Source organism: Lynx rufus, unplaced genomic scaffold (genome assembly GCF_022079265.1).
Source record: "Lynx rufus isolate CCGP_SWC_20201006 ecotype Redwood Valley unplaced genomic scaffold, mLynRuf1.p SCAF_2, whole genome shotgun sequence".
Classification (NCBI taxonomy): Eukaryota; Metazoa; Chordata; class Mammalia; order Carnivora; family Felidae; genus Lynx; species Lynx rufus.
This window is the reverse complement of record NW_025814834.1, coordinates 127,284,291-127,425,819: the sequence shown is the minus strand read 5'-3', so window position 1 is coordinate 127,425,819 and position 141,529 is coordinate 127,284,291. Positions and strand designations below refer to the sequence as shown.

At 45.2% G+C, this 141,529-nt stretch overlaps 7 protein-coding genes across 9 annotated transcripts; 3 read left to right on the top strand and 4 right to left on the bottom strand.

The window, feature by feature from the left end:
- Positions 1-4,358: 4,358 nt before the first annotated feature.
- On the top strand, positions 4,359-9,753 carry PIFO (primary cilia formation). The gene is made up of 6 exons (XM_047085175.1): positions 4,359-4,428; positions 4,658-4,800; positions 5,404-5,502; positions 6,262-6,392; positions 7,828-7,945; positions 9,522-9,753. Exons 1-6 carry the CDS (start codon positions 4,410-4,412, stop codon positions 9,588-9,590), a joined length of 579 nt encoding a protein of 192 aa, XP_046941131.1. The 5' UTR covers positions 4,359-4,409; the 3' UTR covers positions 9,591-9,753.
- A 4,330-nt stretch (positions 9,754-14,083) lies between these two features.
- On the bottom strand, positions 14,084-23,031 carry LOC124514459 (pepsin B). Its single transcript, XM_047082460.1, has 9 exons — positions 22,976-23,031; positions 22,249-22,405; positions 20,571-20,688; positions 19,920-20,038; positions 19,045-19,244; positions 17,351-17,473; positions 15,437-15,584; positions 14,444-14,542; positions 14,084-14,236 (listed from the first exon to the last, which is right to left on the bottom strand). Exons 1-9 carry the CDS (start codon positions 23,029-23,031, stop codon positions 14,084-14,086), a joined length of 1,173 nt encoding a protein of 390 aa, XP_046938416.1.
- A 30,799-nt stretch (positions 23,032-53,830) lies between these two features.
- Positions 53,831-61,874, bottom strand: LOC124516552 (pepsin B-like). The gene is made up of 9 exons (XM_047085926.1): positions 61,819-61,874; positions 61,134-61,290; positions 59,846-59,963; positions 59,222-59,340; positions 58,348-58,547; positions 57,013-57,135; positions 55,339-55,486; positions 54,368-54,466; positions 53,831-54,138 (listed from the first exon to the last, which is right to left on the bottom strand). The coding sequence occupies exons 1-9, from the start codon at positions 61,872-61,874 to the stop codon at positions 53,986-53,988; spliced, it is 1,173 nt and encodes a 390-aa protein (XP_046941882.1). The 3' UTR covers positions 53,831-53,985.
- Positions 61,875-66,842: 4,968 nt separating this feature from the next.
- On the bottom strand, positions 66,843-80,189 carry OVGP1 (oviductal glycoprotein 1). Its single transcript, XM_047085804.1, is given in 13 exon segments — positions 66,843-66,978; positions 66,981-67,075; positions 67,078-67,602; positions 68,562-68,697; positions 73,069-73,185; positions 74,981-75,166; positions 75,263-75,371; positions 76,644-76,768; positions 77,250-77,415; positions 77,640-77,696; positions 78,923-79,127; positions 79,536-79,565; positions 80,165-80,189. Coding segments are annotated over 13 exon segments (1,839 nt in total). The 3' UTR covers positions 66,843-66,915.
- Positions 80,190-85,021: 4,832 nt separating this feature from the next.
- Positions 85,022-94,527, bottom strand: WDR77 (WD repeat domain 77). The gene is made up of 10 exons (XM_047083555.1): positions 94,179-94,527; positions 93,740-93,925; positions 92,597-92,738; positions 92,265-92,314; positions 89,391-89,461; positions 89,202-89,256; positions 88,657-88,728; positions 87,982-88,090; positions 87,368-87,436; positions 85,022-86,776 (listed from the first exon to the last, which is right to left on the bottom strand). Exons 1-10 carry the CDS (start codon positions 94,291-94,293, stop codon positions 86,617-86,619), a joined length of 1,029 nt encoding a protein of 342 aa, XP_046939511.1. The 5' UTR covers positions 94,294-94,527; the 3' UTR covers positions 85,022-86,616.
- Positions 94,528-94,582: 55 nt separating this feature from the next.
- Positions 94,583-109,722, top strand: ATP5PB (ATP synthase peripheral stalk-membrane subunit b). The gene is made up of 7 exons (XM_047083556.1): positions 94,583-94,689; positions 94,969-95,005; positions 99,166-99,311; positions 101,462-101,625; positions 102,175-102,300; positions 107,556-107,735; positions 109,027-109,722. Exons 1-7 carry the CDS (start codon positions 94,650-94,652, stop codon positions 109,102-109,104), a joined length of 771 nt encoding a protein of 256 aa, XP_046939512.1. The 5' UTR covers positions 94,583-94,649; the 3' UTR covers positions 109,105-109,722.
- Positions 109,723-123,526: 13,804 nt separating this feature from the next.
- CUNH1orf162 (chromosome unknown C1orf162 homolog) lies at positions 123,527-128,751 on the top strand. 3 transcript variants are annotated; one of them, XM_047084724.1, is made up of 8 exons: positions 123,527-123,596; positions 123,968-124,108; positions 125,570-125,689; positions 125,863-125,910; positions 127,082-127,142; positions 127,629-127,723; positions 127,988-128,055; positions 128,222-128,751. In XM_047084724.1, the coding sequence occupies exons 4-8, from the start codon at positions 125,874-125,876 to the stop codon at positions 128,378-128,380; spliced, it is 420 nt and encodes a 139-aa protein (XP_046940680.1). In that variant the 5' UTR covers positions 123,527-123,596; positions 123,968-124,108; positions 125,570-125,689; positions 125,863-125,873; the 3' UTR covers positions 128,381-128,751. The 3 variants fall into 3 exon arrangements, with proteins under 3 accessions (XP_046940680.1, XP_046940682.1, XP_046940681.1); XM_047084726.1 differs by having other exon boundaries at positions 125,832-125,910; XM_047084725.1 differs by lacking the exon at positions 123,527-123,596 and having other exon boundaries at positions 123,935-124,108.
- The last annotated feature ends 12,778 nt before the right edge of the window (positions 128,752-141,529 follow it).

Below are 141,529 nucleotides of genomic sequence, written 5' to 3'. Positions count from 1 at the left end.
AACGGGGGAGGGGCAGAGAGAGAGGGAGACACAGAATCGGAAACAGGCTCCAGGCTCTGAGCCATCAGCCCAGAGCCTGACGCGGAGCTCGAACTCCCGGACCGCGAGATCGTGACCTGGCTGAAGTCGGACGCTTAACGGACTGCGCCACCCAGGCGCCCCTTATACAATGTATTCTTACAATAAAGTAAGCTAGAGAATATACAACATTATTAAGAAAATCATAAGGAAGAAAAAATACATTTACAGTACTATACTGTAAAAAATCTGCATGGAAGTGAAACTTTACATTGTTTCTCATCTTTAATACTTTTTTTCCCTGTATTTTCTGTCCTTTTGCATCACCAAGCTTCCAGTCTGAATATGTTCTTCTGATTCATTTTCCTATTTCTTTCGTTCTTTCAGCTTTTATAATCTGCTTTTAAACTCATGCATTGAATTCTTGCTTTCAGAGATGGCACTTGTTACTTCTACAATTTTTATCTGATTCCTTTTTATTGCTTCTAAAATTCTCTGGGGCGCCTGGGTGGTTTAGTCGGTTAAGAGTCCAACTCTTGATATCGGCTCAGGTCATGATCTCGCGATTCGTGAGATCGAGCCCTGCAGCCAGCTCTGCCTGCTCAGGATTCTCTCTCCCCCTCTCTCTTCCCTTCCCCCACTTGCTCTCTCTTCTGTCTCAAAATAAAGAAATAAACATTAAAAAAATAAAATTCTCCAATTTATCATTTAATTTTCTTGAATATAATTATCAGCTTCAGCCCCTTTGCTGAACTGATTTATTACTTAATGCAATATATTTTTAAATGAAACAAAAATCTACTTAAAACATTATACCAAAAATCAAATGTATTTATCCCATTCAATTAGACCACTGCAGCAGAGCGGGTGGTTTCCCAGAATAATAATTCTTATAATGGCCTCATACATAGCCAAATGAGGAAAGTAGATAAACTGTCTCATAAAACTAGAACAATCTGCATAAATATTAGCCATCCTCTTGATGTTATAACTATGGTTAGACATGTATATGATGGGAACTGGTGAATTCTTAAAAGTCTTCATCAAAAGTGGCCACAATATGGGGCGCCTGGGTGGCTCAGTCGGTTAAGCAGCCGACTTCAGCTCAGGTCATGATCTCGCGGTCCATGAGTTCAAGTCCCGCGTCAGGCTCTGTGCTGACAGATCAGAGCCTGGAGCCTGTTTCAGATTCTGTGTCTCCCTCTCTCTGACACTCCCCCATTCATGCTCTGTCTCTCTCTGTCTCAAAAATAAATAAACGTTAAAAAAAAATTTCTAAAAGTGGCCACAATATAAAACTTTGCCTAAATATTCTTCAGTACTAAATAATCACCTGCATAGGTTCCTTTGCACTTCATCATCATTCAAACATCAAATCCTTGATAATCCTCAGAACTACCTGAAGTTCTACCTTCACTTCTCAATTTTACCATCACATCGTTGCTTATGCAGGAGATATATGTAGCACATCGACAGTAATATTTATTTATTTATTTATTTATTTATTTATTTATTTATAGAGAGAGAGAGAGAGAGAGAGAGAGAGAGTGAGCAGGGGAGAGGGGAGAGTGAGGGAGCTAGAGAGAGAGAGGGGGAAGAAGAATCTCAAGCAGGTTCCATGCTCAGCGTGGAGACCAATGTGGGGCTTGATCCCATGTCCTGGGATCATGACCTGAACTAAAATCAATAACCGAACGCTGAACCAACTAAGCCACCCAGGTGACCTTAGACGGTCATCTTTGATTGTACTGTGTTTGGATTGGCAATAATGAAAAGTTGATAAATTTGCATCAATCAGGATGCAAACTGGTGGACCCAGTTGTGTGTTATATTAGTAACATACACAGGAAGACTGATGGGGAAAATTTCTCTTTCTTGAGAAAGAGATCTTTATTGACTTTGTTTTTAGTGTCTGATCAACTTTTTATTTTAGCCTCTTACCTTGCTTTCTCTTTCTTCCTATGTGTACCCTGCAGTCTGGAGGCTTACTCTAAAATCTCAGTCAAGTACGGTTACTTTAAAGTCCATGTTTGAGAACTCCAATCTCTGGATTTCCTTTGGGTTTATTTCTACTCTTTTTTTTTTTTTTGTATGAGTGGCTGTTTTATGTTGAATGCCAAACATTTTGCATGAAAAAAATCATAAGAAATTAGTTGAAGATTTGGATGATTTCTATTCAGAGATTATTTACTTATTTATTTATTTATTTTCTGGTATGCAGTAAGGGTACAAGCAGATCACCTTAAAGCAGTATGGAGACTATATAGATATGAAGCTGGATTTCAGGGTTTTTTGAGAGCTGGTCTATTTCTTATTTACCCTTATTCCCGTAGTTTATCTGTATAGGGTCCCAACTAAAAGCCCAGGGTGTTTTCCAGTCTCCCATCCTCCACGGCCAACCTAATTTTTGGTCCCCAGCTTTCAGAGACACACATGTCCAAATTTCCGCTCAAACCCTGTGCTTCTCAGCCACTCTTTGATTAGCCCATGTTGAAAGGGAACATCAGTACTAACTGTGGCTCACCACTTTGGACGTCCCCCTCTCTTTGCAGTCTTGGCCCTTTATATTCTTCCTTCCTTGGTGTATCTTGGATGTCTCCAAATGTATCTTTTTTATTTAGTCCAGCTTTTCTACCTGTTCTTAGCTGGAGTATTAGTCTGAAGCAAACTAGTCCACCAATGAGAAAACTAGGTGCCAAAATATCCAAGTACTTTGCAAGACATGTTTCATATCACTAATAATGTAAACACTAATTTCAAAAATACTGTGAGTACCTAAAAATATTAATATTACCTGATCGGGTGCCTGGGTGGCTCAGTCGGTTGAGTGTCCAGCTTTGGCTCAGGTCATGATCTCACAGTCCGTGAGTTCCAGCCCCATGTTGAGATCTATGCTGAGAGCTCAGAGCCTGGAGCCTGCTTTGGATTCTGTGTCTCCCTCTCTCTCTGCTCCTCCCACTCACACTCTGTCTCTATCTCAAAAATAAATAAACATAAGAAAAAATTTAAAAAAATATTAAGATTACTTGAAATATTAATGAAAGTGAAAATGATCAAATCAATACCAATATTTTTACATTTTATTTATCATCAGTGTTACTGCAATTATATTTCGAGTAGACAGAACGCTTAGAGTAAATTATACAATAATTTTGAGACCATATCTTTGTTCCATTTATAAGCTTTGTTTCTCACACAACCTTCTTCTCTATTATTGGGCTTTCTGCACTATTACTTGTAAAAAATTTTCTTAGTGCTGTTATATATAAGTCAGGCACAACCAATTATTTCTGTAAAGTCCGGCAAGATATCTGAATATTAAGTAGGACATGTGACAATTCACTTTGTGACTGGGCAATGCACTGCAGAGGTGGCCAGCCTCCCTGGCCCAGTGACCAGGAGCATCCCCACAGTAGTTTTTAACAAGCAAAATGCTTCCGCAAGTTTCCAAAAAAAACCCCTGCATTAGATGTATAAAATCATCCCTGCAGACAATTCTAGCCTGGGATACGTGTGGCTTACAGGGTCATCTTTAGAGGCCAAAGGGTAGCACGAACCAACCACATGTGATAACTCCTAAAGCTATCCAAAACTCAAAACAGGTTAGTGTAAATATTCAGGACAAAGGTAAAGGCAACAAGCACTCTGACGTTTCTTCTTGGGTTAGGATGGGAGCGCTCATGAGGGGGCTGGAAACTATCTTCATAACCTCTTGCAATTGTCACCTACCAAGTACCAGGACCTGACTGCTTTCATCCTGTTTTCCCAATCCTGCCAACAACCCTGTAAGGAAGAGTTTTTATTCCCAATTTGGACATGAGGAACCGGGTACTTAAAACACTGAAGTGACTGCTCAAGATTTTAAAACCATCAGACACTTCTGTGATTCCTCTGCAGTCCCACTGCTCCACACAAGGCTGCCAACCGTGTTAAAGCCTCGTGCGTGCCCCACTTAGAGGTAGAAGGGGGCAACCTGCGGGGAAAACTGGGTCTAAAAGGGGCCTAATAGGGAACTGTCTAGGCTACACTCCATTTAGTCCTCCATTCCCCTGCCGTAGGCATGGCCCTGGGAGCCCTCTTCAGCAGCACATCCCCGCCGGGTGGCCCAACTTCCAAAGCCCTTCCGCTCAATCCCACACCTGCACAGCCCCTGCAGCCGCGAGTCCTACAACCCTTCCCTGCACCTGCGCCCAACGCACAGTTCACACTGCTCTGGGACCCAGGGGTGCGCGGGAAGGCGGGGCAGGGGGAGGGTCCCGCGCAGCTGCGCAGGCGCACGCGGCTCCCGCCCAGCAGCGCAGGCGCGCGCAGAGCCGCTCCCCTTGCATTCGCGGCGCCCCTGCGTTCTCTTAGCAACGCTGTACATAAGTGCCAACCTGGCTGCGCACGCGATGTGCTTCAGCAAAGCGGGTGCGCGGGGCTGATAAGGGAGTCAAGGATAGAGGGCAGGAGGGAAGAGTGGGGAGGCTGGCGGGCGAGAGGATGCAGTTCTTCCCCTCCACGGGGTTCGGTCTGATTTTTGTTCTCTATCCGGCCCAGTCCTGGTCTTGGCCTCCACACACCCCACGCGCTCCCTAAGCGCTCACTTAGACCCAGGGGCCTTCCTCATGTGGAGTTTCTCCTCTTCCTTGATCTTCAGATTCGCCGGATAACTACTCCTTTGGAACATGTCAACAGAGGAAGCTCTTTCCTCAATACTACCCCCCAAACTTGTTGGGGAACAAGTTTATCCCTCTTCGAGGAGAGCCCCACAGAGGGCCTGGATGTTACATAGCAGAAGATGTGAGTATTCACCTTCCCTTGCGTGGGTCTCAGCTCCCTATTCGAGGACACCCAGCTTGCATGGAAGAAAAACACGTGATCTTTGAGGTGGCCGCATAGGAAGGTGCCCTCGCCCTCTAAGGCCAGCTGTCAGATCCAGTGTCGCAATTAAAGGACTCTTGTCTCCACTATCAACACCCACCAACCACAAGCCTCTTATATAGTCTTTTATGTAGTACTCACTCCATTTCCACCCCCAAACGCCTCTGAACCAATGCTTCCCATTAGTCCAACCTTGGTACCTTGCTGTGCTGCTAGGTCATGAAATAATGTAATCTGACCAAGGGTGGGATTAGGGCAAATTCAGCTCTGTGGGGCCCACAGGACTGGATTCACTGGAATGCACAAGTCATTTACTCTACGTAGCCAGCCACGTTTCCTTGCAGATGTATCTGCCTTACTTTATATAATTGTTTCTATAGTCCTCACTCACAGGAGTAAAAAAGAAAGAGCAACTTTTGCAGAGAAGATTCAGATAAGAACATTTTGAGTTCACTCTGTTTTGATGACTATAATATTCATTATGTGTTTTCTTTCTTTCCTTTTTTAATACACTACCTGAAGATGTATGGATTGGCATACAACCTCTCTAGGATCCCAACCAGTAGAAAAGGATATACTTTTGGCGCCAGGACAGCTGTGAGGTTTAAGTCAATCAACAAGGTTAGAAATGGCTGAATGTGCTTTGATTTTAGTGTGACCCATGTTGCTGTATGTATTTGCTGCGTGTATTTGCATCCCAGAGAGAACAGGGTGTTACCCCAAAAATATCCCCTGCAATTCAAGAAAAATATTTAGACCAAGGCTGTTAAGAAATATATCTGAAAAACTCGGATGTTAGTATCTCAAATGTGTGTCAGAGCCCTGGGAGAGTGGAAAATGATTCTAGAAAGAACTAGTACCAAGGGCTTCAGGGCTGACACAGATGATGTTACAGAAGCTTTGTTTATATGCATCCTATCATCTTGTAAGAAAAAAAAACAAATTCCTACCTTTTAACCCTTTTGTGTGATTGGATTTCAAGTCTAAATGTCTTCAGTATAGGATCCTAATCTGTTGTTGAACATTTTTCTGACACTTGAGCTCAAGGAGAGGGATACTGGATCTAAGAAATCTCTGGGTGGGATGACAGACACAGCAGGTGCAAGAAGTCACCTTGGTCCTTTTCCGCCTATAGGTGTCTTTCTACAGCCTAAGCATGTGTGTCTTTAGGTAGCTGAACCCCACCCTCATCTTGGGTTTCTCCCTACTGTAGGTTTAAATCTGTAGCTGCAGTAGTGAAAACGTAGTGATACATGAACAGAAAGAGGATCTGTCTGTTTTCTTTAATTAGAGGCTTTGTGTGTGTGTGTATATATATATATATATATATATATATATATATATCACCCTATAACATGTTTATCTTTCTCTGAAAAACAGGACACGATGCTTTACCCTGGCATGTACCAGACTACACATCCTCGGGAGCAAAAACACAAACAAAATTTTGCTCCATTTAATACCTTCTTGCCTCGATTTAGGACAGACTCAAAGGACACTTATTATCCTGGGTATGTCTCCTCTTTTCTGGAGTGCTTCAACAAACGGCAATAGGAAAGGACGTACAACGGAAAGGCTCCATCCAAACCACGCCAGCTCAATGAGAAACCACCCGTCCATCTTTAAAGAGCCAACCCCTTACCTTCCAGATCTCTGGCATTGTAGAATTCGAATTCACAGTGGTTCATTCAGTCAATGTTTATAAACGTGCCAGGCACTTTTAAGGGTTCCCGAGGTTTTGCTTAGTTAAACCCATCACGCAAGGCTCCTCATTCCTCGGACCCTACACTCTAGAGTCCAGACAGATGAGAAGTAAATAAACGTGAAAAAAATCAATGGTAATTAGGACAGTTACCATACAATTGAGTAGTCAGACAGTGACACTTCTGAGAGTGAACTTATTAATTACACCAAAACAGTAGCCACAAGCTAGGACTGTCACGGGCACACCAGGCAGTGTGGTGAGCTGGCGATGTGCTATGAAGACAGTAACCGGGTGATTGGATGGATGGCGCTGCTTTGGCAAGGATGTCCAGAAAGGTCTTTAGGGGAACAGACACGTGATCTGAAGTCCGAGTGACAAGATGGTGCCAGGCCTGTGAAGATCTGGGCCCAGGGCCCAGGGCTTCCCAGGCAGCAGGAACAGCAAATGGGAAGGCTGTACGCTGGGGAGGAACCCGTGGGTGGAATGAAGACAGAGGCTGGTGTGGCAAGGGTGTGCTAAGCAAGGAGGAACTGAATGCAGGAGGAAGGCCAGGGCTGAGCACGTGGCCCTTATAGACCAAGTGCTTCAGGAAGCCATTCAGCATGTGTGCAACTGTGGGGCAGAGGGTCAAGGTCTTTGCCTGTCTCATGAGAAATACAAGGATCAGAGAGTGGGTGTAACTTTCTCAAGGTTGCATGAAGGAAGTGAAAATGTTGACTCTTGGCCCCCATGTCCATCCCAAGTGCTGTTTCCAACACAGTGAAGAGTCTACACCAAAAACAAAGCGTTATGAACAAAAGCAATTATAAAATAATGCCATGTCTATCAAAATTTAACAGCCTTCTCATCCTGAGATTGCTGATTGGATTATCATTACACTTTTACCACCAGTTTCAAATCATGAGCAGTACTTATTCATGACTGTGGTAGATCTCTTTTTCTCACCCACCGCTCCTGGGATCTTTTGGTCTCTCCACCAAGGATACTGAGTTGCAGAAATATTTTTTAAACTAGAGTCAATGTTAATCCCAACTGGATGGCAAGACTAGATATCATAACATTCACCAGAAATACATTAATAGGCAAGCAAACCCCACACTTGCCCCACATTAAAAAAAGCTAATTGGGCTATTTCCTTTTCTCAAGGAGTTAGGCCACGTTCAGGGATGGCTGTGGTACTGATGGAGTTTGTATACAGTCACTAAGTCATCACATGTGATGCTTTGTATTTTTATTTCTAGCCCTGGCACATACAACCCAGAGATGAAGCCCCCCAAAAAAATCACTTGGCCAATGAAATTTGGATCTCCAGACTGGGCTCAGGTTCCATGCCTACAGAAAAGAACCCTAAGAACTGAGGTAATCGGACTGGACTTTTGTGGAACCCTCTTCCTTATGTATCAGGGGTTCTTATCCAGAAGTGTTTGAATGAGCTACAGGAAGTCCTTACTCCTGGGACAGTAGATGCACATATTATATTATATTTTTGAGAGTTACACAGTTTCATTAGATTTTTAAAGGTGTGTATGACCGAACAAAAGGCACATTTTCTTCCTTAATCCTCAAGTGCTCTTCTGGTGTAGGAACAGAACGATCCCTAGATGATAGAGGAGGAAAAACAGGTTCTGATGGATTAAGTGATGTGTCCAGATTGACATTTTTTTTTTAAATATGAAATTTATTGTCAAACTGATTTCCATACAACACCCAGTGCTCATCCCAACAGGTGCCCTCGTTAATGCCCATCACCCACTTTCCCCTCCCTCCCACCCCCCCATCAACCCTCAGTTTATTCTCAGTTTTTAAGAGTCTCTTATGGTTTGGCTCCCTCCCTCTGTAACTGTTTTTTTTTTCTTCCCCTCCCCCATGGTCTTCTGTTAAGTTTCTCAGGATCCACATAAGAGTGAAAACATATGGTATCTGTCTTTCTCTGTGAGACTTATTCCACTTAGCATAACACTCTCCAGTTCCATCCATGTTGCTACAAAAGGCCATGTTTCATTCTTTCTCATTGCCAAGTAGTATTCCGTCGTGTATATAAACCACAATTTCTTTATCCATTCATCAGTTAATGGGCATTTAGGCTCTTTCCATAATTTGGCTATTGTTGGAAGTGCTGCTATAAACATTGGGGTACAAGTGTCCCTGTGCATCAGCACTCCTGTATCCCTTGGGTAAATTCCTAGCCCAGATTGACATCTTGAATCTAGATCTCGTAACTACTAAGCCAGTGCTCTTTTCATCACACCATTTGAGTATTAGATCATCCAGGGACTGTAGACCGTTCTGGTAAGAACATGAATTTAGGGGACAGACTGCTTAGGTTCAAGTACTAGCTCCCATATTTACTGACTGTGTCATCTCAGGCAATTTTTCTAAGCCTCCATTTTCCTTTCTTTACAATGGGTATAAAGCAACTAAAAAATAAAAAATAAATAAAATGGATATAACAATAGAATCCATCTGATAAGGTTGTAAAGATAGAGATAAGGTAGAGAAGCATCTAACACAGTACCTATAACATAATAATAATAAACTTTCAATCCATGTGAGTTATCATAATTCTGGGGGTGCCAGGTTTTTTAAAGAGGAACCTTGGATTAATTCTACAACTACGTATTAAATGCCTAATGCATCCACATCATGGCAGCTAGACCTATGAGTAACATGGAGGAATCAAACACATAATCTTTGTGTTTGAGAAGTTTACCAGCTCTTCTCAGAGATTTGTCAAGTAGAAAAAAATTCCTAGCATGACAGCAGCAGAGGAAGGTGACAGAGAGTAGCTGTGCATGCAAACATTGACAGAATCCCTGAGACGAGGCTCCTCTGGGGTGGGCTTCAGCCGGGCCACACCAGCAGCGACGAGCCAGGAAGACCAGAGGTGGAGGGCTCTCATTAGAATATTGACCCAGACAATACTCCTTCCTTGCAGCTGTCCACTGACAAGGACTTCAGAAAGCACCGGAACCGCGTGGCCTACCTAAGCCTATTTTACAACTGAGGAGCTGTGACTGCGTTCATGTGGTCCTCCTGACCACAGATCCAGGACTGAGGACAGAGTCGCTCTTCCCCCTGCACTGCTGTGCTCTCTCCTCTGCCAGCATGGGGCCCGGGGAGGGAGAGGGCTCATAACTACTGTGTGAGAGGAAAAAGACCGCTGCAGAGCTCTGACTCCATGTGCTGGTTTGTCGTGTGCGTACGTACGTAGACGGGCCTGGGGGTTCCTGCCAAGTGTTCAGTGGGGTGGCTCCACTTTACCGACCTACTCGTGGGTCCCTGTCCTCACGCTCTCGTTCCCAGGTTCCAGTCTTATGTATCCCACTAGCATTGGGAAGAAGGGCTGTTGGCCTCTACACATCAAGGATTGGATGGCTTCCTTGGGTTTGTACTTGGCCATGCTACATACAGAGGAAACATACAGGCAGAGTAAAACATTTCTATTTTACAATCTGTCCCAAATTTCTGAGTTCCTGGCATGGATTAGACAGGTCCGGATTTGTTGCTTTCCCAGACTGACATTAAACTCACTGAATCAAAAATTTGCCACTTCCCCTTACATCATCTATTTCATTTGTCAATCATCATATAAATTGAGTTCTTACCATGTATCCGAAAGAGTGGCAAGGACTGGGGACATAGCAGGAGTCAAAATAACCTCCTCTACTGGTCTGGAAGCTACAGAAGCAGTGCCCTGGCGTAGATGCATTCAGGGAATGCTTGATCTGCTGGAACACCCCCTCTAGGCCTCTGGAATGCTCTTTCTTTCAACCCACAGAGGACCTCAATCTTTACATTCTGGGATTAGAGCATGTATAAGAGAGAGAGAAAACAACAACCTGAAAAGTCAGGCCAAGGGAGAACTGGCATGGTAATATCCAAACCGAACCTTGGCGTGTCGAAGCTGGGGGCTGGATCTCTGCTCCCTGATCTTTGCTGGAGAGGACCCCCGGGTACAAAGAAGAAGGGAAAGGGCTAGGGTCTTTGTGACTTAACAGCTCAAAGCAGCGCTGCCCCATCTCTGCTGCAGTCCAGCACAAAGGCCTCGGGACCCCCACTGTCTACATAAGGTCTGAGCCTGCAGGGGCCTCCTTATCTATGTGAAACTGGAGTAGCTGTACAGGCAGAGTACCAGAAATCCAACCTAAAGCCTGCTTCCGGGTCTACATTTGTCCATCCCCAAGGGCCCCACGCAGCCTATTTTGTTGCCAGAGCCTCCACCTGCTGTGGCCAAGTTCAGTGAAATCATTACTCATGAAATCTTCTCAAAAAGATAATATTCTTCCAAACATGGCTTTGATGTGCTGGCACACAGAAGGAGGCCTCGATCAAAACCTCCCGTTAGGATGGCGTGGAGAGCAGTTCTGGCATTTCTGGTGACATTTTCATAGTAAGAGCAGAGTCAGAGTGGAGCTAAGAAGGGGGGAAGCCAAGAGCTCACTACTGTAGGTTGGCTCTAATTCTGGTTTGGTGAGTCAGATAGAAAGAGGTCTTTCATATCTGTTTAGATGTTTCAGCCGTGATTATGAGCCTAGGAAAATGGCCAGAGTTCTAGAGCAGAAGCTCTCCCAGGAACGAAGATGATGCATCTAGGGTTGAGTCTGTACAGATGCTGGCACCTGGGGAGCCCCAGCTGCGGGCTGCGGAGCAGCAGAGGACCCCTGCCAGCAGAGCCCTGTTCCTCAAATATTGGATCCTAGGTGTCTTCCACCAAAGCCCAGTATGGGTCCCCTTGACTAGAGAATCAGGTCCAGACTTTTAGCAAGGCCCTGCCCATCTGATCACAGCCCGCCTCAGCAACCTCACTTCCTGCTATCCTCTCTGGGTACCTGTGTCCAGCCAGTTCACATTTCCTGCTGCTCTACGACTCCTCAAACTGTCTCCAGCCTCCGTGCTGCCCTATGCCAGTCTCTGCATGAGATGCCTTTCCTCACACTCTCTACCCAGTCAGTTCCTACTCATACCTCAAGGAGAAATCTAACACGGTTTCCTTTGTGATCCCTTTCTTTTCCTGCCACTCTCAGGCACCATTCACCGTAACAGCCTTGATCTCACTTGTATTGTCATGAATCTGGTTGCATAGCAGGCATTTGCAACACATGTCAGATCTGGGGATTTAAAGAAAAAAATAATCATTCTGTTTCCTCCAGATCATAATTGAGTTGGGGAGGCAGATGTGCAATGGATAAAATACAGTGCACTCAATGGTGCACTGTCAGCAGGACAAAGTGCTGTGGGAGGAAGGAAGGGGGAGTAATTACCTCCATGTGGAGTGGGGGCTGGTAGGCAGGGGACAAGCAGAAAGATGTCTGGGATCAGGAAGATTTTGCTTACACAAATTGAGATTTTGATTAATTATTATGAATAAATTAATGATACTTCACCAGTGATGATGCCATGAGAAACAGTCAAATGGAAGGAAAACTCTAGAGCCTGTTTTACAATTATAACCCAAATATAGGCTGGGGTCCCATGTGGCCACTTTCTGCATGAATTCACATTTAAAAAAGCACATTATAACTGCCAAAAACAATTACAGGGGAATTCCAATCTTTCTACTCTTGAAGAACATTAAAAAGCCTCTAATTTGTAAGCACAGGCAACATTTCTCAAAATCTTTATCCTACATTCCCCTCCACAGATGTTGTTGTGAAACATTGCCACCAAGAAATTCCAAATTCCAAGTCTCTATTGTCACCTCCCCATCCATAGTGTCTATCCCTTCTCTCTTCCCCCTTACCTCCCCCCCCTTTCTTAAAATGTCCATTACACCTCATTTCTTTTGCCTTTTTTGACCCACTGGGCGCGCGCTCTCTCTCTTTCTCTCTCTCTCTCTGTCTCTCCTGCACTCTCTTTCTTTTTTTCTCTCCCCAGTCCCCCAGTCTCTATCACATAAGATACAAGAATCAGACAGGCAAGATTTTTATTAGTGTGATGGGGACAGCATGATATATTGGCAGGTGGGAAACACACATATTAATCTTGTCCCCATCCTACAATGATAGACAATGTGGAATAGACCTCAAGCTGCGAGAAGCTTCTGTGAATTGCCAAAAAAGTCTGTATCTCCCATAAGAGAAACACAAGAAAGAAAAAGGAATGTCCAAAGTGCAGACATTAGTCTCCATAAGATAACATCGTATGTTGGTAGAGGGGAATGATGCGATGCTGTGGAGAAAGGCACACCTCCATCCACCACCACCACCCATGCACATCTGGACTGAGAATTCTTTGCATCTTTCTTCCCAGATACATCTTTCTAATTACATTTCTGGAAACAATTTTGAGTCCCAGAGCCACACCAGTTCTTAGCTCCCCAAAGGCAGCATTACCACGGTCGAAGAACCCACTGCAGATGATTGCTCATAACCTACCGTGGAGGGCAAGTTCAGCTACTGGTCTTACTGCCATCAGAAAACCGCTCTGGAGCCAGAGGCTCTACTTGATAGAAAATCCCTAGGGAGGGGCGCCTGGGTGGCTCAGTCGGTTGAGCGTCCGACTTCAGCTCAGGTCACGATCTCGCGGTTCGTGAGTTCGAGCCCCACGTCAGGCTCTGGGCTGATGGCTCAGAGCCTGGAGCCTGCTTCCGATTCTGTGTCTCCCTCTCTTTCTGCCCCTGCCCCACTCATGCTCTGTCTCTGTCCCAAAAATAAATAAACGTTAAAAAAAAAATTTAAAAAAAAATCCCTAGGGAGACAACGCCACGCCTCCTTTATAATTGCATGCGTCCATGGCTTGCACATAGCAGATTTCATCACGTGGCAGCACAATAAAAGTATTTAATACCTTGAATCTGGATCTGATTTTAACACTAACTGTATGACTACCTGTCCACACCTCACTTTCTTCCACTGTAAAATGAGATGGGGTTTCTAAACTCAAAAGCAGTCAGGCCCAGGCAGGTAAAGTGCGTATGTGAGCAGCCTGAGAGCACCAGTAGTGATAGGGGGTCTGTGAAAAAATCAGATAATGTCAACATACATTAAAGCTGTGTTGCTAACCTACAAACAAAAACAACAACAACAAAACCTGTGTTGTCTGATCAGATTTGATTCAGCATTAGTTTGAAATGCTCACTAAGGTTTCTTTTTCTTCTCTAACATTCAAGAATGGAGAGGAGAATGTGTTGGAAGGGAGAGTGCTGGGAGTGCAGTTCGCCTCCGCCACAGTTCCTCATGTAGGTTCTACTGTGCCCTTAACGTCTGTGCTGTGGATCCTCACTCTGAGATCTCTGCTCCCCTGTTCTTGCCCATTAGTCAATTCACTGATTTCCCAAGGAGCTGGTGCTAACTTTCAATTTAGAATAAACTAAGCAGAACACAAGACATTTGGAAGGAACAGCAAAGACATTTGGAGATTATTAATTTATTATTTGCTGCAAGTAAGACTCTATTGCACAAAACGGTCAGACTAGCCTAAAATGCTGCTGTCGGCTGAGACAGAAGGGCAATCCCCAGAGTCCTGCAGGGAGGGTGGAGACAGCTTCCTCTTACTAGTCTAGGCAGAGAGGGCAAAGCCCACCCTGTTGACGGCCATGTCGTAGACAGTGTAATATTCCCTGAGGAAGACATCTCCCAGAATCCACAGGGGCTGCCCATTGGGGGAGGGCAGGTAAGTGACTTCAATGCCGAGTGTGCAGTAGCCATTGTTCTGAAGAGACAAAGGACATGACAATATAACTAGTTGCATATAAAGGCTTTTCCCCACTGGAAGTTCCCATCCTATATTCCATGACACCTGCGGGGTCTCTGGCTTCTTGTTCACCCTCAGTCCTGCCGCTGGTGACTCCCCAGAATACCAGACACCTGTTTGGACCCATCCAATCCCATGTCCGTGGAGCCCAGAGTGCATACGTACGTTGAGGACATAGGCAGAGGGAGGCAGAGGTAAAGGAGACCCGCTGATGACGAAGGTGATGGTGGGCATGCTCTGTATGGAGTTGCAGTTGACCACAAACTGAGGGAGAGGAGAGGCAGAGCTGTAGCGTGCCAGGAGACGGGGGGCCCAGACAAAGGGCCCTAGTCCCCCTTTCCCTGTGAGACTTCCTTCCTGACCTTCCAGCAGAGGCTGTTTGAGAGCATGGAAAGCAAGGCCCGATTCCCAGGCACAACACTGACCAGGTGCTCTGCTTTCCTGGGTCTCCCTGAACACATCTCAGGTTTGGGATGTGTTGGTATGGCCGTAAGGAGTTAGACTCATTCCAGAACAGATTTCTACCTTCAGAAAGTGCAACTTACAGAGAAGAAACACAGGTCCAGCCTGTAAAAGCACACTCTCGCACAATTCATATCCCTGCTTGTGTGCACCTGTCCACGTACTCATCACACACACACACACACACACACACACACACACCCTGAGGAGCCAAGATTTGGTCTGACTAAACAAGACTCTTGCATGCTGGAGGAGCAAACTGCAGAAGTGTGTACAAGGGGAGCAAGGGTGGGGACAGGAGGCTGCTCAGATAAAAGCCAAAGGAGTATTTCTAGGTAAAAAGAAATCTCTGTGGAATGGGGAAATGTGATATGCCTGCCTCTATTGGCACACGTCAAATGACACTGGCCACACCAAGGTGAAATGTGCTCCTAGGGTTGCAATGGAACAGCCGTCCCTCCTGACAACCATTCAGCCCATACTCACAGTCTGGTTGGTGTTACTCCCTCCCCTCACCCCTCCTTGCTTTGAGGGTTCATGCCTGAAAGGCCATGCTGTGTCCCCACCTGTTCTGTCCTGCCAGGGGCTCAGCTCCCCACAAATCCCTCCTCCTATCTCTCATGAACTCATTGCACTTAGGCTCCTGTGCTGAGGCTGTGTAGATGTGCAGAGGAATCTTGGCTTCTGGTTACTCACATCGCCGTTCTGATCTTGCTGGGCTCCTGTTGCCTTCACAAAGGAGTCCAAGTACTGCTGGGGAACAGTCAGTGGGAAGGTCCCCGTATCCACAATGCCCTGGCATCCCTGGGAGCAGAAGCCGGTGGCCTGGTTACCGATGAGAAACCTGAGGGGAACACCAGTACAAAGAGAGTCGAGCATTTCTGACACAAAGAAGTGCCTTTTTACCCTAACCTGCCAACCCTGCTCCTCTGAAGATATGCCTCTCCCCAAAACTCAGGACATACCTCGGAACTGCAATCCACGTAATGTGATTTTTGTGTCTTTGTGATTATCAGAGTAACATCCTCAGTCTTGCTCTGGTAACTACTCCAGCTCTGACTGAAAGCTCTGGGGAGGCAGGGAGCGTGTCTTGTCTTCTTTAATCTACCTATATGCGGCCCGGCACATAGTGCCAAAGAGCTAGAGCTGGGAATCACTTCAAAAATACACATTGGGCACCTACTATATACAAAGCATTCGTATAAGAATTATGGTGATATAAAGGTGAGTCAATTATATTCGATGTTTTTAAAGAACACGTTCTAATGGACATGTGACAACACCATACATTAAGCCACAGCTAACACCATAAGGCAGTAGCTGGTAATCTCCATAACGTGGTTCTATGTGATTCGGTCCCTGTTTCCTCATCCAGCTTTTTCTGCTACTCTACGCTTCCTCTTCAGTCCACGTATATTTTGGGTGTTTTTGGTGAACTAAGGCACTTGGACATAATGGTGAACAGGACAGACACAACAGAATTAACACAAACACACAGATGGAGTTTGATTGCAGCCCTGGTGAGTGCTTGATCTAGTCTGGGTGTGGGAGGCATTTAGTCAGATGAGGATTTTTCTGAGAAGAAATACTTAAAGTGTGAGTGAAATTGGTCCAAGTGAAAAGATCCCTTTATTCCAGGCACATGAAACTAGTTGTCAGACATCCAACTGCTCATCTGTCTCTCTACCCTTGCACTGGCCGGTTGCACTGTGACTTACCCAGAGATGAGGAGATACATATTAGGACGAAAGCTGGTAAGACTATGGGACTGAAAGAGAGACTGGGACCCTGAGAGGCCTTTTCAAGGGAGGTAATAATTCATCTGGGCTCAGAAGGATGTGCAAGGACATGAGGACCACTTCAGGTGTTATAGTCAAAAGAGAAGAAGCAAGAAAATCATGGCGAGGTGCAAGGACATGGTCAGGTCCGTGCTGCACATCCGGAAGTGGTGGGAAGGCTGTTCTGATAGGTAGGGATCAGCTGTTGGATGGTCTCAACTACTGGCCAAAGACATGTATCTTTATCTGGCAGTGATGGACATTTCCTGAAGGCTTGGGGTGTAGAAGTAAGTGATTCATGATCGTGGGTTAGGGGATCAAATATGCTTGGGCTCAAATTTTGAAATGTGTGAAATGTGTGACTTTGGATAAGTCACTTAACCTCTGAGCCTTGATTTCTTTATCTATATAAAGAAATATACTGCTGACCACCTTATAGTGTTGTAGTGGAGATTACATGCAATAATATATTAAATAAATATTTAGCACATTGGGCACATAGAAAACACCCATGATAGCTATTACATTTCCTGATGAAGGAAGTGGTAAAGACTACGCTAATTGGGATAAGGAAGCTTCCAGGAACAAAGATGTAGATTCACAGAGACCTAGGAATGACCAACCTGCTGACATGACAAGGCTCAGTGACCAAGTCAAAAAGTTCAGTCGAGAGCTAGATGCCAAAGTCTACTGAGCTCCTGGAATAATCAGCCTGAGGGTTTGCTGATTCTCTTTAAGAGGTTTATGCCATGACAAGAACAGGAAATAGAGTCACACTGGAGGGACACTCCAGGGGTGCCCATAATCCATAGGAACTTTCCTCTGTACTTACTCATCGATGGCAATCTGCCAGTACAGTTCCCGGGTGACAGGAGTCCAGACGATCTCACCAGAATAAAATTGGGTGTCCACACCTCCCAGGATGAGTTCTCCACCATACTCATAGGTTGGTTGGCTAGGGAGAAAAGGAGAAGAGCGTGAGTTCCCACAACACACATGGCCAGGCAGCCCCTCCCTCCCCTCTCACTGTCCCTCTCTCCTTCAGACACAGTGGAACCAGAGGAAGAGGGGTACCATCCTCTGACCTGCTCTTCAGGCTCCGCCAGGCTTAAGGCATAAGGGAGAGGAGCCTCCTCGGAGGAACACCCAGAGTATCAGAGAACTGGAAGCACAGACTATGCCCATAAAAGAGGCGATGGGATTGGAAACCAGGCCTGTGAAAACAAACTCTAAAAGCCTCCCAGGGACACCCTCCTGAGGACAAAGTGAGAACAAGAAGAAACCCCTCAGAGAGTACCTGGAGGGGCCTGACAGACAGAGATCTCAAGTGGGCAGTGATGGGGATGCTCCTGTCGTGCTCAGGTTGGTAACTAGACGGTGTTAAGAGGATTCAGGCCTCTTCTGTTCCCTAACCCAGGCCTGCCAGTCATTGAACATTTGGACTCAGGTGCCCTGAGGATCATTGTTTGGGGAAAAAATTAGTAAATAAAGTTCACCATGAAAGCTCAAGACCAGTAGAGTAGGATAGGTCTTGGATTTGTGACCAACATATTTGCATTTGAATCATGGCCTCACACCTACCAGTGAGTCAGTGAGTGACCTTGCTCAATAGTGACTACCTTTGAGCCTGCATTTCCTTCTGGCAAAAAGAAGTCAATAGAATTTTTGAAATAAGAATTGCCATGAGAACACTTTGGAAAGTCAGATGTGTATTGTAATTATCATTTCATTGTTGTTCTCTCTATTACCAAATGATCATCAGGCTAGTTCTATGGCTCTACTGTTGTTACAAATCTAATACAACAACTTCAAATTTTTTAATCAAAAGGTGAGGGACTACAGTTCATTTTTTTTTTAATTTTTTTAATGTTTTTATTTATTTTTGAGACAGAGAGAGACAGAGCATGAGCAGGGGAGGGGCAGAGAGGGAGACACAGAATCCGAAGCAGGCTCCAGGCTCTGAGCTGTCAGCACAGAGCCCAACGTGGGGCTCGAACTCACGGAGTGTGAGATCATGACCTGAAGTCAGACGCTTAACCGACTGAGCCACCCAGGCTCCCCCAGTTGATTTTTTAAAAAAGAGTCATCTTATGACTTATGGCCTGAATTAAAAATTCTTCTAGTGCATTTAGGGGCACCTGAGTGGCTCAGTCAGTGAAGCATCCAACTCTTGGTTTCAGCTCAAGTCATGATCTCAAGTTCACAAGTTTGAGCCTTGCATCGGGCTCTGTGCTGACAGTGTGGAGTCTGCTTGGGATTCTCTCCCTCTCTCTCTGTCCCTCCCTTTCTCATCTCTCTTTCTCTCTCTCTCAAATTAATAAATAACCTTTAAAAAATATTCTTCTAGTGTATTTAAATAAAATCCCCTGCAAAATGAAATAATAAATGTTCAGAAATGCATTGATTGCATATAGCAAGTTATACTTGTCAGGAAACTTTAAAACCTGGGCTCTGTGTGATGTTGACTTGTTGAAAGCCCCTACAGCAATTCATTTGCACCTACCCACCCAGGGCAAGGGTGCTCACCGAGAGAAGTAGAAGCTGAAGATGGGTCTGGTGAGCTGGCCCTGCTGCATCATGCTCTGAAGGACGGTTGGGCCATTCTGCACCGCCAGGTTGGGGTAGGCCATTCCCAGGATACCATCAAAGTATGAATAGTAGAAGGGGTAGTTGGGCTCATTCTCACTCATGCCAAACACCTGGTTGTGGATGACGATGTTCTGGACCTGGGACAAGCAGAAAGAAAAGATTCACAATTCAGGTGGACAAATCCTACATAGACTTAGGTGTCCAGGGAATGGAACCTAGACCCTTTTTTAGGGAGAAGAAGTTGGCTTCTTTCACGCTTAGCTCAATCCTAGGGTGGGGCACGGAAAATGAAGGGATGACAACATGACCCAACCATGTGTGTCTTGGAAAGAATGTGGGTGTTGGGGAAGTAGAGGCCATTGTTTTCTGGGGTGGCAGTTTTCATTTCCAAGGACAGTGTAAGGACAGTGGCTGGTTTTATATTGAACCGTCCACGTGCAAGAATGACATAGGACCCATGGGTGCTTGATGTAAAGAAAAGAAAACAGTGAAAGGAAGGTCTTCAAATATCCAGAGTGAAGTCATGTGGAGGAGGAAGCAGATGTGCTCCAGGTGGTTGAAGAGGACAGTTAAGACCAGGGAGCAAAGTCATGGGGAGGCACAATGTAAAGAGCCTGCAGCAGTCAGGACTGCTGTAGGGCTATCCCGGTCTTGGGAGAGAGGTTTAATTATATGGCCAGTGGTGTTCTTTCCAAGAATCAGCTTCTGGGAATTTGTACCTAATTAGTAATCATGGATATCACTGACAGCTTAAGGCTCTAGAATAGGGGAGCCAAATGACAGACCCACAGGAGGATAAGAACAGCACTTACAGTCACAGTGTCATATCCCAGGAGCACAGTCAGGCTTCCAAAACCATAGGCCAGTGTATAGGTTTGCTCACTATTTCTGAAGGTGGAAGACGTTCTGGGGTTGAACTTGTTGTGATTGGCTGTGGAAAAACAGAATTAAATATTAGCAGCATTCGTGGCTCTCCAAAATACATATACAGCATTCGTGGCTCTCCAAAATACACAGCCTGGGACCATCAGACCAAGCCTGGGATTGGGCTTCAGCCTCAGACTCTGGGCTGAAGGCAATCAATAGCCCCAGAAAAGTCTGTCCCCTTGGGAAACAGATGTTGCCCCAATTCCTTCCAACCTACCATTTCCTGAAGCATGGGTCAACTCAAAAGTGCCAGGAATTGGGGCCCACAGGAGAGAGCTGAGGAAAGGGATCAATAGAGAAAGGAATGGAAGCCCTGGTCTACTTCTTTCGCTTTCTAGAGATGCAGCACTTGTGAAATACAGACCAAGAGCAAGATTTCCAGATGTTCTGAATTTAAGGAGGCTGAGATCATGGATATGCACCAAGACTAGACTTGGTGCACCATCTAGACTTGGATGGTGGGCTTGTGCTTAATCCTGACTCTGCATCGCCCTCTGCTCCTATCCGTGGGTGGGTGGTGATGGTGGTATACTCACAACAGGCCTGGCTCTGGCAGTAGATGGAGGGCACCCACAGGTTGGATGAACCCGTGTCAAAAAGGATCAGGAAATTTTGTGGTGGTGTCCCAATGCTGATCTCTCCAAAGTAGTAATTCTGCAAAGAACAGTTTATCACCCATATTAAGCAGTCAAATCTTGTCCTAAGAATAGGGAAGAAGTTGACTCACTAGAAGCCACATTTTTCCCAAATAATTTCCTTGGGGGAGTAAGTAGCTTCTCCTCCAACAGGTTCTTCTTTCCATCTGGAGTCAGATTCTCTCAATATTCCCCACTTTTGTCCCTAATTGCAAACCTTTGACTAGCTGAGTCTGGCAAGACAATTTCTTCTTCCAAACTGTTTTCTACTTTGTATCAGGTGATACGTCCATGGATTTACCATTTTATGCCCGAACATGCAAAGCTGGAGAAGCAATCACTTTCTCCTTTCCCAGTGTTCATCCACTGTTGCAGAGAGTATGGCCGGAGTTGCAAAAGATGAGTCCGTAAACAAAGCGCAGTTAAGTGAAGGTCCTCATACTCGAGTCGGAATGAGGCCCCGACTCCAGAATGAAGTTTCTTTTTATTAAGATAATTGCTAAAGGCTACGTGCATAAAGTCAGCTAAGCAAGTGTGTTAATGAATCTAATGGTTTCGCTTTTCAAGGTTGAATTTCGAGTTAATTGGTTTCTATAACACTAGGAAGGGTCAGGTGTGAAGGAGGATCTGGCTCTGGACAATGTTAATGTCTCTAGTCGTTCCTTAGGGGCTGCAGCCACATTCAGCTGTGTAAACATGTCCTAAGACCTTGCACCTTCTCTAGCCATTCCCTTTTGAAGTCTTTTCCTTTGATGCTGTCTCCTACGTCTTCCACAACCCATCTTCCCCACATCTCTCTCCCTCTCTCTCTCTCTCTCTCTCACACACACCGATGTCCCTTTTTCTCTTCCAGTGTCAAGTATTTCCTCACCATTCTTCTCCCTCTGGTCACATAGTAGCCAAGGTGCCAGGAAATCAAAAATGAGGGTAGCATGGAAATCAAGAGAACTTCACTGAGACACAATTTGAGTTCTCAGTGAATTTTGGCCAGTCATGTCACTGACCTACCTCTTTATCCACCATCTATAGAAAGTGGAATTTGAAATAGGAGATTCCTAGATCTGACACTCATGTAACATCTCACTAAAAACAGTCCATGGGACACCAGTGTGTTGAGATGCCGTGAGCAGACACTGCAGTCTCAAGAACATGCAAATACTTGCTCTGAGCACCAGTGTATGTTCCCAAATGGGGAGCTACATAGCATCTGGAGCTACTGGAGATTTTGCCTGGCCGCTTTGCCTGTGCTTTCCCTCTTTCCCCTACAGCTCATCACTAGGACTTCCTTTCGATTGCTCAATTGACTGGAACATGGTCATTCGGAATCTCCTAACCATGTAAATGGAGCTTTGGAGAGTGAGCCAGTAATGACAGGAAAGAAGGAAGGAGAGGGAATATGATAGTGTTCATACCAACTATGTATGAGTACCAACTCATAACTTCTCCGGATACTTTCCTGAGGAAGGAGAGACTTGGGTTTAGTAAAAAGTCCAAAATCAGAGCTAATGAGAGGTCTAAATGAGTATCTGAGAATAGTTATCAGCCAAGAGTTATGGACACCACCTCGACCCTCACTTACATCCAGGTAGTTGGTGAAGGGCTCATAAGCAACAGCATCATTATTGAAAAGATACTTGGCACCTGGATCAACCTTTGGGTGGTTCTTCAGGAAAGTCTGTAGTACACCCCGCTCTTCCATCACCTGGCGGATGGACTTGCCTTTCTTCAGAATGATTCTGTAGAGAATAGGGCAAACAAAAGGAGTGACCTTCACCTTCCCCATGAAAGCAATGCCTCCATTGATCTGATGTGGGTTTTCAAACCTTCTTATACTCTACCCAAGAAGAGCCTCTTATAAGAAATCCTCCTGGATTTTAGTGAGTTCTGACCACTGCAGTCACTCCAGCATTTCCAGCATGAAAATGCACTGCAATATGTATTTGGGGTTTTCTGCTTACATATGGCTTACACAGAATAAATTTCCATTTATCCAAAGTCCCTCCTGTAAACTAGGGACATATATCCTGCATCCCTTTTTCTTAGCCAACAAAACACCAACCCACCTTTAATCTCACAACACACACACACACACACACACACGCACACGCACACACCATCCGTCCACCCATCCATCCACCCATCCATCCATTGTAAGTCTTCACTCCCTGTAGTTTTTGGGTACATGTATCATGACACAATCTGACTGCCTTTCCATGAGATCTATAGGGGAAGGCCTTTGCTCTACCCTAGCTTGTGCTTCTCCCTCAGGGCTGGAATTTACGATGAAGCTGAATCCCCATACACACCTTTCCACACCCTCCGAGAGGTGTAGACAAACCAACACCAAGACCAGGATCTTCATTGTGCTGATCTCAATGGCCCAGAGACACGTAGAACACAGTGACAGACCCAAGGGTTGGGACACACAGAGAGAGATTGGATCTCTCTTTTATACCTCCATCTCCCTGCACTTTTCACCTCTAGGCACGTAGGCTTCTTAACCTTTACACCAGCTTGTGGCCCTACACGTTCATTGATTCTGTTTGTTTTTCCCTCTGGAAATATCATGGCCTTTAATATTCTCTCTGTTGGCAATTTAAAAAGCGATTAGTGGCTTTGTTGATGGAATTCACAGATTAGGATGTGATAGCAAATGGGAAATACACTGGGGACAAGGGATCCTGGTGCCCACATCTACTGGGAAATGGGTGCTGGCAACTTCTGCCAAAACAATGGAACAATTTGTGCTTTGACTCCAAAGTCCATGTGCTTTTGGGAGATTTACAATAGACTCTCCACTTCTTCCCCTTTTCCTTCTTGTTCCTCTCATCAGACTCATCTATAGTCTCCTGAATGCGATTCTCACAGTCCATGACACTGATCTTTATTTTCTATTTCTTAGTTCACAATTAGCCAACACTTATGGAATATCTACTCTGTGCTCACCTCTGTGCTAAGCTCTGGGAGCACAAAATAAAATCAGAAATGGTCCTTGTATGCAAAGTCGGCATCCTGTCAAATGACTGACACCCTAGCATTCACATATGTGTTGAGTGAACAAGAGGGAGAAGAACAGTATGATAAAGCAAGCAGAGACAAGGAGTGATAGCTTCTGGAAGGATGGAAAAGCCTTCAGAGAAGAGGTAACATTTGAGGAAGGATCTTGCCAGATGGTAGTTGAGAAAGCAAGGAAAGTGGAAAATCCACTGGAGGCAGAAGCAAAGCCTGGACAACGGCACCCAGGAGTGAAGTGATGTGATGAAATCAGAGAACATCGTGACCAGCGTGGCCAGAAGAGCAATTTTCAACGTGGCTCCTCGGAAGCCAGGACCCAGCCCAAGAACCTGCACTGGGGCTGAGCGGTCCTCATCATGCTAACTGTCGCTCTGGAAATTATTTTCTACTCAGGACCCATCGCAATGGAAAGGCCTGTAATGCTAAAATCGGAATACTCTTGATTCTGCAAAACTGTATTAAAGCAACGTATGTTCAGTATCCACCGTATTTTAACTTCTAGTCCATTGAACTATTTGTTATCATGCTCCATACTGATGGAGCACACCTTGGAGCACCCGGATCAAACTCCTGGAGCACAGCACTAGGTGTCTACACAGACGTGACCAGATGGTGAGGCAGACCCGGTATGCCATGCTAAGCAACATGGACTGTATTCCATAAAGAGTTAAGGAACCATTAATTTTTTTAATCCTGGAAATGACACATTTAATACCTTCTATACACACTTTACTAGCTTCTAGATTGTAGTGTTTTAGAAGCATGTGGTAAAAGTAGCCAGTTTATAAAATGATTCCCTACATAAAGTTGTAGAGGCAGGAACTTTGTCATGAAGCTACTCCTGAAGCCTCTGGGCTATGCACAAATCCAAAGAGTCTCCAGTTTCATATCTATGATTTAATGTTTCCTTATAGAAAGAAATTCTTAAACAGAAACTTGAAGTTCTACAGAAGGTATGCTTCTAACAATAACTCTCACTTATTGGCTTGCACTGGACACAAATTTAACTTAACCATTGTAACACCCTTAGAGGCTGATTCAACTACCCCCATGATCACATAGTTAATAAAAAAACAGGGCTGGGATTTCAAGTCTGGTTTGTCTGAACTCAACCTGTATCTCAGCACAGACCCTCCTCCAAGCCCAGGGCGCTTATGCTCTCTCTGCTTCAATGTGCATGAAACTGTCGACTTTAACAATAATAATAGAGATTTATATTTGATTGAATTTTCTGTACAAAAATATTCTAATTGCTTTTCTTCCATTCTCCTAGTTTTTCTTCCCACCTGCAGAGAAAATGTAACCCTGTATGCTGCTGCCCCCTGGTGGCAATATTCCTAACTCAACAAAAACAGGGTTTGGGAACCTTTTATGTAACTCTTCAAAGTCAAATGAGAAAGTGACAACATCTCCTAACATGGTGTCCACAGATCACCTTCCTGTGCGGAGACAACCGGTGCCCGCTCATTAGTCATGCCCGTGGAGCTCGCGTCCTGCCCCCTTGCCCATCCGCGTCAAACCTTGCCAGGCGTTCCTGGGACTTGATCGTACATCTGTGCCTCTGGCCACCTGCCATTCCTTACTCCAGGCTCCCTTACAGCACTTACCAAGGCTTCTTTGCAGCGAGATATTAGTACATGAGCTCTCAGAGTCTGTTTCCTCAGCATGAGATGAAATGTCGGTGAAGCACAGACCAGCCACTGGCTGCTTCCAGAGGTACATCACTAAATGTACTAAGTGTCATCACTAAAATGTCACTAAAATAGACATTTAGACCAAAGCTTCTGAGAATCCAATATGAAAACCTTGGGTGTTAGCATCTCAAATGTGTGTAAGTGTCCCGGGAAAGTGGGAAATAATTCTCAAAAGAAATGGCTCCAAGACAGGATTTCAGGGCTGACACACATGGTGTTACAGAAGCTTTGTTTATATGCACCCTATTTTCTTGTAAGTTAAAAAACAAATTCTTACTTTTTAGCCCTTTTGTGTGATTGGATTTCAAATCTAAATGTCTTCAGTATAGGATCCTAATCTGTTGGTCAACATTTTTCTGACACTTGAGCTCAAGGAGAGGGATACTGGATCTAAGAAATCTCTGGGTGGGATGACAGACACAGCAGGTGCAAGGAGTCACCTTGGTCCTTTTCCGCCTATAGGTGTCTTTCTACAGCCTCATCATATGTGTCTTTAGGTAGCTGAACCCCACCCTCATCTTGGGTTTCTCCCTACTGTAGACTTAAATCTATAGCTGCAGTAGTGAAACCATGGTGATACATGAACAGTGTGGACGCCAAGGGCAAGTTGCCCCCAAATATGCCATTTTGACATATTGATTATTTTAAATAAAAGTTACTTAAGCAACAGCTGGTAGAAGGAAATTCAGATCCCCCTCTGTCCCCCCTGAGAGCAGGAAACCGATCTCCTGTATTAAAAGTACCCTCCCTACGGGCACCTGAGTGGCTCAGTCCACTGGACGTCTGACTTCGGCTCGGGTCATGATCTCGCGGTCCATGAGTTTGGCCGCACGTTGGGCTCTGTGATGACAGCTCAGAGCCTGGAGCCTGTTTCAGATTCTGTGTCTCCCTCTCTCTCTGTCCCTCCCCCGCTAATGCTCTGTCCTTCTCTGTCTCTGAAAAATGAGCAAACCTTAAAAAAAAATTTTTTTAAGTACCCTCCCTGTACTAAGAAGTATAAGGAAATCCTTATCACCAGAGATAGGGACTTTAAAGGTGAGAAAGCTGTAAAAACAAACTTTGTTATTTTTTCCAATCTATTACCTCAGCCTGAATTCTGCTTACAAGTCTCTAAGGCTTCTGAACACCTGCTTTCTTTATCCTATCAGTCCCTCACAACCTTATTTTCTCACTCTAAAATGGACAGACACTGCCTGCCTTGATCATTTCTTTAGGTTTCAATCTTATTATTAGGCCCCCAAGTGACTTAATGAAACTTTGAGTTTTTTACTTCTGTAAATCTGTTTTATGTAAATTTGATTCTCAGTCCAATGGAAGACTTGGAATGGTAGAGAAAGAATTGTCCCTTCCCAAAAGCAGAAAGAAGATAATTCTGTCTTATCTACTTTGTGGCTGTATATGTATATATATGTATCACCCTCTAACATGTTTATTTTTTCTGAAAAACAGCACATGATGCTTTACCCTGGCATGTACCAGACTGCACATCCTCGGGAGCAAAAACACAAACAAAATTTTGCTCCATTTAATACCTTCTTGCCTCGATTTAGGACAGACTCAAAGGACACTTATTATCCTGGGTATGTCTCCTCTTTTCTGGAGTGCTTCAACAAACGGCAATAGGAAAGGACGTACAACGGAGAGGCTCCATCCAAACCACGCCAGCTCAATGAGAAACCACCCGTCCATCTTTAAAGAGCCAACCCCTTACCTTCCGGATCTCTGGCATTATAGAATTCGAATTCACAGTGGTTCATTCAGTCAATGTTTATAAACGTGCCAGGCACTTTTAAGGGTTCCCGAGGTTTTGCTTAGTTAAACCCATCACGCAAGGCTCCTCATTCCTTGGACCCTACACTCTAGAGTCCAGACAGATGAGAAGTAAATAAACATGAAAACATCAATGGTAATTAGGACGGTTACTACAATTAAGTAGTCGGACAGTGGCACTTCTGAGAGTGAACTTATTAATTACATCAAAACAGTAGCCACAAGCTAGGACTGTCACGGGCACACCAGGCAGTGTGGTGAGCTGGCAATGTGCTATGAAGACAGTAACCGGGTGATTGGATGGATGGCACTGTTTTGGCAAGGATGTCCAGAAAGGTCTTTAGGGGAACAGACACGTGATCTGAAGTCTGAGTGACAAGATGGTGCCAGGCCTGTGAAGATCTGGGCCCTGGGAAGCCCAGGGCTTCCCAGGCAGCAGGAACAGCAAATGGGAAGGCTGTACGCTGGGGAGGAACTGGCGGGCGGAATGAAGAGAGAGGCTGGTGTGGCGAGGGTGTGCTCAGCAAGGAGGAACTGAACACAGGAGGAAGACCAGGGCTGAGCACGTGGCCCTTGTAGACCAAGTGCTTCAGGAAGTCATTCAGCATGTGTGCAACTGTGGGGCAGAGGGTCAAGGTCTTTGCCTGTCTCATGAGAAATACAAGGATCAGAGAGTGGGTGTAACTTTCTCAAGGTTGCATGAAGGAAGTGAAAATGTTGACTCTTGGCCCCCATGTCCGTCCTAAGTGCTGTTTCCAACACAACAAAGAGTGTTGGGCAATTTTCTTGGAAAATGTTTCTAAGTCTCCGTGTTCCTTTCTTTAAAATGTGTATAATAATAGAATCCATCTGATAAGGTTGTAAAGATAGAGATAAGGTAGAGAAGCATCTAACACAGTACCTATAACATAATAATAATAAACTTTCAATCCATGTGAGCTATCATAATTCTGGGGGTGCTGGGTTTTTTTTTTTAAGAGGAACCTTGGATTAATTCTACAACTACATATTAAATGCCTAATGCATCCACATCACGGCAGCTAGACCTATGAGTAACATGGAGGAATCAAACACATAATCTTTGTGTTTGAGAAGTTCACCAGCTCTTCTCAGAGATTTGTCAAGTAGAAAACAATTCCTAGCATGACAGCAGCAGAGGAAGGTGACAGAGAGTAGCTGTACATGCAAACATTGACAGCATCCCCGAGACGAGGCTCCTCTGGGGTGGGCTTCAGCCGGGCCACACCAGCAGCGACGAGCCAGGAAGACCAGAGGTGGAGGGCTCTCATTAGAATATTGACCCAGACAATACTCCTTCCTTGCAGCTGTCCACTGACAAGGACTTCAGAAAGCACCGGAACCGCGTGGCCTACCTAAGCCTGTTTTACAACTGAGGAGCTGTGACTGCCTTCACGCAGTCGTCCTGACCACAGATCCAGGACTGAGGACAGAGTCGCTCTTCCCCCTGCACTGCTGTGCTCTCTCCTCTGCCAGCATGGGGCCCGGGGAGGGAGAGGGCTCATAACTACCGTGTGAGAGGAGAAAGACTGCTGCAGAGCTCTGACTCCATGTGCTGGTTTGTCCTGGGCATACGTACGTAGACGGGCCTGGAGGTTCCTGCCGAGTGTTCAGTGGGGTGGCTCCATTTTACCGACCTACTCGTGGGTCCCTGTCCTCACGCTCTCGTTCCCAGGTTCCAGTCTTATGTATTCTACCACTAGCATTGGGAAGAAGGGCTGTTGGCCTCTACACATCAAGGACTAGAATGGGTTTTGGGTTTGCTTGGGCTTCTACTTGAACTTGCTGCATACAGAGGGATATTTAAAGGCAGGGTAAAACATGTTTTAAGAGTGCATCTAAGTTTCTGAGTTCCTGGCATGGACTGGCCAAGTCTGGATTTCTTTGCCTTTCCCAATTGATGCATATTTCACAGAACCAAAAATTCCCCACTTCCCATTACATCATCTGTTTCATCAGTCAGTCCTTGTATAAGTTGAGTCTGAGTGGCAAGGACTGGGGACACAACAGGAATCAAACTAAGCTCCTTTACTGGCTCCTTAGACAGGCCTGAAGTATGCAGAGGCCTCCCCATGAGGCTAGTGGATTGAGTCTACTCTCTCATCTGAGTGATTCCCTGAAGCCTTCCAAATTAGTCTCGGGATATAAAGGTCAGAACTCACAGCAGCCACATTCAAAGTACTTATCTAGACATTCTGTTCTGAGAAGCCCTTTCCTTCCAATACTGACTGAAATAACTCCTTCAGGATCGGCACTAAGTGTGGTCCACTTTGTCTTTTAATTGAAAGGTCATTAGTGCCCACTTAGTAATTAGCAGAAAGGTGACAAGTCTGCATGTGTCTGAATACCAAAGACCCGAGAAGGTGCCAATGACTACAGAAAATCTTTAGTACTAGTATGACAATGGTCTCTGAATTTTCAGCCCAGGATTTGAGTGTGAATGCAATCAATTCAAGTTGGAAGGGAGATCCAATTATTTGCCATCCTTGGGCTAGACTATTGGAATCCTTCTCCAGCGATTTCCACGGATGGAATAGAATTGAGTATTTGCTTTGGGGCTGTGGGAAAGATGATAGCACACATTTCAGAACCCAAAAAGGAAATTCAGATCGATTTTTTTTTAATGAAAAGTGTTCCACAGCCATTTTCCCCAGGCTGCTTGTGCTCAGAGCTGTGAGGGACCAGGATATTGGATCTCAAGAGTAGAAGGATAGCAAGAGGAGAGAGATTAGAGAATGACAGAGTTTTCCTCAGGGTATTGTAATTCCTGAATTAGTCGTGTCAGTTATGTCATAGTACGTCCAGAAGCCAGCCTCACACACGTAAGGACCGGAGACTGGGACAGAGACTGAGGATCAGAAGTGCTGAGCCAGAAAGTCCTCCCATAGGGAACCCTAAGATGAGCTTCTGTGCAGAGAAACCATTGTTTCTCCAGTACTTTTTGACATATTCCTGAAGAAGGTTTTACAGGCATTATTGCCTTGCCAATCGTTGTCTCATTGGATTAACAAAATCCCCCAAGAGAAAGCCGCTTTCCCAAAAAACAAACTCTCCCCAATCCCCTCCCTCTATCCCCTCTGCCTATGATTTGAGGCTTTTCTTGGTTACAGAGTTGAAATGATGCGTGCCACTTTGATCCTTGGATTCCACATGCAGGGGACTGTTGTATCCTGAACATCTGTCCTGTTACCGTGGAAGTCATAGGTCATCACACTGATGAAATCAAGGATCCTTTTTAAAAATTTTAATGTTTACTTATTTTTGAGAGAGAGAGAGAGAGACAGAGCATGAGCAGGGGAGGGGCAGAGAGAGAGGGAGACACTGAATCCAAAGCAGGCTCCAGGCTCTGAACTATCAGCACAGAGCTTGACATGGGGCTTGACCTCACAAACTGTGAGATCATGAGTCAGAGCCAGAGTCCAACACTCAACCAACTGAACCACCTAGGATCCTGGAACAAGACATTTGGAGCCATCAGGATCTTGGGGGCATTTTCTTATAGACAATTTAGGAGCAAGAAATGGTAGCAGTGGGGAAATTCATGATGTCAAGCAGATATCCATATGGATACTTACTGCTTTGTCGATAACAGTTTTCTTCATTTTACAGCCTCTTTCAAAAGAAATTGCTAATGAGGATTGCTATTATAAGTATTTGCCATGTCTTGAACCTTGTTCCTCTCCTCCCCAAAGTCCAGCATGTTGACAAGTTAAAGGGGCCACCGCCGTATTTCAGAGTCACTAACCTCTTTGGCAACTGAAGGTACCAACTCTCTCAACATTACGTTGTTGACCTAGAAAGAATTCACTGACAATTTACGCAAACAGGCATTTATTTGGGTAATTAGAATTGTAATTTGGGAGACACAGATTCAGGTAGAAACCCGACTCGTGCTCTGAGGAAGACAAAGGACAGGCAGAATTATGAAGGCAAAAGGCCCTGAGAGCAGTTGTCATTTAGGTCCTTCATGCAAAACAGGAATTGAAACTCGGTTAACTGGGATTGGTTGGGCTAGTGTGCAAATGAGGGATTGAAACTTGTTACGCTGCATTGGCTCCTGTCCAAGTCAAGAATGGGACCAATTCAGTTGTCATGGTCAGGAGGCAGGTTAAGCCCAAACTCCTGAGGGCTTGTAGCTGGCAAGAAGTTCATGGTTCCTCCGGTGAGGATTTGCATAAATTCCTCCTCCCTTATAGCCTCCCGACCCTATTTTCCAAAGAGACTCTATTAGCTAAGCTTGCTTGTTTCATTTCGAAATCTCCTTTTACAACGTTCACAGGACGACTTGGTGGGATGTTCTCCACCTAAAAGCTTAGGAATCTCTGCTCCAGGATTTGGGGGCCACGAGAGACCCAGTGCACTCACTTCCTAATCTCTTCAATTTCATTTCCTGCATCAATGCTTCCCTTGTCAGCAGATACAGCTGCTGTGCTAAGCAGTCTGGGATATCCTGTTTCTTTAGCCTCTTCTTCGAAAGCCTCTAGCATTTCCTGGAAAGAGAAGAGAAAGGGATTTTGGTGGCTATCTTCATCGTGTATTTTCTAAAGTAAGTGCCTCTTGGGCTACTTTCTAGTTCATAGCAATTCCCAATTTCCAGAAATGGTCCCTAAAACATGAGGATAGGTTCTGGTGAAGTATACCTTGAATGAAAGAGATACAGACTCTAAGATCCTAGAATCTGAGTTATGTCTAATGATAATCCTGGAGACAAAGCCCAGGAACTCCTGGCAGAGAGTCTAGAAACGACCCTGCCTGCTATGAATTCACCCTCCCTTTTACAGTTCTCTCCTCCCAGTTTTGCATGGTGGGCTAAGCCCTTTCCTGCCTCGAGGCCCTTGTGGATGCTGTTACCAAGTTGCCATTTCCTACAAACATTCTTCTTCCTATCCTTTGTATGCTTGATTCCATTTAATTCTTCATATCACAGCTCAAAGGTAATGCCATTGCCTCTGAGAAGACTCCCCTGACCATCCCATCTATTTCTTCTTTTTCTTATTCTTTTCTTTTTTTTCCCCTCTGGGTTCTCCACTATAAGCCCCACAAAAGCAGGCGTCATGTTTGTCTTGTTCGCTGCTCTATCTCCAAAGTGATGCATACTGCATGGATTATAGAAGGTGCTCGATAAATGTTTCCTGAGGAAAGATATAATAAATTGTTCCCCTCTCTCAATTTAATGATTCCTTCTTCAGGTTCCTACAGATACTTGTATCCTTCTAATAAATTCTGTTTTGGCTTAAGCTAGCCAGAAAGTGTTTCTGTTGCTTGCAACCCCAAATGCCTTACCCAGTGTCCTGAGGGCAGCACCCTTTGCTTTCCCCAGGAAATGAAACTTTTATAGAAAATCCACAAGGGCACTAGCTTCTCTATAAGAAGATACAGAAAGAGTGCTCCATTCTGACCTTAATCAAGATGGTAAATCGCATTGAATATTCAATGTCATCAAATGCAGGGTGACAAAGGAAGTCAGTGACAGAACAGATGAGCATTTTGTGATTGACAGGCCTGGAAACCACGGTGGTGAATCTAGGCAGAGAGTTGGTCTGTATTAACATGAGCACCCCTTGGGGATCCTCCCACGCCATGTCTGATATCAGTTTTTATTACGCTCTTCATAATAACCCCTGTTGGAATTTTACACTTAAGATGAACAAGAAAAGCATTAATTTAATCAAAGGATAAGTGTTTTTAACTTAAACGTGTTTTCTTCAGTATACCACTGAATAGTATTTCTCTATTTGTAAGAACAAAGGTGCATGTGCATTTTTTTTTTATTAGGGCCAGTGGTTCAGATACTCTTTGATTCTAAGATGTTCATTTTTTAATATTTGCTGTTTCCAAAATTAAGGTGTAATTTACAGTCTGTGAATACATTTAATGAGCCCTTCTGACCCTCAGAGAATGTACTATTAAATATATTCTGAGTCCTATACTTGAAGGTGCTGTAATATCTAAGATATTCAGTTCCCCTGCCATAGTCAGTATCTTTATAGCCTCAAATACATATTTTTAAAAATTTTTTAATGTTTATTATTTTTGAGAAAGAGAGAGGGACATAGAGCAAGCAGGGAAAGGGGAGAGAGAGAAGGAGACACAGAATCGGAAGCAGGCTGCAGGCTCCGAGCTGCCAGCACAGAGCCGGACGCAGGGCTCGAACTCACAAACCGCGAGATCATGACCTGAGCCGAAGTCAGTCGTTTAACCGACTGAGCCACTCAGGCGCCCCTAACCTCTCAAGATTTTTTATTTAAGTGATATGTGGGCAAGATAAGGAAAAGCTATGTTGGTGGAATGGATACTTCAGGCAGAAGACATATGGGTCAAATACCATAGGTGGGAATTAGCCAGCTCGCTGATAGGCAACTGCCAGCACGTTTACTTAGCCATTAGAACAGTCACTGCAACTCGTTCTAACGCTGCACTTCCAAGACGGCTATTTCTGGAGAACCTGGGAAGGGAAGAAGAGACAGGGGCAAGTTTCTTTCTGTGTCAAATAATTTTGCACTATCCAATTAAAAAAATAATCATGGAAATGCAACATTTTCATAATTAGCGACTTACCACTGACTTGGGCAACTCTGTCCATGCAAGTCAGGTCTCATCTTACAATCTCCTTTGTCCTACATGCCTATGAGGCTCCCGATCCTTTCCGGTTGCTTCCCAGAAGACAAGCCTATGACCCAGGCCAGGGCTCTGCATTCTCCTTGGCCAGGGCGCTTCTCCCTCCCCAAGACCCTTCTCTTCTATTTGTCGTTTTCTACAATCCTTTGAGTGTCTGACTGCCCAGTCTCCATTTACCGTTGCTTATCTCTCCACGTCTGCTGCTGCCGACCATTACCACCAGAAGACCTCGGTTCCTTCCAGGCACCAGCCTCTTTTCCCCCTGCAATATCTATTTCCAGCTGTCCTGTGGCACCACTGTTTCCCACCCCAGGCTCAAGCACTCTTTCTCTTGCTTTTCACCCTCATCCCCCGGCCATGGAAATACTCTTACTTTCAAGCGCCAAAGTTCCCGCTGCCAATGGCCAGCCAGTTGACCAGATCTCTGTCACTGCAGAAACAAAGAGGCACATTTAAGTGAGATCTCTGTGAGCCTGTAGGATGCAGACACTGTGGAAAGTGACTCTTGCCCCTTCATTCTCAACTGTGGGAAATGGGCAGCTGCCAAGTATGACCTCTAAAGTCCCCAAGGCAAGGGCTCCTCCCCACCTGCCCGTGTTAGTGTTTACACCATCGTGTGTATCAAACATCTATGTCTTCTTTTTCAGGAAGAAACTACCTGCAAAGGACTTTGCCTGCCAGAATCTTATGATATTTGAGAATGAATCAGGGACTGACTTTGGGCTCGGCATTATCCCTCCCTGTCTCCCATTCACTGTGGGTTCAATTCCCCTGACCATTCTTTCAGGGCTCAGTACTGAGGATACAGGACATCAACATCATTCCATTCGCAGGGGGCGATCTTGTCATTCGCGGTGGTGAGGGCATATGTCAGGTGTATGCATAGATGTGAGTCGGCATCTGCTGGGGAGAACTTGTCTGGTTCTGGTCAATACTGGGGCCAGTCAGTAAAGTAGCACATTGGCTTCTAGGCTGGGTCCGCAAGGAGAAAGCAGTTGTCACTGTAGTGTAAGGTTCCACTGTCGGTCTCACTTGATGATGATCTCTTCAAGGGAAAGGGTTACCTCAGAGTTAGCTTGGCATGTCCCCAGTAGATGCTGCTGCACTCTTTTCCTGTGCCTATGGGAGAATTTGCTTAACAGTCGTGACACTTTTTTCAACAGAATCTGAGCAAGCCCTAAGCACCTTTTGTGACTCAGCTTAAAAATCAATCAGACCAACACATAAAATAAAATCAATTTGCCATTACAGAAGCAAGTAGCCAGGATAATTATGCTCCTTGTGTATTACGAATAACTTCACAGACCGTTCAAGTTCATTATCAATAAAACACCTACCTTTTGTAGATGGCATATGATGGGATTCGTGCTTTGTTTAGAGGGTTTACATACATTGTTTTGCTTAAATTTTAATTCCTGCAGTCGTCCTATGAGGGAAATATTATCTTCATTTTTAGCTAAGGCTCAGGAAAAAACTTCTCAAGACTGAAAGATTAATATCAACTCACTCGCCCATTTATTCCCCACATTTGTACTGTGCATGCACTGTTTCCAGGCAGTCTTACTCCAAAGCTCATGCTACCCTCACTCTTCTTTCCTGAGTCCCCCCGCCTCTGGGCCTTACTCATGTCTCACACCCATAGCTCAACACCTAGGTGTCAGGAAGAAGGTGATGTTTGAGAGGAGAAAAGACACCACAAAGACAAGTATAGACTGCTAGTAACAGAGATTGCATCAGCGTTGTTGGCATTAGAACATACAGATAAGTCCTGATGCTGAGTATGAAGGGCAAGTCACCTCCTCTCTCTGTGCCTTAGTTTTCTCATCTATCAAGTCAGGCATTTTGAAATCGATGAGCTCTACATTCCCTCCCAGCTCTGATATTCTGGAATCCAGTAAAATGGCTTGTGGTTCCAGTCCTGACTTCCTCATGGAAGGAGAAGGGAATGCAGAGTTGGAAGAAAGGAGAGGAAGTGGAGCGACTTTCAGAAACATTGGACTGGGGAGAGGAGGTGGTGTTATTCCTCACCCAGGTGCACCTGAAGCAGAACAGCCATGCCTGAAAAAAACAAACAAAAACAAAAACAAAAACAGGAAGTCATCAGACAGGCTTCCCAGTTGGGACCTGCTGCTACCCAAGAGACTTCCAGGGTGTTAAGGGCCCAAGGGTGTTTGGATTTATCAGTGGCCTTTCTCAGGGCTCCATTTCATCATTTCCAAGTCGAGACTTAAAGTTCCTCTGCTCAGAGCCCAGGGCATGGGGTAGGGGACCCCATGTAGCAGCCTCATGGAAACAGATGCCTGCCCTTCACCCCATTTCCAGTGAACCCCCCCCACCTGAGGTAAGGAAGAAGGGCAAAAAGAGTGGGAGACTCAGAGCCTCAGAGCAGAATCCTCCCCACGATGCCTCCACATCAGCCCCCTTGGCCCTGATCAGCCTCCTGGCTCAGCCCTATATAAGAAGACCTGTTTATCATGTGGGAGTCACATAGCTGCCACATCATGACCACAGGTCCCCAAGGCCTTCGTGTTCATATCGCCACCCATTCCAGATTCATAAGAACAGGCACTGACCCCCAGTGGGGAAAGAAATCCAGAAGAACCTCCTCAGCAACCCAGGCCTGGCTACTCTGATACAACTGCTTACAAGTGGAGGCATTAACTCAGCACTGAGGCCAAGTCCCCTTAGGGATATGGAAGCCCAGGGAGAGAAGGAAGGGCACTATGCTGGAAATCAGGGTCCCTAGCCCAGGCCCAGGGCCAGGAAAGCATGTAAAGGGCTGAGTCAAGACACTGAAACATTTAATTGAGGCACGTCATTTTCCTTCTGCAGGACTAGGCCCTACGCTCAAGGCCAGCAGCAAAGGTCCTGGAGGGTATTCAGTTCAGGGAAAGGGCACGATTAGCCCTGCTCATCTTTCCCCCCTGTCTCCTTGTGCTTTTATCACCACAGCTCGGGAGGAGGACAGCCAAGCCTCTTCTCTTATTCCAGCCCAGGTTGGGGGTAAGGAGAGGGCACTTGCCACCAGAGAAACGTGGACCTTGTACCTATGCCCCCTTCTCCTCATTCTGGGATGGGTATAAGGAGCATTGTGACCTCCTTTGGGTAGAGCCCGACTCCCTAGGAAAAACAGATCGGGGGAGGGCAAAACGGACTGGTGGGGAGGGGGGATCAGTGCTCACAGGCGCCGGGGCTTGTTTTTTCTCACCTTGATGCCCCCGAGGGCATTGATTTATCACTGCCAGCAGCTGTGCTTCCTTGGAACTGGGATTAAGCCAGGCAGGCAGATAAGAGTGGGCACAGGTGCCGGGCAGCTGCCAGCTTGGCCTGAAAGCAGATCCTCAGGCTGAGCCAAGAATTTGGTCGGTGCATTTCAGCTTTCTCTGGAAGGGGCTGATTCATATGCCCAGAGCCAAGTTCATCTTTGGATCCCTAGAACTCGACACAGACTAGGCATTTGACAAAAGTGGGTTGGATGAATGACTATTTCACCTTCAACGGTCCTGGTGTTGGGCCATCAACCACCAAGATATTCCTGACTGTATTCATTATCTATTGCCGTATAACAAATTATCCTAAAACATAGCTATTAAAACCATAAGAAATATTTATTACTTCATATGGTTTCTGTAATGAAGGAGCAGCTCGGCTGAGTGGTTCTGTATTGGATTCTGTCATAAGAACTGTAGGTTGCAGACAAGATATCGGCTGGAACAGTCACTGAAGGCTTGACTGAGTCCAAAGGATCTATTTTGAAGTTGACTCACTCACATGACTGGCGTGCTGGTGCTGGCTGTTGACAGGAGGTCTCAGTATCTCTCTGTGGACCTTTCTTTAGGGATCCTAGGGCAGCTGTTTCTCTCAGAGTAAGTGATCCAAGAAAGAACGCGATGGAAGTCCCACTCCAACATAGCTACAGCTTTCTAGTAGTTACACCAGCCGGTCTTACTCAGAGTGGGGAGGAACTACACAGGGGCACGAATACCCCTGAAGCACTGAAGGCCATTTGGAACACGTAGTTTTTGAACACCCACTGTATGAAGGTTTTGTGCTAAATACTGGTGATTCAAAAATTGAGGCACCATCCCTGTCCTCCAGGAATTCAAAGACTAGTGAGGGAGATCGTGATATTGCAGGGTGCCATGGGAACACTCGGCAAGGGCACCAGCTTGACCTGGGCTCCTTGCCAACAGCCTCCCAAGTGTCTGACCCACCCAACTAGACTTTCTTAGTAGGGTTTTTATATTTTATCGACTTAGCCAGTGCTTTCCAGGCACATGTGCCTGGCACATGGAAAGTGCTCGATAAATCCTGAGTTGTATCATTCTTTCTTTGGACCTGATTCCTGCCTCAGACCCACCTTGTTGGCAGAGGCCCCGATTGGTCTCACTTCCTCAGTTTGCTGACTTGGCTCCATCCAGATGCTTTACTGTCCACTGTGCACATACTTACAACTCAGGACAGGACTCGCCTGCCTGCAGCCTATATCTGTAGAACCTCCATCAACTGAATTAATCCCTAAGCAATGGGCAAATCTGCATCTTTTACATTTAATGGTGTTTAACACCTCATTCATTCTTCTTTGATAGGTTAAGAGAGACATTGGTATACAGAGGACAGATAACTCAGCCCGAGATCTTTTTGGAAAATTAGCAGAGGCTTACATATTATATATTATCTTATACCTTATATATTATAAGATATTATATTTATACAAAAATTAATCCTCAAGATCCCCCAAATTCTCATACCTTACAACTTATCTAACATCTAAGATACATTTAATTCCCTTGAGAGAAAAATTTTATTTTTTCCATTTTAGACTACCCTGAAAATTGGCCTGGAAATCTTTCTGATCCCTTGGAGGAGAAACACTCAACTTAAAGTCCACCTCATACTTCCGTCACTGCCTGAAGGCCCCAAAAGTCTGACCTGTAGAGCACTGAGTCAGGCATACCCATTGACAGATGGGAAAAGGACAATGCACATCATTTAAGGGAACCCAGTAGCCTGAAGGAAAGAACCAAATAGATTTCAATAAATTCGAAAGTATTTCTGAACTTTCTATAATTTCCCACAAATGCAAAAACCCTTAATATAACATTTGTGATCTCATGGACACGTCTTTACTACTTTTACTTTTTAAGAATATTTGCTTGATCATTTTCACTAATGCTTTTTCTTGATGAAACTTATCATCAATTTATCAAATAAACACACACACATCCTTTGGGATTTTAAATAAAGACAGAGATTAATATGTGAAAACTGATATTATAATATTGAGTTTTCCCATCTAGGGACATGATTTATTTCTAAGAAATTGCAAGAGCCACAGAGAAGGAATTTATATTTTATTTGCCTCTGATCCCTACAGCCCAGCGAATTGCCCGGAAAATGATAGATACTCATTAAATATTTGCTGATTCTTTATCTTCCTCAGGTTTAAATGAAAGGTAAATGAATTGGGAAGCTTTTCTTATGCTCTGGGGTTGCTTAATTGTTTTGTAAATTCTGATAAGTCTGTCTGGCTCTGGTGGCTTTTGGTGAAACTTTTAATGTCACTTTCAGTGTCTCCAAAGGTTATTGGTCTATTTAGGTTTTCTACTTCTTATGTCAATCTCATTAGTTCCTATTTTCCTAAAACTCACCTAACGCTCACCTAAATCTTTTTGTGTATTTGCATAAAAGTATGGTAGTGTCTGTTTATGATTTGAATTAATTTTGTATCCGTGGTAACCTGCGGAAAGAAAACAACACCCCAATTCCACATTTAGGTAAGGCTGGAGTGAGTTCTTCACTAGAATAGTAGAAGAGTAGGGGTGCCTGGGTGGCTCAGTTGGTTGAGCATCTGACTCTTGATTTGGGTTCAGGTCATGATCCTAGAGTCGTGAGATCGAGCCCCGCGTTGGGATCTGCACTGAGCATGGACCCTCCTTAAGATTCTCTCTCTACCCCTCTCCCCTGCTCCTCTCTCCTGCCCCCCTACCCCTTTCCCCTGCTCACTCATGCTCTCTCTCTCTCTAAAATAAAAAAAAGAAATTTTAAGACTAGTATAGGAATTGGGGCGCCTGGGTGGCGCAGTCGGTTAAGCGTCCGACTTCAGCCAGGTCACGATCTCGCGGTCCCTGAGTTCGAGCCCCGCGTCAGGCTCTGGACTGATGGCTCAGAGCCTGGAGCCTGTTTCCGATTCTGTGTCTCCCTCTCTCTCTGCCCCTCCCCCGTTCATGCTCTGTCTCTCTCTGTCCCAAAAATAAATAAACGTTGAAAAAAAAATTTTTTTAAAAAAAAGACTAGTATAGGAACAATACCCTGGAAATCAGGCACATCAGAAAGTATGGGTGCCACTCAGCCCCAATACTGAATCTGAGTCCTTGTGACAGAGATTCTGGGCTTCAAATCAGAAAGCTGTTTGCACACCTGCTCTGTCATGTGCTAGAGATGTGATCTTGGCCAAATTACTTAATCTCTCCAACATTCGGTTTCATTTATAAAATGCAAACAATAATATCTTTTCTACAAGGTTGTTGTGGAAATTCAACTGTGTTAACATATGTAAAATCATGTGTAGTTATTTACACAGAGAAACAAAGAATGCCCGGTAGCTGGTACAATTATTAAGATGCATGGTTAGAGGATCTCTGGATTTAGTGATATAATTGGAAGAGTTAATTTTTTAAATTGCTCTTGAAGACTCAGAATGAAGATCTTTCTTCATGCAAAGCCTCTGGAAACTAATTTTCCAAGGTGAGCAAATTAATGTGAACCCGTAGTATAGCAGGAGAAATGGGTTTCCAACAATCCTGGAGAGGAAGACAGTGAAGCTCACTGTTCTGGCCCCTTATATGGGGATAAAGTAACAGAGAATTTCACTGCTGTCACCCTACATGTAAACATTTTTCTATTGTTCACTGGTTCTCTGGTGAAAGGTTGGAGAGTGTGCAAGAGCCATAGGAAAGCATTTATAAAACAATATTGAGGGGCCCCTGGGTGGCTCAGTCGGTTAAGCACAGTTCGTGTTTCTCTCTCCCCCCACCCCCGCCCCTCCCACATCTCTCTAAATAAATAAATACATAAATAAATAAATAAATAAATAAATAAATATTGAGGAAATTTTTAGTGACCAGAACCAATGTTAATATCGTTGAGAATAGGTCAGTTACCTAATCTCTGCAAATGGACAAGATGTGTTCTAGGAAGACCTCTAGCTGAGTTGGAGAATATGATCAACGAGTTTGCAGCCATGAGTGACTGGGAGAAGAGTTTTGAGAAGTTTTGTGGAAGAGCTGATTCCGCAGGAAATGAAATGAGCTCAGTTTGAGAAATAATGACTAAGATAAAAATAAAGGTAGTTTTTTGCCTCAAGTTTTTTGCTTGAGTTCACTCTAAGTGGGCTGACAATTTACTTCTTTAAAATGTATTTCCTATTTGTGAGTACGTTCTCTTTCAAGGTGCAAGTCTATAAACAAAAGAGATCATGTCTGCTTAATTCTCTCCACGGGGAGTCCAACATGAAAATGACTTTCTAAACAGTAATGTTAAAGGAAAGAGAATGATAAGAATGATTAGCAAAGTAACATCACATTTCATATATTTATTCAGTTGAAACAAAATACAGGAAGTCTTCATCCCCTCAGAGCTTCATTCTTTTTTTTGTTAAGTTTTTATTAATTTAAAAAATCTCTAGCCAACATGGGGTTTGAACTCATGACCCCAAGATCAGTAATTGCAGGTTCTTCTGACTGAGTCAGCCAGGCACCCCTCAACCCTATTCTTTCTGTTCAAGGCCAGTTACAGTGTGAGCAGCTTTGGTCAAATACGAGGCCCTCCAAACCTCTTCTGGACACAGTGTTAGCATTAGCACACTCAGGAAACCTGGGTGGATCCCTTGGGTCCCCATTAATCCCATCAGCTTTGCCTTCAGAGGATGTGCTGGGAGGTGTGGGCTTGGGAGCTCTGGAGCATGAAACAATGGAAACACCACTAGTGGCAGCTTATGAAAATTTGGAGGACACATCTACACATGGGAAACTAGAAAAGTCTTCTCTTAAACTTAACAGAAGACCATGGGAGGAGGGAAGGGGAAAAAAACAGAGAGGGAGGCAAACCCATAAGAGAATCTTAAATACAGAGAACAAACTGAGGGTTGAAGGGGGCGGGGGGGCAGGAGAGAGGGGAAAATGGGTGATGGGCATTGAGGAGGGCGCTTGTTGGGATGAGCACTGGGTGTTGAATGTAAGTGATGAATCATGGGAATCTATCCCTGAAACCAAGAGCACACTGTATACGATGTACATTAGTTAACTTGACAATAAATCGTATTTTTAAAAAGTTAAAAATTTAAAAAATTAAATAAAAAATTTACAAAAAGAAAGGTCTTCTCTTCTTCATCAGTTCAAACCCACCCATATTAGAGGGAGGGGAACCATATTCACTAAGATTAGAGGAGAGTTGCAGATTACCATGGGACCCTTTGTTTAAAGTAAAGAGAATGCTAGTTTAACATATGGAGGGAGAGAGAGAGAGAGAGAAAGTGCACATGCAAACAGAAGGGCAGAGAGAGAGGGAGAGAAAGAATCCCAAGCAGGCTCCATGCTGTCAGTGCAGAGCCTGATGTGGGGCCCGATCCCACAAACCGCGAGACCATGACCTGAGCCAAAAGCAAGAGTCAGATTAGCTACTGACGAAGGCACTTAGGCACCCCTAAACTCTTATTCTTAGAAGTTTACTTCTCAATTCAAGAGGAGGGACCAAGATGGCAGAGCAGCATGGAAGTTCTCGCCTTCTCTCATCCCTGAAATGCAGCTAGATCAGCACCAAGCCATTTGCACACCTAGAAAATTGATCTGAGGATTTACACAACAATCTGCATCACTTGAGCCACAGAACTCAGCAGGTACGTGGTGCAGAGAGGTGAACTGGGGGAGAGAGAAGCCGTGGAGGGTAGGGAGCTGTTTTTGTGGAGAGAGAAAAGAGAAAGGGGGGAGAGTGCAGGAAAAGCACTCCCCCCACAGAATAGCACTCCCCCCACAGAGAAAGAGAGAGAGTGGAAACGCCCACAAGCGACTGAACAAGAAAGGGAGAAAGGAGGAGAGGGTTTCAATACCATTAGGACTCTATAAACAGGGGAGCACAGAGTCTGAAACTCCACAGCTCGATACCTGGCGGAGCTCTGGTGGGAAGGGCGAATCCCCAGGAGCAGGCAACCAGGTCTGAGGCATCCAAGGGCCACACGGGAGAAGCGGTTCCCCCGCTAGGAAGGCATCCGGTAGAGGCCGTAAGGCCTCCCACAGGCAAAGGTCCCAGCAGACCCCAGAGAACAGCCACGTTTGCTGGTATTGGAACAAAGATGCGGTGAAACCGCCCCGGCTGCGTGTTGTGTTTTGCCGTAAGCTCTGAACTTGTGCTGCCTCATGATCCCATGAACTTGCCCTGGGGCAGGCAGGCACCCGGCCACAGTCGCTGAGGAGGCTCTGCAACAGCACAACTGCACAAACGTTCCCAGGCGGCAAGCCGGCACCTGGCCATTGCTTGGCAACATCGTCCCCCAGAGGGTCAGAGTGGGCCCGAGCCACAAGGCTCTCAGAGGTGAGGGGTTTGGAAACACAGCCCCAAATGAGATAGAATTCAAGAGGGAGGTGCTGCCTGGCAGGCTGACAGCTTGCACCTGGACAGTGTAGAAGCGGTGAGTGGACAGAAGCTGGAGTCAAAGGAGGAGTGCTTGATTGCTGGTCTGTGAGAGCACAGAATTCTGATACCAGAGACTGGGAAGCTGGGTGAAGCCACTTTCACCTCTCCCGCACGTGCACATACATGGGCATGCGTACCACACTGATCCACCCCAATAAGCTAAGTAGTGACACCTAGTGGAGAACAAAGCCATTACACCAAGCCCAGTCCAACTGAGTCAACCAAGTTCAGGGCTTAGGGGACCACCACAAGTCTCCCCTCCTGCCTCGTGTACAGACTATAAAGGGCTTCATAGTTAGACTTCTAGGGGAAATTTGATGTTATTTCATTCGGATTTCATTCTGCTCACTGGTTCATCTGTTCCTTTTGGTTTTGTTTTGTTTTCTCTTTTCCCTCTCTTATTCTTGGATATGAAAAAAGAAAAAAAATTTTTTTACATTCCTTTTTTAATCTTTTCATTAATTTTTTACTATATTTTTATTTTTTGTAAACTTTTTAATTCTATTTTACTTTCTTCATTTCATTTTATTCTATGTTATTGTATGCATCTTTTTAAATTTTTAAACATTTTCTTACTTTTTTCTTTTCCTTTCATTATTTTTTCTCTCTCTTCTATCAAGCTTCTTCCAACAACCAGACCAAAACACACCTAGGATCTAGCTTTCTTTATTTGATTTCTTCATGTTGCTTTTAATTTTTTAATTTTTATTTCCTATTTTATTAATTCTTTTTATTCCTCCAAAATGACAAAAACAAAGGAATTCACCCCAGAAGAAAGAATAGGAAGAAATGACAGCCAGGGACTTACTCAACACAGATATAAACAAGATGCCTGAACTAGAATTTAGAATCATGATAATAAGGATACTGGCTGGGGTTAAAAAAAAGCATAGGATCCCTTTCTGCAGAGATAAAATAAGTAAAATCTAGTCAGGATGAAATTAAAAATGCCGTAACTAAGATGCAATCTCAAATAGATGCCACAGCAGCAAGGATGGATGAACACAGAGCAGTGAATCAGCAATATAGAAGACAAACATAAGGAAAATAATGAAGCAGAAAAAAAGAGGGAAACTAAGACAAAAGAGCACAATATAAGAATTATAGAACTCAGTGACTCATTAAAAAGGAATAACATCTGAATCGTAGCAGTCCCAGAAGATAAAGAAGGAGCAAATCATAGCAGAAAACTTTCCTAACTTGGGGAAAGACACAGACATCAAAATCCAAGAAGCGCAGAGAACTCCCATTAGATTTAACAAAAACCAACCATCAACAAGGCATATCATAGTCAAATTCACAAAATACACAGGCAAGGAAAGAATTATGAAAGTAGAAGGGGAAGAAAGTCATTAACCTGTAAGGGAAGACATATCAGGTTCACAGCAGACCTATCCACAGAAACATGGCAGGCCAGAAAAGAGTGGTAGGATGTATTCAACATGCTGAATCAGAAAATTATGCAGCCAAGGACTCTTTATTCAGCAAGTCTGTCATTTAAGATACAAGGAGAGATAAAGAGTTTCGCAGACAAACAAAAACTAAAGGAGTTTGTGACCACTAAACCAGCCCTGCAAGAAATTTTAAGGGGGGACTCTCTGAGGGGAGAAAAGATGAAACAAAAAAACCCTAAAAGTAACAAAGACTAGAAAGGGCCAGAGAACACCACCAGAAACTCCAAATCTATAGGCAACACAATGGCAATATATTCATATCTTTCAGTACTCAATATAAATGTAAATGAACTAAATGCTCCAATCAAAAGACATAGGGTGACAGAATGGATAAGAAAACAAGACCCATCTATATGCTGTTTGCAAGAGACCCACTTTAGACCTAAAGACACCTTCAGATTGAAAGCAAGGGGATGGAGAACCATCTATCATGCTAATGGTCAACAAAAGAAAGCTGGAGTAGCTTATAGAAAGTTTATGAAAGAAACTGAAGAAGACACAAAAAAAATGGAAAAATATTCCATGTTCATGGATTGGAAGAACAAATATTGTTAAAATGTTGATACTACCCAAAGTAATATACATATTCAATGCAATCCCTACCAAAATAACACCAGCATTCTTCACAGAGCTACAAAAAACAATCCTAAAATTTATATGGAAGCAGAAAAGACCCCAAATAGCCAAAGCAATCCTGAAAAAGAAAACCAAAGCTGGAGGCATCACATTTCCGGACTTCATGCTGTATTACAAAGCTGGAATCATGAAGACAGTATGGTACTGGCACAAAAACAGACACACAGATCAATGGAACAGAATAGAGAACCCACAAATAGGCCCACAAACATATGGCCAACTAATCTTTGACAGAGCAGGAAAGAATATACAATGGAATAAAGACAGTGTCTTCAGCAAATGGTGTTGGGAAAAATTGGACAGCGACATGGAGAAGAATGAAGCTGTATCGCTTTCTTACACCATACACAAAAGTAAACTCAAAATGGATGAAAGACCTAAATGTAAGACAGGAAGCTATCAAAATCCTCAAGGAGAAAGCAGGCAAAAACCTCTTTGACCTTGGCCGCAGCAACTTCTTACTCAACATGTCTCTGGAGGCAAAGGAAACAAAAACAAAAATGAACTATTGGGACCTCATCAAGATAAAAAGCTTCTGCACAGTGAAGGAAACAATCAGCAAAACTAAAAGGTAACTGATGGAATGGGAGAAGATATTTGTAAATGACATATCAGATAAAGGGTTAGTATCCAAAATCTATAAAGAACTTATCAAACTCAATACGGAAAAAACAAATAATCCAATGAAGAAATGGGCAACAGACATGAACAGACAATTTTCCAAAAAAGACATCCATATGGCTAACAGACACATGAAAAAATGCTCAACATCACACATCATCAGGGAAATACAAATCAAAACCACAATGAGATATCACCTTACACCTGTCAAATGACTAAAATTAACAGGTTAGACAATGACAGATGTTGGTGAGGATGCAGAGAAAGAGGAACCCTTTTGCACTGCTGGTGGGAATGCCAACTGGTGCAGTCACTCTGGAAAACAGGATGGAGGTTCCTCAAAAAATTAAAAATAAAACTATCCTACGACCCAGCAATTGAACTACTAGGTATTTATCCAAAGGACACAGGTGTGCTGTTTCAAAGAGGCACATGCACCCCAATGTTTATAGCAGCACTATAGACAATAGCCAAAGTAAGGAAAGAGCTCAAATGTCCATCGATGTATGAATGGATAAAGAAGATGTGGTATATATGTACAATGGAGTATTACTCAGCAATCAAAAAGAATGAAATCTTGCCATTTGCAACAACATGGATGGAACTAGAGTGTATTATGCTAAGTGAAATTAGTCAGAGAAAGACAAATATCATATGACTTCACTCATGTGAGGACTTTAAGATACAAAACAGATGAACATAAGGGAAGGGAAGCAAAAACAATATAAAAACAGGGAGGGGGATAAAACACAGGAAACTCTTTTTTTTTTTAATTTTTTTTTTCAACGTTTATTTATTTTTGGGACAGAGAGAGACAGAGCATGAACGGGTGAGGGGCAGAGAGAGAGGGAGACACAGAATCGGAAACAGGCTCCAGGCTCTGAGCCATCAGCCCAGAGCCCGACGCGGGGCTCGAACTCACAGACCGCGAGATCGTGACCTGGCTGAAGTTGGACGCTTAACCGACTGCGCCACCCAGGCGCCCCAGGAAACTCTTAAATATAGAAAACAAAGTGAGGGTTGCTGGAAGGGTCATGGGTGAAAGGATGGGCTAAATGGTCAAGGCACATTATGGAGGACACTCGTTGGGATGAGTACTGGGTGTTATATGTAGAGGATGAATCACTGGATTCTACCCTGAAATCATTATTGCACTATATGCTAACTAACTTGGTGGTAAATTAAAAAGTAAATTTTTTTAAAAAGGAAGTTTACTTCTCATATAAGTCAAACTGAAGTTGGGTCACACATAGCAAGACCTTGTCATTTGCCAAGATGTTTTATCTCTCCCTGGGGAATGCTTTTCATCTCCATTTGGGGTATACAGAAGACATGGGCAATCAATGTAGCAAGAGTTCTTTTACAACTGGAAGAAACTTAGAAGTTGTCTAATGCCACTCACCAACTGGCCAGAGTCTCCCCTAAGCCTCTTCTGGGGACGGTGGTGGTGGTGGTGGGGGGGTTACCTCATAGCTGGCCCATTAGCCAGTCCCCCTGGGTGTAGGGTCTGATAGACCCAGATTCTGAGGAGGGTCCTCCCACAGACACATCCAAAGAACTGGGCACAATTTCCATCCATATGTGGGGACCCCCATGATGAGCTTCTTAGCAGGAACTCCACTGTATCACCAATATTTCATGGCCAGTTACTGGGGGGACATTTAGCTTAAGGCTTCAAGCCCATTCCCTTCCACCTTCCTCCCATGTCTGCTTCCCAGTCCTAACCCAAGATTCCTGCTTTACAGTGTTGACATAGATAACCTCTCCATGGTCAGCGGAACCCTGGTGCTGAGGACTGTTGCCTCCTGTGATAGTGTACCAACCTCCACAAAAGTCTATGCTATCAGAAGTATTTATACATGATTCCCTGACCACATTTTTTTTAAACCAAGCATTTTGATTACCTGTTAACTCAGTTCTCACAGACAATGAATTGAACTTCTTCCAGGAATGAAATAAGACTTCACTATTCCCAGAAATCTCCAAAGAACACAGTGTCCATCCAACAAGCTCTCGCGCTCTGGGTAACGATGCTGTGGGTCCTCAGAGGCCTCTCTGGTTCCTCATGCAGTGGATAGCTTGGCAGGCTGATGTACTAGCTATTGTTGGAGCCTGGAGGAGAATACCCTGGAGCCAGATTCTCTTCACTCCTCCATGCCCTAGTGTGAGTAGATAGGCAAAAAAATTGGGGGCAGGAATTGACAACAGGCTTGGTTGCACACCGAGTAAAAACTTTCCCTACCTCTCCTCCTCTGCTGTCACTAGTGGCACGCCTTCTTCTCCCTAGTGGATCGACACAGTAGCTAAGCCCACGTGCATTTATGCAGCCCACTGGGGAGCCTCAAGCAGCATAGAACATATAGAACACCTTCTAGGTCCTAAGCCAGAGACCAGAGTGGTTAGAAAACAGCAGCTGCCAGTCAAGAATGCTGAGGAGAAAAACGGGGAGTGGCATCCCACAAACACCAAGCAAAGATGTACACACTACATTAACTTTAGTCTGAATGTAGCTCCAAAGGTCCGTAGGTTTAACTCCAGCCTTGGAATAAGACGTGCCCTTCAGGCCTTGGGGTATTGCTCCCATGCCTGACTCATGCTCTGATATTGGCAATTCTGAAACCCACATCCGTGGTTCCTTTGCCTGCAGGTATGGCTACCAAGATCAGCAGAGGGGGGTGGCCTGTGGCTTGGGCCTTAGCTTCAAAAGCCGCTGTATTTCCTGTTGCAAGCTAGGACAGTATTGATGATTACAGGTAGCAATAATTATAGGAAAAAGACAGTGTTAATAAATGGCCAAATTTTAATTTAAAAATATATCAATATTTGATGGAAGAAAAAAATCTTGCATTTACTAGAATGTATGTGTTCACCATGTATATGTGTGTATAAGTGAGTGAGCTAAGGCTTGAAACTTAAATTGTCTGTAATATTTTCCCCTGCTTCCTCACTGAAGCGGTGTCTTGTAGGGAAAGAAGTTTCAGAGATCTCCACTACTTTCTAATTATGATTACTTCTCCTCTCTGGTTTGATATAAAGTACATACTTCCATTTAATGTTATGAATATCAAATAAAGTCCCATATACACAGTGCATGCCACAGTGTCTGGCACATTGTAGATTTTCAACAATTATTGATTCCTGTATCTTCTTTTTCCCTTTTGTTTAAACATGGAAATCTGTCAAGGGTGGGAAACCCCCATAGGTCCTGGGCTATATGAATGCACCTGCAGGTCTCTACCTTGATGAGGATGGTAAAGAATTGGTAGTCCTCAGATGGGCTGCCCAGGACTGTGGGTACCCAAAGTCAATGTCAATGCCATTGAACTCATATAGCTGGAGATGCTGGATCACTGAGTCAATGAGAATCATATGGTTGCCTGTTGTGGCCACCTTGGTGGTGACCCTGGAGAAGGCATGATCCTTGCTGGCATTCAGATGCCATCACCTTTCCCCTTCCTTCTTTCTCTGAGCTCCAAGAAATACTAGAGGAACCATCAGCAGCATATGAATCTCTGTCTTTAAATCCACCTCATCTCCAGCCTTTACTCCACATGATCTGATATCATAAAAATCCTCCTGTAGAGCCCAGAGAGCAACAAAACTCAACTGGTGTTTAGGGCTTGCTGATAAACCATCCCTTGCAAGTCTTGCAACCACTCACCAGTCACATTTCATGTTCTCTCTTCAACTCCCAAATCCCTTTAGGAAGGGCATTATAATTCATCAACAAAGAAAGAAAAATGGCATCTTGTCCATTCACAGCATGTTCATTAATTCTTCCCTCCTCTTTCTCTTTTCCTACTTTTAAGATCTGGTTTTCCTGCTACTTGATTGCTCAGAGTTCCACCAACACTCTATACTCTCAAACTTCTATGCCTTCGCTCACACAGGTGCCTTCTCTTGCAATGTCCTTCCAGAAAGGCAGAATTTGCCATTACTTTCTCACCATTTCTTATCACATCACGCATGCTCCATCATGGCATTTGCCCACTGCACTATTCAGTTGGGTGTGTATATGTTTGTCTCTCCGCTAGATAGGAAGCTTCCTGGGACTCTTATTCATCCATTTTTTTACAGTGTCTTAAAAGGTGTCTTATGCTACTCAATAAATATTTAATATCCTTGAGATATCTCGATGATATCTAATATCCTTCATTAATTCCCCAGGCTGGCAATATCCCTCTATCCATCTTCTTTATTTTGTTGAAATAGGAGGATACATCATATTCTCAAGAGTTCCTCTTTTATAGCCCCTTCATCCTTGTGTATCCCAGATCTGGATCCTCAGTGCCTGCCATAGTCCTCAGCACACAATATATGTTCAGTAAACACTCACTGAAATAAATTGGAGCATTGTAGATAAACATTAAGCGTGTGCTATGTGTAGGTCTTGTGTAGGTTACAGACTCTTTCCATAGAGCAGCCCTTCCTATTGGTTCTCTACCTCTAGTTCTCTGCCTTCCCTCATCCTGTGATCCTAGGAATAAAAACTATGGACTCCATTCAGCTCTTTTTTGAAGATAAATAAATTTCTCATTTCCCAATTCTAGCCTTTTCCCTATTCTGGAAAATCTCCTGCTGATACACTTCTGGGATCTTTTATGCCACCTTCAACCACAATTTTCTTCACCTTCAAAGTGCTTCAGCCTCATATTCCTGAGATCAGTCCCTAGGCCAACTCCCCATAGAAAGAAGAGGTTCTTATTTCTGGGTGTCGAAGTCCCACAAGCTAACCATCAAAAGCATAACCAGGTTTTCATTCCTAATGAGGAAGGACAGAGAAATGACAGAGTGAAGTCCATTTTAGCCAGGCATGAGGAAACTGCCACCAGAGTCAAAATGGTCTTCTCTCAGACTCATGGTTCTGGCACCAAAAGGACAGAATCATGTCCCCAGGAAATCTTCTCTTGAGATCCTCTTCCTGCTTCTCCAAGGATCAACTTTATGCCAGCCATTCAGATTGGAACACCCACTCATCCTTTCTGGAGCAGAGGGAAAGAGGCCAGACTGAGTGGAAGAGAGCCTTCCACTTAATACAACATGTGTATGGGATCTTGTAGAGAACTTTGCTTTCTACCTGAAGACAGCCTCATGGAGGGAATGGTGGACATTTATCCAAAGACATCCATGAGACTCTGGAGGTTACTGTTTCTCCCCCTTCCCACAAGCCCCCAAAATTGTCAAATGCATCACCTATTAGAAAACAGAAAATGGTATCTTCCAAATGGGGTTGACTTGTCCCATTCTGATCTCAGGAGGAAGGCAATTCTTCTAGAAAGTTCCTTAAGTGAGGTGAATTTCAGTCAGTCTTTGAAGTTACTTTCCTTTTGAGCCCCTCTGGCAATTCTGGACTTTCTTTTGCTCACTGCCCTTGGCTAAGGAGCTTCAGAGGGACACAGACCAGAGCACAACAGGGGCTTCCAGTTTAGAAGAGTAGGGAATGAGAAATAGAGGATTAGAGCAAAGAAGCCAATTTTTCTAGAAGATAAAATTACTGCCAAGGAAAAGGATGTCATTTTTATTTTTGTCAAGGTAGCTTGACATTTTCTTTCCTCTCCTCCAGAGCCACCCTTTCTATACTGTGTACTTTAGTCCTGAGTGGGGAGGTGGTCCCCAATACTACCTTTGGATTTCAAGTCCACCCAGGGTGTCTGTCCTGTGACTCTCCCAGGTATTTCAGAACAAAGTACTGCTGCTCGGGGGCCTGGAACTGGGAAATAGGACGTCATCATTCCACTCGCAGGGCATGATCTTGTGATTGATCAAGCAGTGAAGGCATAGGTGAGGTCTACACACAGGCACAGTTCCACGTTCTCTGGCATGTATTTGGCAGGATCTGGGTACTGGGACCCGTTGGTAAAGTAACACACAAGTTTCATAGCTACACCCGGACGGGAAGACCAGAAGGTAGGAGTTGGAAGTCTTGAAACGTGCCATCTCTGTGCCCTGGGACTTTTCCGTGGGCTACCAGGAAAGGAGCAAGAGAAACACTCTGGGGATGCCAGTTCTCCCTCTGGTTTTGGGGCTGGGGATGTGAGGAAGGCAGATAATGGGCCAATTTGGTGAGGTAAGACCATAAGGCAAACCCCCTTCTCAAAGACCTAGGAATGGAGTGAGAGCAAACAAATAGACGATAAAAATGGCAACTGTTTTCCACGAAGATTTCTAATTTCTGGAAAGTTAGTGATGGATCCGTTCTAAACTAGCACATTCTACCGCTACCTTAATTCCACACCCTAACAGGAATCGTCCAGATCCTCAGCAGCCCTCATTACCAATGCCATATGTTCCCAGTGGCTACGGATGGCCCCCTGCTGATGAATTTCAGGTTACTCATGATAACTTGGATTTTCTGTATCTCAGGATTGAGAACGTTCCAGAAATTTTACCACTAATGAAAGATCATGGCTTTATATCATTGAGGCTAACCACTAGAGAATGAATAGAGGTGATACTGAGGCAGGAACAGTAGCTGACAGGGCAGATGGTAAGGATGTAGGTGAATTGCAGCTGAACTGAGATCCGTCCCTTTGGCAAAAAAATTGAAAAAGAAAAGTCTGTATCTCTTATAAGAGAAACACAACAAAAAGGAAAAGGAATGGCCAAAGTGCTTACATTAGTCAGTTCCATTAGATCAACAACATCATACGTCAGTAGAGGGGAACGATGCGATGCTGTGGAGAAAGGCACACCTCCGTCCACCACCACCACCCATGCACATCTGGACTGAGAATTCTTTGCATCTTTCTTCCCAGATACATCTTTCTAATTACATTTCTGGAAACAATTTTGAGTCCCAGAGCCACACCAGTTCTTAGCTCCCCAAAGGCAGCATTACTGCGGTCGAAGAACCCACTGCAGATGATTGCTCATAACCTACCGTGGAGGGCAAGTTCAGCTACTGGTCTTACTGCCATCAGAAAACCGCTCTGGAGCCAGAGGCTCTACTTGATAGAAAATCCCTAGGGAGCCAACGCCACGCCTCATTTATAATTGCATGCGCCCATGGCTTGTACATAGCAAACTTCATCACGTGGCAGCACAATAAAAGTATTTAATACCTTGAATCTGGATCTGATTTTAACACTAACTGTATGACTACCTGTCCACACCTCACTTTCTTCCACTATAAAATGAGATGGGGTTTCTAAACTCAAAAGCAGTCAGGCCCAGGCAGGTAAAGTGCGTATGTGAGCAGCCTGAAAGCACCATAGGGAGGATAATGTCTATGAAAATATCAGAAAATATTCATTAAAACTGTGCTGCTCCCTTCAAAAAGAACCACATTTTCTGATCAGATTTGTTCTCAGAGCACCAGTTGGAAATGTTCTCTAAAGTTTCTTTTTCTTCTCTAAAATTCTTGAGTCAGAAACTACTCCGGCTCACGTTCTTGTCTAAGAATGCAAAGAAGAATGTGTTGGAAGGGAGAGTGCTGGGAGAGCTGGTCACCTCCAGCCAGCGTTCGTCATGAAGGGACTGTTGCGTCCTTAAGGTCTGTGCAGTGGGTCCTCACTCACAGATCTCTGCTCCATGTTCTCTCCCATTGGTCAATTCACAGATTTCCCAACGAGCGGGCGCTAATTTTCAATTTAGAATAAACTACTACAAATATAAGGCAAAGAAGACATTTGGAAGGAGCAACAAAGACATTTGGAGATTCTTGATTTATTAGTTTCAGGAAGTAAGACTCTAGTGCACAGAAGGGTCAGATTAGTCTAAAATGCTGCGGTCAGCCCAGAGAAACTGTAGGGTAATCCCAGAGTCCTGCAGTGAGGGTGGAGACAGCTGCCTCTCACCTGTCTAGACAGAGAGGGCAAAGCCCATTCTATTGTTGCCCATGTCATAGATAGTGTAATATTCCTTGAGGAAGACATCTCCCAGAGTCCACAGGGGCTGCCCACTGGGGGAGGGCAGGTAGGTGGCCTCAATCCCAAGGGTGCAGTAGCCATTGTTCTAAAGAGACAAAAGACATACGGATATAACATTTTTGCATATAAAAGCCTTTCCCCACAGGAAGTTCCCACCCTGTATTCCATGACACCTGCGGGGTCTCTGGCTTCTTGTTCACCCTCAGCCCTGCTACTGGTGACTCCCCATAGGTGTCCAGACGTGAGCTGGGACACGGAAGAGCTGTTTGGGCCCATCCAATCCCATGTCCGTGGAGCCCAGAGTGCATACGTACGTTGAGGACATAGGCAGAGGGAGGCAGAGGTAAAGGAGACCCGCTGATGACGAAGGTGATGGTGGGCATGCTCTGTATGGAGTTGCAGTTGACCACAAACTGAGAGAGAGGAGAGGCAGAGCTGTAGCGTGCCAGGAGACGGGGGGCCCAGACAAAGGGCCCTAGTCCCCCTTCCCCTGTGAGACTTCCTTCCTGACCTTCCAGCAGAGGCTGTTTGAGAGCATGGAAGGCAAAACCCAATTCCCAGGCACAACACTGACCAGGTGCTCTGCTTTCCTGGGTCTCCCTGAGCACATCTCAGGTTTGGGATGTGTTGGTATGGCCGTAAGGAGTTAGACTCATTCCAGAACAGATTTCTACCTTCAGAAAGTGCAACTTACAGAGAAGAAACACAGGCCCAGTCTGTAAAAGCATGCTCTCACACAATTCATATCCCTGCTTGTGTGCACCTGTCCACGTACTCATCTCACACACACACACACACACACACACACATACACACACCCTGAGGAGCCAAGATTTGGTCTGACTAAACAAGACTCTTGCATGCTGGAGGAGCAAACTGCAGAAGTGTATACAAGGGCAGCAGGGGTGGGGACGGGAGGCTGCTCAGATAAAAGCCAAAGGAGTATTTCTAGGTAAAAAGAAATCCCGGTGGAATGGGGAAATGTGACATGCCTGCCTCTATTGGCACACGTCAAATGACACTGGCCACACCAAGGTGAAATGTGCTCCTAGGGCCTGCAATGGAACAGCCGTCCCTCCTGACAACCATTCAGCCCATACTCACAGTCTGGTTGGTGTTACTCCCTCCCCTCACTCCTCCTTGCTTTGAGGGTTCATGCCTGAAAGGCCATGCTGTGTCCCCACTTAATCTGTCCTGCCAGGGGTTTAGCCCCCCACCCAAACACCTCTTCCTGTGCTGAGGCTGCATCAGTATGCAGAGAAATCCTTGGCTTCTGGTTACTCACATCACCATACTGAGACACCTCGGCTCCTGTTGCCTGCAGGAAGGAGTTCATGTACTGCTGGGGCACAGCCAGCACGTAGGTCCCTGTGTCCACAATGGCCTGGCAGCCCTGGGAGCACAAGCCGGTGGGCTGATTCCCAACGAGAAACCTGAGAGGGACACCAGTACAAGAGAAATCAGTGGCCTACTGCCACATGCCTGTGCCATGTTCACCCTAATCTCCCCAACCTCGGAGCTCCGACATTCTGCCTCTTCTAGGAAGCCTGGCCACCCCACGACACAGCTGCCCTTATAATGTTGCTGTGCCTTCTTGGTCTGGTAACCCGTCCAGCTCTGACTGAGAGGCCTGGGGAGGCAGGGCTTCTCTTCCTTTATCTTATCTTCCTTTTTCTGTGTCTTACCTTTCTATATCTACCTATGTGAGGTCCACACAGTGCCAAAGCTGGGAATCACTTCATAAATCACTTGGGCATCTAATATGTGCAAGACATTCTTGCAAGAATTATCGTGATACAAACAGGAGCAGATTGTATTCATTGTTTTGAAAGAGTACCTTCTGAGAGACATGAGACAACACCATACATTAAGCTACCACTTAATGCAGTAGCTGGTAATCTCCGTAATGTGGTCCTATGTGATTCAGTCGCCGGCTCCTTCTCTACCCTTCCTCTTCAGTCCATGTATCTTTTGGGTACTGTTGGTGAACCAAGGTACTTGGATGTAATGGTGAATAAGACACCCAACCAATTACCTCTCTCTCTACTCTTCAAATTGGGCTGGTTGCACTGTGACATACCCAAAGATGAGGAGATGCAAGCTGGTAAGACTATGGGATTGAAAGAGAGACTGGGCCCCTGAGAGGCCTTTTCAAGGGAGGTAATAATTCATCTGGGCTCAGAAGGATGTGCAAGGACACGAGGACCACTTCAGGTGTTATAGTCAAAAAAGAAGAAGCAAGAAAGTCATGGCGAGGTGCAAGAACATGGTCAGGTCCGTGCTGCACATCCGGAAGTGGTGGGAAGGCTGTTCTGATAGGTAGGGCTCAGCTGTTGGATGGTCTCGACTACTGGCCAAAGACATGTATCTTTATCTGGCAGTGATGGACATTTCCTGAAGGCTTGGGGTGTAGAAGAAATTGATTCATGATCGTGGGTTAGGGGATCAAATATGCTTGGGCTCAAATTTTGAAATGTGTGAAATGTGTGACTTTGGATAAGTCACTTAACCTCTGAGCCTTGATTTCTTTATCTATGCAAAGAAATATACTGCTGACCACCTTATAGTGTTGTAGTGGAGATTACATGCAATAATATATTAAATAAATATTAGCACATTGGGCACATAGAAAACACCCATGACAGCTATTACATTTCCTGATGAAGGAAGTGGTAAAGACTATGCTAATTGGGATAAGGAAGCTTCCAGGAACAAAGATGTAGATTCACAGAGACCTAGGAATGACCAACCTGCTGACATGACAAGGCTCAGTGACCAAGTCAAAAAGTTCAGTCGAGAGCTAGATGCCAAAGTCTACTGAGCTCCTGGAATAATCAGCCTGAGGGTTTGCTGATTCTCTTTAAGAGGTTTATGCCATGACAAGAACAGGAAATAGAGTCACACTGGAGGGACACTCTAGGGGTGCCCATAATCCATAGGAACTTTCCTCTGTACTTACTCATCGATGGCAACCTGCCAGTACAGTTCCCGGGTGACAGGAGTCCAGACGATCTCACCAGAATAAAATTGGCTGTTCATTCCTCCCAGGATGAGCTCTCCACCATACTCATAGGTTGGTTGGCTAGGGAGAAAAGGAGAAGAGCGTGAGTTCCCACAACACACATGGCCAGGCAGCCCCTCCCTCCCCTCTCACTGTCCCTCTCTCCTTCAGACACAGTGGAACCAGAGGAAGAGGGGTACCATCCTCTGACCTGCTCTTCAGGCTCCGCCAGGCTTAAGGCATAAGGGAGAGGAGCCTCCTCGGAGGAACACCCAGAGTATCAGAGAACTGGAAACACAGACTATGCCCATAAAAGAGGCGATGGGATTGGAAACCAGGCCTGTGAAAACAAACTCTAAAAGCCTCCCAGGGACACCCTCCTGAGGACAAAGTGAGAACAAGAAGAAACCCCTCAGAGAGTACCTGGAGGGGCCTGACAGACAGAGATCTCAAGTGGGCAGTGATGGGGATGCTCCTGTCGTGCTCAGGTTGGTAACTAGACGGTGTTAAGAGGATTCAGGCCTCTTCTGTTCCCTAACCCGGGCCTGCCAGTCATTGAACATTTGGACTCAGGTCCCCTGGGGATCATGTGGTTAGGAAGATGAAGCAGTAAGTAAAGTTTGCCACAAGAGTTCAAGGCCAGCAGAGTAAGAAAAGTACTGGATTTGTGACCAAGGTATTTGCATTTGAGTCATGGCTTCACCCCTGTCAGTGTCAGTCATGCTCAACAGTGACCACCTGTCTGAGCCTGCATTGCCTTTCTGGAAAAATGGAGCTAAAAACAAGATTTTTGAGATGTCCTGTGAAGTGATGACTACAAGAACTCTTTTTGGAGCCAGATATGTTCTTATAAATATCATTTCGTTATAGTTCTCTTTATTCTATATTTATACTTATTGTATTAAGAAATGATCATGTGGCTGGTCCTATAAGCTCTGAATTTTGTGAATCTAATACAACAATCTCGACATTTACTAATTAAATGTTGAGGGATTATAGTCCATTTTTAAGAAAAGAGTCATCTTGTGGTGCCTGGTGGCTCAGTCGGTTGGGCATCCAACTTCAGCTCAGGTCATGATCTCATGTTCACGAGTTTGAGTCCCACGTTAGGCTCTATGCTAACAGCTCAGAGCCCGGAGCCTGCTTTGGGTTCTGTGTCTCCCTCTCTCTCTGCCTCTCCCCTGCTTGCACTCTGTCTCTCAACAATAAATAAATGTTTAAAAAATTAATAAAGTAAAATAAAACCCCCCACAGTGCCTCATTTGCTGAGCCCTACAGGGCAAAGATGCTCACCGAGAGAAGTAGAAGCTGAAGATGGGGCTGGTGAGCTGGCCCTGCTGCATCATGCTCTCCATGACTGTTGGGCTATTCCCCACCGCCAGGTTGGGGTAGGCCATTCCCAGGATACCATCAAAGTTTGCATAGTAGAAGGGGTTGCTAGGTTCAATCTCACTCAGACCAAACTCCTGGTTATGGATGACGATGTTCTGAACCTGAGACAAGTGAAAAGAAAAGATTAACAATTCAGGGTAGACAAATCCTTCCCAGACTTAGGTGTCCGGGGAATGGAACCTAGACCCTTTTTTAGGGAGAAGAAATTGGCTTCTTTCATTGAGTTGGCTCAGTCCTAGCATGGAAAAGAAGGGACAACAGCATCAGCCAAACATGCATGTCTTGGAAAGAAGAGTGTGGGTGTTGGAGAAGTAGAGGGCATTGTTTTTTGGAGTTAGAGTTTCCACTTCCATGGACAGCGAAAGGACAGTGGCTGGTTTTATATCGAACAATCCGTGTGCACAAATGACATAGGAAATGCGTGTGCTTGATGTAAAGAAAAGAAAATAGTGAAAGGAAGGTCTTCAAATACCCAGAGTGAAGTCCTGTGGAGGAGGAAGCAGATGTGCTCCAGGTGGTTGAGGAGGGCAGATAAGACCAAGGAGCAAAGTCACGGGGGAGGCACAACGTAAAGAGCCTGCAGAGGTCAGGACTGCTGTGGGGCAATTCCTGTCTTGGGACAAAGGTTTAATTAGATGGCCTGTGGCACTCTTTCCAAGAGTCAGCTTTTAGAAATTTGTACCTAATTAACAACCTTTGATATCTCTGGCAGCTTAAGAGTCTAGAAAAGGGGAGCCAAATGGCAGACCCACAGAAAGATGAGAACAGCACTTACAGTCACGGTGTCATATCCCAGGAGCACAGTCAGGCTGCCACTTCCATAGTATAGTGTATAGGTTTGCCCATTGTTTTGGTAGGTGGAAGACATGCTGGGGTTGAACGTGTTGTGATTGGCTGTGCGAAGAGACAATGCAATGTTAGTGTCAACACATTTTCCAAAATACACGGAGGACACTTATCCTTGATGGCCTGGGACCATCAGACCAAGCCTGGGATTGGGCTTCAGCCTCAGACTCTGGGCTGAAAGCAATCAATAGCCCCAGAAAAGTATGTCCCCTTGGGAAACAGATGTTGCCCCAATTCCTTCCAACCTACCATTTCCTGAAGCATGGGTCAACTCAAAAGTGCCAGGAATTGGGGCCCACAGGAGAGAGCTGAGGAAAGGGATCAATAGAGAAAGGAATGGAAGCCCTGGTCTACTTCTTTCGCTTTCTAGAGATGCAGCACTTGTGAAATACAGACCAAGAGCAAGATTTCCAGATGTTCTGAATTTAAGGAGGCTGAGATCATGGATATGCACCAAGAACTCTAGACTTGGATGATGGGCTTGTGCTTAATCCTGACTCTGCGTCGCCCTCTGCTCCTATCCGTAGGTGGGTGGTGATGGTGGTATACTCACAACAGGCCTGGCTCTTGCAGTAGGTGGAGGGCACCCACAGGTTGGATGAACCTGTGTCAAAGAGGACCAGGAAATTTTGTGGTGGTGTCCCAATGCTGATCTCTCCAAAGTAGTAGGACTGCAAAGAAAAGTTTGTTACCCCAGTGTATTAAGCAGCCAAGCCATGTCCTAAAGATTGAGATGAAGTTGACTCACTAGAAGCCACATTGTGGCCAAATTATATTCTTCTCTTTCCAGAAATTCTCTGTCACTTCTGGAGCCAGAGCCCCTTGATATTCTCCATTTTTGTCTTTATATGCAAGACTTTGACCAGGTGAGAATTAGTCTGGCAAGACAATCTCTCCTTCCAAATGTGTTTTCTCCTTTGCAATAAGGTGATACCTCCATGGATTTGCCATTCTATGCCAGAACATGCAAAGCTGGAGAAGCAATCACTTTTTTCTTCATTCCCAGTGCCCATCACCTTCCCCATCTCTCTCTCTCTCTGTCTCTCTCTGTCTGTCTCTCTCTCTCTCTCTCTCTCTCACACACACACACACACACACACACACCGATTTCCCTTTTTCTCTTCCAGTGTTAAGTATTTCTCCACCATTCTTCTCCCTCTGGTCACATAGTAGCCAAGGTGCCAGGAAATCATAAATGAGGGTAGCATGGAAATCAAGAGAACTTCACTGAGACACAATTTGAGTTCTCAGTGAATTTTGGCCAGTCATGTCACTGACCTACCTCTTTATCTACTATCTATAGAAAGTGGAATTCGAAATAGGAGATTCCCTAGATCTGACACTCATGTAACATCTCACTAAAGACAGTCCATAGGACACCAGTGTGTTGGGATGCCCTGAGCAGACACTGCAGTCTCAAGAACATGCAAATACTTGCTCTGAGCACCAGTGTGTGTTCCCAAATGGGGAGCTACATAACATCTGGAGCTACTGGAGATTTTGCCTGGCCGCTTTGCCTGTGCTTTCCCTCTTTCCCCTATAGCTCATCACTAGGACTTCCTTTCGATTGCTCAATTGACTGGAACATGGTCATTCGGAATCTCCTAACCATGTAAATGGAGCTTTAGAGAGTGAGCCAGTAATGACAGGAAAGAAGGAAGGAGAGGGAATATGATAATGTTAAATGGTACCAACTCATAACTTCTCCGGATACTTTCCTGAGGAAGGAGAGACTTGGGTTTAGTAAAAAGTCCAAAATCAGAGCTAATGAGAGGTCTAAATGAGTATCTGAGAATGGTTTTCAGCCAAGGTTTATAGACACCACCTTGACCCTCACTTACATTCAGGTAGTTGGTGAAGGGCTCATAAGCAACAGCATCATTATTGAAAAGATACTTGGCACCTGGATCAACCTTTGGGTGGTTCTTCAGGAAAGTCTGTAGTACACCCCGCTCTTCCATCACCTGGCGGATGGACTTGCCTTTCTTCAGAATGATTCTGTAGAGAATAGGGCAAACAAAAGGAGTGACCTTCACCTTCCCCATGAAAGCAATGCCTTCATTGATCTGATGTGGGTTTTCAAACCTTCTTATACTATACCCAAGAAGAGCCTCTTATAAGAAATCCTCCTGGATTTTAGTGAGTTCTGACCACTGCAGTCACTCCAGCATTTCCAGCACGAAAATGCACTGTAATGTGTATTTGGGGTTTTCTGCTTACATATTGCTTACACAGAATAAATATCTGTTCCTTCCCAGTCCTTCCTCTAAGCTTTATAGATATTGTACATCCTTCCTTCTTATCCCACAAAACACCAACGCACCTTTAATCACACACACACACACACACACACACACACACACACACACACCATCCATCCATTGTAAGTCTTGGCTCCCTGGGTTTTTCAGTTCATGGTACCAAACTGTGATCTGACTGCCTCTCCATAAGATCTGTATGGGAGGCCTTTGCTCTACCATAGCTTCTGATACTCCCTCAGGGCTGAAGCTGAATCCCCATACAAACCTTTCCACACCCTGTGAGAGGTGTAGACAAACCAACAACAAGACCAGGATCTTCATGGCGTTGATTTCAATGGCCCAGAGACACGTAGGACACAGTGGCAGACCCAAGGGTTGGGACACACAGAGGGAGGTTGGATCTCTCTTTTATACCCTGATCTCCCTGCTCTTTTCATCTGAAAGCACGTGAGTTTCTTAACCTTTGTACCAGCTTGTGCCCCTACAAGTCCATGGATTCTGTTTGTTTTTCCCTCTGGTAAGTATCATGGCCTTTTTTATCCACTCTGTAGTCAACTTAAAAAGCAATTAGTGGATATGCTGATCGAATCCACAGATTAGGATGTGATAACAAATATGAAATGCACTGGGAACAAAGGATCCTGGTGCCCACATCTACTGGGAAATGGGTGCTGGCAACTTCTGCCAAAACAATGGAACAATTTGTGCTTTGACTCCAAAGTCCATGTGCTTTTGGGAGATTTACAATAGACTCTCCACTTCTTCCCCTTTTCCTTCTTGTTCCTCTCATCAGACTCATCTATAGTCTCCTGAATGCGATTCTCACAGTCCATGACACTGATCTTTATTTTCTATTTCTTAGTTCACAATCAGCCAACACTTATGGAATATCTACTCTGTGCTCACCTCTGTGCTAAGCTCTGGGAGCACAAAATAAAATCAGAAATGGTCCTTGTATGCAAAGTCGGCATCCTGTCAAATGACTGACACCCTAGCATTCACATATGTGTTGAGTGAACAAGAGGGAGAAGAACAGTATGATAAAGCAAGCAGAGACAAGGAGTGATAGCTTCTGGAAGGATGGAAAAGCCTTCAGAGAAGAGGTAACATTTGAGGAAGGATCTTGCCAGATGGTAGTTGAGAAAGCAAGGAAAGTGGAGAATCCACTGGAGGCAGAAGCAAAGCCTGGACAACGGCACCCAGGAGTGAAGTGATGTGATGAAATCAGAGAACATCGTGACCAGCGTGGCCAGAAGAGCAATTTTCAACGTGGCTCCTCGGAAGCCAGGACCCAGCCCAAGAACCTGCACTGGGGCTGAGCGGTCCTCATCATGCTAACTGTCGCTCTGGAAATTATTTTCTACTCAGGACCCATCGCAATGGAAAGGCCTGTAATGCTAAAATCGGAATACTCTTGATTCTGCAAAACTGTATTAAAGCAGTGTATGTTCAGTATCCACCGTATTTTAACTTCTAGTCCATTGAACTATTTGTTATCATGCTCCATACTGATGGAGCACACCTTGGAGCACCCGGATCAAACTCCTGGAGCACAGCACTAGGTGTCTACACAGACGTGACCAGATGGTGAGGCAGACCCGGTATGCCATGCTAAGCAATATGGGCTATATTCCATAAAGAGTTAAGGAACCATTATTTTTTTTTAATCCTGGAAATGACACACTTAATACCTTCTATACACACTTTACCTATTTGTAGGTATTTGTACCTATTTGTTTTCCTATTTGTAACACTTTACTAGCTTCTAGATTGTAGTGTTTTAGAAGCATGTGGTAAGAGTAGCCAGTTTATAAAATGATTCCCTACATAAAGTTGTAGCAGCATGAGAGATTATTGGAACTTTGTCATGAATCTACTCCTGAACACTTTGAGCTATGCACAAAACCTAAAGAGTTTCTAATTTCATATTTCTCTCTTTATACAAAGAAATTCTTTAAAAAATTTTTAATGTTTATTTATTTTTGAGAGAGAGAGGTACAGGGTGTGAGTGGGTGAGGGGCAGAAAGAAGGAGACACAGACTCTGAAACAGGCTCCAGGCTCTGAGCTGTCAGCACAGAGCTTGGCGTGGGGCTTGAACTCATCAACCACGAGATCATGATCTGGGCCAAAGTTGGACACTTAACTGACTGAGCCACCCAGGCGCTCCAAGAAATACTTAAATGGAAACTTGAAGCTCTACAGAAGATATGCTTATATCAATAACTCCCACTTATTGGCTTTGTATCGGATACATGTTTCATTTAACCATTGTAACAACCTTAGAAGCTGATTTAACTACCCCATGATCACATAGTTAATCCGAGCTGGGATTTCAAGTCTGGTTTGTCTGGACTCAACCTGTGTCTCAGAACTCAACCTGTATCTCAGCACAGCCCCTCCTCCAAGCTCAGGGCACTCATGCTCTCTCTGCTTCAATGTGCACAAAAGCATCGACTGTATTTTGTTGTTGTTTGTTTATTTATTTATGTATTTATGTATTTATTTTTGAGAGAGAGAGAGAGTAGAGCACGAGTGAGGGAGAGGCAGAGAGAGAGAGGAAGGGAAAGAGAATCTCAAGCAGGTCCTGTGCTGACAGCACAGAGCCAGACATGGGTCTCAACCTCACGAACCATGAGATCATGACCTGAACCAAAATCCAGAGTCCAACGCTTAACCGACTAAGCCACCCAGGTGCCCCAAATGTATCGACTTTAACGACAATGACAGATTTATATTTGATTTCATTTTCTGTACAGAGGTATTCTAATTGCTTTTTTTCTACTCTCCTAGTTTTTCTTCCCACCTGCAGAGAAAATGTAACCCTGTATGCTGCTGCCCCCTGGTGGCAATATTCCTAACTCAACAAAAACAGGGTTTGGGAACCTTTCATGTAACTCTTCAAAGTCAAATGAGAAAGTGACAACAGCTCCTAACATGGTGTCCACAGATCACCTTCCTGTGCGGAGACAACCGGTGCCCGCTCATTAGTCATGCCCGTGGAGCTCGCATCCCGCCCCCTTGCCCATCCGCGTCAAACCTTGCCAGGCGTTCCTGGGACTTGATCGTACATCTGTGCCTCTGGCCACCTGCCATTCCTTACTCCAGGCTCCCTTACAGCACTTACCAAGGCTTCTTTGCAGCGAGATATTAGTACATGAGCTCTCAGAGTCTGTTTCCTCAGCATGAGATGAAATGTCGGTGAAGCACAGACCAGCCACTGGCTGCTCCCAGAGGTACATCACTTGAGTACTTTTCTCTCTCCCACCTGCGAGTCAAGGCTTGTAGAAGCCCGGTCTTGAAACCTCACCCACTGTCCTCAGCCCAGCGGCCTCTACTCGGAATCACCACTCAGAATCATCCACCAGGAGGGGGGAGACGGGAGCAGTATACACAGGCCTCCTTCCCCAGTTAGTCCAGGGGTGTTTGGGCACCTTCTCCTCAAGGTATGGGGCCTATTCGGATGTCACTGCTGTAGCCCGTTCTAGTGGTCCAAGCAGGAAATATATGTATGGATACACATATTTCTATATCAACCAATCCATATATAGTTTTAAATCATGATTTCATACTGATACTTCTGAGCCTAACGCCACAGGGTTCTTTCTAGCCTTTTCTGTTTTCCTATTTGTAACTACTTTCTCCGGCAGTGAGAAACATGGCCCTTCTTACCCACAGTGGATTTCCTTCTGTGTTTAATTCTGGAATGCATAGAAAGCAGTTTCAGAATTGCTACCTTATATACGTGTCAAAAGCAAATTTGCTGGAGGCCAGTATTTGTCCATGGTTCCTCTTTAGCTTTTCAATAAGGAGGCAAAATGCCGTTTTCCAAAGTGACTAAGGCTAGCTCTTTTCTTCCCTAATTCCTTCAATGGGATTACGCTGTTGGTGCATTTTTAATACGGCTAAATACATTTGTTGCTGTTTGTGCTTTAATTTTGAGTCGCTCTAGCTCCACCACGACCACCATCCTTGATTTTATTTAATTGTGGGATGTGAAACACTCTCATGGTTCGAAAAGTCAGAATGACACAAACACGTGTACTCAGGTAAGTGGCAACCCGCCCCCCCCAACCCTTTGTACCCCGTTCCTGATCTCCCATTCTCTCCACACCACCCTCACTCCACTCCTGCCAGTCCTGATTTCATTATTTCCGTGTTTATCCTTTCTGTTACTATTCTGTTTCTTTCCTTCCGTAATCTTTCTGTTACTTTCTATTACTCTGTGCACAAACGAGCAGACGTGTGTTTTCTTATGTCCCCTTTTTCCTTACGTGGAAGATAGTGTACTGCAGACATTTCTCTGCACTTTTGTTCTCTTGACAATAATACAGATGCTGTTTAAATGATGTGCTTAGAGGACAACACCAAGAGGGTGTGAATGTAAATACCGAAGAAAAGGGACCCAGGGAAGAGACTTGGAGCTCCCCAACATTAAGAGATCAGGGATAAGAGGAGAAATCAGCACAGAACGCTGTGAAGGGATGACCAGTCAGGTAAAATCAAAACCCGGAAGCATAGTTAAGGAAGTGTGTCACTGGGGCCAAGGTGGCTCAGTCTGTTAAGGGTCCAACTTCAGTGCAGGTCATGATATCACAGTTGGTGAGTTTGAGCCCCACTTCAGGCTCTCTGCTCTCAGTGCAGAACCCACTTCAGATCCTCTGTCTCCCTCTCTCTCTGCCCCTCCCCCACTCGCTTGCACACTCACTCTCCCAAACATAAATAAACATTAAAAAAAGAAAGAAAGAAAGAAGAAAGAAAGAAAGAAAGAAAGAAAGAAAGAAAGAAAGAAAGGATCAGGGAAGACAAAGTGACCAAGTGTGCCAGTGCTGCTGCTGCATCAAGGAGAATCAGAAGTGAGACTTGAACTCTGTATTTAACAACGTGGGCATCACCAGTGACCTTGGCAAAGAGTAGTTAAGATGTATTAATGGGAGGAGATGTTACACAGGTGTGACATAAGAGGATTGTGGGAAACCACCCTGGAAGAGATTCTGGCTCTGACCACCGGCAAAGTGAGTGTTGTTCAAGGCAGAGAGGGAAGCAACATAATCCACACTGGAAAACATCAGCATGGGCTAGACCCAAACTCCCTCCTTCCAAAAACAGCAGTAGGGGAACGTGAACTTGAAAGGCAGAGCTGACAATTGCATTGCTCAGGTCATTTCAAGAAAAGAACTCCAGGGAACTCAGATGGATTCTTGTGTTTCCAGTTTATTCAACAGAAAAGAGACGAACTCCCTGTGGCTTTGGGGCCTGCTCATAACCATGAATGGTTTATGAATGTCTGGGTAAGAGCAGCTCCTGTCAGGGGATCTACAAGAAAAGATAAGGGCTTTCCCCAGCTTCTGCCTTCAACAGAGCTTAGGCTCCTTGACACACAGCAGAGTTTTCTGGGTTTTCTTTCTTTAGAGAGAGAGAGAGAGAGCACTTGTTGGAAGGGTCATCGAACTGACAGAGGACTCGTTCCCATTAATGGGAACACAGGGGTTGTCCAAAGCAAGAGGAATGTGTCCTGGGGCTAGATGACAGGGCCAGAGGATGGCCTCCTGCTTTGGGCTTCTGTCTGAAGACCAATGTGACCAACCGGGTGGTCTGTGTCCACCTCAGAAGTGGTAGGCTCTCTTCTAAGAGTCTTGGTCTGCCTGTCAGGAGTGACTGTAATATTTCTGGAGGGGGTAGTCATCATTCCAGGGGCTACAGCTCTCTTTCCAAGGGGCACGATCTTCTCTCCAGGGGACTTAGTCTGACCATGCATAGAAACCATACTCATCTCTCCGTGAGTCATAGCGTCTCCAAGGGTCTCAGTCTTCATTTCCACAGCCACAGTGTGCTTTCCAAAGGACGTAGTTTCACTCGTAGGGGTCACAATCCCACTCTGGTGGCCTCTAGTCATATCTGCAGACTTCCTATGGGTGTTAGAAGCCATAGACTTTCCTTCTGAGGACAAAAGCCCCATATCATTGGTTCCAGTCGGACTTTCGGGGTCAGTTCTTAAAGAATTCATAGCAGTTAAGAGCCAAAATGATGGTGAAGGAGTTGAGCTGAACTCTAGAGGAAATCATCAGAACAGGATGAGAGTCCTACGGCTTCCTCCCCATCCTGTTAATTGCTGGCAGGACTACGACCACTCCAGGGCTGAAGGGCTTGCTCCCAAAATCCAGAAGTGAAGGATTTCATAATGCACTGACTTGAGGGCATAGATAAAATCCCACCACATTGAAGCCCTGCTTCCTCACCTCATCATGTTGATATGATCCCAGGCACCTATGGGCATTTACATTTACATTTCTGGGGAACGACCCCAAGAAGCCTGCCCGTTTTCTGTGCTTAAGGCCTCACTTTGACCTTACTGATGGCACCTTCGGCAAGACCTTGCTGTCCCCCAAGGCCTAATAACAGAAACCTCCTGTGTCCCCCATGGTAGAAGGCACCAGGAACAACATGGAGGGCAAGGAGGCCACTCCTGACAGCATTTTGTAAAGAATTGGGTTGGAGTCCCATCTCTGCCCTTGACTAGCAGTATTACCTTTCTGAGCCCCAATGTCCTTGTCCCTAAAATGATACTTATGAATCATCTCAAAGGATGCTGTAGCTGTAGCATGCCAGATTCCATCTCCTAACTACCAGGGCAGTCTCTACTATCAAAGAGGTTATCAAAAGAAATCTGACTTCCTCTTCTGGCCCTTGTCCCACGAAAGCAGGAGGACGCCACAGAGAAATAAACTGACATATATTGAGCGCTAACATTGAGCCAGCAGTTTTCATTTCTTATCTCATATAGTTCTTATAATAATGTCATGAGTATAAGGATCATTCCCGTTTTGCAGATAGGGAAAACAAAGCTCAGAGGGTCAAATGGAGCCTGCCTCTAAGCCAAGGAAATGGACCGGCCTAACATCAAAGTTTGTTCTCTTCCTTCGGCGCCATGCTGTCTCACCGAAGCCTGCAGATCTAAAAGAGCCTCGTTATACAGCTCCCAACCCCACTTCCAAGCCATAGGTACTTACCAGCTTGTGCCAGGAAACTACGCAACTTGGAGACAAGGGGGAAAGGGCCAGTGCCACAGAAAGTGCCCTTAACGTCATCCAGATCCAACGTCCACACCATGGCTCCCCCAAAATTCTCTCCTTTTATGAACCTTGCCTGAAAAAGGAGTAGTCAGTCAACCTGCTGTGCTGGCCATCCCCCAGACTGGGTACAATGGCAAAACACTGAAGACAGACCCTCAGGAAACACTACAGTAGCATGGTTGGTAGTTACAGCCTGTATTTGAATCTCGCCTTTACCACTTATTAGCTAAGGGATCTTGAAAAGGTCACACAAACCTTTGCCTCATTTGTAAAAAAGGGATAACATTTCCGATATTTTTTAGGAACCAAAGAATGCCTTCATGCAAATGCTACAGCATGGATGGAGCTTGGAGACATTACGCTGAGTGAAATAAGCCCAGCACAACAGGACAAATATTGTACGATTCCACTCGTAGGAGGTAGAGGAGTCACATTCCCATAAATGGAAAGCATAGTGGTGGTCACTATCGGGGGTGAGGGAGAAGCGAATGGGGTTTCAGTTTGGAAAGATGAAACAGTTCTGGAGATAGGGGCGCCGGGGTGGCTCAGTTGGTTCAGTGTCTGACTCATGATTTCGGGGCAGGTCATGATCCCAGGGCCATGGGATCAAGCCCCACATTGGGCTCTGTACTGACCATGAAGCCTGCTTAAGATTCTCTCTCTCTCTCTCTCTCTCTCTCTCTCTCTCTCTCTCTCTCCCCCCTCAGTCCCTTTCCCCTGCTTTCTCTCTCTCTCTCTCTCTCTAAAAGAAAAGTTCTGGAGATAGATAGAAGGTGGAGATAGTTACAAAACAATGTGACTGCACTTAATGCTGCTGAACTGGACACTTAAAAATGGGCCAAATGGCAAATTTTATGTTTATGTATATTTCACCACAATTTTAAAGATGATTTTTTATATGAAATTTATTGTCAAATTGGTTTCCATACAACACCCAGTGCTCATCCCAACAGGTGCCCTCCTCAATGCTCATCACCCACCCTCTCCTCCCTCCCACCCCCCATCAACTCTCAGTTTATTCTCAGTTTTTAAAAGTCTCTTATGGTTTGCCTCCCTCCCTCTAACTTTTTTTTTCCTTCCCCTCCCCCATGGTCTTCTGTTAAGTTTCTCAGGATCCACCTAAGAGTGAAAACATATGGTATCTGTCTTTCTCTATATGACTTACTTCACTTAGCGTAACACTCTCCAGTTCCATCCACGTTGCTACAAAGGGCCATATTTCATTCTTTCTCATTGCCGAGTAGTATTGCATTGTGTATATAAACCACAATGGAAGACGATTTTTTAAAAAAGAATTCCTACATGTAAAATATTTGGATCAAAACCTTGCACATAATGAAAACTGTCTCACCAGGGTCCCAGTGCCAATCATTATTGTCATTATGCTGAAACACAGATGTTGCTATATTATTTTAAAACCACTTCCTCACACCGTATATCACAGTCACACTATAAAGAAGAGACAAAGCAGGTAATACTGTCACCTTTCCACAGATAAGAAAAGAGAGGCTTTTGTCCATGATTTTTAAAACTTCAGATATAGGGGTGCCTGGGTGGTCCAGTTAGTTGAGTGTCTGACTCTTGATTTTAGCTCAGGTCATGAACCCAGGGTGATGGGATTGAGCCCCAAGTCAGGCTCTATGCCCAGCGTGGATTGGGATTCTCTCTCTCTCTCTCTCTCTCTCTCCTCCCCCCCCACCCCACCTCTGCATCTCTCTCTCTTTATAAAATAATAAAATAAAATAAAATAATATTTTTTACAAATCATTAAAAAAAAACCCTCACCTATAACTAAATGGCAGGGTTTAGACCCAAATCCGAGTCCTATTATTACTTTGCTAGTATTCTCTGTCATGGCTGATGGGAAAGACAGACTCCATCACATCCAAATAACTACATGACTTGGCCAAATCAATGGGCTCCTTTCTGAGATTTACTTTCCCCAAATGTAAAATAAGAAGAAGGAGGAACCCAATTATAGATAAGCTGAAATTGTCAAGATTCTGAGATTTTACACTGCTTACAAACCAAGTCAGCCTGCCAGTTTACGTGTGCGCACACATGATCTCTGGATCAGAGGACAGACCTTTATTACTCATGGCAAAAGACCAATCACAACAGCACTTTGACTTTGCTCCCCATGGCCTAGCTGCCCAAAGAATGACATGGCGAAGGCCAGATAGACACCTGTACGTGCAGTGAGGTCTGCGGCACAGGAGAGGGATCCTGAAACTATGAGCCTTGAGCTTATGTGAGACAGCTGGCAAATCGGACCCTTCTCCCCTCTGGACGGTTTGAGAGCTTCACTGGGATGTAGACAAGTCCCCTCTGGGGAGGGGACTTCTACAATCTCTGAAAGTCAGCAAAGGCTCTGGGGGAAGAGGGGAAGGCAGCTTTCTACTTTTATTATAGCTGCTCTGTTTCTTTTGCTCAGAATGCCCAGACAGCGCAGAAACGCTGAGAAATCCAGGGATAATTATCTCCCGATGATGACCTCTGAGGTTTCTTCCAGCTCTGGGATTCTGTGATGAAATCCCTTAATCACCCTCACACGGGACTCTGTTCCCCTCTAGTTCTGCAAGGCACAGTAACTGCCACTCAACGCGAGAACACCATCCCTGCTGGTCTCAGGCTTCCCCAGACACACAGGTCAATACCCTCCCCCATGTCCTGTGGATCATATATTGAATTCCATCCAACTGGGTAATTCCACTGAGTCACTGGATTTTTCTGTGTGTGTCCTCTGTTCCCAAACTGGAGTAAGATCCTGGAGGCTGAAAGCCATACTCTGCACAGCGGGCCTCCCCCAGTGCTGTGCACAGAGGAGGTACATGGTGGGTCTTCACGAATGCTGCCCTATCACCTTGTGCTTTCTACCCCAAACTTCCCCCAAAGAACAGCCAACACCTGTCGCTTCTGCATCACCTATATAGTAGAGGAGACTGTGACGTCTCTCTAATGAGACCCGATATCCAGGCAGTTGCTGAGTGCTGACAATTTCTCATTCAGACCTCCATTTCCAACCGCCTGGTCCAACCCTCAGTATGTCACCGGCACACTTCCGAGTCTCTCTCAGAGCTTCCAAAATGCCAAACCCGTTACAGCAGGATCACATGGAAACATAGTAAAACAGTTCCCAGATTCTTTCTAAGACCTGCTGAATATTCAGGGGTGAAGCCACATCTTTCTACATTTATCAAGTCTCAGGTGATTCCAAAGCAGAGGCAGGTTCAGAAATCACCAAAGCATGTCATTTCTGTTTTAATTCACTATAAAAAAGACCTGCCAGGCTCGACTTCATTTAACATTGCTTGTGTGGGGAGAGGAGGTGCTCACCATTAGGCTCTAAAGGTTTCAAACTTGCAGGTCATGTACCTGCACGGAAACCTGATTTTGCCTTAAAATGCCTGCAAGAAGAGGTCCAAACGTCTTTGCCAGCGTTCAAGTCCCTCTATAAACTGACCTGCACTTTACTGCCTTCTCTTACGCTTTACAGAACTTCTCTGCCCCACCCAAATTTTTCTTTGAACCTACTTTGAATGAGCTTTCAGCACCCTCTGACCCCATGTCATTATCTCCTGCCGCTCACCTCCCTGAGGAAGCCCTCCTAGACTTCCCTACTCCTGACACACATCTCAGTGATATTCACGGGGCACTTAGCAAGTTTTACCTCATATTGGTATTTAGCTGTTGTGAACTTATCTGGCCCAAGCAGAAAAGAAGAAACTGTTGCCAAAAATCTGCATAAACTGAGAGAAGTCATTTCTCCCCTCAAAACCGCGACTCCTTTTCTTCCAAAGAAGAGGGTTGGGGCAGGGGGCGCCTGGGTGGCTCAGTCAGTTAAGCATCTGACTCTTGATTTCGGCTCAGGTCATGATCTCTCGGTTTATGAGTTTGAGCCCCACATGGGGCTCTGTGCTGACAATGCAGAGCCTGCTTGGGATTCTGTCTCCCTCTCTTTCTGTTGTGCCCCCACTTGCTCTCTCTCTCTTAAAAATAAAAATTTAAGGGGTGCCTGGGTGGCTCAGTTGGTTAAGTGTCCAACTTTGGCTCAGGTCATGATCTCACCGTTGGTGAGTTCATGCCCCACATAGGGCTCTGTGCTCACAACTCGGAGCCTGGAGCCTGCTTTAGATTTTGTGTCTCCCTTTCTCTCTGTCCCTCCCCTGTTCACGCTCTGTCTCTCTCTGTCTCTCAAAACTGAATAAAAGTTAAAAAAAAAAAAAGGAAGAAGAAGAGAATTGGATACACGGATTTAGGAAACCCCAGTTAGGTCAGGTATGCCTGAAACTCACCTGATCTAGTAAATCTCACCTTTTCACCTCCACCCAGTAAACACACACACACACACACACACACACACACACACACACCGTACAGATAAGAGCTTCATGGAAGCCAGAGGGAAACTATATGCTGGAGCAAGAAAGGACCAATGTCTTACCTTGTGACTGAAGCTGAGGACATCATCATAGCCAACCCACACATTCCCCTTGTAGGCGTATGGGACATGCTGATAGTCAATCCAGCGCTTCGTTGCTTTCTGGACGAAGGAGCAAATCTGCCAGGAGGATCACCAGGTTAGTGCCGGGAAGTCCATGGAGAGAAGCACCAGCAGGCAAACTGCTCTTTTCCCAGTGACAAAGCATCCAAGAATCCCTTGCCAGGGAATGAGAAGAGGCAAACCAAAGAGGGAGGGGAAAGCCACTCACAAAGGACCTCCTCTCTTTTCTGAGCAAATTCGTATTAAAATATGTTCCTTTCTCTAATGTCCGTGATGGAAAGAAAGAGAGAAACAAGGAGTGGCTGACATCCTTAAAAATCAAATCAGGGTTTGCTAAATAATGCCAATATCAAACTACGAATGGTAACCTATCTGACCCTTGACCAAACCTGTATCTTTTTCAGAGAGTTCCCATAAACAAACCTCTCCTGTCTTCTTTAGAAATCAGCATAAAGGGGCCCCCGTCTTGGAGGCCATCAAACTAGCTTGTGAATCTCTAATAAATTTCAGGTTTCTCACAAGTAAGGAGAACTGGGTTGTTACAATCAGTCAGGCATGTGAGTTTGGCTAGGTGCCCGGCATTGTGCTAGAAACCATACGCCACGAAGAAGCAGAAGTATTCAAGCTGGTTGCAGAAGCTAACGTTTGAGGCTTTTCTTTCTTTTTCTTTCTTTCTTTCTTTCTTTCTTTCTTTCTTTCTTTCTTCCTTCCTTCCTTCCTTTCTGTTCTTTAAAGGTTCTGTCTATCTGGGGCGCCTGGGTGGCGCAGTCGGTTAAGCGTCCGACTTCAGCCAGGTCACGATCTCGCGGTCCGTGAGTTCGAGCCCCGTGTCAGGCTCTGGGCTGATGGCTCGGAGCCTGGAGCCTGTTTCCGATTCTGTGTCTCCCTCTCTCTCTGCCCCTCCCCCGTTCATGCTCTGTCTCTCTCTGTCCCAAAAATAAATAAACATTGAAAAAAAAAAAAAAATTAAAAAAAAAAATAAAGGTTCTGTCTATCAAACATGTCTTTGGTCTATAATGTCTTTCAAGACCATTTCAACTATGCCATCACTCAAAACCACGCTTCGCTGGATTAGCAGGAAAACATTTCTACCCAGTCAGCACAGAGCCCTGTGCCTCCACTCCTACCTAAGGCACCCATGCACACCATGTGCCTCCGTACCCGCCATCCTTGGCCTGCGGGGCCCTTCCCTCCTGTCATTCCTGCCCATCAGGATCATTCCTGTGCTCCAAAGCCCTGATCTAAAGCTACCTGCTCCTATCTGGAAAGGTCCTAAAGCTATCTGGAAAGGTCTCAGATCCCTAAGCCACACACCCTGTGCCTCTTATTGTCCTCTCTTATGTTTTATATTCCCTTGGGTCCAAGTCTCTTTCCTCCACTCAGTAGCAAGCTTTGTTGAGATGGGGATTCAGGGAGTGGAATCGGGGTAAGAGGAAAGAATCTGTAGTAGAGGAGGTCTTGGAACTGCTTCAACATAATCTCGTAGCGGGAGGGAGGGAGTCAGGGAGCGGACATGAAACAAGATGGGCCAAGAGCGGTTAGAGATTGAAGCTGGTGAGGGGTAGGTGGTAGTGGCAGAGGAGGGGAGGAGGTGATACTATTCTTTTACTTTTGCAAATGTTTGAAATTATATATATTTCAGGTACTAATAGTTTTTATTTAGGCCAGATAGTAAGTCAGGATTGACTTGTATAACAGTTAAGATTCTCTTTATATAGTGGATTTCTCTTGCACTAGTAAACTACCTCTTTGTCCTCCCGCCATCACCCTTGCCTTTGCCCTGTTGTCTTTGCTCTTGCCCCAACAGAGGATGGAGACCTGACTAATAGACAGAGGTCTCTATTCCTGTCACCTCATAATAAGCCAAGAAGCCATCTTGCTTGGTGTACTTTCCTGAAAGCGCAACACCCTTAGCTTCAGCCTGTAGCCCATTATTAGAGGCCTTGAGGAGGTTAAAGGTCCGTCCATAGGTGGGGAGCCCCATGAGGAGCTTCTCTGGGGGTGCCCCCAGATTCCGCCAGTATTTCATGGCATGTGCCTGCAGGTGGGAAGAACACAAACCCCTCCTTGTTACTGACGGCCAATGGCCTGGGCTCAGGGGCAGGTGTCGGGGCCCCTTGAGATCTTTCCTTACCGAAGATTTGGGATCTCCAGGCAGAGAGAACAGGGGACTATTGTGTCCTGTGAACTTTTCCCAGCTTCCATGAAAGTCATAAGACAAGACGCTGATGAAATCCAGGAGCCTGCAAGGGCAGAAGGAGGAGATAGAAAGGTTGGGCTAAGCAGATTTTCGAGTCAGGTCGCCAGAGGACTAACCAGCTGACTGGTGGTGTACTGGCCACTCCAGCTTCTCCCCCGTTTCGGCCTGGGGTGCCTGCCCATCTGTGCCAGCCACTCGAGATGTGTCACCGCAGCAAAATGCTGGCTAGGGACAGCCGTGCATGAAGACCAAGGCCATCCTGAGAGTTTCCATGGAAGTAGACGGGAGTCGGACCAAAAAACACATTCACGCCTGACACAAGTGCCAACCGAGGTCACTTGTCATGACCTCGGTCATGCTGTCATGAGGAAGGCGGTACTCCCCACAGCAGCTACACAGCTTCCATGCTTCTGCCGTTCAAGACACCAGTGAAACCATCTCTTCCAGAACACTCTCAGGATGACCAAGTGTAACCAAGTACTTACCAGGTCAGCAGTGCACCAGTGCACAAAAATGCCAGCATTTAATTTTGATCTGGCCGCTGGCCTCAGTACCATCGCTCTCTCCGTTTTAGAGCTGAAGCCGTTGAGACTCCGAGGTTAATTAACTGGCCTCAAGTCACCCAGCTGGCCTGCCCGGCCGTTGAGACCAATGCTGACAAACTCTATGTCCCATGGGGTCCCTCCCTTTTGCCCCCACACTGAAACCAGGCTCCCTGGTGTAATCACACACCGAACCACGCCATCCTCTATTTTGGTCTCTGTTAGCCTCAGCGGCTCCTCTGTCAACACTCGATTCTTGAGGTTCAAGAAAATTAGCCCAGAACTGGCGTGTCCAGAGAGAGTGAGTTATGAGCGGTTCTTTGTTTAGCTTTGTAACTTTTTTACAGAGACCCGCGCTCTGAAAACTAGACCTGGTTGGGCATGCCTATTTCTGTTTTTGTGTCAGTGGCTGCTAACTCATCTGGCTCTCTGATGCCCGCCGTGTGCCCCACAGTGTATGTCTACAGCTGTACTCTGGGACGGCAGAGGCCAGGCCCCTGGTATTCTCTCCTTTGAGACTCAGCAAAGAGCTTTGCAGAAGGCTCTGCCCGAAGTGATGTGACTGTGGGCACTGGTCCTACAGCTCCGTCTGGTCTCCTAAAGAAAGCCCAGGGTATGTGGGGCTGATCCCTGTCCCCACCTATGTTCCTCTGCCGGCCCCCCCAAATAGCACTTGCACATGGAGAGCTCACAGGCAGAGCGTTTGTGCCACGCCAGGGTTCTGAGCGTGACGTGCCTCCTTCCCTCCTGCCCCCCAGGCAGCACCCACTCACCTTCCCAGAAGGAGCGCTTCATAAGCTGTTTTGATGATTTGTTCATCCCCAGAGACAGCGGCAGAGAGCAGCAGCTTGGGACGCCTGGTAAGCTGCGCCTCCTTCTGGAAGGCAAACAGGAGCTCCTGCCAAAAAAGGCAGACGCACAGATCCAGACAGAGCAGTCAGGGAAAGAATCATCCAGGATACCTTTATTTACAGAGCCCCTTGAGCCAGGCTCTAGGGACACAGAGGTGAGTCAGACACAGCCCCTGCCCCAGGCTCGTGACAGAGGCGGCCTTGAGCCAACGTGGTAAGTGACTTAACAGAGGGCTGGCCGGGCAGGGGGAGCACAGGCTGCCTGTGGGAGGCCAGGAAGCTGCACCGAGGAGGCATCACTTGGGCTGCAGTGCTGGAGCAGGACCTGGGTGTGACGGTGAAAAAGAGCCACTATGAGGACTCCTGCTCTTTTTGCCAGACCCTTCTAGGATGGCAGTAAAAGAACATTCTGCTACCGCTCTCCTGCCCCTGCCCCCACCTGGCCTTCTGCTCCTCCTACGCCCCGAGCCCAGATATGATAAAAGTAGAATCATTTCTGGATTCTGGAGCTTCCAGACTTGGCCTTACTTCAATTAAGAGGAGAAAAGTCCATCGGTCCCTCATGGGACTGCCTCTTACTCCAGGGTACAGGAAGAAGAGGTCCAGACCATCAAAGTTATGTGTCCTCAGGAGGGATATAACTGAATCAATAAACCTTTCCCGGTTGGCCGATGTGGAAAGCATGGTGGTGAACCTGCAGGAGACCCGGGGTGAGGCAAGGAAGGCTTTTCTCAGAACCACAACCCCCACAAAGCCCCTTGGTTTGCACCTGGCAGCTGGCCCGCAGACACGGGCTGGAAGAAAGAAAGGCAGGTCTTTGAAACTCCCAACCCTTCTTAAAAGCCCCTCTCAGCCCTTGGGGGCCAAATACCCAGGGATGGGGAATTCAAGCAGCAGGGAGGGGCCCCAAAGTGTCACCTGGTTGTGCCAAAGTTCCACCCACCAATGGACAGCAGTGTTTTCAGCTTCCTGTTCCTGTGATGCGGGATAGAGGGAGGTAAGCTGGGTCCCCACTCCAGTGGGCCCCTGGGGAACAGCAAAAGTTAGGGGGGGAGGGGAGTGAAAGGGGAAGTCAGGTGGAGGGAGGGGCAGAGAAGTGCAGAGCAGAGAACAGGGAAGAAAAGAAAGGAAAAGAGGGGAGAGCATTCAACCCATGCATCATCACAACCCGACCTCCCAGGCTGTCCAAAGTCCACCAAACTCCCCCACATCTCATGATGCTCTCGTGCGAAGGAAAAGAAGTAGTCTCAAGATGTTTCTCTTCACTGTTTTCTTAGTCAACAAATATTTATTGAGTAATTACTATGTGCCCTTGATTGCCTTAGGTGCTTGACTGTGGTACAACAGAGAACAAGACAGACAAGCTCCCTGCTCACAGGGAGCTTGTGATCTAGTGATGTGGGATTTATACCCTGGCCATCTATAACTATTAGCACAGTGACAGACCTCTCCTTGGACAGGGAGAGAACCCAAGAGAGCTGGGGACAGGAATACAAGCACTTACTGAGCACCACTTCTGCTCAAGGCACTCACCTAACCACTGGTACGCAAATATACAGGAGACACTGCCCCTTCCCTCGGGGACCTCACTGTCCTGGGGGGGGGGGTGCAGGTGACAAATGGTAATAAAGACACTAGCATTTGTGAAGCATCTGTGATATGCGGACCCTCCTTGAAGCATTTTTTTTTGCATTTTTAAAATTTTTTTTAAGTTTATTATTTATTTTGAGAGAGAGAGAAAAAGCTCAAGTTGGGGAAGGGCAGAGACAGAGAGGGAGAGAGAGAGAATCCCAAGCAGGCTCCACGCTGTGAGTGTGGAGCCTGATGTGGGGCTCAAACTCACAAACCATGAGATCATGACCAGAGCTGAAATCAGACACTTAACTGACTGAGCCACCCACGCGCCCCACCCCCCTCCCGGAAGCATTTTAATAGCATTAGTACATGAACTCCTTCCCTCTGGCTTGAAGGGTGAGCTGAGGGTTACCAGGCAGAGGCAACAAAGGCAAGGAGGCAAGAATGAGCGCAGGGTGTTATTCCTCAGGGAATTCTCAGGCAGAGATGATCCCAAGCCCCCTGTGAGAGGAGGCTAGGACCCGAAGAATCAGAAGAAAGTTGATAAGTCACAAGAGAAAATAGGCTTAATTTTCTTCTGTTTGTAAAATCTGAAAATCCGATCCCCACATGCCATCGGAACACACTTCTCCTTGAGCTTGTTGAACTCTGGGTAGATAATTTTCTCATCCCGGAAATCCTTAGCAACGATGCGATTGTTGTTCATTGAGGCGAAGGCAAATATCAGGTGGGTACAGAGGAAGGGGTCCAGGTCACGGGGCAAGATCGAGGCAGGGCCAGGTCGGCTCTGCGCCCAGCCAGCAAAATAACACACCAGTTTGTGGGCGGCGCCTGGCAAGGGAGAACGTGCGTTAGTTGGCAGAGACCCAGGGAGAGGGTGGAGCTCAGCTTCCACGGAGCGGTGTGAACACAGCCCGAGAGGCCAGGCCACCGTAACCCCCACATACAAACACACCCCAAAGCTAGACTGAGGTCTGATTCCCCCTTCACCCCAACCGCTGAGGCCCCAGGGGGGAAAGAACGCCTTATAAAATCCTGATAGGATGGATCCTCAAGTCTGGACCCTACCAACGCAGAGTGACAAGTGGCAGGTGACTGAAAATCTTCTGCTCAACTGCAGTGGATGGATGGTCCCTGACACAGGGGCCAGGGCAGGGAGGGGCTGCGGGAGACACTCAACACAGAGCGCTCAGCTGGGGGAGCTCCCTGGCTCCAGAGAGGAGGACACACTCTCCTTACCATCGTGGTGCCTCAGCACAAGAACCAGCCCTGCAGGAAACAAAGGGTGGAATCACGCTCTGATTCACATGCATGCCCCGAGTGACCTGCCCCGGCCACCCTCCAGTCCTCCCGGGCACCCACCACCCGTGCCCCAGAGCCAGACACAGATGCACAAATGGAGACAGCCTCCCTTCACCTGTTTCCTCTTCTCTAAGTTGAACCAGTGGAGCCAAATCTATCAAAGCTCCTATTTAACCCCAACCAACACCATGTGGATACACACAGGCTCGGCACAGGGACAGCGATGACTTAGAAGTCAGCGAAAGCCGTAGGCCAGTGGTTGTCGCCTTGGCTGCAAGTATAAAAAGTGATACTCTGGCTCCTCCCCCTGGAGATTCAGATTTCACTGGTCCAAGGTGGAACTGGGCATAAAGATATTTAATGGGCAGCTGGATTTGAGAACCACTGCTCAGATGACTCCTGCCTGGGCTCCTCTGTGCCTTCCCCATGTCCCATCCCACCTCCACCTAAGCTGCCCCCCCCCCCATCTCGAGTCCTAGGCTGCTTCTCAGGTGCTCAAGAGGCCTTGAACATTGCTGTCTGCTGGACTGAGTGACCTTTCAGGGGCTGGGAACTGCCACACTCACCAACCCACAGCAACAGCCTCCCCATCTCAAAGGTCTGAGAGCTACAAGGCTAGGGCTCGAGTGCCTTTATAGGAACTTCCCCGGGCACAGCCCCGGGACAGTGCTGACATAGCCTGGCTACACACACACAAAACCAGGGGCGGTGATGAATGGGCTGCTGCCGTGTCACAGTGACCCCAGCGCCTCCCGTCCTCTATCAGAGCCACAGTGATGCCAGCAGCCTCCCGTCCTCCCTCAAAACCAACAAAGCAGCAGCTGGGTCTGACCCTGGCACACGGTGGGTGTCCGCCACGGGCCAGGGCGAGGGCAGGGCAGCACTCAGCCCAGTTCCTGGGATTCGCGCCACAGGGACTGAGTATGAGGAGTACACACTATATGGAGGCAGTCATTCCATTGTTACCGGATTATTAGTTGGGGAAGGGGTGGAATATAAAGTTTAAAAGTCCCAGCCTTGGACCTAGGCACGGTAAGGTTTGAACCTCTGTGTTGCTTAGCTTTTTGAGCTTCAGCTTCCGCACTCGTAAAACAGCTCATACGGTTTTATAGGTAGGAGTCAACGAGATGACGTACAAAACATTGTTAGTTCAGGGCTTTGCTCGTAATAAGGGCTCAGCGAACGGTAGCTGTTACTAAGGATGCCAGAACAGTTGCCCAGCAGAGCCGGGTTCTCAAACTCCCATCCGAGACTCGCCAGGCAGGTAACGTAAATGGGTGAAGCGGGCTCAATAAAATAGCTCACTCTCCACTTTATTAGAAGGATAGCAGTCCGAGCCGAGTGACATACACCAACTAACATGAAGCCTCTTGGTCAGGAGACACTAGAGATGGGTATGAACAGAGGCAGCTGTTCTGAGTAACCACTCACGGCTGCCATGTAGTGAAATAGACCCAGTGTTGGAAGATCCCTCAGTTTCTCAAGAGAAGACAAAAATCTGAATTTTCGTGCGGGTCAACGGTGTTTGACCCAGTACACGAGCCAACGCTGAGAACGTGTTATGAACCTAAGGAATATAAGGAATACAACTCTGGATACCTGAAAGCCAATATTTTAAAAATACAACAACAACAATATGAAGGATAAACAAAAATAGATCTGTAGCCAGATGCTTTTATGATCCGCCAGTTTTCTTTTTCTGCTACGGAGGATCTCAAATCATGAGTAGGTCCCATATTTCACGATCTGAATCTCAATCATGGAGGACCAGAAATCGGATGCTCATCTTCTCAGAGACTGACACTGCTCACCTCATCCACACTTCACCGAGGTACTAACCAGATGTCAATATAATAAATGACAAGGCAAAATACAATGACTAGTGGTTAAATTAGTTCCACTTCTAGTATGAAGAAACCAGGAAGATCAATTTTTTAATCAGAAGATTGCTTGGGGGCATGTGGGTGGCTCAGTCGGTTGAGCATCCGACTTCAGCTTGGGTCATGATCTCACGGTTCGTGAGTTTGAGTCCCACCTGGGGCTCTGTGCTGACAGCTTGGAGCCTGGACCCTGCTTCGGATTCTGTCTCTCTCTCTCTCTCTCTCTCTCTCTGTCTCCGCCCCTCCCCTGCTTATGCTCTTATGCTCTCTCTCTTTCTCAAAAGTGAATAAACTTTAAAAAAAATAAAAAAAAAGAAGACTGCTTGGATATCATGGAATAAAAACAATAGATGTTATAGGATGTGTAGGCAAGGAATATTTCAGTAAAACTCTAGGTAAGCCTGATGGAATACCCCACCTAAAAGAGACTGTCTCCACTTACTCATCCATCTTTGCCTTGCCTTAAGTGCTCAACAAATACTTGTTGAGCATGTGCCAGGCCCTGCTAGGCACTCTAGATGCAATGGTGATCAAGACAGTTTCTGCTCTCAGGGAGCTTCTAGTCTAGTGAACAGATTGTTCACACCCCCGAGTGTATGTCTCTCTCTTGGAGATGTATGCATCTCTCTCATCTCTCTTGGATAGGTGCAGTGGGGGAAAATGTGAGTTTTATCACCAAAGAGACTTACTCTGTACCATCACTGGGGCCACTGGAGTCCCACCTACCTGCTCAATGCCACCCTCCATTCCTTGGGCTAACAGTAACCTGAATCAGGAAATAATTAAGCCTCCTGAGGGCAACACAGGATTAGGATGGGCAACAACTTGTACCACTGGCTACATTACCCCTGGTGTGGTTTCTAACACTAAGGACCATGCTCTTACTTGTTTCCCAATTTCTAGCCCAGGTCCCCTAATTCTTGTTAATGGGTCTCCGCATTCATTTTTCTTCCTGTTCTGTAAACTGTAGGCACTACAGTTGTTTCCCAGGGCCTGGGTTCTGACTCAGTCTTGCCAGGCACCTGGGGCCTTTGCTGGCTATCTTTTAAGACCTCCCTGATGTGGATGCATGCCTCTCTCTAATTCTGAGCCTCCCTCCTCCCACCTCCTGTCCCCCAGATTCCGTATCACTGAGATTTCCCACTAGGTTTGTGCCTTTCCATCCCCTCCAGGAGGCACTAGCTCCTAATGCTGTCCCCAGCACAGAGCTCAGTCTGCCTGCCAATCTGCACCATCCTCATCTGTACCTGGGTCAGTCCTCTGGGATCCTATTCTGCTGCAGTGGACAAGGCGGGATCTCAGACCTAACCATTGATTCCATGCCTTTGCTATGGATGCATTGATTCCTTTGCTATGGATGCAAAGAACACCACGATGTAACAATGGATGCCCGGGAGGGACCTCTGCTTCATTCAGGGATGATCATGCCAAGGGTAGGAACTATGACTCCATGTGTATAGCAGATGATGAATAGTAAATGCCGAGTGAGGGTTCTGTTGAAAGTCAGTATGCCACGTCGCTCTGTGTGCTCTCAATCCTTGACATTTTGCTGTCAAAAAATACCATTGTTATTTTACACACCCACCCGGATGCTTGAAAATACTCCTCCCTGGTGCCTAGCCTGTTCTCATGGGAAAACATTTACAAACGTCTTTTAGTTGGCTTACTGAAGAAATGCCTATGGCAGCGCACCCCCTCCCAGATTTTACAATACCCAAGTAGACGAAGGCAAGATCAGAGCCAAAATACCTCGGTTTTAGCAAAGCATTTGGCCAAACTTTTGTGATACTCATGTGGATAAATTGGACAAGTATGACTTGAACAAAATCAATTGATTGAATGAATCCAAGAGCCCAGAGTGTTGACTATGGATTGGTGCAAACTTGAAAGATCTTAACCATTTTACATATTTAAAATGAATGGGATGAGGGTGCCTGGCTGGCTCAGATCACGAGCATGTGACTTTTTTTTTTTTTTTGAACATTTATTTTTGAGACAGAGAGAGACAGAGAATGAACAGGGGAGGGAGGGGCAGAGAGAGAGGGAGACACAGAATCCGAAACAGGCTCCAGGCTCTGAGAGGTCAGCACAGAGCTGACGCGGGGCTCGAACCCACGGACCGTGAGATCATGACCTGAGCCGAACTCGAACGCTCAACCAACCAAGCCACCCAGGTGCCCCTCGAGCATGTGACTCTTGATCTGGGGGTTGTGAGTTCAAGCCCCACGAATGGCGTGGAGTTAACTTAAAAAGAAAATGTTTTTAACAATAAAGTGGCTAGAGAGAGCAGTGTTTCCCAATATTCAAGATAAAAGATTATTTTTCGTTGTGCATGAGGATTTAAAAAAATTTTTTTTAATGTTTATTTATTTTTGACAGAGAGAGAGAGAGACAGAGCATGAGCAGGGAGGGGCAGAGAGAGAGAGACACAGAATCCGAAGCAGGCTCCAGGCTCTGAGCTATCAGCACAGAGCCCGACGCACATCTTGAACTCACAGACTGCGAGATCATGTCCTGAGCCGAGGTCAGATGCTCAGGTGACTGAGCCACCCAGGTGCCCCCGTGCGTGAGGACTTTTAAAATACTAACGTGTACTAGAAAATGTGGATTATTCCCAAACCTCTAATTTCATATGAACATTGAGGCAGTTCAAAAAAGAATATTTGATGAAGGTAGTACTGTTTGGGTATTTCTGCTGCTGTAACGTGGGGAGTCAGCATGAAATGCCTATGTAGCTATTTATTAAAGAGCTGACCTCCTGTCCTGTGAGGCAGGAGAGAGACCTTGGGAACTAGAGCAATGTCTGGTGCCACCTGAAACCATACTTGAGCCTCCTTCAGCATTCGGCTCTGGGAACTCACTACCCAAGGAGCAAGCTTCCTGTAACCACGGACTGGGGATTAGCAGTGGAATAGAGTGAGTCAGGCTGATGGGCTTCAGAGTAAGAACAATGAAGTCAGGGAAGTGGATTCATTCCAGCATTAGACATCTGAACCAGTGAAATTAAATGCAACATAAATGCCCACAGTTTTAAGCAAAGTAAAATGACCGGTTGGAAATCAAACTCACCAGTAAGTCTATGCTCATGCTACTGAAACCATTCCCACATCCAGGACCCAAGTGAATAACCCTACGTGTAATACCGCATTTCTCGTTTGCTCACTGTAACACACACACACAGCCCGGGGGGGGGGGGGTGGTGATTTTGATTAGGTTTGCAAATGTCTCAGTGGCAATCAACAGATGTGATCACTCTCATCAGCACAGATCAGAATCTAAACCAATTTTTTTTTAAATGTTTATTTTTGAGACAGAGAGAGACACAGCATGAGCAGGGAAGGGGCAGAGAGGGAGACACAGAATGTGAAGAGGGCTCCAGGCTCTGCGCTGTCAGCACAGAGCCCGACGTGGGGCTCGAACTCACGAATCGTGAGATCATGACCTGAGCCGAAGTCAGATGCTTAACCGACTGAGCCACCCAGTCACCCCCCCCTTTTTTTTTTTTTTTTTACAATAATGTGGTTCTTCAAAACCTAGGTTTTCTTTCTTTCCTGTCATTTTAAACACCCTGATACAGGTGGACATTTCCTTGGGTTCTCAGCTCCACTGCTTTCCTCTCCACCATGGCTGAGTTCACCAGGAAAAGGACTAGGCAAATTTAGTTCCTACCTACCTCACCCCTCCTTTCTCTAGGCCATCACAACTTTGTGAAGTTTACCTCTGAGAAGAACTTAAAATGTTTCTACCCACCCACCCTATTACCTTCCAAGAAGCTGTAGTTAAGAACGGTGAAGGGTTTCTTCCCACCTACCCCAAACCCAGTACAGCACAGGACTACAAATTCCAGTTTTTACTTGGGGGTTATTGTGACAAGAGCTCATGCTTGGCAAGGGTGCAGCATGGAAGCTTTATTTATATTTCGTCCATATTCCTTCAAACTACCTCAGTTTCATGTGATTTTAGCTGAGCTAAACTTGCAAAGCACTAAAGTACATAATTGATTGTATTGAGTTTCATAATCCGTAATTGACCATGATTTATGGTGGTAGCCAGCCCATCCTTTAAGTTCCAACTAGCTGCTCTAAGGGCTGGGGAAGCACACAGACAACGGGCTAGAAGACGAACACCCTGATGCCTCACGTAAGTGAGATGTGTCCAACTGCACATAACACACGCTTCAAAAGACAGGCCAGCAAAGCCTAAACTTTTTATTTCACCAACCAGTATTTCTGATTCTCTGATGCTGCATTTAAAATCTTCAGAGTCCACAAAAACAGCATTCAGACTTCCTATATCCAGAGAAAGGGATCCAGAGGCCAGGAGAGGTCAGACCCCAAGCTGTTTGGGGGTGGGAGATGTGGCACATGTTTCTCTGCAAGCCTGGGTCAGTTTTTCACTTAATCGGAATGCCTTTAAGCTCTGTACCACCCCCCAACTTTTTCCATGGAATCTACGACAGGAAAACACTCATCTTTCATACACACAACTCCACGAGGGGTGGGGAGCATTACACAGGCACCAGCCAAAAAATGTATTTTTGAGTCAGTTTCACGGCAAGGAGATGTGCAAAACTATGATGAGTGTTCTGGCTCTTCCTCAAGGTGAGTCGGGCAAGAGTTTTGTGGATGGAAGCATTGCCCATGAGAAAGGTAGATTAAGTTTTATAAAAAATAAAGTTGCTTCTATCTCCATGAGTAGTATATAAGCTGCTTCCAAGAATCCAGGGATGCCCACATCCCACATTCCATCTAGCCACGGCCAATTCCTCATGCACAGCTACATAGGAAGCATAAAACCCTTTTGTGAACTTTTTGGGGGTTTTTTGGTTTTTGGGTTTTTTTTGGTGGGGGAAGGACTTGGGAAAGACATAAGATGGATTTTAATTCCCCCCCACCACCAAAAACTATGCATCTACACACACACTCAGACACACATACATATCCAATTTTAGGAAAGTTTTTCTTCCCTAGGACTACAGGATCCCAGAATCCAGCCTTCCTTGGGCTGAGAGACAATGCCTATTAACTGCCCAGATCTAGTGTATCAACATAGTGTATAAGGCTCCTGTGTGGTCTCACAGACTGAGAGGGCAGGGCAAAGGGAGTGGTTACTCATGGGGGATTTGTTTTTTGTCTTATCTACTCAGCAACACTCTTAGGTCCAAGGGCTGGGAGAGGCTCCGTGGGCACGATGTGGTGGGTGACCTGATGGTCCCAGCCCACTGTGGTAAGAAGGGAGTGATTGAGCGGGGACCATGTAGCATCTCTCACAAAGTCTCTGTGGGCTCGGCTTCTAAACCTAGAAGAGAAAAAAGGAAAGTATGGGCACGGTGAGAACGAGGAGAAAGCAGGCTTGGAGAAAAGAGAGAATCCAACACATCCAGGGCACCTTTTTGGGATGTGTTATACAAACTTCACCAGATGTGTGGCCTTGTCACCAGGATAGAGTGTAATCATCCAGAGAACTTCATCGACCCTTCAATCCAGCACCCTAACTTCATGAAGAAATGGTGGCTACAGCAAGGGTAGTAACATGGGCCAGGATCAGAGAGCACATCATGGCAAAGAAGGCAGTATAATTCAGGGACTCTGGTGCCTTTCACTGCACAGCAGGTTGCATCTCATATACGTGTTCTTCGCGTGAAAAGGGTAGACTGCCCCCTTCTGGGAGACAGCTGGAACACCAGACTTGGAAATCCCACCGACCACCACACCCCTCCTCTACCAGGGCCAGTTGTGAGCCAGCACTGGGGACGGGGAGCCGGTCGGTGTCAGCCTGCTCCCATCACCCAGCCCCCTTGAGAGAGACAGTGCATGGAGACAGAAAGGACCCAGCCACCCTCCGCTCTTGTCCCCAATTCCCGGTCACAGGACCCCACTTCACACTTACACCTCGGAAAGGCCCGAGTCCAGCACAGCAAGTGAGCAGTCCTCACTGACAGAGGCCAGGAAGGGAGAGCTAGGAGAGCAAGGGGGCGGGGGGCGGTTATGAGAGGTAAAGCCATGGTTCCAAGACAAATCCTACCTGGTTTGCCCTCAACCCCCACCCCAAAGTAACCCAGAGGAGGTGGCCTGATCCCCACCTCAGGTTAAGGTCTGGCTACCACTCAAGTCCACATTACAAGTTGCAGGGAAGGATGAGGGAAATGGAGCAAGCCGGGGTTGACCGTCATCCCGACAACTAACCACCCCATCTAGGCCCTCCCTGCAGCTTCAGCAATAACCCAGAAACACAGGCTTTCCCAACCACACAGTCCCAGAAGCCCACAATATTCATCATTTTGGGTGTTGTGCAGGAACAAGACCCTATTTTAGCCATGTGAACACAAGACCATGCTACCCAAAAAAGGACTATGGTCTTAGATCTTTCGTGTTCTGAAACCTTAATTAGAGCACCGTCTGCTTTAAGGAATGACCTAATCAGCTAAGCTTTGCAAACATAAGCACTCCCCGTGTGCAGTTCCCATTCACACCCACCAGGCCCCTGGGAACAAAGGACAGTACCTGTGTGGGGAGAACACCAGTCCAGTGACACACTGGGAGTGCACAGCTGAGCTGAGGGCACACCTTGCACTCTTGGTGTCCACAAGGGAGATGGTCCCACTCTCATCACCTAGAGAAAAGAGGGAGCCCATCACAGTGGGTAAGAGCACGGGCCCTGGCGTCAGCCAGACCTGGATCTGAATGCTAGTTCCTCAAGCTTGCACAAGCTAACCATTCTGAGCATCAGTTTCTTCTTTTGTAAAGTAGGGATCGTTAGTCACTGGTGGTTGTTGAAAATTAATGAATGAGGTAGTTATTATTTCAACCACAGACTGTGTCACCACACGCACAGCCTCATCACCACAAGAGCACGAGAGTGAGCCCTATTCTGCAACTGAAGTCCCTATATAGCAATCCACTTGTTTTGTACTCCACCGACTTGCAGCCAAGCCCGGAATAAAGGAGCTGGAACGCACAATCAGCAATCAAATCTACCAGGAAAAAAGTCGTCATGTTTTTTTTTTCCCAAAGCCAAACGAAAACCACTTCTGGATCATCCTGCCTTATCACTGGCATAACACAGGTGATGCCCAAGTGCGCTGCTGAGATTGTGCAGCTGGAGCCTTGTGCGTTACAGGGTCAGCGTGCCCTCGTCCTCCCCCTTCCTGGCGTAAAAATGCGGTGTGACAGGCTTACCAAAGACAAAGACTTCACTCTGCTGAGGATGCCAAGCCAAGGAGGTAGGTAGGTAGCCAGAGGCAGTGCAGCCTGCAGAGAGAAGAGGGATCTGAAATAAGACTCAGCGCCTAACTCTGTGAAGAAGCTTCTCAAACGAAGTCACTCTAAGTCCCAGAAGCACCTTTATTCGCCTTCCCAAACCCTGTGAAGACAGTTGTGTCCTTGCCCTTGACCCTCAAAACCTCATTGATCCCTCAGCCTCCTGCCCTTTCTGGACGGACCCGAGTCACAGGCAAGTTTCAGGCATAAAGCATGAAGAGAACAATTCTGGCCCCTCTGTCCACCCGTCCCAGGAACGGAATCGGCCACCCACAAGCCTACCCTTCCTTTTGGTCCCCACTGCACAAAATGGAATCAATAGAAACTCAGAGGGAAAGAGAGTGATTACGTCCCCTATGTCACAATGACTGAGGATCTGGTGACTGTGCCTTTGTCTCTCGCCAAGGAAGCCTCTGCCAGGTGGGTTGCTAGTATACCCTCCCACCACCGGCTCTCAGACTCACCCATCTGTGATGCTGGCTTGGGACAGCGGGTATCCCAGAGTAAAATTCTGTTGTCCTAGAAGGAGGAGGGATGGAAAAAAGGCTTCACAATCCCCAAAGCAGCTGCCAGCCAGGTGTCCACTCTAGACTTGTGGCCAGAGGTTTGAGTGTGGTTAGGAAGTGGGGAGGGAAGGAGAGGCTGTATCTCACCTCACTGCATGAAAGGAACACGGAATCCTTGTGGGGAGAGGCGGCGACACAGGTGACCTGCCCGGAGTGAGCTGTGAAGGAGAGAGAAAGTGAAGTAGGACAGAGCAGAAGCTGGACGCATTACTACCGAGCAGCCCAGATACTACCGAGGGAGGTGTGAGAAACGGGCCTGGTCTCAGGATGCGACTTAACCCGTTCTGTGAGAGATTGTGGATTAGACAAAACCCCGGAGAAAATGTTGGTGGAGTTACAGAACCTAAAAAGGCTTGGGGGAGAAAAATGAATTAGTAAAGACAAGAAAGAGGAATTAGGGGCTGAGCAAAAAGCATGAAGGAATGTACATCCCATAACTGTGTTCTGCTGTGTAGCACACACACACCTCCAGGTAACACAGAGCCTTTCAAGGGACTTCTAGACGCTGCTACTTTTAGAGAAGTAAACTTTTCCGATGTTCTCTTTCCTGAAATCGAACCGAGAAGCTGCCGCAGTCTGCCTGTGCCCCTTGCCTCCCTCCGCTCTCACATTCCCGTTTTCCCAGGCGTAGAAGGCACACGTACCTCTCGGCCGTCCCACACCTCACCATGGCACAATGCCTAGGGGTACAAAACCCACAGGGGTACAAAACCCCCAAAGGGGCTTTTCCCTAAGAACCAGAGAGTAAACGAAAGAGCACCTGGGTAAAATCCAGTGGAGGGGCTGGCCCCGTTTCACCGGACCACAAACCACAACACACGAGCACCAGGGTGGCTCTGGGACTTATCTCTGTTTCTGCCTAACAATGACAATTTTGAAAAATATGGCAAACGCTTGTGGTAAGGACACATCTGACAAGTCTAACTGAACCTAAAAACGAAGTCGGACTTTTTCTGACAGGAAGCGAAGTCTAACTTGGCCAGCTGGCATAACAGTGCTGATTGGTTTTTAGCCAGTTAGGTTATTCGGTAGATATTTTGCATATTGAAGAGGCTTAATCTCCAAGTCCAAAATTTTGACAAACATATCCTTGAAACCAGTAGACAATAAATGACCAGAAATTACTTCCTTTGCAACTGTTTAAACTTAAATTAGTTGCCAATATAAAAACGTGTGAGAGGGTAATTTTTTGAAAAATTTTCAGGCCGATATGCTAAAAATTCTGAAGATCGCTGCTATGTGTTAATTACAGGCTGTGGAAACCACCTACTATAATGGCATCTGACCAGATTACCTGAAGTGGTCTGAATATGGCTCTGCCCCAAGACAGGAGAATGTAATCAAACCACCTTCCATAGTTCTTTCCTTGCCCTAGAATCCACAGAAAGCCAACACAATGACAAAGGATTGCTCAAGTGAAAGCAAAGCTCAGACACAAGCACCATGGGAAAGTATAAAAGATAAAGAAGACGTAGGGTAGTTCTATTTTAACTTTTTGAGGAACTTCCACACTGTGGAAAATGGGTGATGGGCACTGAGGAGGGCACTTGTTGGGATGAGCACTGGGTGCCGTACGTAAGCGATGAATCACGGGAATCTACCCCCAAAACCGAGCACACTACATACACTTTATGTTAGCTAAACTGACAATAAATTATATTAAAAAAAAAAAAAAGATACTACGTAGTGCCTCCGCCCTCAGGGGATTTGCAATTCAGACAAAAATACAAAGAACTAATGAAAAAAGCTGAACAGAGGAAGTACTGAAAGAGTTAGCACAGACCAGGAAAACCCCTTGTGGGCCTAAGAAACAAAAGGCACACGTAACAGACTCCAGCAGCAGCATTTTAACATTGTTTGACTGTTTATGGGTCTTGGACCCTGAAGGTCCAGGATATGTATGAGTTTGATTTTGCTTTGGCACATAGTGAATCACGCACTCCAAAGTTAGAATTGGCAGGGAAAGGCCCTTAGCTATTGAATGAACACCTCTTAGCCACACACACATTAATGCTCTACGCGTTATATTCGCGAAGATGTCATCTTCATGAAGAATGGCTCTCAGAACAAAGTCAACTGGTACTGCTATTAATGAAAGTAAGCAGAAAAACATTAATACGAAGTGATGGTTCTCACCAGAAAAACAAAACTTTTGTGGAAGTGAATACTCAAAAGCTCAAGATTCCCACGTCTCAGGTTTATACTTGCAGAAGGCCAAGGATCTACTATGCTTCGGTTTAATTAGAGCAGTATGTTTGAAGGGAGAGTGACAGAAGGGCTTGAATGCCAGGACAAGAAAAGGGGATGTTAATCCACAAGTCACAGAAACCACAAAAGATGAGGGACTACAGGTGGAGAGATGAGGTGAGTACCACCATCTATGCGAGGTAAAGCCTGAAAACAAAACGCATCAGAAATGGAAAGCAAGAGGGCGCCTGGGTGGCTCAGTCGGTTAAGCATCGACTTCAGCTCAGGTCATGATCCCACGGTCTGTGGATTCGAGCCCCACATTGGGCTCTGCTCACAGCTCACAGCCTGGAGCCTGCTTCGGATTCTGTGTCCCCTCTCTCTCTCCCCATTCTCCACTCACACTCTGTCTCTCAAAAATAAACAAACAAAAAAAAAACAAACAAAAAAAGAAAGAAATGGGAAGGAAGATCCCTGACCAAGGGGAAAAAGGTTCCAAAGAACTTGGGGACCCACTAATAGTGAGGAAGCAGGAGGGGGGAACAGGACTGAGAGGTGGAGTCCCCTGTGGCCAAGAAGATGGTGGGGCCATTACCAGAAACAGGGAAATTCAGAAAAGGCTAGGGACAGATACTGGGGCCTGACTATAGTTTTGGAAGAAAACCATCAGGCAGAGGGCAAGGAACTGCTGCCCCTAACATCCAAAGTCAATGAGCCCAAGGGGAGAATAACAACAAAACAGCTAAGGCCAGACTGAAAAGAATGTGTACTCACCCCGGTATGAATTCACTACCATCTGCTGGGCAAGGTCCCAAACCTTGATACTAAGAAGCAAAAGGAAACAGAGTCTTAATTTTGACCTATACTATCTACATAAAAACACGTGTTCAAACAAGAACTTCCTTTGACATGTCCTATGTCATTGCTTACTGGGCTGCTACTAAGGTCTATTCACAATAGATTGCAATATCTCTAAGAAAATCTTAATCATAATTAATCACGGGGTTCTTACAATAAGCCCAAAACGTTACTCGATGAGGCTAATAAGATAGTAAAGGAACCCAGCAAAGGTCTAAAACACAGGAGCGATGAACACAAGGACCCACCAGAAGTCTTTGCTACCGCTGACAGCTTGTGTGCCAGAGCTGAGGACACTGACTGTAGACACGATGTCATCATGCTCATACTTGCAGAACTTGCTGACAATGAGTGTCTCATTCTCATCCAGCTCCCACAATTCAACAGCACCTGTTGGGAGTGGGGTGAAGGTTGAGGGAAATGAGCATGGACAACACCAAGACAGTAACTCACGTCTAAGATTCAAGTGAATCCATTGTCACTAAACTAACAAAGTAAGCTATTGCTATAAAAGCAAAATCCATTATCATCAGAGGATTTAGCTAATTTCCAAGCCATCTGGCTTTATGCTGGCATTACTGTTTTCTTAGTTAACAATCCAGAAAACGAGGTGGGGAAAACTTCTAGAAAGACAAGGAAAGGTGGAATGACTGGCAAAATTCATTATCTGGCTTCCAGTGAGAAAACACTGGAAAATAAGTCCCAGGAGACAAGGCTAAAGTCTCCACAATCTGTGTAGCACAGAGCCCAGTGTGGTTAAATCTTCCCAATTGCTTGAACAGTAGTATTTGTTGAATAACTTGCATAAATGTCTCACAGCATCTTTAAAAATATGCTGAATAACTGAATGTCTTGCACAGGGACAGATTAAGTACAGAAAACACCCCAAAAGTTGTCTTGAATATGTAGTGCTCATGCTCAACTGTCAGAGAGGCTCAGTTTTTAATGCCCCACTTCTATGAATGCCTTCCAACACCCAAATACTGATTTTTTTTAATGTCAAAGACTCCACTGCTGAACCTGACTTTCAAAACAAAGGAAGCAAAATAAAGACATTTAAAAAGAAGAAAATGGGAAGAAATGGAAAGAGACAACACAAACTGACTTAAGCATCATCTTTAAGATCAAGATTGTCTGGGTTTGAGGAGAGATACTGGGAAGGTTACTGGAAACATAAAATGGTTCTTATCCATTCCTTAATTTTGTTAGAAATTCCCCCCATGCAATTTATAGTCTCCGAAAGGTATTTTCCCACTACACAAGAGCTCTCCTTTGGCCAATACCCTCAAGCCCCCCCTAAGCACTGATTATGGAACATTAAAGATTGAGTCCAGCCCGACCAGTATCCCATCATCTATTTCACCTGTGGGGTCGAGGAGAAAGTGACTCACCTGAATCGGAAGCCACTAGGATACCTCTGTCCCCAACCCAAGTGAGGTCAGCCACTCCGGCCTCCGTCTGTACTCCAGCGGAACAGAAGCCTTCGTTGGGGGCGGCACAAGGGTCCTTGAACAACCAGAGGGAGCCAGCCCAGCAGCGGCCACTCAGGCTGGAGGCCCCGAGCAGGAGCGCCCCATCTAAGGGAAGTACAAGCTGTCAGCACGGACTAGTGGAAGGGCTCGTCTCCATGGTGACCGCATTGAACAGCACGCGGGCCGGGTCTGGGTCTGAGCTCAGGAACGCGGGGTTAAGATTGGGGACTGAACTAGGCGACGCGAGGAGGGGGTCAGGAAGGCATGCGGGGCGGGAAGGAGCGCTGGAAAGGCCAGTCCTGGGAAAGGGCATCCCGGGCAGGATGAGGGAGCTCCCAGGCCCGGGATCTTGGCTCACCAGAACGATACCGCGCAGCCTCCAACTGTCGTTCCATACAAGCGGGCGCATTAGGGGGAAGGTTCCACTCGCGGGCCGCCGAGGGCACTAGTGGGGGCGGCGTTTCCTTTCGCATCTCCACGGTTCCAACTCCAACCTAGACCCAAACTGAACGCCCGCCCGAGACAGCTCCGGCAGCCCCCACGTGGTGCCCCTCTGGGCCTCCGCCCCTCTCCACAAGCTACGGTCACACTACCTCTCGCGAGAATTGCTTGTACGGTTCCCTTCCGCAGCCGGCTGCGCTCTGGCAAAAGGGTCTCCGCGTTCCGTGCCTCTTATCGCGAGAAAAAAATCCGAGGCCAGTTAATGGCCAGAGGACGCAACGTTGTGTTCTCGCGAGACTTGTGAGCGACCATCTTGCTCCCGCCCGTGACAGTGTCTCTTGCCTGGGTCACTAGGACGCGGAGAGTGCTGCGTGGACCCTCGCTGACTATGCTGTCCCGGGTGGTGCTTTCTGCGGCCGCTGCAGCGGGTGAGCCGTCTAGACCCTAGTCCGGGCTATCAGGATGATTGCAAAGGAATGCGTCTAGGATTCCATGGGAGGGGTGGGAGGAAATGGGGTGTAGAAAGGCGCAGCAAGACTTGGGCCTGAGTGAGAAATGAATTACGTCTCTCGTAAGGGGAGCGTGGGAGTCCCGGGGGACAGGAAAGAGGAGTCCATGGTCTTAGTGGGCGGGCCTCGCGGGGACCGAGGGAGGGGCAGACGAGATTTCACCTTGACCTTGCTGACCTGCGCCTTGTTTCTGTGTAGCCCCCCGTCTGAAGAACGCAGCCTTCCTTGGTCCAGGGTAAGTAGGAGAGGTGTAATACTGCCCCTCGTCCTTGTTTTATCACCTCGTTTCATTTCTCTGTAACCCCCTTTTAGCTTTAGGCCTGAAGTTACCCTCTTTAGGTAATTTTGAAAAGCTTAAAGCCTCATTCAAACATTTGTGTTGTTCTAACCGCCTGGAACATTGTGTCATCTCACGGCAAAGATTAATAGGCTAAGCGATGTGTTCTAACTAAGCTGGAAACTGGTGTTTGGTGTCTTCTAAGCCCCGCCCCTTTCCCTTCTGACCTTCAGCTAGAGGTAGCTGCCACAGTCCACAGCCGGAATCGGAGTTGATAGATTGCATACCCAAAAACGAATTCTGTTAAATAAAAGAAGAATGTTGTTTTCAGTCTCTCCCAGATTCCAACTTTTACTACCAAATCTTAAGAGTCAGAGAAATCATTCGTTCAGTAAATGTCTTCCTACCTACATAACCAAAGATAGAAAAATGAGGAAGGCTAACTAACTTGGTTTTGTGGAGCTCAGTCTTCTAGAGAAGGCAGTGGTAGAGAGTAATGGTTTAGAGCAAAGACTCTAAAGCTAGAACATGATACACCTGGTTCCTCCACTTGTAATGCTGTGTGACTGCAATTTCCTTATCTGCAAAATGGAGATAATAGTACATTGTGCGTTATGAGAACTAAGAGACTTGGTTCCTGTGAAACTCTAAGAACAGTGCTTGATACATAGTATGTGATTAGTGTTACCGTCTGTCACTCATGTTTCATAAAACATGTCAGTTTTCTTTGGAATTTCTTTTTGCTTCCCGACTTAGTCCTAAATCTTGCCAGATTTGATAGCTATTTGTGCCTTGAAAAAATGGCTTTAATCCATCTGTCATTTTTGCATGTGCAATAAAGTGAGGCTATAATTGCTTCTAGCTTATCAGAAAAAAAAAAGATTCCATACGGACAAGTTAACAAATAATTGTAAAAGAAGTCATAAATAAAATAACTGTATATAAGATATAGGGAACATCCTTGATTTCGCCTTCCACATTCCATATTTAATTCATTCAACAAGGCCCTTCCTCCAGATTTTATCTGGACTCTTGTTTTTTTCACTACCACTGCTACTGAAGTATGAACCACTGTCAACTTTCACCTGGTCTATTTCAGTAGTCTCTTAACTAGTCTTGTTGCATCTCCGTTCTTGTCCTGTTACAACCTGTTCTCACAGTAGCCTTAAGGATTACATGACCCCCACCCCTCCCCCCAGTCCCAACAAAACCCTCCAGAGCTCCCCATCCCACTGAAATAAAATTCAGAGTTACCATAACGCAGAAGATCCAACATGAATTGATCTCATCCTCCCTCTTGATTTATCTCTTTATATTCTCTTTTTAGCACACTCTCCAGCCATGCTGGCCTTCTCGCTGTTCCTTTGAAAATTGCCAAGCTTACTGTTGCCTCGGGTCTTTGTACTTGTTCTCTCTTTTCCCCAGGTCATTGACTCATGTGTCGTCTGACCTCCTACCAAAAAAGCCTTTTGCATTGCACTGCTCCCTAGCTCCTTACCTTACCCCACCCCATTTTTCTTCATAGACTTTCAGTGCCTGAAATTGTATGTGGACCTACACACTCATACGTTCCACAACCCCACTAGAATGTGAAGGCTGGGACCTTGTCTGCTCATTGCTGTACTGCCAACACCTGACATAAGGATGACTGAATGTGAGATTGGGGAGGTCTTTATAAAGGATATGCTTGAAATGTTGTGAAGGCTGCTTGGGCTTGGCAGCCGTTTAGTGAAAGACATACCAGGCAGAAGGAGCAACATGAGGCATGTTTTTGGTTTTTTTGTTTGTTTTTGAGAGCTCTGAGTAGTTCCATATGGCTAGAGGGTAGGAGAATGAAGGAAGATGATATAAAATCTGACAGGTGCTGAATCGTGTATGCTATATTAAGGAGTTTGTTTTCTGTAGGCAGGGGAGCCTATTGAAGAGTTTTAAAGTCAAATTTGCATTTTAAAAACATTGGCAGTAGCGGGGAGGAGCTAAGTTTAAGAGGTATATTTGTTGAGAAGCAGGGAGACCAGGTTTGGGATTGTTAACTGGTTTAGGCCAGAGATAATGAGGGCTTGAACTAAGGCAGTTGGGGAGAGAATTTGAGTTGGTCTGAAGCAAGTTTTATAGTTTAAACAAGCAAGTTTTTTTTTTTTTAATTTTTTTTTCAATGTTTATTTTTGGGACAGAGAGAGACAGAGCATGAACGGGGGAGGGGCAGAGAGAGAGGGAGACACAGAATCGGAAACAGGCTCCAGGCTCTGAGCCATCAGCCCAGAGCCCGACGTGGGGCTCGAACTCCCGGACCGCGAGATCGTGACCTGGCTGAAGTCGGACACTTAACCGACTGCGCCACCCAGGCGCCCCTAAACAAGCAAGTTTAAATAGTTCAAGAACTTGTTGAAGCAACTTTTATAGTTCAAGATTTAAACCACTGATTTAAATCTGGTTCTCGTCCTGGAGTAGTATTGCTCTCCAGGGGACATTTTGGCAATGTCTGAAGACATTTTTGGTTGTCACCACTGGGTGGGAGAGGGGATGCTAATTGGCATCTTGTGTATAAAGGCCTTGGGGGTACTGCTAATCACTCTACAGTGCACAGAACAGCCTTCCACAGCAACAAAAAAATTGACAATAGTCCAGAAAGTCAGTAGTGGTGAGGTTGAGAAACCCTCATTTAAATGAAAGAATCTTGAGCATGATTCTCAGATTTCAAAAGTTGGTGGGCTAGCCAAGACATTGAGAGGAGAAATATTCAAAAGACAAGCAGCAAACCAACATCAATGAAATAGTATAAACGCCTACATTGCAAAGGGATAGAGGCAGAGCAGGGGGGTGGGGGACAAAAACATGTTGGGAATTTGAAGGAGACGGAGCTGACAGCATATATAAAAAGACTAGAGGATTTTATTTCATCAGAATTTTAATGAAATACCAATATACTGTAACTTCTAAAAATGCAACCTTGAGCTGTTGGAATATGAGCATAGTTTACAAACCCATGGTAATAGTACAGTGATTCAAGCCCAATAATGGCATTTGCAGGTCTTCCATGTATATTTGGAGAATGAATGAATTGATCAAGCTGTATTTAGAGTATTATGTTCAGTTCTGTATACCTCCTTTTAGTAAATAAAACCAGACAGCTCCTTGTGGGGGACAGTTAGGATTGTGAGAGAACTGAAGATGTTTAACCCAGATGCACGAGCTTTATGTGTGTTACATAGAAAAATAACATTAGAACTAATGGATAGAGGTCTCGAGTTTGTACACAGCAGTTCAGCTTAAAGACCAACATAATCTGTCCGACACTGAAAAGGCCTGTTTCACACCATGATTAGTTAGCACACCATCGCAGAGCATATTCAGAAGGGCCAAAGTCCTTGCCATCAAGGTGCTCTCAACACAGTGGACCTGTACTGTAATAGCTAATCGCTTACATAGAACTTTACCGTATGCTTAGCACCATTCTAAGACTTTACATAAAATCCTCACAGCAACCCTATAAAAGCATGTTCTTTATTCCCACTTTACGGAGAGAAATCTGATTACAGAAGCTTAATCTTGCTCAATGTCTAGTGGCACGTCTAGGATTTAAACCCAGATAATCTGGCTGCAGGGTCTATGTTATGTTTTCAGTTCCAGTAATAGACATACAAAGTGCTAGACAGATGACCTTTAAGACCTACAGAAGGGCTTCTGGTTTGGATGGATAGTTACATAAAACTTCCAGTCAGGGTACCTGGGTGCCTCAGTCAGTTAAGCATCTTAACTTTGGCTCAGGTCATTATCTCGTGGTTCATCAGTTGGAGCCGTATGTCAGGCTCACTGCTGTCAGCGCAGAGCCCACTTCAGAGCCTCGGTCTCTCTCTCTCTCTGCCCCTACCCCACTTGCATGCTCTCTCTCTCAAAAATAAACATTTTAAAAAACAAAACAAATCTTTTAGTCATTCACCTTTGTCACACAGCTAATTATTGAACCCTCCCTTTCCTGTTCCTGGTCTGTTCCCTTTCCATTATGACAGTGGGAAACCGCCTCTGTCCTCATCCCCATTCATTGTTTCTACTAATTGTGCGTACATTGTGTTCTTTTTAAAGAATAGGCTTTAAATTTGTATAATTGCTACCCGAAGGGTATTGCAGGCCACAAGGATCTTTCACACAGGGCAGCCAAGCCTTGCCCCTGTACCACCTCTTCCTGAATATGGAGGAAAAGTTCGTTTTGGGCTGATCCCCGAGGAGTTCTTCCAGTTCCTTTATCCCAAAACTGGCGTAACAGGTAAGCATTTGCCCAGTGTTCGATAGTATGTTTACATGGTATGGTTTATGTGTACCTAGGATTTTAGTGGCCTCTTAACCTCTTCCATATATACCCCAAAAATGAAGTCAAAAGTAAATTGTGGAAGTGATTCAATGTAACACTTTGATTTGGTTGCTCTAACTTGTCTTTGGAGTAAATGTGTTAGGGATTTTAACTTGATTTTATAGCGTTGTGCCATTTGTTGATACACCACATTTATTAAATGCCTGCCCTGTGCAGGGCATTCTTCTAGGCATACAGGGGCAAACTAAGGTGCCTGCCATCATGGAACACGTGTTCTGTTACAGGACAGACAGTAAAGAAATGAGTAGTTGTATAAGGTACTGTCAGTTAGTGGAAGAACTATGGATTGAAATAAAGCTAGGTAAGATCATAGAGATTATTAAATTGTATATATAAGAATTAAAACAGAAATTGGGCCATATTAGGTTTTTCCCTTTTAAAAAGGCATAAACTGTTCTGAGATCTTACATTTTTATAATGCAGTATTCTTTCACTTACGTTCTTTAATCCTTAACAACAGTCCTGTAAGAACTTTTTATTTCACAGAAGAACTAGCAAATAAAGAATTTGCTGACATTTATTCTGTCTTTAGTGACTGAGTTGGACTTATACCCAGGGTCTCCAATTCAGTGTTTACTTTTACTTTTTTACTTTTACTGCAGTGCCTTTCTTGCTACAACTACTGGTGTGACTGTGGAACATAGGAAACCAAAGTTTTTTGGGTTTTTTGTTTGTTTGTTTTGTTTTAATCCTCCAGGGAGTGGCCTAAAATAGCATTTCTGTACCTGAATTTGCAAGAAACATTAGGGTCCTCAGATCCCCATAGGTGATAAAAAAACATTACATATGAATAGGCTTTTTCGCAAATTCATACTTAAAATTTTTGATTTGCACTCAGGGCACCTGGGTAGCTCAGTTGGTTGAGCATCCAGCTTCAGCTCATTTCATGATCTCATAGTTCATGAGTTCAAGCCGAACATTGGGCTTACTGCTGTCAGCACAGAGCCCGCTTAAGATCCTCTGTCCCCTTCTCTCTGCCCCTCCCCCACTTGTGCGCTCTCAAAAATAAGAAAAACATTAGATAAAATAAAATTTCTGACTCACAGTCAGATTTAAAGTTTGTATACTGGAGTGGCATCTGAGTGCTTCAGTCAGTTAAGCGTCTAACTCTTGATTTCTGCTGAGGTTATGATCTCACTGTTTCTAGGAGCTCCCTGCTGACAGTGAAGAGCCTGCTTGGGATTCTCTCTCCCTCTTTCTGTCCCACGTGGGCATGCATGCACACTCTCTCTCAAAATAAATAAACTTAAAAAAAATAAAATTTATATATTGGAGGCAAATATTTTTTAAAAAAGGAACTGTTGAAAGTTTTTTCAGGAAAATGGATAAAATACATTTTAGACTATAATCCTTTTATTTTCATAATACATCCTAACATTCTTTGGTACTAGTGTTGCTCAGAAAAACTGTAAAATGCTGCCCTAAAGCCTGCTTTGTCCTTGTCTCGCGTGTTTTGAGGCATAGCAGAAGATCCTAAAGAGACATACATCATGCTTTTGTGTCCTTTGAGAACTCATGTCCTGGTTAAAGAAAAAGGTAGCTATGTTTGTAGCATTGCAATTAGGTGCTGTAAGAATTGAGAATCCTGCGATTTATTTAATTCATACAGCTTTTATATTGGGTTCTTTTTGCTTATTTCCAGTGTCTGTTTCCTATTCAATATAAAGAAATAGTATATTTCGTCGCACAAATTACTTCTGGAAGTAACCTGACGTTTAGGTTTGTTAAGCAGTTGTGCTAGGCACTTTACATACATTATTTCTCAGTTTCATCCACCCTGTGAAGAAGGTACCATTCCCATTTTACAGATGAGGAAACTAAATTCAGAGATTATTAATATTTCTTACGTGTTATAGAGTCAGATTTCCTGGAGTCCACATCCTTATTCTTTCAACTCTACCATATGGCTCCTCAGGGCAGGGTCATCTTTAAATCCAGTTATCTTAAATCATTATATAATACCTTCAACTAATAAAATGCAGAGGTTTTTGTCTTCCCTTTCAGATACAGTATATCCATCATAAAATAACTTTTCTTTCTTTTAGGACCCTATGTGCTTGGAACTGGGCTTATCTTATATTTTCTGTCCAAAGAAATATATGTGATCACTGCAGAGACCTTTACTGCCGTATCAACAATAGGATTGCTTATCTATATAATTAAAAAATATGGTGCCTCTGTTGGAGAATTTGCTGATAAACTCAATGAGGTAAGAATCATAAACCTTATTTCTCAATTTAGATTGTGCTGAAAGCATCAGTGCTGGGCACCTGGGTGGCTCAGTCGGTTAAGCATCCAACTTTGACTCAGGTCATGTTCTCACAGTTCATGACTTCAAACCCTGCGTCAGGCTCTGTGCTTGCTCTCTCTTTCTCTCTCTCAAAAATAAATAAACATTAAAAAAAATTGAAAGCATCAATGCCATCAAGTGATGTTTCTGATGTTAATGTTAATTAACAAGAAGTGAATTTAATTATAATGAGGAAAGTTGTGTTAATGCTAGTTACTAATTTGAGATAAATTTTTTTAAATCTACCAAACTTTCTCCAGTTTTTCCAGTTTTGTTCATTCAACGGGATGTTGTGTAACTATTGTGGGCAATTATTTTTAAGAATTTGTGCATTTTTTTCTGTATCTGTATGTCTCTTTGTGGGTGTTTTCACAAATGAAGAATATAACTTTGAAGAAGCATGAAATGAAGTTATTCTTGTTATCCTTTATGCTTTCATTGATCTTTGTTGTAAAATTATAATTGCAGCAAAAAATTGCCCAACTAGAAGAGGTGAAACAGGCTTCCATCAAGCAGATCCAGGATGCAATTGATATGGAAAAGTCACAGCAAGCACTGGTTCAAAAGCGCCATTACCTTTTTGATGTCCAGAGGGTAGGTTTCAGAACCTCCTAAGGAGAATGGTTACTCGTTTGTGTGCATTTAAAACAAAAATTAGAATCTCTTATGAGGAATGGTTGAATATGTTGAACATATTTTATTAAGAAAAGAGATTTGGGTGGGGGTTGGCAATTACAGCTATTTAGATATTCAATATCTGTCAAATGGATAAATAATTAGAATTACTACTCTAAAATTAAAAGTTATAAAAGAACATATTTTGGATCCACACAGAAGGAAAGTAGTTATTAAATTATAGCTGACTAAAAAATGGTATTCGCTCTCTAAGGCCATAGGCAAAGTACGTGCTGTGTGTTTCATATATGCTTGCTGTGAGGAAATCTGATACCTTATATTCCAGCTTACAAAGCAAATTCAGAAAACAGTGGAACTTTTTACTACGGTCAAGGCATCATTAGATGCTAAACTACTTAGTTTCTGGAACATTTTTGGAACACGTTCAAGTATTTTTGCTTTAACAATCATACTGTTATCTCCTCTGAGCCCAGTGCTTTATGCCTGATATTTACAGTGACATGGCCTTATATTGATATTTTATGTTACAGAAGCATGTATGAAATGAAAAATGAGATACAAGTATCTAAAATATTAAGGATGTAGGCCAGTATTTCTTAGTGTGGTCTCCACATGTGTCAGTCGTCTTTGGTGCAGGTTTTTGGACCCAGTCAAAGACTGGAAGCAGAATCTATGTTTTTAAAAACTGATTCATAAGGATTCTCAAGCACGTAAATGTTTAAAAACCTCAGAAAACTTTAAAACCTTTCTGTACATAATTTAGATTTCAACCAGAGAATGAAATAAAATCTGACTTTTGAAGATACAGCTTTTTCATAAGACTCAAATAGGTAGTCACTACATTTCTGTTTATGAAATACTTAATAGCTCCTGATCGTCAAGGCAAGTGTTGGGAATAAAAGAAAGTCTGCCTTCATGGAGTCTGCTTTCTAGCCAGGGGTTGAGAGAATGATAGAAAAACAATAATTGAGCAGATGGGAATGCCAACTGGTAATAAGTGAGATGTAGAACAATTAACTAGGTAGGAAAGGAATAGAGTTAAAAGGAACTAATTAGAGGAAAAGAGATTTACAAGGGGGGAGTTATTTTTATCAGGCAGTCTAGAAAGATCTCTAATGTGATACTTGAACAGAGACCTGAAGAAGTGATGGTACAAGCTATGTGGACTTCTGGGAAAATAGCGTTGCAGCAGAGGGAAGAAAAATCACAAGGGCCTACACCTGGAAACTTGTTTGGTGTAGTCCAGGAAGAGTGAGGACACCAGTGTAGCTGAAGAGGAATGAGTGAGGAGGAGAAAATGTAGCAAAGTAGATAGTGGTCAGGGGCTGGATCAGGTAAAGTTTTTAGGCTTCTCTATGGACTTTGTCCTCTGAATGAGAAAGTCATTGAAGCTTTTAAGTAGAGGAGTAATACAATCCCACTTTTGTTGAAGTGTCACTCTGATTGCTTTGTTGGCAAATAGCCTTCAGTCTTGTAGCACTGGTTTGAAATGCCTACAAGTTAGCCAAGTACAGTTGTTAGGTACAGACCATTGGATGTAGGAGTCTGGAATTTATGGGGAGGATTCTAGGCTGGAGATTGGGGAGGTCATGAGCTGACAGATGGTACTTAAAATTACAAGACTAGAACATGATGAAAAGAAAAAAAAAACAAAACAGGTGAAAACAAGGACAGTGTCAATCTGTAGTCATCCTAGTGATGGTGAGGAAATAAAGGGCCTAAGAATTTGCTGTACATTTAGCAACATGGAGGTTCTTGGTAACCTTGGTAAGGGCTATTTTAGTAAAGTGATTGGAGTAGGTTGAAGAAAAAGTGGAAAGAAGAAAGTGGAGTCAGTAAGGACAACTGTCAAAAATGTCAAGGAGTTTTACTGTAATAGTGAGCAGAGAAATTAGCAGCTAGGAGGGGAGGATGTAGGAATCGAGATTTTTAAAAGATGGAAAGTATGATTACATGTTAGTGTCTGATAGAATTTAGGAGAGAGAGAAAAACTGATGCAAGAAAAGGGGAGAGAGGTTTGCTGGAGTGATGTCCTTTAGTAGGCCAGAGGGCTTGGGACATAGCGTGCAGGGGGATGGGCTGCGTCCACGGTTCGGCCGCAGTTACAGAAAGGAAGGCAAGTACACGAGTATGGATTCAGGTGTACTAGGTTATGTGGTGGTAGAAGTTTGTGGAAGTTCTCTTACTGCTCCCCTTTTCTCAGTGAAGCAGGATGAAGGTCATTTGCTGAGAGTGAAAGTAGTCAAGGAGGTACCAGAGATTAGGAGAAAGAAGGCCAGGAAGATGAATGGACTAAAGAAATGTACTTAGAGGTATTAAGTTGAGATTAATGTCTCTGTGTAACAGGCAGATCTGTAAGGATTCACACTACAGACTAAAAGATAACAATGTCCCTGTCACTGTTGTTGATTTGATCTTAATCTAGAGGTAGTAGGTGGTATTAGAGAAGAGAAAGGAATAAAAGATCTGTAATTTAGCAGAGGCAGTTATCATAATTTAAAGCTTACCTAATTATATACCTAGAAAACCTAAGAGAATCAACATAACTCTTTTAATAACGAAATTCGGGGTGCCTGGGTGGCATAGTCAGTTAAGCATACTACTTTTTGATCTTGACTCAGGTCACGATCTTACAGTTTGTGAGTTCGACTCCTACATCGGGCTCTGCGCTGATGGTGTGGAGCCTGCTTGGGATTCTGTCTCTCCTCTCTGCCCCTCCCCTGCTTGTGCGTGTGCTCTCTCTTTCTCTCAAAATAAATAAATGTTAAAAAATTTTAATGATCAAATTCAGTCAGCTGTTCGGGTGCAACGTTACTAAGAAACGAAATCAGTGCCCTCCGTATACAAATAGCAGTCAGTTAGAAAATACAGTGGAAGAAGATAAACCATCTAGGAAGCGATGCATCAACTACACCTCGCTATAAAAGTACAAACTTTTTACTTCAAAAAATAGAAAATGCTCATGTGGTTTAAGGTTCTAAGAACCTTGTTCTTAGATTGGAAGACTCAATATTATAAAGAGATACACTCTCCCTGCTTTAATCTCTAAATTTAACACGTTCTTATAAGGAAAATACTGATAGCCTGAGGGTAGGGGATGTTGGGGCTTGGACAAATTGACTATTAATAGAAGCAGAATACCCAGGAATATTTTGGAAAAGAGAAGTAGTGAGAACCTATCCTGCCAAATATGAAAACCCATTATAAGATTATAAGAAACTATACGTAGTATGTGCATTGCATGAAAAGAAGGTCAGGGTGGTGCCACGGAAGAGAAGGTCTAAACGCTAAGGCAATTTAGACTTGCCAGTTTCATCATAGAGGGGAGAGAATTGGGCCCCTGTTGTAGACATGAGGTTGGCTTCCTACCTTTTGCTTTCTACTAAAATAAATTTCAAATGAATTAAAGGTCTTTCTAAGGAATGAAACCATAAAAGTGGAAAAAGAGAACGTGAAAAAAAATACAATTCCTTTGGAGTTGGCAAAGCCTTTCTAATAAAGATAACAAAATCAGGATCTTCTGTGTGGTGACAGATGTTAACTACACTTACTCCGGTGACCATTTCACAACGAATGCAAAATACTGAATTTATGTTATATACTTGAAATTACACTTCAGTTTATAAAAATTAAATTATACCTCAGTTTAAAAAAAATCCATGGATAAAAAAGATGTATATATACACAATGGAATACTATTCGGCCATAAAAAAAAAAGAATGCAATCTTGGCATTTGCAACGACGTGGATAGAGTTGATAGTAGTATGCTAAGTGAAATAAGTCAGAGAAAGACAGCCTGTATGATTTCACTTGTGGGATTTAAGAAACAAAACAAATGAGCAAAGGGGGAAAAGAGCAAGAGAGAGACAAACCAAGAAATAGACACTTAACTGTAGAAAACAAACTGGTGGTTACTGGAGAGGAGGGGGCAGGGGGTTGGGTGAAATAGGTGATGGGGATTAAGGAGGGCACTTGTGATGAGCACTGGATGATGTGTGGAAGTGTTGAATCCCTGTATTGTACACCTGAAACTAATATGCTGCATATTTATTGGAATTTAAATAAAAACTTGAAAGAGAATAAAAATAGAAAAACTGCAAAACTCCAGAAATTATAAGAGGAAAAGTTGTTCAATTGGTCTCATAAAAATTTTACATGTACAAATTAGCATAAACAAAGTTAAATGACCAACTGGGAAGACTGTGTGTGTTCCATGTGACACAAAAGGGTAGTTACCTTAGGGGAGACCAATATCCCAGTAGAAAACTAGGCATAGGACATGGACCATTGATAAGTGAGTACATGTAAATGGTTCCTAAATATGTAAATTTTCTCCTTAGATAATGACAAAGGTCATTTTTTCTGCTTATGAGAATAGCATGAGGTAAAAGGTTTTCTAAACATCATTGGTCAGGGGTTGTGTTGCCAGTAGGAGAATGAAGTAGTACAAGTTTATATGGAATTTGACAGTGTTGATCAGTTTAAGAGCATGGGCTTTAGAGCCTGGCTCCTTGTATTCAGATCTTGGCTTCACAGTTTATTAGCTCTGTAACCTTGGACAAGTTCCTTAGCTTCTGCCTCAGTTTGTTTACCATAAAATGGATATAGTAATAGTAACTGTCCCATGGTGTGATAAGACTTCATTGAATTGACACACAGTGTTTTGAACATAGTAGGTACTCAACAGATGTTATTATTACAATAGAGACTGACACACAAGTGCAGACATACGCAGCAGATGCAGCAATATTTGTAGTAGAAAAAAACGGGAAGCAGTCTAATCTATTAATAGAGCTTAGTTAATTAAACTGCATTATGGAACCACCAGTATAGTAGAATTCAATGTAACTTAAAATTGAGGTGGATCTACGTGTCATAATTAGTAAAAGGGATGTGTGGGTGTGTGCGCGTGCGTGCGCCTGCCTTTACCTGTATTTTGTTTACTGAATGTTTCTGGAAGGAAATACAGGATATACAGGAAGATGGTGGCCTGTGGGGGGACTGGAGGAAACTTACTGTATATACTTTCAAACATACTTTTACTGTAAATATGCTATTAGAATTTTTTATCGCATGTGTCTCTTACTCAAATAAAATAATTTTGTGTAAAGTACAAGAAAGTGGTGGGGTGTTCTGACTGGCAGAATCCGCAGAATGGAAATGATCCTTCAACTATGCATAAAGTTTTCATCAATTCTTAATTTTGCCTCAGAATAACATTGCTATGGCACTGGAACTTACTTACCGGGAACGGCTGCATAGAGTATACAAGGAGGTAAAGAATCGCCTGGACTATCACATCTCTGTGCAGAACATGATGCGTCGAAAGGAACAAGAGCACATGATAAACTGGGTGGAGAAGCATGTGGTGCAGAGCATCTCTGCACAGCAGGTACATGATGTTCTGAAACTTCTGGAGCTGTATTAATTTCTGACGAGCCTCTGCTGATGCGCTGTTAGGCTAGGAATTGCTGGTGGGGAGTCTTTTTTTTTTTTTTTTTTTTTTTAACGTTTATTTATTTTTGAGACAGAGAGAGACAGAGCATGAGTGGGGGAGGATCAGAGAGAGAGAGAGGGAGACACAGAATCTGAAACAGGCTCCAGGCTCTGCACTGTCAGCACAGAGCCCGACGCAGGGCTTGAACTCACAGACCGTGAGATCATGACCTGAGCCGAAGTCAGACGCTTAACCCACTGAGCCACCTAGGCGCCCCGCTGGTGGGGAGTCTTTAGGCTCCAGACGATGGGGTCGCCCTGTTTTGTTTCTCTGGGTAGTGGTAACTTGGAGGACGCTGCCCACCTGCCTTGGTGGCTTTCCTTTTCACTCAGAACTTGGTATCAGAGAATCTCTCAGTATCAGAGACAGCGGGAGGTAGTTGGCACGGCTTGTGGCAGACTTGTATTCAGGTTCCATCATTTGGGAAACATTAACCAACAGATTTCATTTTTCTGTACAGCAGACTGAATAGAGCTATTTCTGAGTCCCTTCCATTTCCTCATTCCATGATCTCTACTCCATTTCCTCTTCCTTGCCACTTAAATCACTGGTCATGAATGGAAAAGAAATGTTTTTATTATTTACCTAAATTTGATTTCCTTTTTAAAGTTTATATTCTTTTTTTTTTTTTACTTGATTTCTTCTTTCCCAAATATATAGTATACGTAGGCATTTCTAGTCATTTTCTGTATAACACTCAAGGACTAGAAAAACAGGGTCTATCAACATTTAATGATTTTTTTCTCAATAAATTGTCTTGTGTAAAAGTAACACGTTTATTTAAGAAACGGGGAAAACAAAAAATACAGAAAAGAGACAAAATTATTCTCATTTTTAACATTTCTATGTTACTAATGTTAGGTTGGTAGTTTTCAAGCAACAGTTAGCTGTGTAACATCGGTGACACGTGGTTACAGGAATGTCTGGCTTCAAATTCTGTGTAGGTTTCACTCATAAAAGCTGTGAGCCAGGGGATTTTAAACTAGTTTCTGGGATTTGCTTTAAATAAATTATATCTCCCCTATGTCACATAAAGAATTCCTAGTCTATCATATCAAGCCAGTAATCCATCTTGAGATTCTGTAGGAGCCTCAAGATCTTGTAGGAGGTATCCTTTAGAATTACAATGTTTATACCCTTCCGTGATTTGGAGATGTCTAAACAGATTGCTCTTTCTTTATCACAGGAGAAGGAGACAATTGCCAAGTGCATTGCAGATCTGAAGCTCCTTGCAAAGAAGGCTCAAGCACAGCCAGTTTTGTAAATGCATCTATCTCTGTGGAGACAGCTAGAAGCAGTTGACCAAGGAGACTCATCGATGTGGCATAGTCTTTCTGTGTTGCTGTCTACTGAAGTTACACTTAACCTTTCCCAAAAGTGAAGTTTGAATTTCACATGAGAATGAAAACAGCCTGTTGGCCAGTGAGATGTTTTTCATCCTTCTTGCTCTGTATTTTGAGTTGTTCCATGATCACTTTTGAATAATCAGTTTGCTTTTAATAAAATTTGTTGCCTGACTAAAGATTACCAAGTTAGAGTTTAAATTTGTAATTAATTCTACCATCTTGCATTAAAGTGACAGTTGAGAGTAGGTTTTTCAAGTTGTGTAATATTCTAAAATATTTCAACATTTGTCATATGGGTAAAAATCAAACGTCATTGAACTGATAATTTAGTGTAAGCTATTCCTGGCCAACTGACAGGCTATTGGAAATTTAAAGCTTTTTTAGTATTCTTAAAATAACTAAAGGAAATCTTGTGTATCAAGTCACATTATTGACTTTGTTATTTTAGTAATATGTCTACAGGAAATATGGACCCAATGTGTCATAAAATTATTCTAAAGAATCCAGCAAATAAATTTAAAAAATCTTCCCTTCTATAGGTTTGTCTGCTTTTAATTCTCCCATACTTGTATAAGGATGTCCTTGTACACAGGACAGCTTACATAATAGGAAATATTTGAAAATATGTACCATATGGATAATTGCTATTTTCATTGACTTCTTAGGATTTTAATTTATGAAACAATAGATATCAGTTCAGTATTTATTGATGGATAATATATTCACTTACTGTATAAATTAGATTGATACCCTTATTGTTACTTAAAGAGATTTTGCTAGGGTCAACAGAGGTGTTTCAAATTATTCATTTAGCAAAGGATTTATAAGAACCTAGTTGGTGCTAAGCACCATCCTGTACTGATAATACAGAGAGAAAATCCCCTATCAAAAAGTTAAAAAATCTTTGGAAAGGCAGTAAGAATATATGAACAATAGAGCCTTTAGCACAGGTACTTTGAGAGTATAATGACAAGTACCATTTTAGATAGTCTCACTAGCCTCATCGTTTTTCTTGTATATAACTATCAGCGTTCAGAGAAGCAGAACTAGGATATATGTTTGTAAGGAATTTGACTGCTGTTGTGGGAGCCGGTTAAGCTGGTCTCTGAAAGTCTTTTTTACCTTGGTTTCTGATGCAGGAGCTTGAAGTCCACAGAGCGGGCAGTAAAGAAGGCAAGGTGGATGTAAAGTGGGAGACACAGGAACAAGTAGAAATCGCAAGCACAGACTGAAACCCTTGTCCGTTTTTATTACCTCTGACTTTGATGGTATGATTTCCTCAAAAAGCCCGGGTCCTTTTTCACACATACCTTGTCCAAAGGTTAGAAAAGCTGAAGGGTGATGCGGGAAAGGTGGGGAAGGCCCAGCTGCAGCTGCTGAGCCACAGATCAGCAACATGTACGAGCCACTGGACAGTTGCTGCTTCACACCTGCCCTCTGAAATTGCTCAAGAATCAAATGGCTCACTCTAAGCAAAACATTCAGGGAAGAGAATTCTGGAAAGTAGTTCAGCCTAACCCACTCGACACATTAAGAACCACCACAATAACTATCCTGTTAATAAATGTTACCCTGAATAAAGAAAGCAAAAACTCTAATCCCAGGAAGTTCAATGAACCTCCAATAAAACATGGAGACAGCATGGGGCGCCTGGGTGGCTCAGTCAGTTAAGCATCCGACTTTGGCTCAGGTCATGATCTCACATCTCATGGGTTCAGGCCTCATGTCGGGCTCTGTGCTGACAGTTCAGAGACTGGAGCCTGCTTCAGATTCTGTGTCTCCCTCTCTCTGACCCTCCCCCATTCATGCTCTGTCTCTCTGTCTCAAAAACAAACATTTTTTAAAAATTAAAAACAAAAAAAACATGGAGACAGCAGAAAGGTGACAAGTCAGAAAAGAAAGGCTGAGCTGGCATTTGAAAGAGGAAGTTGGCCAGAAGAGTGAGGGATTCAAGTCCAGAAGGAAGGAGCAGCATTCATGATTGTAGAGAAGCTAATGTAACAGAGCAGCATTCTTAAGACTGAAGAACTTGAATGAACTATGAATAGGAGTTATATTAGAGTTCTTAATGCTGTGCTTAGAAGTTGGATTTTGTTCCGAGGAGAGGGAAGCCAGTGAAAGGTTTTAAGCAGAGGAATGCTAACTTTCATTTCAGAAAAGTCACTATCAACAGTAGAGGACAGTTTGGAGAGGCAAAGCTAGTTCGGCTGCTGGAACGTTCTAGTGAAAAGACATTGAAGACTTTTAAGGCCTTGGCAGTGTGGACGGAAAGGAATTGAGAAACACTAAAGGTAACAGTGGGATTGAGTGTAGAGAATATGGAAGAAGGGAAAAACGTGAGTCACAGCTTTCTTGCTTGAAAGAGAAGTGAAAGGGAGATATTCTCACTGTGATTTGGAATACAGGATAAACTGTGATTCAGGGAAGAATAAGTCTCAGTGTAGAGCCATGAAAGAACATCGGTGTTTGAGAAATGGTAGATAAGGAGGATTCTGCCAAAGAAAGAATAGCCACTTACTGGAGGAAAACCAGGAGACAATAGAATAAAATCAGGACGGTGTGAGTTCTGTGTCAGAAGAGCCACTTTTTCAGGGAGATTAGGAGGACTTCACGCCCATCAGAGTTCATCACTTGGAAGTCTCTGGTGGCCCTGTCTAGAGTAGTTTTGGTTGAATGGTGGGGACAGGAGATCACAGCGGTGGTAAAGGACTGAAAGGCAGTGAGGAAATGGACCTTCATGGAATAATTTCCAGAACGCTACTCACCCTCCCTCATATTGTCTACATGCCCAATGAACAACTTAAAGGCATCTCAAACTGAAGTCAAAAATAGATCTCTCAGTCTCTGCCCACAGCCTGCCCTTCCCTCAGATAATGGCACTACCATTCACCCAAGCTGCTCAGGCCAAAAACTGGGAGTCAATCTTAAGTTCCACTCACTTTCCCTATCCAATCCATCAGCAAGTCTTGTTACCGCTACTCTCAAACTTCTCTCAGATCTGGCCACTCCTCCCACTGCTTAATCCAAGCTGCCGCTTCGGCTACTACACTTTGGGCTACTACAATTCTCTGTTGCCACACTTGCACCTCTTAACAAGCCTCCGTAGCCAAAGTGAGCTTTATCAAATGTAAGTCTAAAGCCATCGCTCCCCTGCATAAAACTGTAACGCCCCATCACACTTAAATAGAATCTAGTCCTCACCATTATTCACAAGATACTGTATGATCTGGTCCCCAGCAGCCTCTCAGACCTCATCTACCACTCCTTGTTCATTCTGCTTTGGCTACCCTTTCTTTGCTGTTCCTCAGACGTCTAAACCTTTCCAGTTTGCAGCGTTGGCACAAACTTAGAGCTTCCCAGAGAGGTTACCACGAATGGCAAATACGCCAGGAGATACTGCTCTCCTTAATACGTGGAGCAGCCGGGCTGTTAGAGGCCTCAGGCCAATGATTTCAGGCTGAGAACAGCATCTGGGTTTCTCACAGGGCCACCTGATCTGAGCAGAGTCTGAAAGCATGCCCCATAGTCCCCAGAACCAGAGAGCCGGATGAGTGACGTCCTGCACTCAGCAACACTGAAACATTGCCAAGACAGTGCTCTGCCAACCTAGACCTTAGCCATAGTTATAGGAGCACATGCTGCTTCTCTTGGGCAAGAGGCCACGGATGGAGGAATTTATTTACCTGTGCCCCAGGAGTGTGGTGTCACGGCCCAAAGTGAAGCCAGCCAGGAAAGAGAGGAGGTGATAAGCTGAACAGGGTTCCTGGAGGTAAAACTCCACAGACTACAGCTCCAGATCTCCACCTTCAGATTACCAGATGTTTATTTCTATGTGGTAGATGTGGTTTAGTACTTGCAAACTGGCCGCGTGGTGATTGGCTGTGCAGTCTGCAAGTTAGAGTAGGGTGATTATTTTTTAAATACGTGATACGAAAAAGTCCAGTTGAACTTGAAGTATTTTTGTGTTAGCAAAAGAAATAGATTACAATGTCAGTGAGAAAAGGGAACTGTTGTTAGATCCTTTACTTTTGTTATAAATGTGATAATGACCGTAAGAAAATTTATTATCAACGATAACTAATAATAATCTGAAGACCATTCCAGTCAAGTCAGTCACCCTAATTCAGTGGTTATTCTTAGCAACATGCATGGTGAGATAACCAGAAATGTTTCCTAATGGGACTAAATACAAACTAGACAATGTCACCTGCGATGTTAATCTAGCTAAAAATATTTAACTTGAATCTATCAAGGCTTAAGATATAAATTCCAGTTCCAGGAAATGAAGGAGATAGAGGAACAAGATAAATGACACTAAAGGAAGTAATTAAATTAAGGATTGTTTTTCTATATATTAGGTCTTGTGTTTTCCCTTAAATTTTTTTTGATGTTCTCTGTTAAGGTCCTATACCTCTTTTATAACACTTATTTTAAATGCTTTCTGTCCTTTATTATTATAAAATGTACCTTGCTTAAATTTTCTGTTTGCTGTTGAAGCACGAAGTACAATTAAGATGTGGACTCCTGGAGCTTTGTTGTTGGGATTCAAATACAATTAAACTGCAAAATCTTGAAACTTTGGCTTCTACTAGTGGTAGACAAGGTAATTCAGACCAACTGTCTGACTGAAGAAATTTTTAACATCTGAGCGAAACATAAAACCTATCTTAGGGGTACGAAAGCACCACAAGATAATGAGAAATCGTCAGGCCAAGAACTGAGAGATGGTGGAAATTCAGAGAGGTGAGTGTAGCCCTCGGGACCACTTCTGCCCTGGGAGCATTTGCCAATCTGAAGATAGCCAAGAGACTACGCTATGTTTCTGGTGGCTTCACCGGCCTCTGGTAGCTTGAGGAATGAAAGACGGAGCCCAGGACCCATCGAGGATGAAACGCAAGTAAACATCACCAGTGCCCACCATCACCACATACTGTGCACACAGTCAGCCGTGCTCAGAGCACAGGTGAAGCCAGAAAACACCAGTCCTTACACTTGACAATGCCTTGCTGTGAGTGGACCCACTCAGTGAACTCAGCCCTGAACTCGGATTAAGGTGATCCCAGATTGCCGATGCCCCCAGGTCTCTGGCGAAAAAAACCCATGAAACCTCATTTGGAGGAAGAAAACATGATCCTAGTCTTCTCTTTCTTCTGCAAATGATTTTTCAAACCCAATTTTAGAGGAAGAGGTAATCAGATAATTAGAAGGTAAGATACCGTAAGTCAGGACTAAACAAGCCATAAGCTAATTATGCTTATTGTAGTGAAGGAGATAAAAGTCCGAAAATGTTGACAGAGGGGTGCTTGGCTGGCTCAGTCAGTAGAGCATCTGACTCTTGATCTCAGGGTTGTGAGTTCAAGTCCCATGTTGGGTGTGGAGCCTACTTAAAAAAAAAATGTGGACAGAGAACGAGACACTCTCTTAAACAAGTTTTGAAACATATAAATTCTAGAACTGAAAAAATATACAGAAATTAGCTCAATTGGCCATTTTGTATAGCAGATTAGAAAGGAGCAATTATGAACTGGAAATAACTTAAAAGAGAACATCCAGAATGAAGAAGAGAGACAAAAAGATGAAAAACACAAAAGGGAGAGTAGGAGAGAAGATACAATAAGGTCTAAATATACGGTTGGAGTCCCAAAAGAAAATGAGAGAAAACAAGGCAGAAGGAATATTTAAAGAGCTTATGGCCAGAAGATCGTGAAAGAAAATGATCAGTGTGTGGGGGGAAGGTACCTAACTAGAATTCTATAGCAGCAAAAATATCTTCTTTTAAGAATGAAAGAGAAAGATTTCAAGAGAACTAAAAATGAGTTAGCAACCAGTAAGTAGCACTTCATTAAAAGACTAAAAGCTATTCTTCTTAAGACAAGGAAAATGATCCCATAGAACATGCCAGAAACACAAGGGAAAAGGAAGAAAAACATAGCTGTTAGATATGTGAGTAAACCTAAATGAATATTATAAATATAAAACCTTTGGAGATTAAAATATTTTTATGTAGAAATAGACAAATTCAGGGGTGCCCTAGTGGCTCAATGGTTTGCATCCTGCTCTTGATTTAGGCTCTCAAGTCATGACCTCGCAGTGGCAAGACTGAGCCCTTTGTCAGGCTCCTCGCTGGGCATGAAGACTGCTTGAGATTTTCTCCCTCCCTCTGCCTCTGCCCCTCTACTCGTGTGCATGCTCTCTCTCTCTCTCTCTCAAAAAAAAAGTATATATATATACATTCATATATAGAGATTCATAATTACATCAGTAACTAAAGACTTAGGAAGCAGTTAGGATATAGAGTCTGAACAAACACAAACACAAACTAGACTTAATAGAGGTACAGAACACCACTCCCAATAACCACAGGCTGTACAATTTTTCTCAAGTACATACGAAATAGTATGTAAGACTTGACCATATAATATGCATGATGCATGTCTCAACAGATTTTAAAGGATTGAAATCGTGCCCAGTATTTTTGCTAACCACAGAAAAATTATGCTTACAAGTTGTTAACAAAAAGATAAGGAGATCTACATATATTTTGAAATTAAGAAACACCTTTCTAAATAATCCATGCATCAAAGAAATCAGAAAGGAAATTAAAAAGTATTGTAAAATGAATGATAGAAGATATAGAACCGCAGAGTGCAAAATCTGGCCCAAAACTTGCTGAAGTTGGGTTTGCAGTTAGAGGATCCTCAAAGAAGTTTTGTTTTGTTTTTCTCTTTGCCCTCCTCTTGCCCAGAGCCAAGATTGGAATAAGCCAGTGTTGTAGGCAGGATTCTACACTGCGGCACAGTGTCCGCCCCCTGGTGTTACCCTGGGTGAAATCCCTTCCCCTGAGTGCAGATGGAATCTGTGCCTTGGATCTAATCAATATAATATAGCAAAGATGGTGGGGTGCCCCTCCCTTGATTGGGTTACTATATGGGGCCAAAGGTGATGAGAAGTCACTCCCACTGCTACATTACGCTGTGTAAGACCATCCCAACAGCCTAGTAAGACTCTCCTGCTGGCCTTAAAGAAGCAGGAGATTGTGTTTTGCACTACCTATGAACAGGGCCAACGCAAAGAACTGCAGACAGCTTCTAGGACCCGAGGGCGGACTCCAACAGAGAGCCAATGACAAGCTGGGGCCCCCTCGGTCTTACAGCCAAAAGGAAACGAATTTCAAAGTGGATCTTCCCCCCCAGCCAAGCCTCTGATGAAACCAAGACCCCATCCAATACTTGAACTGCACCCTGGTGAGAGCCTGAAGCAGAGAACCCTGTTAAGCTGTACCCAAGCCTGTAACCCACAGATCCTGTGAGATAATAAATGTGCACTCTCTTAAGCCTCTAAATGTGTGACCATTTGTTATGCTGCTGTTGAAAGCTGGTACAAGGATCCCTACCATTTCCATCTGTGGCATGACTTTTCCTCATTTACCCACTGTGGGTCCCCTTTCAGAGGGTCCGATGCAAATTCCCACCTTTGTGCAGGCTTTAGAGTTGGTTTCCAGATCTTATGCACATGGCATTTCAACCCTAGCTCTGGCTCAACAAAGATTACCAGCTATTCCCCAAGCAAACACCAGCTCCAGCTCTCACCCAGCGGGCTTCCTTTCTACCTTTGAGGATTTCCAACATCTAGTTCAGCCATGCATTTTTAAATGATGGTGTTTAAAATGTTTTATGCAGCACTTATTGGTGTTCTTTAACAAGAGGATCTCTTTAAAGATCCAATCTGGGGCGCCTGGGTGGCGCAGTCGGTTAAGCGTCCGACCTCAGCCAGGTCACGATCTCGCAGTCTGTGAGTTCGAGCCCCGCGTCGGGCTCTGGGCTGATGGCTCAGAGCCTGGAGCCTGTTTCCGATTCTGTGTCTCTCTCTCTCTCTGCCCCTCCCCCGTTCATGCTCTGTCTCTCTCTATCCCAAAAATAAATAAACGTTGAAAAAAAAAATTAAAAAAAAAAATTAAAAAAAAAATAAAGATCCAATCTGCTCTATGTCCTGGGATTTCTGTTCAACTGTGCAACCCACTGAAGTCTTATTTCCTGCCACTGCCAACCCTAAGCTACGTTCACAGAAGAGATCATGATCTCTTAATTTCCTAATCCAATCCACTCTTTCCAGCCCTCATGTTACTGCACCTCCCTCTCAGCAGCATCTGGCACTGTTGGCCAGTTTTCCTGCTTTCCTTCCTTCCTTCCTTCCTTCCTTCCTTCCTTCCTTCCTTCCTTCCTTCCTTCCCTTCCTGGCTTCTAATAGCACATGTGAGATAACTATCCCAAAATCTCCATGTCTTTTGCCCATTTCTTCACTGGATTATTTGGTTTTTGGGTGTTGAGTTTGATAAATTCTTTATAGATTTTGGATACTAACCCTTTATCTGATATGTCATTCGCAAATATCTTCTCCCATTCCGTCAGTTGCCTTTTAGTTTTGCTGATTGTTTCCTTCACTGTGCAGAAGTTTTTTATTTTGATGAGGTCCCAATAGTTCATTTTTCTTTTGTTGCCCTTGCCTTCGGAGACGTGTTGAGTAAGTTGCTGCGGCCAAGGTCGAAGAGGTTTTTTCCTGCTTTCTCCTCAAGGATTTTGATGGCTTCCTGTCTTACATTTAGGTCTTCCATCCATTTTGAGCTTATTTTTGTGTATGATGTAAGAAAGTGGACCAGGTTCATTCTTCTGCATGTTGCTGTCCAGTTTTCCCAGCACCACTTGCTGAAGAGACTGTCTTTATTCCATTGGATATTCTTTCCTGTTTTGTCGAAGATTAGTTGGCCATACGTTTGTGGGTGCATTTCTGGGTTCTCTATTCTGTTCCATTGACCTGAGTGTCTGTTCTTGTGCCAGGACCATACTGTCTTGGTGATTACAGCTTTGTAATACAGCATGAAGTCCGTATCCCAAAATTTCCATAGCGTCAATATGGAAAAGCTTATTTTTTTGCTCCTAAAGAATCTACCGCAGGTCCAAGCGACCCTCCAGAGAAACTGCCCTCCATATGATGACATAGTGATCCAGCTTTAGAGCTTTCAGCCTTACCTTCTCACCACAAAATCTCCACGATCACCCTGCAGGAGAAGGGGTCAGAGGAGGTCTTACTTAAGCAAGTAAATGCTTCAACTAGAAGAGAATACATCACTTTCATTCATGGGATGTTGGCCAGAACTAGTCACATGGCACCATCCAACTACAGGTGAGGCTCTGGGCCAGGAGAGGAGAACCGGTTGTGGGTGAGAACTAGTACTGTCCACACAAATCTAGATCTCTTTCACGAGCCCTAGACCTGTGCATCCAACTACCTCATGTTCCACGGCCACCCTAAAGTCAATGTGTCCGAGAGTGATGCGTTATTCTCCCACTCCCACACCCCTTTCTTCTATATTTGCACTATTAATCAGGGATACAGGGCAGAAATCTGGGAGTTACCCTGAGCTCCTCTCCCGTGCCTTCCTCTCACAACTGATAAATAATTCCGTCTATCTGCCCTATCTCTTCCTCCCCATGCTCATTTCCTCTGGCCAGAGCTCTGCAGTGGCAGAGGACTTGCGCCCACTTCCTGGATCCCAATCAGTCCCTCCAGCACTCTGTTGCCTACACCTAAATGTGACCATGTGATACCTCTTCAGCAGTGTCTCCATTTCCTGTAAGGTAAGGTTTGTGTAGGTCCTCCATCACCTGGTCTTGCCCTTCGTCTCCAGCCTGTCCTCTTCTGTTCCCCATCCACACTTGAGCCTCATTCCCCACTGCACCAGCCACGTAAAACACTTGCATTTCCTGGACCATAACCAGCATGACAAAGCATGTCTTTGCTCGTGCAGTCCCCCTACCTGGAATACGCTTCCTTCCTCTGCCTGCCTAGAAAATGTGATTCATCTTTCCAGACGCAGCTCATACATCATCTCCTCTATGATGCTTCTGGTGACACTCACTTTTCTTCCTTATTTTGTAGGCTGGGCCTTTTCTCTCTTGGGTCCCATTCCATCCTGTACAGATGCCAGCATAGCATCTACCATGTTTCATTTTACTGTCGACTCCAGAACTTGGCAGTGCATTTGGGCCATAGTAGGCGCTCGGTCAATGTCTGATTAATTAATTAAATCATCACTCTAAGTCTCAGGGCGCCTGGGTGGTTCAGCATCCGACTTCGGCTCAGGCTGACGGGGTGTGGAGCCTGCCTCGGATCCTCTGACTCCCTCTCTCTCTGCCCCTCCCCCATTGACTCTCATAAATAAATAAGTAAGTAAGTAAGTAAATAAATAAATAAATAAATTCGTTACTTTAAGTCTTGAGCTACTGCTGTTTCCCTTTCTGGCTCTTCTTCCTCTGTCAGCCCTTTGGTAACAACTTTGGTAACAACTTTGCTCACAGTCTGACTTTGCCCTTCCTTCTTTTTGCCACCACCCTCCTGGATATCTCTCAAATTCACTTACGCCTCTCCATCTCTCTACTGCTACTGCCCTAGCCCGAGTTACTATTATCCATCCCTCCGCTGGGTCACTGCAGTAACCTTACAGCCTGTCCTTTCATACCTAATCCACTGTCTTCTAGTTTGCTCCTCTCCCCCAGGTTGAGTGATTGAGAACGCAAGTCTGATCATGTCACCCTTGCTTATATACCTCTAGTGTAGATCAACCCAATTACCTTACAATAAAAACAAAAGCTCTGAGGGAACCCACCCCTTCCTGCCTCTTCAAATCCCCCCCTCCCCACCACCATGCTCCACACCCCACCCCCCAACCCCAGAGTCACAGGCTTCCTTGCTTTAGGCTGTTGTCATAGGAGTCTTGTTTTTCCTTTTTGAACTTCCTACCCTCCTTTCTGGCACAGGGCTTTTGAATTTTAACATTCTGTTCTCTCTGATCCTCTGTCTCATCTTGGCCTAGTGGAACCCCAACTCACACTTAGAATTTTGGCTTGCTTTTCCTCCAGGAAGCCTTCCCTGGTTCCCTGTATATATCATAGGCATATACAGTGGGGATCCTGCACCTTCACAGCGCATGGAATTATTGCAATTTATCATTTCCTTGTGTGGTATAGGCCTCTTTTACTAGCCTGAAAGTTCTACGGAGACATGAAAAGGCTGTTTTGGGCTCACCATTATGTCCTCAGGATGTGAGTACATGGCACACAGTAAATGTTCAACAAATGATTTTGGAGCGAATGAAAAAAATGAATTCTCTCAGCCACCGAGATTCAAAACCTTGACATAATCACTCATTTCATTCCCTGTATCCAGGTCCCAACTTTTACAGCTTCCAGTCTCCTTACACCTGGAAGGCGGGTTCCTCCCCATCCCCAATGCTCATGTGCCTATTAAATACCTAAAATATTGCCATATTCCCCTAGCTGATTTCCTTGTCTCTTTCTCTACCCATAATTTATCCTAGATGAGGTGGCACAATCTTCCTTAAAGACCATGTTTATCTTATTATATCCCAAGTCAAAAACCTATAGTGGTTCCTTATTATTACTTAAAATATGTATTTTGCTTGGATTCAAAGACCCCCACAGTCTGGCTCAGATCTGTGGAACTATTTCCTACTTCCCCCTCCTTCCAAATGCCCCACTTTGGAACCTTGCTGATACCCCGGAAACACATCCCCTGAATTCCAGCAACCAGTCCCAGGCCTGGGGCACTCTTTATACACGGTTCCGGTTCGTTTCTGCCCCCTCCATCAAACCCCATCTAGGCCCCAGAGCCCCAGCTCCAGGCGTACCTGTGCAAAGCCTGGCCTGATTTCACCAGCTCTGCCTGTTCCACCAGCTCTTCCGTTCTCCAGGCCCACAAGTTGCTCTGCCCTCTGCCTGGAACCATCTTTCCCGTCCTCTTGTCCTCAGTGCTTGCTCTTTGGACAGACCATCCCCGGTCATCCATTTCATCTAATGACATTCTCCCATCATTTACTCTCTAGCATGGTACTCGGCTTCTTTCCTTCATGGCCCTCAACACAATCTGTAATCAGTCTGTTGTTTTCTTACCATCTCTCTTCTCAGTTAGAAGGTAGGCCTCACGAGATTTTCTGCCCTGTTCTCTGAAATATCCACTGCACCCAGTTCACTATTTTTTTGTTAGTGATTATATGTATTAATATTTTATATATTTTTCCAAACTATCAAATGTTTATTGTTTTCAAATACTATACCAAAAAAAAAAAATAGTGTGCATTTCTTGATTAACAATCCAGAGGTAGTAATTCCAAGTTAAAGGTGTTTTTTGGGGCACCTGGGTGGCTCAGTTGGTTGGGCGTCTGACTCTGGCTCAGGTCATGGTCTCACGGTTTGTGAGTTTGAGCCCCGCGTTGGGCTCCATGCTGACAGCTCAGAGCCTAGAGCCTGCTTTAGATTTTGTGTGTGTCTCTCTCTCTGCCTCACCCCCACTTGCGTTCTGTCTGTCTCTCTCTCTAAAATGAACATTAAGGGGCAACTGGGTGGCTTAGTCGGTTGAGCGACCGACTTCAGCTCAGGTCATGATCTCACAGTTTGTGGTTCGAGCCCCACATCAGGCTCTGTGCTGACCGCTCGCTCAGAGCCTGGAGCCTGCTTCAGATTCTGTGTCTGCTTCTCTCTCTTCCCCTCCCCTTCTCACGCTTTGTCTCACTCTGTGTCTCAAAAATAAATAAATGTAAAAAAAATTTTTTTTTAATGAGCATTAAAAAAAATTTTTTAAAAAGGTGTTTTTCCTCTATTTCAATAGTTTCTTTGAGTTATACTAAGAGGATAATCCACTGAGCCCTCTCTTTGATTGCTTTAGCCTCATAAGCATGAGAATTCTTGCTTTATTTTCCGTAAACTCCAAAATTGAGGACATTCTTTTGTAAAAAAAAAAAAAAAAAAAGATACCTAAAAAATAATAATTTCAGGGGCTATTTTCTTTTTTCACACTTCTTGAACCCTTTAAATATCAGATTTCACTCTCAAGGTGTTGTTTTCTTATAATGTCAAACACAAAACACAAGAGTGACCAGGACCTCGATGGTGTTCTTAGAAATTGCCATGCTCCAAATTTCTTAAATATCTGTGAATTAATAATAGTACATCTTTCATAAATTCCATTTTGGATAATATTTCTAGATCCCTATGTTTATTTTTCTAAATTCATCTTCCCTCTACTTTTTACTACCCCTTTTAAGAGGCAGAGAGTACTTTAGGGGTGCCTAGGTGGCTCAGTTGGTTGAGCATCCGACTTTGGCTTGGGTCATGATCTCTCGGTTCATAGGTTCAAGCCCCACGTCGGGCTCTGTGCTGACAGCTCAGAGCCTGGAGCCTGTTCCAGAATCTGTGCCTCTCTCTCTGTCTCTGCCCCTCCCCCACTTGTGCTCTCTCTCAAAAATAAACATTATTGGGGCGCCTGGGTGGCGCAGTCGGTTAAGCATCCGACTTCAGCCAGGTCACGATCTCGCAGTCCGCGAGTTCGAGCCCCGCGTCAGGCTCTGGGCTGATGGCTCGGAGCCTGGAGCCTGTTTCCGATTCTGTGTCTCCCTCTCTCTCTGCCCCTCGCCCGTTCATGCTCTGTCTCTCTCTGTCCCAAAAATAAATTAAAAAACGTTGAAAAAAAAATTAAAAAAAAAAAACATTATTAAAAAAAAAGAGGCAGGGTACTTTATTAACATTATGTTATGAATACATGTTTATAAAGAAATAATTCGTGGGGTGCCTGGATGGCTCAGTCGGTTAGGCATCTGACTCTTGGTTTCCACTCAGGTCATGGTCTCACGATTTGTGAGTTCCAGCCCCGGCATCTGGCTCCGCGCTGACAGTGCAGAGCCTGCTTGGGATCCTTTCTCTCTCCCTCTCTCTCTGCCTCTCCCCGCTTGTGCTCTCTCTCTCAAAATAAAAAAATGAACTTTAAAAAGAAATAAATGATTCGTCTTCCCTTTGAAGGGATCGCCATAACTGTCAACACATTTCATGTGTGCCCAGCCAGCCGGCCCTTCACCCTTAATAGTGCTCTCCGTTTCTCCTTATCGACCTCATCTTTCTGGTTAGAACAAATGAGATTTTAAGATGCTTGGTGTCCGTGATAATATCCTGCTGTGACCTCCACCTTATCTAGCATGGTGGTTAAATACATAAGAGACACTTCATTAGAAAGAAACTTGTCTTAACCCCCTACATTCTGGTGTTCGTGTGTCAAAAGATACGAAAGAAGCTGTTTATGGAATTCAAAAATATATGCTTTTATAAAAAACAATTAAAAGTATATATATATATATATATATATATATATATATATATATATAGTGTTGGCCTCAAAGAGGAAGTCTGCCCTCAGGTTCAGATAAGATCTTTGCGACATACAGCCTGATGGCGGCAATAGCAGTAATCGTTTCGTCATTTCTGAAAAGTAGTACTAAGTCACGGAAGCAAGTGAAAAGTTCAGTCTTACACGATTGGCGTCTTGTGACCGGACTTTTTCTTAGAAGGTAATGCCTTTACCCCCATGCTTTTAATCTAGATGAAATAATCATTCACCAAAAGAAAATGTCATCTAATTTTTAGTGGTTGCTATCCTTTTTTTTTTTTTTTTTCTGTTTAATTTTATTTGGTGGGGGGAGGGTTGTATTTTGAGTAGCTGCAGTTAGCTGGTCGATTTTGTGGCAATCAGTAAGATTCTTCCCCGGGGTGGGGGGAAATGTGGGAAAGTAGATACGCTGTTTCTATTTTAATTTATGCTCTGTCAAATGTTTGTTTGGAGTGTTGTTTTCAAATGGAAATGTGTTTCCTGCTTTTCTTGGCCTGGATCTGTAAGTAGTTATTTCCCTGCAGCACTGTGTGTGAGGGTTTTGTCTTTCAGGGTGGGGTGGCCCAAAATATTTTAAAGGTGGCAACGGTGACATTTCTTTGTGATGGTGGTAAATTGAGAGCCATTCAAGTGAAGATTAAGATTTTACAGAATCCTACGGATCCGGAACCTCTCCCTCTCGTCTCCCCAGTGGTAAGGTTCAGTATAAATTCCTAGGGGATCAGAGTCTTTTTAGGGCAGACACATATTTCGATATTTCGAAAATACCCTGTACTAAATATTTTATGGTGCTCTACAAAGGGCACTGTTGACTTTTAAATTAGAAAAGGAGCAACAAATGCTAGAAAAATTGTTATCACCGGTGATTCTGCTGTAATGGTGGGCTTCCTGTATCTCGTGGCTCAGAATTCTCACCAAATTTTCCTGTCGGCACTTTTCTTATTACCCTAGGTTACATTATTTGGCCAACTGTAAGGCACTTAATGTTGCTGTTGCGGTTGTAACTGGTACATGGCGATGAGGTATCCTTCTCCCGCCCCTCCCCGTGTTCAAGGACTTGGAAATTCATTCACTTTTGAAAGCTGAACAATTAAACACAAATAATTGATGACATTTGTTGTCTAAATACATGACCTTAAAGTACAGCAGGTATAAGGAGAGCCAAAAATTCTTGTCAGGGCATGCCTCAATATGAAGTAGAACTGTGGTCTTCTAAAATTGTTTTATTATTTTATTTTATTATTTTTTTTTTAATTTTTTTTTTAACGTTTATTTATTTTCGAGACAGAGAGAGACAGAGCATGAACAGGGGAGGGGAGGGGCAGAGAGAGAGGGAGACACAGAATCTGAAACAGGCTCCAGGCTCTGAGCTGTCAGCACAGAGCCCGACGCGGGGCTCGAACTCACGGACCGTGAGATCATGACCTGAGCCGAAGTCGGACGCTTAACCGACCGAGCCACCCAGGCGCCCCTGTTTTATTATTTTATATAAATAAAAGTGGAAACCATTTTTATCAGCGAAGAAACTGGCTAAGCACACTATAGTACATAGCTGTAGCAGAAAGGCCTATCACCACTAAAAATGCTTATGGAGAGTTTTGAGTGGCATGGGAGGGATGTTTATGATTAAAAAAAAAAACTTAGTAAAAATAACAAAAAAGGAGACATGAAGAAGGCTCAACCAGATTTTAGGAAAATGCATGGAAATATAACTAAAAAGAATACACTAAAATATTAATAATTGGTAGTGGGATTTGGGGTTATTTTACTCTGCTGCCTTTAGGTACTTTATCTTTTTAGTACAAATAAATAAAAGAGAAAATACAGAAAGTTTCACATAACAAGCAGAACCATAGCCTAGATAAGGACACTGACATACTTGGAAAGACAATATGTGGACAGAATAAAAGCTCTGATACAGCCTAGAGGAAGGACCTTGAGGAAAAAATGGGTCCAAGCTTACCCAGCACCGCCAGGGAGGAGTGAGGCAAATACATCAGACCTATATGACGTTCAGTCTTAAAGTCATGCTTTCATCTTCTCCCATACTTAGTTCGATTCCATGTTTACCAAGAAAAACTGGTTTTAACTGACTTTTTTATATGTTCTGATAGAACACACTGGTGACACAACACGTTCCTTATGTCGTTTCAGTGTCTACATCAGTCTCCTGTGAGTTACTTGCTTGTGAGTCGGTTCTGGACCAATCAGCCTATTCTTGGCGCCCCGCTAAGATTAATTCTGGACGTGCAAAGCTGAGGACTAGTTGCTGAGGTGTGGTAACCATACCATATGAAGTCTGTGACCCCTGGCCTCACCAGAACACTCACCCTGACTTGCCTCTCTCTCATTGCTACCGCTCTGATATTCAAATCACACTCTCAGAGTTTGCCCCTTTGTTGCCTTTCCTTTCCAGGCTTTCTAAGAGGAACCTTTTTTATTTTCAGGGGAAGACAGCATGGGAGGAGGTCATTCCAAACCTGAATGCAACAACAGTAAGTCCAGGGCAGGAACCGTTACCTGCCCCACTGCTAAGTTAATCTGGACTGGCATCACCACCATCAATTTTACCTTGACGCAGAATCTAATGACAGGAAGAGAGAAAAGGGGAACCAAAGAGAACAATCTGGTCCTCCCAATTTGAGTAAAGCATGTCTCTGTGCTCGGTACCAGACGGGCTGGGTAGTTTATGGCAATACACTTCCCTTCCCTTCCTGGTCCCCTATTTATGGTGCAGGCATTAACACCCTGCCCTGTCGCTGCCTTTGGCTAGTCACTGTGAAAAGCTGCCCTGCAAACAAAGGAACAAACTAAAATAGGTAGCAGTTTACAAGGCCAAGTTCCCTAAAACATTGGGAAATGCTAGTTCTGGGTTTTGCTTTTGGTTCTCTACTCCCTGGCCTTGAGATTGTTGGCTTAAGTCCCAGGGAGCATATCTCCTAGGGGTCCTATTAAATCTTTGAGGGGCCACAGGAGAGGTTTGTTTGTTTGTTTGTCAAAGGGACACATGGGACTGCAAAAACGCTAGGCTTCTCTTTCATTGGTTTAGCTGATGGGGTTTTTTGTTTGTTTTTTTAATGTTTATTTTTGAGAGAGAGAAAGAGAGACAGCATGAGTGGCAGAGAGGCAGAGAGAGAGGGAGACAGAATCTGAAGCAGGCTCCAGGCTCCGAGCTGTCAGCACAGAGCCTGACGCGGGGCTCGAGCTCACAAACTGTGAGTCATGACCAGAAGTCGGAGGCTTAACCAACTGAGCCACCCAGGTGCGCCTAGCTGATTGTTTTTTAAGTTCCAACTCTAATTTTCACATGAAAGGATCGAGGATCTAGGAAACACTGTTCTCTTCTTTTTTTTTTTTTAATGTTTATTTATTTTTGAGAGACAGGGAGAGAACATCAGCAGGGGAGGGGCAGAGAGATAGGGAGACACAGAATCCCAAGCAGGCTCTGCACTCAGCCGGACGCGGGGCTTGAACTCCTGAACTGTGAGATCGTGACCTGAGCTGAAACCAAAAGTTGGACACTTAAGCCACTCAGTCACCCCTCCCCTATTGCAGAGTGTAGCACCCCCAGCATTTATCTCCACGGGTTGCTTGGATAGGGAGGGGCGCCTGGGGACATTCATGAGACGGGACAGGGACACTAATCCCCTTTCTGTTCGCTCACAGACAAACAAAGCACCAACACAGTAGCCCCAACACCTCCGTTCTCCTTCTGGGAGCGCACCAAGTAAGTGCTCCACCCATTTCGTCTGGTACCCCAAGGCCCCGGATTTTGCGTTGCCAGCTTAGGAGCGTGACTTAGGAGGAACTTAGGAGGGCGGTCTGGGGAAAAGGGAGCAGAAACAGCTGAAGAACTGAACTCGTGTTTTTATTTTCAGAGTGTGGTTCTTAACCCCAGGTTGCCCAGGGAGGGGAGATCCCTCAAGAGATCCATGAATCCCCTCAGCGGATAGATGAAATCTGCTCTGGGGGGGGGGTACCTATGAAGATTTTAGGGAGGGAAGAGAGCCCACAGTTTCCACTGAGGCCTCAAATAGTTCTGGAACCCAAAAGCAAAAAGCTGAAAAGCAGTGGGTAAGAGTGAAAGTCACCTAACCAACATGGCAGCTATAGCAGGGATTTATGCACGGGTGGGAAAGAGGACCTCCTGGCCTCTGGCAAAGGCCTTCAGAAAGTCCAGCGGTCCGTCTCGTCCCTTTCTTTGCCAAAACAGCATACAGTATTTGCTCTTGGCCTTTTTTGCCGGGGTCCTGCTCACGCTGCTGCTGTTGGCCCTTATCTTCTTCGTCATAAAGAGCTACAGGAAACGTAAGTGGTCTCTGAGAGACGGCACGGCTCTCACTGCCCAGCCATTGAGAACAGACGTGGCTCTGAGGGGGAGTAGAACCCAGGGAGCTCACCCTGTCTGCAGACTGAGGACCTGAATCCCCAGACTTCTCCACCTGCCCTCCCACCCTCCACGCTTCCCACCTCCAACACCCAGCCTTCACCCCAGCCTGCAGGGAAAGCCTTCCCATTCTTCCAGACCCCATTGCTGAGACTTGTCCCTCTCTTTCCTGGCACCTGAGGCAGGTCACTCTAGTCCCTGCGCCCTGGATCCTCCCTTCGATCCTCACTCTGGCCAAGATCCTCCGGCCAAGGTAAGATGACCATGTTGTTTCCGGGACCCTGGGCAAGTGCATCTTGGAAGGGTTCTTCTGATCTCTTTGGTCCTCTGTGACCACAGCTTCCAAATGGCTTCTAAAGAGACACCTTCCTCCGAAACCAACTCACTCACTCCTCTGCCTCCTCCTCCTTCCTCTGCAGCTTTCATCCCCAGAGGAAGCACTCACCTATGCTAGCATGACTTTCCAAATCGCAGAAAAGAATCATCACCTGACTGAGAAACATTCTGCAGGCTTGGATCCGGTTGTCTACTCTCAGATCAAAGTGACAAACTCACCCGACCTTTCCAGTGAGGCTTGACGCCAGTCCCTCTTATCTCAGCTCCGTCTTTATATATCACTTTCCCTTTGGACAAATTTGGGACCACAGCCTGACCAGACTACAGTTGGAGTTGTTGGGGTGTGATCTGGCCATGTTAGCCAGCATGTTTGAAGACCAAGGGCCCATCTTTCCCTTGGCCTGAGAAAAGATTGCTGGCCCGGCCGCTTGAACGGACAGTCTGATAGCCCCTCAAGGGCTGAGACTGCCTCGCTTGTCCCCTTCCAACGAGTGTGGTAGTACAGAGCTCAGGGCACAAAGAATGTTCACTCAGGGCCGCTGATCAGTTTGGGAGAAGTCAACCAACTGGGCAAGTTAGCAAGAATTACAAATAAAAGCAAACCCCCTGCAAAGCCGGCCCCTCCTGCATCATGCATTTGTCTGTCCCCGTCACCTCCAAAGACGCAGAGCTCATGCACAGCCAGAAGCCTAACAGAGGTGACGGGACTCTAGATCAAGTTCAGGATTGATTGGGGCACAGGTCTCAAGCTCTGCACCAACTAGCTGCATTCTTTTGGGTAAGTGTGTGAAACTTTTTATTTTTTTATTTTTTAAAATGTTTATTTTTGAAAGAGAGAGAGACAGAGCGTGAGCAGGGGAGGGGCAGAGAGAGAGGGAGACACAGAATCCGAAGCAGGTTCCAAGCTCCGAGCTATTGGCACAGAGCCCGACCTGGGGCTCGAACTCATGAACCCTGAGATCATGACCTGAGCCCATGTCCGATGCTTAACGGACTGAGCCGCCCAAGTGTCCCAAGTGTGTTGTTAAACTTTTTAAAGCTTCAACTGCTTCATCTTGAAAACAGAATAATACTTACCTCTTAGTGTGAGAATAAGTGAGATGGCATCTACTTAGGTACTTCATACGTTCCAGAGTTTTACATAAATACAAAGTCCCTGTTGTGTAAAGTGCTATTCAAATCATCTTCTTGCTATAGCATAAAAGATATGCCAAGCAATATTACATGGAACTAAGGATTAAATGTTAACTCCCCTAAATCCTAATGGATAATCCCATATATAATCCCAGTAAAAATACCAATAAGGTTATTTTTCACTCAGTGAGGTTCCTGTATAGATAATAAACAAGAAAGTAAATCCAGGAAAATCTATACAAAGAAGCAAATAAAAGTAATCTGGGAAGGCTAGTCCTCACAGCTAACTAAAAGTATTATTTTATCAAGCATGACGGACTAAAACATGTTCCTGGTTCATGAATAAACAAATGGGATAGAGTAAAAAGACTAAAAAAAGATCAAAATCCATGAAGAAATTTAGAGTATGATGAAGATAGCATATCCAATCATTTGGGGGAAATTGGTTAATTCATAAACGGTGTTTAGACAGGTAGGTAGCCATATGGATGAAAGTAAGACCAGAATCTACACCTCCCTTCTTAAATCATAATAAATTCAAGATACATAAAAAATTTAACTGTAAAAACATTATAAAAGTATTAGAAGAGGGGCGCCTAGGTGGCCTCGTCGGTTGAGGGTCCGACTCTTGATTTCAGCTCAGGACATGATCTCACGGTTCGTGGGCTTGAGCCCTACATTGGGCTCCGTGCTAACCGTGTGGAGGCTGCTTGGGATTCTCTCTCTCCCTCTCTCTGCTCCTCCCCTGCTCACACACAGGCGCACGCTCTCTCTCTCAAAATAAATAAACATTTTAAGAAATTAAATTAATAAATAAAAAATTTTAAAGTACCAGAAGAATATATAGGAGAATTTTTAAAACATAGTGGTGCATGCCTCAAATGTATGACCTGGAGCCAATAAACCAGGAAAGACTGATTAACTGGGCTTACAAAATACTATTCAAAATGCCAAGCTTGGAAAATATTTGCAAAGCACCTTATAGCCAAAAGGCTAATTTTCTTAATATATTAAGAGCTCCGGAATATATTAGGGCTCCTAATATATTAAGTCAACAGGGAAGAAATCAGCAACTCAGTAGAAAATAGAAGACCAAGGATAGGTCTATTGGTCACAGAAAAGGAAATGTAAGTGGCTTGTTTAAACATATGAAGAGATACTCAAGTTTACTCGTAATGAGAGAAACAGTAGTTAAAACTACAATTAGATCTTTTCTGTCAGTGAGGTTGGCGACCTTCAGAAAGTTTGCTAACAAACAGCTTGGGCAGGACTGTGGAGACCCAAGGCACACATGCAATTGCTACGGAGGCAATTTGGCAAGAGCTGGTGACGTTTTAAAATCTGCTGCTGCGAAGCGGGTGATGGGCATTGAGCAGGGCACCTGTTGGGATGAGCACCGGGTGTTGTATGGAAACTAATTTGACAACAAATTTTATATTAAAAAAAAAATCTATTGCTGCGAACACATCCTATGGAAAGTCGCCTATGTAGTTGAAATCGCAGTTCATAAGATCACCTAACACTTAGCAAGGCTTGTTATACTTGAAGTGTATTCTAAGTGTTTGGCACGTGTTCATGGAAGCCTCACGAAACACTAGGAGGTGACAGTTTTACTGTTCCTGTTTTAGAACAGAAAGGGAGGCTCTGAGAGGCTCAGTAACTTGCCCGAGTTCACACTGCTAAGTAAGTAGGGGTGCTGGGGCTCACACCTACGGAGGCTGGCTCCAGAGTTTGCCCGTTTTTCCATTATCATCAATGATCTGAAACAGTGAGAGATGGAGAAAACCCTCAGTGTCTGTTGAAGAGGGGACTGGCTAATGGAGTACAACGTAGCCATTAAAAAGAAGGAAGCCACTCTATGTTCGAAGAAAAGAAGGATTTCCAAGTTATGTTAGATGAAAAGTGCCAGCTGCAGAACAGAATTCTGAATACACTCTATTCATGTCCAGTAGAGAACGTGTGTGTGTGTGTGTGTGTGTGTGTATGCACATGTGTGCCTGCACGGGTGTGCACCTGTATTTGTGCACATTTAGTCTCTGAAAGAAAACACCATGAACTGGTCTTAGTGATTGCTCTCCTGGGAGCTTGATAACTGAGAGACCGAGGGGTAAGGGTGGGAGGAGGTATCGTCCCTTAAAAGCCTTTCGATAACTTTTTTTTTAAATGTTTTTATTTATTTTTGAGAGAGAGAGAGAGAGACAGAGCATGAGCGGGGGAGGGACAGAGAGAGGGAGACACAGAAGCCGAAGCAGGCTCCAGGCTCTGAGCTGTCAGCAGAGCCCGATGTGGGGCTTAAACCTTTGAACCTCGAGATCATGCCCTGAGCCGAAGTCGGACACTTAACCAACTGAGCCACCCAGGTGCCCGATCCTTTCTGTGACTTTTGAAGTTCTTCATTTACCTTGATGAGGATCTTCAGGGGACCTGATACCCAGTGCTCCCATCCCCACCTGAATTCTGAACTGAGAAACAAGAGGACTCAGCAGAGAAAGAACAAAGTACTATCTTTATTACAAACGTAGCACTGGAGAACACAGAGAAAGTGTGTCGTCAGAGAATTGGGCAAGTCCCCTCCCCTCCCCACATCCCAACCAGTGGCTCAGCTGCCCCCAGGAGTTGCAGAAGAGATCATGTGCTCTTTGAAAGCTGCACCCAGACTTTCCCTTGCTGGTTAAAAAAGGAAGAGGAAGGGGCGCCTGGGTGGCTAGGTCAGTTAAGCGTCCGGCTTCGGCTCAGGTCATGATCTCGCGGTTTGTGGGTTTGAGCCCCGTGTCAGGCTCTGTGCTGACAGCTCAGAGCCTGGAGCCTGCTTTGGATTCTGTGTTTCCCCTCTCTCCTCCCAACCACCCCCGCTCCTTCTCTGTCTCTCTCTATCTCTCAAGAATAAATAAACTTAAAAAATTAAAAGAAAAAAAGAAGAGGAAGGGCAGAGCGGGTACACCCAGCGTCCCACCCATAGACTCACATCAGATAGGTCACTTCTTCTCTGTTGGGGTATCATTGAGGAGTGTTACCCTAATGGAGCTCAGTCTGCCGCAAAGGAAGCAAGAATGGGAGGCAAGCAGCCTCCACAAATCTCTTTTAAAAAAACATTAGGTAAGGGGTGCCTGGGGGGCTCAGTCAGTTAAGCATCTGACCCTTGGTTTTGGCTCAGGTCATGATCTCACGTTTCATGAGCTTGAGCCCTGCATCGGGCTCTGCACTGACATTGCAGAACCTGCTTGGGATTGTCTCTCTCTCCCTCTCTCTCTGCCCCTCCCTCGCTCTCTTTCTCTCTCTTAAATAAGCTTTAAAAAATACATTAGGTAATATTTTTAAGAAACTGAGGTAGGAAAATTAACATTCAAAGAAATCAATTTGGCCAATGTCTCGCATCTAGTAAGCGGCAGAGCAACATTTAAATCCAAGTCTTCCAACTTCCGATTCCTGGCATCTTGCCTGCACGCCAAGCTGGCCCACCCAGAGCAGGTAGAATGGCAGAGAAACTAGCAAGGGAAAGTCAGGTGACCTAATCGAGAGCGTGTGCATTCTGAGATGGAGCAGTGGCTCCTGAGAGCTGGATTTTTAAAAATCAGTGTTTATTTTTAAGAAAGAGAGAGAGGGAGGGGCAGAGAGCAAGGGAGACAGAGGATCTGAAGCAGGCTCCACGCTGTCAGCGTATAGAGCCTGATTCCGGGCTCGAACGCACAAACCACGAAGTCGAACGCTTCACCTGAGCCACCTTAGCATCCATTGACAGCTGGATTTTGAGAAGGCAGTGGAAGAGCGGGCCCAGTTTGGGAGCAAACAAACCGAGGAGAAAGACGGTTTGGGGACGAGTCTTGTGCAGAGACCACAGCACAGCAGAGTGGCCAGCCCCGGGAGGGCAGCCAAGGCCCTTCTGTCGTTGGCTGTGGGGAGCACCTCAGGGAGGTCTCTCTAGCTGTCACCCGTTCCCAAACTCGGGGCTGACAGCAAACAATTCTACAGACCTGTGAAGCTAGAAGCCACCTCAGCTTTCCAGTCGAGAGCCAGTGCTTTTTACGTGGCTCCAAGAGGAGGAGTAAGCATTGTCCCAGGGCCACCCACTTGGACATGAAGTATCACATTAATTGCTCTTGCTTTTTTCTTGAAGCTTCCCCATTTTTAGTAGCAGAGCCGTACGTTTACAAAGTTTTGGGTTTTGTCTCCCTGTCGTGAAAACTGGTGTGCACCCGGTCTTGCTGGATGAAATGAGCCATTAAATAATTGACCAGAGATTCAAAAGGTCAGTGCCAGGGACGGGAGGGAAAAAAAGGCTCTAGAACCCTGGTTCATGGAATCAGAGCCAACCTGTAGGATTCTCAGGGAAATGGCTCTCCAGACTCATAAGTATACATCTTCCAAGAATAACGATAGATGTCTTCATCTGTCACGGAAGATTGATGCCTGCTGTCTTGCCTCGTGCAGTAAGATGGCCCCACGGGGCCCACACTGGATTGCTATTTGTAGAATCTGCAGGCTTGTGCTTGAACGTGGCCACGGAGGAGGGCCTGGAGTTGTTTTGTAGATGAGGGAAAAGGCAACACTTTTGACGCTGTTTGCTCTAAGACTCTGGGAGGGAGGGGATCTGGCCACAAGGACACAGGGAGGATGGCAGGAAACGGACGGTCCCCACACCCCTGCCCCTTCTCATCGGGCTTCTGGGTAGCATTGAGCTCCCCACCGACAGAGGGGTTTGGGTGGAAGACACCGTGAAAGCCTGGACCTAAATGTGCAGGGCACGTGCAGAATTGTGGCACGAGCAATTCTCCCTGCCCCCGCCCCACGCTGACCTCAGGACTGCTGATTACCCTGAGTGCTGACACTGGCCGGCACCCTACTGCAAGATACCAGAAGAGCGGGGTTTTTATGAGGGCAGCAGAGGCGGTGATGGGGAGCCCCTGGGAACCCCCTGAAATTGCAGGAAAAGACTTTATATGGGGAGAGAAGGCGCAGACGTGCAGGTGGTTGCTGAGAGCTTAGGTAATTCTGCCGTTAATGACGGTATAGCTTCACTTGCACCCACGGCTGCCGATGCCTCGGTCTTGATTTGTATTTCCTGGTTTGACCGAATATTTCACCCACCACGCCTCGGCTTCTCACCGGTCACGAGCAGCATCCGTTCAGTCTGGTGGCGGTTTCCCACAGAGGACCACCTTTTCACCAAGAAGATCGGAGAAACGTTGATTTCGCCTCATGGGGGTAGGACAGCGTGTAATACCAATGTAGAAGCAGATATTGCAATATCATAGTTTAAACTTTCCCAGAAATCCATTTCCAGTGATATCCCAGGAGACGTTAGTCATGCCTCAGAGTTTATTCAACACCAGTGAGGAGTTCATGGGCGAACCAATAAAACACAAGGGATCTCCTGATCCCCTGACCAAGATGCTGCCCTCTCTTCACCTGGCAGCTAGCCGAGGGTGTGGAAACTAAGATCTTGAGATGTTGTCGACCGCGGCAGCAGCCTTGCTCTGGCATGGCCTAGCACAGCTCCCGTGGCTAATACTGTTCTTACCTAGCTGCAAGCCAGCGCCGGCAACCTGGGAGGGGGGCCTTCGGAACACCTGAGAGATCACAATCTATCCCCAAGATGTGGGCCGGTCGTCACGGTGACTATGGCAGCATCACTTTATTTATAAACTAAATGAAAGAGATCTTCAGTCATGTCTGTTCAGGACGAGCCATTTTCTTTGGAGCCAGGACACCAGGAGGAGGGCTTCAAAGAGTCGTCTACTTTGTGGGGAATAGACAAAGGAAATGGAGTTGAGATGTGTTGCCTACCTCTGCCGAGTGGTTTCTGCCACAGAAGTTGCAAACTCTCTCCTGGTGGCTTTACGGGGCCTAAACACCAAAGTTTGTCTTCAGGGCAGAAATCAGCTGTCATTACTTCAAAGCCCATTGGTCAGTCAGTAGGGATGCTTGGCACATGGGGCCTGCATTCACCTCCCACCGAGCTTCGGTGATATAATGCAACCGGACCCCTTCAAAGCCCAGGAACGTCAAAGCCAGAAGGGCCCTTGATTCCAGCTGCCATGTTTCAACTGGCTGAGTGTGAGGAAGCAGGCTGGGGCTAAAACAGGTTGCACCGCCCCTGGCTACAAGGGAAGGGGGTTGGATTCCGTTGCCTCAACTTCCACGACACCATGTGCTTCTCCCGTACCGTCCTTATGCTAGCTGACACATTTTTCATCTGTGTGATAGTTTGTCTTCCTCCCACTCTACCTTATAAGTGCCATGAAGACAGATGCTATGTCTTTCGCTCATCTTTGTATCCCCAGCATCTAGCACGGTCCTTGTGCTTGAAAGAATGAATGAATGTATGAATTAAAAGCTCGTGGGGAGTATGAGAATGGAGTCCTCAATCGCTAGAGAAGAAAACAGGCCCAGAGAAACGACAAGTTACCCAAGATCATGCCTTAAGGCGGTGACGTTGTCTGTCTTAGCAAAAAACCTAGAATACAATTGGGTCCCGAAGGGAGCAGTCTTGGGTAGAACTGAGAAAGATGTTGCCTTGTCTATATTCTTCACCTCCATGGTTCCCAAAGCTCTAAGAGGACAAAATGGAGCCATGGCTTTGATTTCTTAGGGCTCCTGCTCCACCTGGGGCCACGTTATCACAGAGAGACTAGGAGACGTCACAGCCTTAACTGTGACTCTCAGATTCCTCTGGCGTTACCCTTGTGCTTCCGTAGCAGGCGTTGCCACACGTGCACGTGTGTGCGTGTGCGCGCCTGTGTTTTCCGTCATTCTCTGAAATGTTTTTCTGCACTTCCACACCCACAGGAGGGGGGAGTCTATTTTGTACCTATGCCTACAGTCTCTCCACTGCCCAAGGTACTTCTGTGTCTTCTGAGCATAAACATAAAGAAAATTAAAATAAAGAAACCCTACTGGCCAAGCAGTGGCACTTGTATACGATGTTCTTTCTAGCCTGTGTCCACTTGAGGGGTTAGCAGAACCACCACATGGTTGCCTTAAGAATTTTGGTTTTGTTTGTTTGTTTGTTTGTTTTAACATTTTTATTTATTTTTTGGGACAGAGAGAGACAGAGCATGAACGGGGGAGGGGCAGAGAGAGAGGGAGACACAGAATCGGAAACAGACTCCAGGCTCTGAGCCATCAGCCCAGAGCCCGACGCGGGGCTCGAACTCACAGACCGCGAGATCGTGACCTGGCTGAAGTCGGACGCTTAACCGACTGCGCCACCCAGGCGCCCCAAGAATTTTGGTTTTTCTGATGCTGCCCCAAAGGAAAGGTGCCCAGATCCACACAGTCCCTGCTGAACAAACTTCCTGTTCTCTGTCTAGGAAGGGAGATCCCTAAGTCAGGTGGCTGTGGGGCGCAGGGCCCAGGAAGAGCCAAGGAAGGAACTTACCAGAGGTGTGGGGATCACAGAAGGAGCTTGACTGGTTCTCTGGCTTCTAGCTGGGCCTTTACCTGTAATTGCCCAAGGGCAGAAGGAGACACAAAGCTTAAGGGCTGTTCCTCCCTTGGCTTAAGACTACAGTTGAGGCCATGGGCCTGTCCTCTTCTGCTCCTGACCCTTCTCAAGGAGACTTTTCTATGTCTGCTTACCCAGTGGCCCCAGAGGTCCTTTGGTAAGTCCCTCCAGATGAACAAAAAGTTTCAAAGAGTAAGGCTGCCTCCCAAAGCTTGCGTGCTGGGGGGGCAGGTGGCCCTCGCACACAATGGGACCCATGGTGTGACCATCTCAGGGCCTCCCTCCTCCTTAGTCTACACATACCTCCACTTACCAAGGCTACTGTGTCCTCTCTGTGACCTCTCACGGGGCCTTTGTCACCATGAAGCAGAATCTACCCCTGTCTATGGGCTGACTGCATTGGCCTCCATGGGTCCAGGCAACAGATGAGGGGCACATTCACTCGTGTGAAAGTTTTCCTTGGCCCTTTCATTTTCCTTAATCCCCACCCCCAATGGCCACTTACCCCTTCTATTCCTCTGGCTTCTCTGCCTTTCGGACAAGTGACTAATTATAGAGAGTATCCCCAAGCCTGTGATCAGTATGCAGATTATGAGAATGGACATATCGGAAGGAATCACAGACAGACTTCATGTCAACTGAAAAGAAACCACCTTTCACTTCCGTGCTCAGGATCCCCATTCCTGGGATCTGTCCCTCTGCCCTGCTCCCACCCCACCTAGTCCCAGTAGCTCCTGGCCACCACGTCCCTTCAGAGTGCCCGTGTTCTTCAGCCCACGCCTGTTTGGACCCGGGATGGCGGTCTGACCAAGCGGGGCTGAGCCCTTGCCTCAGAAACTAACATGGACCCAGAGCAGGAGGATCCAGTGTTTAGACTGGATGGCCTCTTGAACAGGGGAGGCATAAACTCCGGAGCTAGAAGTGGCTGCAACGAAACAGAAAAGGGCAGTGCAGAGAGAGAGAGAGAGAGAGAGAGAGGAAGCAAACACACATGAGAGCAGTGGATCAGAGACAGAGACAAAGTCCCAAAGACATTCCGGACCATTGCTGAGGGTGCCATGTCTTACCTTTCATGCATGAACACTGCTCTCCCCTTAGGGTAGATCCTCCTTTTTAATTAACATCACGAGAGGGCATTTTTGCTATTTACCTTCAAGAGTCCTAAACAATATTGTTCTGAAAGAAACCACGTGGTCACATTGAAGCTACACAGTTCAGGTGGAGAACGAGAACCAACGACATGCAGCTAAAGAGCAGCAGGTGCAAATCAGTTGCCACGCTGTGTTATCCTCGCCTGCCTCCCACCCAACCCCCCAACACCGGCCTGTCCTCCCCAAGGTCCGACTCACCTGGAGGGTTGGCCTTGTGAGCCACATTGGAAGCCCTGCAGCTCCAGTGCCTGTCGCCTGAGAGGTCTGCAGCAGAAAGGACTGGTTGGGGGTCAAGTGAGGCCAGCCCCCAGGCCTGCCCTTTGCCTTCGGCATCTCTGCGTCTCTGCCCGTCATTCAATCCCCAGAGAACGAGTGCTCTGGGCAACTCTGCTGGGTCGAGCAGAGGCACGGGGCGTAGCTGTATAAATGCGCCCTGCACAGGGCACAGGCTGGAGGGAACAGGTAGGAGCTGAAATCCAGCCCACCCTCTGCTGGCCAAGCCATATGCCCTGCCACTGGGCTCCAGGCACCGCGAGGAAGGGCCACCTTTCCAGAGGTGCACCAAAGCCCTGTGTGGACTAGATGTGGCCCATGGTTAGAGAGTTCCAGGCTGAAGGCTATGATACCAGAGGCACAAGAGGGCCAGTCCAATCCTTAAGGAACGGATCGATAGGTGGCATCGTTGCCACACTGTGCTCGTGGCAGCCACTGAAACCCAATGGGGGAAGTTCTGCCATGGCCCACCCACACTGCCGTCTCTGGCAAATCTCGTTGGGGAGGGGCAGGGGTCTTTGTTTCACTGAAACTAAGGAGCACATTTAGGCGAGGCCTCTTTCATCCTGAGCCTAAAACAGTGCAGTAGAAACATTTTAGGTGTGAAGGATGCCACACATTCAATAAGATGCTTCCTAAACAAATTACTAGTTGGTCAAGTGTGAGCAAGATTCTCTAGCCCCAGGAGGCTTCCTGTAGCTTCCCTTAAGTCCTCGCTCGGTTTGTTTTCCTACTGGCATTGTGTTCTGGATTATGATAGAAAGGCATCGCTTCTAGAAATGGAAACACTGAGAAGCCACAGAAGGACAAAGAGGAAGGCTGGTACTTTCCATAAGCTCTTTGCCTGAGCAGAGGCTTTCTGATTTAAAAAGAGGTTTTCAGCATTGGACAGAAGAATTCGGGTGAGCATCTGGAGAGCTGTGTCTCAGCCCTGGCCCAAAGGAGCAGTTGACCGGCTTAGATAGACCTCCTCCCACCACAGGCTCAAGTTCAACCTATACCCACCCAGTGGCCTCCCCGTGTAAACTGCACTCCTAACCAGTTTGGCCGTGATAGTTACGCCTGTGGATGATGAAATTAGTTAGCGGATGGTCTTTGAAGGTCCTCTTCCAGACACCTGGGTCATTTTTTACAGCTTCACTCACCTCTCAAGAAATGGATCTTCAAGATTCTAGACCTACTAGGTTGGCCACAGAGCACAGACATGTAATGACAACCTCTGAGCCTTTCCTGGCCAGCAACACAAAGCTCTCCCACCTGTTAGCCCCTGTGAGCCTCTCCAAATGCCATGGGCCAGATCGCTGCGAGGGAAGGGAGGTTCCAAGAGCACCCCTGCGCCCACCCACCCTCCTCTTCCCCAAATTCCAAGTTAATCCCCGGCACCATCAGCAATGACCCTACCTTGGAGAGAAGGAGATACCAGGGTACCCCAAGGAACCTAAGGGGGGCCTGACCTGGTGCTCACTGGCCTCAGCGAGTATGTACCACACCAACGAACATGCACAACTGCGGGTTACCCCTGACTAGACCCCTTACAGGGTCCCTACCTTTCCCAGACCAAAAATCACTGGCGAGGCCTCCTCTGTCGTCAGTCACAACCAGCTCTGTAAAATCCAAGTTGTCCCTGGCAAAGTCCCACTGGATGCCACACGGGTCCAGCCTGTATCCTCCTTGGTCAGGCAGGACAGAGTGATGATGAGCTGGCTTCCTGTGTCCCTCAGGGCATGACACGCATGCACACACACACACACACACCACCGTCCTTTTAAACATGTTGCAGCTCCCGCCACACTGGAACAAAATCAGTTCAAGCACTGGAGGCTGATTTTTTATTTTGCTTGTTCTGGGTTAGCAACTGCTTTGGGCAGAAAGAGGTCCCGCTAAAACTCACACATTGAAGTGTTAACTCTAGTACCTCAGAATGTGACGGATTGAGCCTTTAAGGAGGTAATTAAGTTAAAAGGGGGTCATTAAGAATGGGCCCTAATGCAACCTGACTGGTGTCCTTATGAAAAAGGAGTTTAGGGGGCGCCTGGGTGGCTCAGTCAGATGAGCATCCGACTTCGGCTCAGGTCATGATCTCATGGTTCGTGAGTTCAAGTCTCACTATCAGCAAAGTTGTGTGCTGATGGCTCAGAGCCTCAAGCCTGCTTCGGGTTCTGTGTCTCCCTCTGTCTCTGCCCCTCCCTGCTTGCACACTCTGTCTTTCTCTCTCTCTCTCTCTCAAAAATAAATAAAACATTAAAAAAACTTAAAAAAGAAAAAGAAAAAGGAGTTTAGGACACAGACAACAGGTCGAGGGAAAGTACTGTGAGGACACAGTGAGAAGGCAGCCCTCTGCAAGCCAAGGAGAGAGGTCTCAGCAGAAGGCAAACCCGCCCACACCTTGATCTTGAACTATCCAGCCTCTGGAAATGTGAAGAAATCAACCTGTGTGGTTTCGGCCAGCCAGTCTGTGGCGTTTGTTACAGCGGGCCTAGCAAGCTAATGTAGCAACCCTGGAGAAGGCCTGTCCCCTGGCCTGAGGCCGGGGGATCAAGAACTTAGGAGGCCTCTCCCCATTGCTTGTTGGGGGGCTAGAAGAGCCCGAGGATCGCTGTTAGCAGATCCCCTGTGTCCACGCCACTGTGGACCCCTCAGGAAGAAACCGAGAAGGTGTGGAGGCTTCTGCGGGCTACAGAGGGCTGGGAACAGAGGGAGTCACGTTCTGTTCTTAGGAGCCGAGAGCTTCCTATTCCCTCTGGACAAGACCTGCGCAGGCAGCCCCATCATCTCAGCGTGTTGCGTAGTGAGGAAGTCATGTACTCCGTGTCCCCCTAGAAGGTGGCTGGGGAAGTATCTGAACAAGGAGCAGAGATGGGAGCAGCAGGCATCTCTCAGCTAGGTCCCCTCAGATGCCGCCAACAACCAGCCCGCACGGCAGGCTCACGTCGCTGATGTCAACTGATGTGACTTGATATCTTGTTTTCCTATCAACCCCACAAGGAATATGGGGTGATGCTCAGCTTACAGGGCTGGACCCTGACCCAGGGAGAGGCACAACAGCCGTCAAGGTCAGCACGCCGGGGTTGGGGTGGGGGGCAGCAGAGCCAGGACTGGTCCCCCGAGTCCCACCTTCAGGCTCAGGCACTGGCAGACAGTGGAAAGTCCCAGCCTCGTCCATGTGCTCAAACACTTTGAGGAAGAGAAGGGGGAGGGAAGGGGACCTTACACTGAAAGGGAGAGTACAGAGCCCCACATTTTCGCTGAGGCTTTCAAATTCCTCACAACCCTCTTAGCAGAGCAAAGAGCAAGGATGAATTTGGACAAGATCTCTTTTCTCCTTTTATTTTCCCATCCCACTTCTTAGGTGGTTCGAGCTACTAAGCAGGAGGGGAGAAGGAAATGCA

Bases quoted from the DNA above. Each gene is read 5' to 3' on its own strand.
- WDR77 (XM_047083555.1), bottom strand. From the start codon at position 94,293: ATGCGAAAGGAAACGCCGCCCCCACTAGTGCCCTCGGCGGCCCGCGAG. The intron at 92,739-93,739 runs GTGAGTCACTTT...CACTCCCAACAG, and splicing joins CCTAGTGGCTTCCGATTCAG to GTGCTGTTGAATTGTGGGAG. The intron at 89,462-92,264 runs GTGAGTACACAT...TCTCCTTCACAG, and splicing joins GGTAGTGAATTCATACCGGG to CTCACTCCGGGCAGGTCACC.
- CUNH1orf162 (XM_047084724.1), top strand. From the start codon at position 125,874: ATGGGAGGAGGTCATTCCAAACCTGAATGCAACAACA. The intron at 127,724-127,987 runs GTAAGTGGTCTC...CACCTGAGGCAG, and splicing joins CATAAAGAGCTACAGGAAAC to GTCACTCTAGTCCCTGCGCC. The intron at 128,056-128,221 runs GTAAGATGACCA...CTTCCTCTGCAG, and splicing joins GCCAAGATCCTCCGGCCAAG to CTTTCATCCCCAGAGGAAGC.
- PIFO (XM_047085175.1), top strand. The intron at 4,801-5,403 runs GTGAGTATTCAC...CACTACCTGAAG, and splicing joins GATGTTACATAGCAGAAGAT to ATGTATGGATTGGCATACAA. The intron at 6,393-7,827 runs GTATGTCTCCTC...TTTTATTTCTAG, and splicing joins AAGGACACTTATTATCCTGG to CCCTGGCACATACAACCCAG.
- LOC124514459 (XM_047082460.1), bottom strand. From the start codon at position 23,031: ATGAAGATCCTGGTCTTGGTGTTGGTTTGTCTACACCTCTCGGAGGGT. The intron at 22,406-22,975 runs GTGTGTATGGGG...TATTCTCTACAG, and splicing joins CTCTCGGAGGGTGTGGAAAG to AATCATTCTGAAGAAAGGCA. The intron at 19,245-19,919 runs GTAAGTGCTGTT...TGCTTGTCCCAG, and splicing joins TGGGATATGACACTGTGACT to GTCCAGAACATCGTCATCCA.
- LOC124516552 (XM_047085926.1), bottom strand. From the start codon at position 61,874: ATGAAGATCCTGGTCTTGTTGTTGGTTTGTCTACACCTCTCACAGGGT. The intron at 54,467-55,338 runs GTGAGTAACCAG...CCTCTCTCTCAG, and splicing joins AGGTGTCTCAGTATGGTGAT to TTTGTGGTCAACTGCAACTC. The intron at 54,139-54,367 runs GTACGTATGCAC...TTGTCTCTTTAG, and splicing joins CCTCTGCCTATGTCCTCAAC to AACAATGGCTACTGCACCCT.
- ATP5PB (XM_047083556.1), top strand. From the start codon at position 94,650: ATGCTGTCCCGGGTGGTGCTTTCTGCGGCCGCTGCAGCGG. The intron at 102,301-107,555 runs GTAGGTTTCAGA...ATTTTGCCTCAG, and splicing joins ACCTTTTTGATGTCCAGAGG to AATAACATTGCTATGGCACT. The intron at 107,736-109,026 runs GTACATGATGTT...TCTTTATCACAG, and splicing joins AGAGCATCTCTGCACAGCAG to GAGAAGGAGACAATTGCCAA.